The 144,179-nt window shown below is 38.5% G+C and overlaps 11 protein-coding genes and 1 pseudogene across 12 annotated transcripts; 6 read left to right on the top strand and 6 right to left on the bottom strand.

Annotated features, from left to right (window-relative positions):
• The first annotated feature begins 7,972 nt into the window (after nt 1–7,972).
• LOC121766700 (acetylajmalan esterase-like) lies at nt 7,973–10,305 on the top strand. Its single transcript, XM_042162965.1, has 3 exons — nt 7,973–8,228; nt 8,301–8,510; nt 9,500–10,305. The coding sequence occupies exons 1-3, from the start codon at nt 7,973–7,975 to the stop codon at nt 9,538–9,540; spliced, it is 507 nt and encodes a 168-aa protein (XP_042018899.1). The 3' UTR covers nt 9,541–10,305.
• Nucleotides 10,306–15,432: 5,127 nt separating this feature from the next.
• On the top strand, nt 15,433–18,200 carry LOC121769313 (probable xyloglucan endotransglucosylase/hydrolase protein 28). The gene is made up of 4 exons (XM_042166081.1): nt 15,433–15,808; nt 15,913–16,013; nt 16,392–16,600; nt 17,393–18,200. Exons 1-4 carry the CDS (start codon nt 15,619–15,621, stop codon nt 17,877–17,879), a joined length of 987 nt encoding a protein of 328 aa, XP_042022015.1. The 5' UTR covers nt 15,433–15,618; the 3' UTR covers nt 17,880–18,200.
• A 24,406-nt stretch (nt 18,201–42,606) lies between these two features.
• On the top strand, nt 42,607–49,242 carry LOC121769395 (RNA demethylase ALKBH10B-like). The gene is made up of 8 exons (XM_042166193.1): nt 42,607–43,617; nt 44,577–44,678; nt 45,029–45,126; nt 45,227–45,344; nt 47,476–47,595; nt 47,727–47,839; nt 47,923–48,077; nt 48,389–49,242. Exons 1-8 carry the CDS (start codon nt 43,071–43,073, stop codon nt 49,017–49,019), a joined length of 1,884 nt encoding a protein of 627 aa, XP_042022127.1. The 5' UTR covers nt 42,607–43,070; the 3' UTR covers nt 49,020–49,242.
• A 3,464-nt stretch (nt 49,243–52,706) lies between these two features.
• On the bottom strand, nt 52,707–56,378 carry LOC121768902 (receptor protein kinase TMK1-like). Its single transcript, XM_042165511.1, has 2 exons — nt 53,825–56,378; nt 52,707–53,428 (listed from the first exon to the last, which is right to left on the bottom strand). Exons 1-2 carry the CDS (start codon nt 56,085–56,087, stop codon nt 52,890–52,892), a joined length of 2,802 nt encoding a protein of 933 aa, XP_042021445.1. The 5' UTR covers nt 56,088–56,378; the 3' UTR covers nt 52,707–52,889.
• A 10,383-nt stretch (nt 56,379–66,761) lies between these two features.
• On the bottom strand, nt 66,762–69,098 carry LOC121766699. The gene is made up of 3 exons (XM_042162964.1): nt 68,093–69,098; nt 67,421–67,909; nt 66,762–66,955 (listed from the first exon to the last, which is right to left on the bottom strand). Exons 1-3 carry the CDS (start codon nt 69,096–69,098, stop codon nt 66,762–66,764), a joined length of 1,689 nt encoding a protein of 562 aa, XP_042018898.1.
• Nucleotides 69,099–79,606: 10,508 nt separating this feature from the next.
• LOC121769000 (THO complex subunit 2-like) lies at nt 79,607–98,440 on the top strand. The gene is made up of 34 exons (XM_042165636.1): nt 79,607–79,948; nt 80,233–80,358; nt 81,351–81,392; nt 82,533–82,592; nt 82,697–82,759; nt 82,865–82,945; nt 83,707–83,778; nt 83,861–83,908; nt 83,994–84,062; nt 84,200–84,333; nt 85,333–85,408; nt 85,748–85,941; nt 86,849–86,929; nt 87,039–87,240; nt 87,325–87,564; nt 87,656–87,736; nt 87,810–87,929; nt 88,021–88,080; nt 88,851–88,978; nt 91,855–91,951; nt 92,357–92,485; nt 92,729–92,832; nt 92,969–93,149; nt 93,308–93,489; nt 93,624–94,230; nt 94,328–94,432; nt 94,787–94,942; nt 95,019–95,099; nt 95,470–95,680; nt 95,802–95,875; nt 95,990–96,101; nt 96,198–97,186; nt 97,674–97,963; nt 98,061–98,440. The coding sequence occupies exons 1-34, from the start codon at nt 79,814–79,816 to the stop codon at nt 98,128–98,130; spliced, it is 5,400 nt and encodes a 1,799-aa protein (XP_042021570.1). The 5' UTR covers nt 79,607–79,813; the 3' UTR covers nt 98,131–98,440.
• A 528-nt stretch (nt 98,441–98,968) lies between these two features.
• LOC121766698 lies at nt 98,969–100,097 on the bottom strand (annotated as a pseudogene).
• A 613-nt stretch (nt 100,098–100,710) lies between these two features.
• Nucleotides 100,711–105,912, top strand: LOC121769335 (protein POLLEN DEFECTIVE IN GUIDANCE 1-like). The gene is made up of 11 exons (XM_042166112.1): nt 100,711–101,331; nt 102,109–102,260; nt 102,855–102,958; nt 103,127–103,215; nt 103,393–103,466; nt 103,989–104,139; nt 104,239–104,406; nt 104,830–104,927; nt 105,051–105,173; nt 105,244–105,312; nt 105,456–105,912. The coding sequence occupies exons 1-11, from the start codon at nt 100,767–100,769 to the stop codon at nt 105,654–105,656; spliced, it is 1,794 nt and encodes a 597-aa protein (XP_042022046.1). The 5' UTR covers nt 100,711–100,766; the 3' UTR covers nt 105,657–105,912.
• A 2,204-nt stretch (nt 105,913–108,116) lies between these two features.
• Nucleotides 108,117–110,058, bottom strand: LOC121767624 (protein RGF1 INDUCIBLE TRANSCRIPTION FACTOR 1-like). Its single transcript, XM_042163950.1, has 4 exons — nt 109,784–110,058; nt 109,281–109,574; nt 108,588–108,746; nt 108,117–108,506 (listed from the first exon to the last, which is right to left on the bottom strand). The coding sequence occupies exons 1-4, from the start codon at nt 109,784–109,786 to the stop codon at nt 108,279–108,281; spliced, it is 684 nt and encodes a 227-aa protein (XP_042019884.1). The 5' UTR covers nt 109,787–110,058; the 3' UTR covers nt 108,117–108,278.
• A 2,674-nt stretch (nt 110,059–112,732) lies between these two features.
• Nucleotides 112,733–114,848, bottom strand: LOC121768022 (PHD finger protein At2g01810-like). The gene is made up of 3 exons (XM_042164362.1): nt 114,506–114,848; nt 114,091–114,334; nt 112,733–114,011 (listed from the first exon to the last, which is right to left on the bottom strand). The coding sequence occupies exons 1-3, from the start codon at nt 114,810–114,812 to the stop codon at nt 112,874–112,876; spliced, it is 1,689 nt and encodes a 562-aa protein (XP_042020296.1). The 5' UTR covers nt 114,813–114,848; the 3' UTR covers nt 112,733–112,873.
• A 3,956-nt stretch (nt 114,849–118,804) lies between these two features.
• On the top strand, nt 118,805–121,557 carry LOC121767395 (heat stress transcription factor A-8-like). 2 transcript variants are annotated; one of them, XM_042163659.1, is made up of 3 exons: nt 118,808–118,965; nt 119,055–119,283; nt 120,414–121,557. In XM_042163659.1, exons 2-3 carry the CDS (start codon nt 119,068–119,070, stop codon nt 121,356–121,358), a joined length of 1,161 nt encoding a protein of 386 aa, XP_042019593.1. In that variant the 5' UTR covers nt 118,808–118,965; nt 119,055–119,067; the 3' UTR covers nt 121,359–121,557. The 2 variants fall into 2 exon arrangements, with proteins under 2 accessions (XP_042019592.1, XP_042019593.1); XM_042163658.1 differs by having other exon boundaries at nt 118,805–119,283.
• A 224-nt stretch (nt 121,558–121,781) lies between these two features.
• On the bottom strand, nt 121,782–123,194 carry LOC121767396 (vacuolar iron transporter 1-like). Its single transcript, XM_042163661.1, has 4 exons — nt 122,907–123,194; nt 122,736–122,821; nt 122,510–122,624; nt 121,782–122,206 (listed from the first exon to the last, which is right to left on the bottom strand). Exons 1-4 carry the CDS (start codon nt 123,125–123,127, stop codon nt 121,909–121,911), a joined length of 720 nt encoding a protein of 239 aa, XP_042019595.1. The 5' UTR covers nt 123,128–123,194; the 3' UTR covers nt 121,782–121,908.
• Nucleotides 123,195–144,179: the final 20,985 nt, after the last annotated feature.

The following is a 144,179-nucleotide window of genomic DNA, read 5'->3' as shown; positions in this document are numbered from 1 at the left end:
GGAGTAATTGGGGATTTAACATAAACCTTAATTTAAACCCAAATTTAGTTGAAATGCTGGAAATTAATTAATGCAAATTGGAGTTGTAATTGACAGGTGTTGCCGTCGTCAGTGGAGGTGGGGGTGGTGCCGGAGGCGGATGGGAGCGAGAGCGCGACGGTGGCAGCGGCGGTGGGACGGACAGAGAAGCGAGGGTGATAAGGTAAAAGAGAAGAGGAAGAACAAGGGGTTCGGGAAGACGATCCGGTACGCGGAGACGAGGCCGAGAACCAAGGGGAGATTCGCGAAGCGGTCGAGCTGGAGGTAGAGTTTGCGACGTACGACGTCGTTCCGAGCTTCTAGTGAGATCCAATCAGATGATCTTCAGTAAGGTTTTTTTGGACCACAGAAGATGATGATGATGATGATGATGATGATGATGATGATGATGATGATGAATTTGCGTTTGTAAATATTGTGCTCCTCTTTTGTGAAGTTTTCTATTTTTCTGAAGAAGATGATGATCTTCAGCAAGAGCACAGCGACGAGCAGCTGCTTGCCGCGCAAGCGGCACGGCGGTCCGCCTTAGCATCGAGCACCGATGCAGGTGCTCTTACGTACTCCATATTTTTTCCATTTTTATTCGTTCTCAATTAAAAATCTTATTTCATTTTTACTATAAGTGGTGAGTAGGCCCTACATTCCTCCAAATTATTCCACTCACATTTCATTATAAAGTGCTCTTTCCGTCCCAACTATGTTGAGTTGTATTTTTTGGAATGTCCTAACAAAGTTCAGTCATTTCTTTTTTGACAAAAAACAAAACATCCAATTATTTTTAGTTTTTTACATTATTCCATCTCTACTTTACTCTCCCTTTATCTTTCCTACTTTATTATTCTCTCCTCCTTTTCGTCGCAATTTCTGAATCTCCGTGCCCAAAAGTTTTGACTCAACTTAGTTAGGACGGAGGAAGTATGTATATAAGTGGTACACCTATTTCACTAACTTATTCAACTTACTCTTCTTTACATTTCATAAAACTCATGTCAAAATCAAATAGGAATTTGATAAGGTGACATAGGGAGTTTTATTTTCGGTATATCTTGATTTTCAAAACGGTATAATAATTTACCAAAAAACTTTGACAAAATAAAGATATGAATTTTCATATATCATGGTATAATGTGGCATCCAAAAAAATCGATATATACAGTAAAATATAAATATATTTATAAATTATACTATCAATTATGAAATATAAATATAATTATGTACATAAAATACACTCCATTTTTAAACCATAAAATCTAAATACTAATATTATAAAACCCAAATATTATATTTTCATTGATGTTGAAAGTATGTTATAACAAATGTTGGTATACGATATCAGTAATGAAATTTATCATACCGAAAATAAGATATAACCAAAATTTAGTAATAAAAATATATGATTTTTTCTTACCGTATTTTTTTATAATAAAGTACTATATGGTACTCCCTTCGTTTCATGTTAATAGAATCATTTTTCTATTTTAAAAAGTTTCAACATAATTGAGTCAACTCTATTTCTTGCAAATTAAAAGTAATCATTCATCTTACTATATTCGCTCTTTGTCTCTCTAACTTTATTATCTCTTAGTTTATTCATCATTTGCTTAACATACTATTCTTAAACTCCATACCAAACAAATTTTCATTAATATGGAATGGAGGAAATAGTTTCCATAAAGTATACAATGGATCCAATCTAGTTGACATATCAAATCTTTTAAACATTCATGTAAAGCAAGCTTTTCTTTCATAAGATATTTTTCATTAAACTAATAATCTCCTATTGAAGTTCCTAATGCAAAACCCATTATTCTACGACTTCAATCTATTTTCCTTGCTAGATATGTTTCTAAACTTTCGAATATATAGTGCACATACTACAATTAAATCATACTCCAATTAGTACTCCTAAGTCCTAGTTACGTCTGCCAATCTAATAATCATCATAGATATAATACTAGTATTTATTTTGTTCTATAAAAGTTGTCATACTTGTGAAATAATATGAGATTTTATAAAGTTTTATTTTGTGTTTTAAGTGGAGAGAAAATATACTCTCATATATTAATTCTCATATATTAATGTGAGAGATTTTTTTTAAATAGATGCATGACATCTTTAATGAGATAAATCAAAAAGAAAAATGAAATATTTTTGTGTGATAGAAAAAGTTACTACTCCCTATCTAATAGTAGTATCATTTGGTCCACGAACTTTACCAAAGTATCATTTAGGTCCGTGAACTTTAAAAATATCATTTAAGGTCCACCAACTATGAATTAATATCATTTGAAGTACTTTTTACTATTTCCAAGTTTTTTGGGCGAAAATACCCTCAATACCTTAAAGGGTGTATATTTTTAATAAATTTATCATATACTCATATTTTTTTATAAATATCTTTACAATATATTTTTGACAAATTTTCTAAATATAATTTGACCTTCAATATTATCATTTAATTTTGTGACATGCAAGAAAAGATCTTTATTCAATTTTTTATTATTAAAGAAAAGTTCTTTATTCAATTTAAAAAAAATTAATATAAAAAATTGAAGAAGCAATTTTACTTGCATGTCACAAAATTAAGTGATAATATTTAAGGTCAAATTATATTTAGAAAATTTATCAAAAATATATTGTAAAGATATTTATAAAAAAATATGAGTATATGATAAATTTATTAAAAATATATACAATTTAAGCTATTGAGGATATTTTCGTCCAAAAAAAACTTGGAAATAGTAAAAAAGTACTTCAAATGATATTAATCTATAGTTAGTGGACCTCAAATGATATTTTCAAAGTTCACGGACCTAAAATGATACTTTGGCAAAGTTCGTGGACTAAAAAATATGTTCCATCTATTGTTAATCTTTAATTAAATACTCCATTTGTCCACAAACAGGAGTCCCGGTTCACTTTTACCACAAATGGTAATAGGGTTCACATTCCACTAACTCATTCCACTCACATTTCATTTAAAACCACTCCATATATACAAGTGGGACCCATATTCCATTAACTTTTTTCACATACTTTTCTTAACATTTTTTAAAATCCATGCCGTCCATAAATGAGACTCCTAATGCCGGACGGGGAGAGAGTATAACTTTACTTCAATCTCATCTAAATTTAATTAGAGGGAACATCTTTTTAGGTCCACGAACTTTGCCGAATTATCATTTTAGGTCCACGAACTTTGAAAATATTATTTTAGGTCCGTCAACTATAAGTTAATATCATTTGAGGTATTTTGAACTTTTTTCGGACGAAAATGCCCTTAAGGCCCTCAAAGGGCAATTTGAACAATTCTTTCATCACTCATCTTGCGTCAAACACTAGAGTCCAACAATTTTTTTTACTACTGTTTAATTCAATTAGCATCAAAATTGAATTTAAATATAATTAAAATTTGCCGTAAAAAAAGTACATTTTTCAATTATTAGATGACCAATTATATAGGGATAGTGAATTGAGACTTAGATACTTTATTTTATTTTTTTAAACTAAACTTCATTTTAAGAACTTACTATAGATGATTTGTGAATTATATTTAGTTTATTGGTTTTGAAATTGGATAGCTATTAATTTGGATTGTCATTCGGGTATTATTTATATGAATTTCAGAATGAGATCAATTACCATCCAAATTAAATTTAAATATAAAAATTTGACGTTAAAAATTGTTGGACTATAGGTCTCTGACGCAAGATGAGGGGCGAAATAATTGTCCAAATTGCCCTTTGAAGGCCTTAAGGGCATTTTCATCCAAAAAAAGTTCAAAATACCTCAAATGATATTAACTTGTAAATGACGGACCTAAAATGATATTTTTAAAGTTTACGGACCTAAAATAATACTTTAGCTGGACCTAAAAAGATATTCTCTCATTTAATTAAAACTAGTATCTCTCCCGTGCTATGCACGACCCATTATATTTTTTTTCCAGAATATATATAATACCAAATAATTATGTGGCATAAATATTAAATGAAAAATAATTTATCATAATTAATCCATAATAGAGATAGAAATTATAAATTATTGAGTTTCATTTCATTGCAATATAGTGATCCTATACACTAAAAACCCAAACCTCGAAACCTAAATCCTAAACCTTTAACTTTAGTAGAAATTATAAATTATCGAGCTTCATTTCATTGCAATATTGTGATCCTATACACTAAAACCCCAAACCTCGAAACCTAAATCCTAAACCCTTAACTTTAAAATATACTCATCATGACCAACAATGAGCCAAATATCAATAAAATTTTCCCTCCGTCACAGTTCAATTTTAATTTGTTGATCACTTATTCTATTTTGAGGGTTTTAGATATGTGTTCGATATCTTACACTGGGTTGGCCTACTTGATAATTCTTACTATAGTGGAGGTTTTTTATCTGAATCTTGTCTATAAATCTGTTTATATGATCATATCAAGAAAGTGCTTTACAATAGGCCTATGTGAACGGTAAACAAAAAAAATCTTGCTTGCATTCATCCAAGGATTAAAATGAAAAGGTTTTTAAATCAAATAACATAAATGGCAATTGAAATATCAAACGTTAAATATTAGAAGTGGTATAACATTGAAGTTGATTTAACTCATATTTAATCACGATGGAAATCATCATCTAATTATATCACATAATTTATGTCAAAAAATGCTTACAATGGAGGCTCTGAATCCTAATAGGAGATCAATGAGCATTACAGCCGTAGATAGTGGATAATTATGTCAATTAATTCATAATCAATTTTTATATTTGAAGATAGAAACTACCGGGTGAATTTCAAATTGTGCTTCCAAAATTTAATGAGTTCAAAGTGGAAGATATAATTTTTTAAAATTGCATTTACATCTCTGGCATAAAATTACATTTACAACCTTTTGCGCGACTTAAAATATTTTTATTTTATTAATACATTGTGAATAAACTAAATAAAATAAGAAACAACATCGTTACATAAGATTTAAAAAATAAAATAAAATGTACTATACACAACATGTTAAATAATTTTAAAACTAAATCAACATGGAACATTTGTTAATTAGAACATTTACGTAGATCTCTACAACAAAGAAAAATATCACCCTTAACAACATACACACTTCAATACTAAAACACTATTTAATATGAAATCAATATAAATATTTAATATACAACTTAAAATATTATAAGGACAATAATATTGTGATAAAAGACAAAATGATGGACCACAAAGCATATAAACAACACACATATATAAATATTAATAGTAAAACTTAACATTAGAACAACGAATCAATAATTCAAAAATTATGAAAAAACTTATTTGTAAACAACTTTAACAGTTTCCTCTTTTAACACCTAATTATTTATTAAATCCCACATTAGAATCCTAATTAGAATCCTAATTGACTGAAAATTAAAAATAGAAAGCAAGAAAAAGGAATCTAGGCCCAATAAAATTGTTATAACTTTAAAGCCCAAGTCAGATTAGAAAAATGTTTTAAAATGAGGCGCAAGGCTCTCTCGTAAGGAAAATTAAAACAAAGTTTCCGATACTCCTCCGTCCTTCAAATATTGTCCCACTTTGATCCGACATAGATTTTAAGAAATGTAAAAGTGGGTTAAAAAGTTAGTGGAATATGGATCTACTTTTATATATATTAATTTTATAATAAAATGTGACTATGAATGAGTTATTGGAATATGAGATTCACTACCAAAATGGTAAAAAGTGTAATCAGACAAATTTTATGGGATTGATAAAAATAGAAAAATGAGACAAACTTTCAGGGACGGAGTGTTACTTGAAAAAATAAAGGTTTGAGAAGATCGAAGAGCTGCGAATAAACGAACCAAAGTAAGAAAATAGGGAAAAGTTGTGGAAGTAAAAAAAAGCAGTGACGAAGTTAGTTGAAAATGTTGTTGGTTAAATGTTAAATTGACGTGACAAAGTGCTTAGTTAAGTTGTTACAAATGTTAAAAACTCGGCTTATCATAAACTGTAATCACGCACACGCACAACTTGTGAAATGAAATTGGTTCTTTTATATCTATATACATGAATGTATATTCTGATAATACCATAGGCTAAAAATGATTCAATTAAAATCAACAAATTGATATTAATAGACATGTATGGAAAAGCTCATGTTTTCTGAACATGGTCTGGATATTTTTGGTTTTTGGGATATTAGTATATAAAATCATAACTAAATTTTGATATTTCCTACAAACTTTAAAATTGGTTTAAAATATCATAAACACTACATATTTATTGTTTGTTATATTTCCCAACCCAATCCAAATAAGATATTTTTGAGAAAAAATTTTATTCTACGTGGCCAATGGTGAAATATTTATGATATTTTAGATCACTTTTTAAATTCGTGACAGGTAGGATAAAAGGCCACGTAGAAAATCACATTGATTTAGCACATAGGTTAGTTGAATATGGTGATTGAATTACCATGAGAAATAGCAAACGAAATATAAAATTTGTGATATTTTCGACCAATTTTAAAGTTTGTGAAAAATACCAAATTTGAGTTTATAATTTTAGGGATCAATATTTGTCAGTATCTATTAAAATTAGGCCAATTTTAGGCCATTTCTATGTTAAACCTGTAATCTTTGAAACGTTGATTCTTGTTTCAGCTTTCAATAGCGAAAGCGGCATTTCTATTCAACTTCTGACTTTTTTATAGTTAACAAATATTCATGTTTCAGCTTTCAATAGCGCAGGTGGCATTTCTATTCAACTTCTGACTTTTTTATAGTTAACAAATATTCCTGATTCAGCTTTCAATAGCTTTCAATAGCAAAGGCGGCATTTCTATTCAACTTCTGACTTTTTTTTAGTTAACAAATATTCCTATAGGATCGTGATAAATTGAGATTTTTTAGCCTAATTAAGAATTGAGATGCATTATTAACCATTCATTTTTATTAAATGAGTGGTCCAGAATTTGCCACATGGAAAATATAATGTCAACTACCTATACAATTCATATCAACTACACACATAAAATGTCAACTATGTGTACAATCCATATCAACTATGTGTACAATTCATGTCAGCTACACACATATAATGTCAATTACATATACAATTCACGTCAACTATACACATATAATGTCAATTATAAGTTGTTGACATTTGATGTGCAGACTATTGACATTTGATGTGCAGGTTATTGACGATAATACCCCCGAGTTGACATAATCTACTTGCAGTTGACATTTCAAAAATATTGTGGATGAGTGGCTGAAAATCATCTCAATTATCATTTAAGCTAAAAAATCTCAATCTAATAGGACCTTATTCTTATATATAATATATATGCACCTATTGGGTTGTGATCAATTGAGATTTTTTAGCCTAATTGATAATTGAGATGCATTATCAGCCACTCATTTTTATTAAATGAGTGGTCCAGAATTTGCCACATGGAAAATATTTTTAGATTAATTAATTATGAAAGGGCAGAATGGTAATTTCATGGTACATTTTATTCAATAAATATATATTTTTTAATTTTAATTTAAAAAAATTAATTTTTTTTTATTTTTTATTTTAAATTTTAAAAAAAATTGTCAACTACATGTACAATTCATGTCAACTACACACATATAATGTCAACTATGTGTACAATCCATGTCAACTACATATACAATTCATGTCAACTACACACATATAATGTCAACTATAAGTTGTTGACATTTGATGTGCAGACTATTGACGATAATACCCCCGAGTTGACATAATCTACTTACAGTTGACATTTCAAAAATGTTGTGGATGAGTGGCTGAAAATGCATCTCAATTCTCAATTAAGCTAAAAAAAAATCTCAACCTAACAGGACACCCTATAGTGCATCCAAATTAATTTATTTAAAGACGCTTCCATGCAAGTTCAAAGCACTAATTAATTGAGTGATGAATTTCTCTGTTTCTTTTGCTGTAATATTAAACATTTGTGTTACTATTTTAGTTGCAACAGAAGCAACAAAAATATTATGTCCAATTAAAACCTTGATCCAGCTCGGAGATTCCCTATCCGACACGGGGAATGCCATACGCCTCCTTCCTGTGGGCCCCACGCTCCCGGCAGCCCGCCTTCCCTACGGCAAAACTTTCCCTGGCCTGCCCACCGGCCGTTGGTCCGATGGTAGACTCATCATAGACTACGCAGGTGAGTATATTACACGAAAATACTGTATATTTTTTAGAAATAGAGGGAACTAAACATATTTTGATTGGGCAGCTATGGGTCTTGGGCTTCCATTGGTGAACCCATATTTCAATAAGAACGCTTCGTTCAGAAATGGAGTGAATTTTGCGGTGGCCGGAGCTACTGCGCTCAATGCTTCTTTCTTCCTTTCTAGAGGGATTATTGTTCCTAGTGTTGGATCATTGGACCTTCAACTACGTTCATTTCGTACCTACCTTGCCTCAATTTGCTCCACCCCTCCAGGTTACTTATAACTACCTACATTGTGTGTGAGATAACATAAATGGCAATTGAAATATCAAACGTTAAATATTAGAAGTGGTATAACATTGAAGTTGATTTAACTCATATTTAATCACGATGGAAATCATCATCTAATTATATCACATAATTTATGTCAAAAAATGCTTACAATGGAGGCTCTGAATCCTAATAGGAGATCAATGAGCATTACAGCCGTAGATAGTGGATAATTATGTCAATTAATTCATAATCAATTTTTATATTTGAAGATAGAAACTACCGGGTGAATTTCAAATTGTGCTTCCAAAATTTAATGAGTTCAAAGTGGAAGATATAATTTTTTAAAATTGCATTTACATCTCTGGCATAAAATTACATTTACAACCTTTTGCGCGACTTAAAATATTTTTATTTTATTAATACATTGTGAATAAACTAAATAAAATAAGAAACAACATCGTTACATAAGATTTAAAAAATAAAATAAAATGTACTATACACAACATGTTAAATAATTTTAAAACTAAATCAACATGGAACATTTGTTAATTAGAACATTTACGTAGATCTCTACAACAAAGAAAAATATCACCCTTAACAACATACACACTTCAATACTAAAACACTATTTAATATGAAATCAATATAAATATTTAATATACAACTTAAAATATTATAAGGACAATAATATTGTGATAAAAGACAAAATGATGGACCACAAAGCATATAAACAACACACATATATAAATATTAATAGTAAAACTTAACATTAGAACAACGAATCAATAATTCAAAAATTATGAAAAAACTTATTTGTAAACAACTTTAACAGTTTCCTCTTTTAACACCTAAATTGATGATTTATACATGTGGGCTAAAAAAATGTGATACTTCATGTACTTTGTCGTCTTTTATGCTCTTCTTCTTCTTTGCTTCCTTTTGCCATTTCATTGACTTTTGGTGTTTTCTTTGCACGAAAACTACGTAAGAAACAACATCAATAAAGAAAGGAGGATGGATAAGAGACTGATGGAGCAACACGCTAGCATTCTCCATCATTGTGTACGTCGATGCACATAAGTTAAGCCTGAATTTGTTCACTATTTTTTACTAATGGAATTTGTACATTGTTTTTTACTGAGCTAATGTGTTCGAATTATTACTATTTATAGACAAAATTGGGTGTAACCATCCAACATATAAATGGATTTAATTATATAATGTAACCGCTGGGTTTAGTATGAAATCAATATGAACCCTAAACTTCAATACTAAAACACTATTTAATATGAAATCAATATAAATATTTAATATACAACTTAAAATATTATAAGGACAATAATATTGTGATAAAAGACAAAATGATGGACCACACAGCATATAAACAACACACATATATAAATATTAATAGTAAAACTTAACATTAGAACAGCGAATCAATAATTCAAAATTTATGAAAAAACTTATTTGTAAACAACTTTAACAGTTTCCTCTTTTAACACCTAAATTGATTATTTATACATGTGGGCTAAAAAAATGTGATACTTCATGTACTTTGTCGTCTTTTATGTTCTTCTTCTTCTTTGCTACCTTTTGCCATTTCATTGACTTTTGGTGTTTTCTTTGCACGAAAACTACGTAAGAAACAACATCAATAAAGAAAGGAGGATGGATAAGAGACTGATGGAGCAACACGCTAGCATTCTCCATCATTGTGTACGTCGATGCACATAAGTTAAGCCTGAATTTGTTCACTATTTTTTACTAATGGAATTTGTACATTGTTTTTTACTGAGCTAATGTGTTCGAATTATTACTATTTATAGACAAAATTGGGTGTAACCATCCAACATATAAATGGATTTAATTATATAATGTAACCGTTGTTAATTGTTATATCTAATAATTAGGTTTGTAACTCATGTATTTGGAAGAAATTCCATTATTGGAAATGAAACTCCTCCTATCATTAAAGAAATTGTAACGTGCTTATTATGGGACGCATATCATTGGTTCCCCCATTCATTCAAATAATTTGAAATTATATAGTAATAAATGGATGAAATTATAATGTAACCGCTACGAATTTAAAAATTAGTTCCAAAGTTATTTAAGACAATGCTTAAATTAGTTGCTCAAATTGATAGAAACGTCCACTAAACACTAAATGTTTAAAATCTCACCCAAAAATTTCACTATAGTAAATTCATGTTGTGAATTAATTACATAATAGAGGCTCTGAGCCCTAATAGGAGATGAACTATCATTACAACCCAAGAGAGTGGATAATTATGACAATTAATTCATAATTTATATTTGAAGATAGAAACTGCCGGATGAATTTAAAATTGAGGCTTACCGAAATTTAATGAGTTCAAGTGAAAGATTTAATAGTTTTTCTTAATTGCATTTACCTCCATTCCACAAAATTTATATTCAAAAGGTCCCAAAACTCAACTTTTATATATGTATAGATTTCTACTCCATGTATCGCACACAAATTTTTAGTTTTTTACTGCTAGTAGTAGTAGTATTTTTTTTTAATCTTTTTTTGTGTGGCATTAAAGTTTTATTACTGTGATGCGAAACTTTTCACCGAATAGGGCCCTCAAAGTTAACGCCGTTAAGTTGGACGTGAAAAGGCCCCTTAGATTTCGGTCCATGTCTGACTGACTTACAAACCGACCAGGTCTGGCAGGCGGGGGGGCCCACGTGGCAACGGCTACTCCTTCCTACGTTGCTCACTTCAATTTGGATCGGCGATCCATTTTATTCTCCGATCGCCGGCCACGTGGCGGACCACGTGTAACTCTTTAACGAGAGACGTCCCTCACCTTTTAACGAGAGACGTCCCTCACCTCTAAGAGCATCTCCAATGCTGGCGGACGTCAAATAGCCGTCAAATAGCCTTCACACTGCCACATCATCAGCACTACAATTCTCCTGCCACATCAGCTTGCCACATCAACTGGACATCAAATAGCCATCAAATAGCCTTCACACTACCTATCCACATCACTAATAACAATTATATAATTTAATTTACAATTGTATCAACATACATAATTTAATTTACGAGACAAATACGGAAAATTCGAATAATAATATTAAAATTTAAAAAGTACATTACTTTTAAAAAAAAGTACAACAATTTAAAAAAATTACAAAAAGTAAAAAGTACATTAATTTAAAAAAGTAAAACAAAATCACTCATCGCCGCCGTCCTCGTCTCCGTCGTCGCCCAACGCTTCTTCACTTCCGTCGCCGCCGCCTCCGTCGCCACCTACGCCGCGGCTATTCCCGCCGGTGTCCCTCCTCATCGCCTCCAGTTCTTCACGCTGGCTCTGGAGCAATACGCGAAGAAAATCCTTCACCTCGGGGTCCACCGCCGCTTGGAAGTCGGCTAAGGTCTTCACCATTTGAGCGCGCGTTTGTTGGCGCGCGAAGAATTTGAGCTCCTCGGTAGACCTGCCGAGGGGGGATGCCGAATGGACATCCTGGGAACTCGGTGTGCCCCCCCTCGCAACCTGCTGCGCCCGCCTTTGCCCAACCGGGCGAGGTCGGCGACCGAACGACCGAGGAGTCGGGACCTCCTGGGCCGTCTCGGGGAGGTCTGACGAACCACCGCTGCTGCCGCTATAATCTCCGGTATAGTTCAGTCTCTGCCTCTTCGGCCAGCCAGCGTCGACGCCTGCCCGGAATTTCTCCGACTCGTTGAGCACAACGTAGCAGTTCCAGTAGGTGAACTCATAGTACTTCTTATCCGGATCGGGGTAGGCTCTTTCCGCAATCCTCCTGCAGTCTTCCTCTGTTTGGCCACTGGTCTGCATGCGGAGGGCGTTGGCGTACAAACCCGAAAATCGAGAGACGCCAGCCCTGATTCGGTCCCAGCACTTCCGGACCTCCTCCCCGGTGCACGGTCTCCCTTCAGGGCAAAATGCCCTGTAGGCTGCAGCTATCTTCGCCCACAAGTTGACGATCCTCTGGTTGTTTGAAACGAGAGGATCGTCGCAAACACTCACCCACGCCTTGGCAACCGCAACGTTCTCCGCGTCCGTCCACTTCCTCCGGCCCCGGATTTCGGCGCGGGGCTGCGACGACTCGCCGACCTTCTTCGCCTTGCCCTTCTTCTTACCCCGCCCTACTCCCTGGCTTTGAATGGGAGTTTCAGAAACGTCGTTAATATCAAAACCCAAGTCCGCTAAGGAGAAGGTCTCCGAATACTGTGCATCCGTTGGGGTCGATGTGTGCGAAGAACCGGTGGAAAAATCAAAAGTCGGCCGATAGGCGTTGTCCCCCCCGTGCGTCGCCTGCGACTGTGGAATCATATGTTGCGCCGGTGGCATCATCTGCTGCGCCGGTGGCTGCATGCCGGGTGCCCACCCCGGCATCATCTGCATAGGGGGCTGCATGCCGGGTGCCCACCCCGGAATCATCTGCTGCCACGGGTACACGTTGTAGTACCCGCTCATTGGAGGCCAACCACCTCCCCCAGGAGCCGGGGAAGTATGGGACCCTGCCCCGGGAGTCGGGGGCGTCTGAGACCCTACACCGGGAGCCGGGGGAGTCTGAGACCATCCCCCGGGATTAACTGGAGTACCTTCGTAGTTGTTCTCCATTGCTCGTTATTGATCTTGTACAGAAAGTAAGGTAGAGAGAGAGTACTCGTTAAAACAAGTGGTGCGAATGAAAATGAGGTTCAACGCGCGTATATATTGTGTTTTGCGAAAAAAAAAAAAAAAATATTTAAATCCGACGCCGGTTTGGCGCCGATCCGGGAGCCACAATGGCGCCCGTGAGGATCGGCGTGGGAACCGGCGTCAGCGCGGGAATCGGCATGGCGACGCCGATTTTGACGCCGATTTCGCCCACGCCGGTTCCAATGGTTCGGCGTCAAACCGGCGTGGGCGAAAAATCGGCGCTCCGGTGGTGACGCCGACCATTGGAGATGCTCTTATACCCTCCGCTCCTACTAGCAGTAGGGCCAGACTCCACAGGGGCAAATATGTTATTTGGCTGCATTTCCGAGGGTATTTTGGGATAAGACGCACTTGGATTGAAGCTGCGGCGCCTGGGGCGGTTTTGTGGTCAGGAATGCAAATATAACAAATACTATTAATAGTATTAACAATATTTCAAGATTTGTCATTATTACTGTTACTATATCATAATATTTGCTCTGGGTGCGCATGATATTAATCCTTTTTTTGTTTGTGTCGTGGTGTAATTTGCGAAGGATGATTATTTCAAATCAAATTAATGGGATGCTGTCAACACTCCCTGGATTTTCTATTAAATGGAGTAGTATTCTATTTTTTCATTTGAAACCTTATTAAATGTCACATTTTACTTTTACTATTAAATTTTCACTCATTATTCTTTATGTCTATTATATTCATGATGTATTAGAGCGGGACACACAATCTTAAAATTTATTCTCCATATCTATGATGAATAAAAGGGGAGCACATAATCTCTTAAAATTTATGATGAATTAAAGTGACGCGTAATCAAGGGTGGAGATTAGAGTAAGTATTATACACGTAGTTAAGGCAGTGACGCTTCTTTTTATGGCGATATGTATCGCATTTATTTATGATAAAATTGGAAAAGGAGAAGTTCTTTTTGGCCCCCAAAGACGTGATTCATAATTGTTCTGTAGTCCTAATGATTCCTGTACATATTTTTTTAATGTTTAAATCTAATACTAAAAAGATCCTTTTTGAAGGTACGCTTCGAGTTTGCAATAATTTTGTCACCTTATCCATCTACCCTCAAATTGAAACAGATATTGGTAATTTCTCTTGCTTATTGGAACTAACAAATTTTTTCCATTACGAATTAATGAATTAAATAGTACAAAATTGTGTTAATTCAGCCAAATATATCCTAAGATTTATGATTTGATACATAGGCTAAAAATGCAAATAAACACAAATCTCTTAAGTTTTTGGTGGTCAATTTAAACAAAAATAGCGACGAATAACTTTGGTAGGCACAGTACCGCCTTTTGTGATTGAAATTAACTGCAGTATATAAAACTAGTCAACAGTTATTTATGATTGATTACGACTTCAACCTTATTTTTACAGCTTAGTTTCTCCCTACTTAATACTACTCCCTCCATTATTTGTTAATAGAGACATTTCTTTTCGGTACAGAGTTTAAGAATAGTGAGTTAAATGAACGGTGAAAAAGTAAGAGAAAATAAAATAAGAAAGATGAAGAGAGAATAAAGTAAAAGAGATAATTACTTTTTGTCAAAATAGAAATGGCTAAATTAACTTGGAACTTCCCAAAATAGAAAAATGACTCTATTAACATGCAACATTAATAAGGAACAGAGGGAGTAGCAATTTGCAATTGTATATTTTTTACTAAAATTTTATTTTGAAATAGAAAAACATTTATCAGGACACATTTGTAAATATTTGAAGGTAACCTAATCACACTCCACCAACTGAGTTGGCACCCTAAATGCCAACTGCAAAATATTTTTATTGACAATTAGGATGTACAGTTGGCTATTAGTTTTTGCTTATTCATTCATTTAGAGAAAACGAGTAGTAGTAATTAATCCTGAAAGCATCTCCAGTGAGGTAAATAGAAATAAGAAATAATTTCTAGTAATATTTTTTTTCAAAATTTTTCTTTCTCCAGCATTAGTTTTTATACCTTCTTTGATTTTGAAAACATAATTTAAAGAGATATATTTATCTCTTCTGTCCACAAAAGTTAATATGGTAACTATTTTTTATGCCTTTTATAATTTTATAATTTTATAAATCGAATTAAGTATATACCTCAAGGAAATAAATACAATTACTTTGAAAAAGTTTTTTAAAAACTAAAATCGTAGTACTAATTACTACACCCCCGACTAAAAAAACTGTGTATATTGTCTAAGCACCAATAAAAGTATAAAACCACGCTGCTGCTGTGTCTTCCTCTCCAACGCCTCTCTCTCTCTCTCTGCTGCAACGATTGAGATTCGAGACCTCCCCCGTGCACACACTTACTCAATTTGCTTCTATAATAGGGGCTCTCTTTCAATACACAACACAAAATTAGTATAATCCTGAATCTGTTTTGGTTATAAGAGAGAGCCATGATTTCTCGCAATAAAAATTTCACCTTTGTCTTCGCCTCTGCCTTTCTCGCTCTCTTGGTTAATGGGTTTTCCGGAAACCTTCCAATAGTAGCCTTTGATGAAGGCTACTCGCACCTCTTTGGAGATGGAAATCTCATGGTTCTTAGAGATGGAAAATCTGCTCACATCTCTTTGGATGAAAGAACAGGTGGCCCGTTTAGTCCTTTTCTTTGTTTGCTTTGTGATTTCTGGCATAAATTTTGGCTTGTAGTCGTAAAGATTGGATTTTTAATGGATGGTTTGTGTGTGCAGGTTCTGGGTTTGTGTCACAGGACATTTACCTTCATGGCTATTTCAGTGCTTCAATCAAGCTTCCTGCAGATTATACAGCTGGTGTTGTTGTTGCTTTCTATGTAAGTGGCAGTTGACTACAATTTATAAAAACTTTTCTGTTATGAAATAAAAATGGTGCCTTTGATTCTCACAAAGACCAATTTTGAACGGCTTAGTATTTAAGTTTTTCGGAATTACTATTTCCCTAAATTTTTGCACCATCAGTTTTTGTCAGTTTCTTTTGAATCAAAAATCAATAAAATCTACTGAGGTTTTGCATGGTAGAATAGATTTTTAAGAGTTTTTCATGAGAAATTGAATATAGATGATGTTTCAACCGAAGTAAAATTGTGACCATCCAATAAAAAATTGATAAAATCACATGCAATTTTGATTCAAGATTCTTGACCTAATTGGATTTATTCAAAGTTGGGTTTTTTATTTGTTTATCACGACAGATGTCGAACGCTGACACGTATGAGAAGAACCATGATGAAATCGATTTCGAGTTCTTGGGAAACATTAGGGGTAAAGAGTGGAGAATTCAGACAAATATTTATGGAAATGGGAGCACAAACACTGGGAGAGAGGAGAGATATGGCCTCTGTTTTGATCCCTCTGAGGATTTCCACCAATATAGCATCCTCTGGACTGAGAATGAGATTGTGTAAGTATTGAATTTCGTCACGGAATTTAAATTGCCTGTTATTGTTGCGTATGCATTTGTTTTGATGATGTATCATGAAGAGATAGACCTGGCATATATTGATAATGTTGGAATTGGTGACGAAATGTTGTTGTTTGAGCTCTGCAAAACCAGCTTGTGGTTTGTTTGATGCTGTGGGTAGTTTTAGATTTACATACATGCTTTGGGTTTTTTTTTCACCCCTTTTAACTGTTTCTGGAGTTGCAGTTGTTGTGTCTCTTTCGATTTCTTATCAATGGTAGAAACCTTGGTTTCCTTTTTTGGGAGTACATATGTTGTGTGTAGCTTTTGCTGTCTTGTTTGATCCCTTCTTATGCTCACTTATTTCTTGGCTGTTGATTGTGCATATATAGTGTCTTTGAAATGAAATTTGAGTTCATGATCAAGTTGGCCTTAATTCATTATGAAATTTTGTATAGCATAGGATTGCAATGACAACCTAGCTCTCAACTATTTACTTTTTGATATCATGTCTTAAAAGCTTGGGTGATTCTCTTTGTAATGTCATCACTTTGATTTGTGAGATGACAAGTAAAGGGAAACATGTATCTTGATTCTTGTTTTCCTCTTTTTCCTTGCTTTTCCAATCTGCTAACTGTGGTAATACTTTTTCTTTGCACTTTTCCCTTTCCTTTATCACTCCCAACATATAACAAGAATTGGTTAGGCGCTCTGGCAACGAGCGTGCATTTTCATAATCGTATAACCCCGTTCTTGATAGCATCCCGTTTGATTTTATCGCGTTTTTTGCAGCTTCTACGTCGACAATGTTCCCATAAGAGAGATCAAGAAGACAGAAGCCATGGGTGGGGACTTCCCTTCTAAACCAATGTCATTGTATGCAACAATATGGGATGGATCCGATTGGGCCACAAATGGAGGCAAATACAGAGTTAATTACAAATATGCCCCTTACATCGCCGAGTTCTCCGACTTCGTCCTCCACGGATGCGCTGTCGACCCCACCGAGCCTTCCGAATGCGACACACTTCCGACACTCCCCACCATCGCAAGCCAACATCGAACGAAGATGGCTAGTTTCAGGAACAAGCACATGCAGTACTCGTACTGCTACGACCGTGCTCGATACAAGGCCCCTCTCTCTGAGTGCGTGATCGACTCCAAGGAGGCCGAGCGTCTTCGAGGCTTCAACCCTGTCGTGTTTGGTGGTGCCCGCCGCCACAAGAGGCACCACCGTGTCCGTGTTAGGCCTGTCCGGGCGGGGGCATCCTCCCTGTGATGAGGCCGTCGGCCTCATGGGGCGCGTGCCACCGTCGTCGTCTTTCCGGATTGATTTAGGGCTGTGGTGGCTGTGGGTAGAGGAATGAATTGAAGCACATAGAGGGAAAGAAGCATATGGTAAAAGATTTATTCCTCTATATGGGGCATTGATTATGATATGATGGGGGTATGTATATAGATTTCATTTCATACCTTAGTTTTCCCATCAAGTTTTCTCCTCATTGGTGTTTTATTATTTAATTTATGTTTGATGAATTTAATTTGTGTACTTGGAACATTTGGATCATCACCTTGATTGAATAAATATAAAATAATACAACATGTGGAGTTATTAGAGTAGACTATTTAAATGAGATATGGTGGGGTTGTTTGGAGGTGAGGGGAATATGATTCGATTTATTTGAAATTGTTGATGTTATCAAAGCATGTTTGTTTGTTATGATTTTTATAACGTTTGAAGGCCTGTTTCAGTCATTGAATTGTTAGACTTGTTCTGTTCACACCCATCTCCCAAAAATGTGGGCCTATTTTAAAAATCTACTATCATGGAGTAGATTCTATGTAGTCTTAAACATGATCCGGAGTAGATTCTATGTAGTCTTAAACATAATTCAAAAAAAAAAAAAAAAAAAAAAAAAAAAAAAAAAAAAAAAAAAAAAAAAAAAAAAAAAAAAAACTATTGAATCCTACTTAATTTTGTAATTAACCAATCCAATTTATTAAGTATTACACACTAAATTATGATGAGTGGATTTTAATTTATAGATAGTGTAAATTCTAAATTTTTGAAAGATTAAGTTGACGGAATAAGAAATTTTAGTCAAGAAATAGTTAATGTAGTTTGGTTTGAATTAATGAATTCAAATGTGGTTAAATATTACATACAGGACTTGGTTTTCTAGAGTAGTTTAACCGACAAATGTATGGAATATTTGGCCGACCAATAATACTATTTTCTACATCGACAATGAGCCAATACTTTGAAATTTGACAATGTTAACTCTAACTTTCATTATTCAATCTGAATTTGAGGCTAGCCTAGCTAGTTACTTCTTTTCAAAAGACAAAATGATGAAATTAAATAAAAAATTATCATGTCAATCTTGTTACATAAATATACTAACTAGTAATTCTTAGTAAGTATATCTTTATTAAATAAGATAGACTAACATTGTATTTCACGTTAACAATAATAATAATGTATTAAAAGTTAGTCACGTAGATGACTATTTTTTTCACAGATCAACTAGTATAAAAGTTAGGTTTGTGTCAGGACCGCAATTTTTTAAGGAATAGAAAACATGGTTGATTCACACCGCAATTTTTTAAGGAATAGAAAACATGGTTGATCGTGATTAGGGCGATCAAGGGGAATATTTAAGAAGTGGGGGGAGAGAGGATTTAAGAAGCGGGGAATAATTTCAAAACCTACTGGAATTAAGTAAAATCATATTGTAGTTTCAAGGTATTACGTACCGAAATGAAGTAATAAACCTAGTACAATGAAGTAAAATGTGCTTGCAATGAAGACCGAAATAATTTACACATCAGCGCATTTCATCAAAAAACTAGATCTAATTGCCTTATTTGGTATGTAATTCGGTCTTTAAAATTAGTTCTGTAATATCCCTCAACGGGGCCTAGTTAGAAATATATTCTTACGATATAAAATTTGTTCTAACATCGTGCTGTTAGAAATAAACAGTTTTCAAAAACGAGAAAAGAAAGGTTTAAAGCTTCATGATAGTGTAAAGCAATGTTGTTTATAATAAGAATATGATTAGAAAATATGAGTATATAAGAAAAACTGTGAAAATCATATGATTTGGAAATGTTTGTTTATCACGCAAGAGATGCATATAGTGTCTGAGTCGGGTCCCTAGGGACATTCCTTTGTGGGAGGAGGGTGTGGGACTCAGCCAGACCGCGCCAGCTATGCCCAAAAGCTCGGCCATAGGCTGAGATGTGCTCGGCCGACATAGAACATCGTTGTGCTAGCGCGGGCGCGAAGCGAGTTAAACGGAATATGGTCATCCTCAAGAGCACATGATCCAATGTGTGTCGCTCAGGTGTGGGTCCCTCGGTTGTCCTGATACGGTCCCTAGTCCCTTAAAGGTCATCGAGCCAACGAGCCATAGTACAAGGCCACCGTGCCATCGTGTAAGGCCATTGTGCCGTCGTGTAAGGCCAACGTGCCATTGTGTAAGACCATCGTAGGCCTGATGCCATCGTGTAAGGCCATCGAGCCATCGTGTAAGGCCGTCGTGCCATCGTGTAAGACCATCGTACCATCATGCAAGCCCAACGTGCCATCGGGCAAGGCCACCGAGCTTTGTATTAGTCCCTTGGGCCATTGTTCGAGTATTGCTAAGCCTCAACCACATGATTTGTCAAAGATATGTGATTAAACGAAAGGTTCAGAAGTCAAACATATACGAATGTGAGAAAATATAAGATGTTGATATTCAGTGCCGCAAATGATTTACTTGATGTGACCCTGCCCTACATGGGCTCTACCATTTACATGATTTGCATAATATATTTGAATAATACATGAATTAGCAAGATGAAAGAATGAGTGATACTTGGTGTATGGTACATCGGGTGTTACAAGTTTGACATTGATCACAACTCTATATTCTTTTAAGAAGAATATATAAGAAATTATAGATTTTTGGTTGGAGATTTTTCAGGAAGTATTGATATGAGGAAACCGTATGGCCCCAACTAAACGGGATTAAATAGGCTAGAACAAGATGGATAAAGGATGATAGGCACAAATGTTTGATTTTTATTCCAAGTACATGTAAATGGACCCTCAATTTTTCCCATCCACGAGCCACACGTCATTCTCGACTACTTACACAACGTGATCCAATAATTTAAAATCCGAACATTCACAACTTCACACGCTCGTCTTCAAAACAAAGCTTGACATAAAAGGTAAAAATAAATGCGGGCATTACAGTTTGAGTAACAAACAACAAACTCTCAACGAATGTGATACATATTAATTCGGAGAAATTATTCTTCTTTAAATAGGAAAGAGAGTAGACTAAAAGCAATTATTCGGAGGGAGAAACTGTAAAGGAGAATGCAAAAAATATATTTTATTTCTTTATTTTAAATTATAATGAAAGACTCCAACATATATATAATATGTGGAGATATAAAAGATATAATAGGAAAATAAAGCAACTCAAATCATATCAAATCCTAACCATCTAGGAAAAACATATAACTAAGTATATTCTAGTAATAATAGACCAAATAATATATTCTAGATTTATGGAGAAAATGAGAAGAAATGGTATAGATAGTATCAACTCTCCTGCAATTGGAATATATCTTGTCCTCAAGATGGAAACCCAAAAAGTTGTTGGAAGAAGATCCTGCATAATCAAGAGATTGGAAGAAATCAAGGAAAATCACTCAAAATCATTCACGAGATATTAGGGAGATATTTTTTGAAATCTTTTACCTTATTCTATTTTTCCTTGTATAGATATTCCTTAGCCTATATAAGATGTACAAATCACCGTAAATGAATATATCAGAAAATTATTCCACTCCTTTTACGTTTCTACATGGTATCAGAGCAGGTTAGGCTCAGAAAAATATCATCATAGCCCCATAGCCCCCAATATACAATTCTCGACCGAAAATAAGAAAGAAATTGAACCAATTGCAGAGAAGATCAGATCGAGCAAAAGTGTTACCGTAGCCTTCAAGTTGAATGGCACAAACTACTCACTATGGGCACGCCTAATAAAGGTGGCCATCGGCGGCAGAGGAGTCTACCGCCACATCACGGGAATCCCAACTCCACCGCGACCGGGAGAGAAGGGATACACCGATTAGGAGGAGATATATTTGATAGTCTTCTCATGGATCATCGACAACATGGAGACACACATTATAGCCGATTTCGCACATCACCAAACGGCGAAATCTCTATGGGATACACTTGCCGTAACGTTTGCTAGTTCGGCAGATTCATATCTCATCTATGACCTGCGAGAAAAAGCAAGCAGAATCATTCAAGGGGAAACGAGTTTGGAGGCCTATTGAAGTAGGCTCCAGGGTTATGGATAGATATCGATCGGTGCCCACACAAGACCGTAGATTGTTGTGATAAAGGCATTTCACAGTATTAAAGTATCAAATCAGAACTGAGATTGTTCAAATTTCTCACCAGATTAAATGAAAGTATGATAGGGTCAGACGCGAGATTCTCAAGGAGGATCCATATCCCTCAGTCGATGAGGCGTATGGATGGGTGAAACGGGAGGCAGCTCGATTGAAAATCATGTCACCGGCGTCCGAATCACCCACCACCGCCGTCGGGCGTGACTCATCATCGGGAGTAGGGTTTGGCTTTGGAGCCTGTGAATACCTCCCGCAACCGCCGAACAAGAACCAGCAGCAGCCGCCGTCGCGCTACGCTACCTCCAATCACCGAGGAAACAAACCACACGACAAATCGAAACTATGGTGTTCCCATTGTGGAATGAACAAGCACACGAGGGAGACGTGCTTTCAATTGGTCAGATGTCCCGACTGGTGGGAGGAGGAGAAGGCCGCGAAAGGCAAAATCGCCATCGAAATTGAAGGTGGAGGAAAGAGTTCGAATGGAACAGGGACTGGTCAGGAGACACCTCAGTCCCAAGAGAAAGGACCGGAGACCTGAGGTTTCCAGGCCGACAGTGGCAGGCGAGGTGACGACGGAGCAGGGAAGGTCGCCGGGGCAATGACCGCATCGTCCCAATCGGTTGAAGGTAGCGGCGGAGAAGGAAGTAACGGGTTGGGGGTTGAAAACCCTAACCCAAATAACACATTTCCTATTAAATCCTCAAGTTCTGATAAATTATATTTTTTACCCCACCCTGCAAATAATATCAGATTTAGCCCCATTGTTGGTAATAATGTCACTGAACACCCCATTATTTGTAAAAACTCATTCGCACCCCTAGATAATTTAACTTATGCGTTTGAGGCCTTGGGTAGTGAGAAAATTGATGATACGGGGTGGATTTTTTATTGCAGGGAAACTGATACCATTACATATGATAAAAATGATTTTGTGAGCCTCCATAAAACCCCCAAAACTCATATTTAGACTGCAAATAGGAGGTTAACTCCAGAAGAAAGGGCGGGAACTATAGAAATTTCACCTGATTTGCGTATCTCGAACTGTCTATATGTTCCAAATCTATCTTAGAAATTGATGTCCATTAGTCATGTGACAAAGGAACTGGATTGTACTTTACTGATGCGCCCCAACTTCTGCTTATTACAGGATATCCGGACGGGGAAGATTATTGGATGTGGCACTGAGCGCCGGGGACTCTATTTTGTGGATGAGATTGCTCGACAAGATGGTGCGGCGATGCTTGCTCACAGATCCAAAAATCATGATACTTGGCTCTGGCACCAAAGAATGGGTCATCCTTCTCCGGGTTATCTAAAATCTCTTTTTCCAAACCATAAATTTCCTAGACTGTTTTCTTGTGAGACTTGTGTTTTGGCCAAGAGCCATAGAAACTTGCTTAAACCTAATGATACTCGTGTTGACATTGTCTTTTCACTTGTGCATTCTGATGTGTGGGCCCTGCACCCGTCAATACCAATCTGGGTTTTAAGTATTTTGTTTTATTTGTGGATGATTGTACTAGAACTACTTGAGTTTATTTTTTGAAACATAAGTCTGAAGTTTTTGATAAATTTTTCATCTTCTATAAAATGGTCCAAACCCAATTCCAAACCTTAATTAAAATCTTACGATCTGATAATGGGGGAAGGGGAATTTGTGAATAGTTCTATGTCTCAATTTTTTACCGAAAATGGCTTGATTCATCAAGCCTCCTGCACTCATACACCTGAACAGAACGAGGTAGCCGAAAGAAAAAATAGGATAATTCTTGAGATGACTCTGGCACTCCTCATAGACTCCAAAACCCCATCCTTTTTTGCTTGAATCGGTAGCCACATCAGTATACCTCCTAAACCGTCTTCCTACAAAAACCTTGAATCATAAAACCCCTTTAGACCATTTGTCCACTTTAACCCGAGTACCATCTTCTCTATCTTTGCCACCCAAGATATTTGGTTGTTCGGTTTACGTCCATATTCCTAAACACGAAAGATCTAAACTTGAACCTTGTGCAACTAAATGTGTGTTTGTTGGGTATGGGATAAGTCAAAATGACTATAGATGTTATGATCCTAAAACCAAACGAGTAATTACAACCATGCACTGTAATTTTCTCGAGTCTGAATTTTACTATCACAAACACCTTGGGAGTCAGGGGGAGACCAGTCAGGGGGAGAGTCGAGAGTATGACTCCCTTCGATGTTTTGTGCCAAGTTCCTTTGATGTGGGACCAACAGAGCAAGTTGGCACTATTCATGAGCTGATCCCGTCCACAAATGGAATCCAGACGCTTTCGCCGCGTTCAACTGATCCACCTAGGTCAGAATCCGAGGTGTCTGAGGTAATCCCTAATCCACATTCTGAAGATACAACTGTTACTCCTGACCCCGTTGGTGCGGAAACAAAAGAAGAAGACAATACTATTGATCACTGGTCAATATGTACTTCCTCTAAGAAGCACGAGAGGCATTCTTCCCAAGAGATATTCACCTGAAAGGATTGGAAGACAGAACCGATATTCTGTGGCGAACTTCGCAAGAGCTAATATCTCAAAGATGGCGAAGGCATTTCAGACAACTTTGTACGAGGAGGAGATTCCTCAAACCTTTGAAGAAGCAGTAAAATTGAAACATTGGAGGGATGCGATGTTAGTCGAGATGAAGGCCTTGAAGCGGAACGACACGTGGAAGGTTAGTCCACTGCCGGAGGGGAAGCACACAATAGGATGTCGTTGGGTCTTCATGTTAGGGTTTTGTATACTAGAAATCACCTTTCGAGTGATTGAATACTGTAAAACTCTATATATTCTTTTCCAATGAATGCAACAGATTATTTTTGTCATAATGTTGTTATGTTTTACATTTAATGGAGGTTTATTGTATATTTAAATGTATAAGCGAACATAACAAAGTCTAAGTCTTTGTTTTAGTAGACCGGTTGTGGGCGTCGTCCTCTTTAAGGTACACGATCAGTTCTGAACAAAGAAAAATAAGAATTTCACAACCTGGATAGGCCTAGACTACCTATCGTGAAAGGTTGCAATGTTAGTCCGCATATTTCTAAGCCTTATTGAAATAAAATGACGTTGGTGTAGTATAGCACTGAATTGGATCTAAACGGCAAGACGAGTCTTTATGCTATCTACTGAAAGACGAGGTCTTGATAATTAATTTCTTAATCAATGTACGTTAGCATTGAGCATATGATATTGATTATATACTACTTTCACACTCTTTTGTAACATCATTCATCCCTATCACGACTTATCAAACAGCTCATCATCCACCCCATTGTGGCGTCGTTCATCCAACATATCAAGACTATCCGTTGTGTTCTTCGCAAAACCCTCGTCATTCTTCAAACAATCGACGGGGATCATATTAGGCTCCAAATGATTTGGTGGAAAGCTTTGCAAGCCGCTTCAAAAGCTTTTACAGTATATATTTGCATGCACTCCGATTGGATATAATATGCAATATATAATTGATGATGATAGCGCATAGATCAAATTTCAGAATATCAACCCCAAAATATCTTGGCATCTTGCCATGAACAATCGAGATTAGTATGTCAATATTTGTAAAACCATTGTGATGTCAGATAATCAAATAACCTCCCCATTAAAAATAGCTACTCGGTGTCGGGACATTTGAAAAAATTAAAATATTCTTGAATATCTAAAGTTCTTCTTATGCATAAATTTTGAAAGAGCGCGAGTTCGGGAATGAAAACATCAACTAATATATACCAGTACTAGTAATGAGGGATAATACGTATCGGAGAAATTATTCTTCTTCCGAGAGAGAAATCTGAGGGAGAAACCGTAAAATAGATATTAATAAAAAAAAATTGTCCTCAATAACTTCACTCATATTAGGGATACAAAAAGATATCATAGGAAAATAAAACAAATTATATCAAATCCTAATCATCTATGTAAAATATATGACTAAATTTATTCTACTAGTAAAAATAGATTAAATATATTTATAAATTTATGAAGAAAATTAGGTGAAATAGAATAGATCCAATTTGTAACCAGGATGCATTTGCATTTGGCCAATTAAAATCTCAATCAAAAGTTTATACTTCAATTACAAAATTACAAATCCAATGAATATCCAAATTAAATGTGACATAAAAAAATGGTAACCTAAGTTAATGACTATCAAAAATTTCAAATACTATTATCTTACATCAAGGAAATAGACATTAATAAAAAAAAGGTTATACTATTTGATCAATCAGATATACTATTGGATGTTTCTTTTCTTGGTAAGCTTATTCATGGAGTATAATTATGTTATTATTATTAGAGACAATGATCATTTATATTATAATTTTTAGTTGATTCTGGTCAATCTCATAACTTATAAAAGTTGTTACTTAAATCACAACTTATGTATATTTCTCGATTGTCGCATATAACAAAAATTATGATGAAATTAGTCATTTAAATCATAATTTTTGGCTAATTTTTCGATAAATATAACATTGTTGTATACTTATGATGGTCGATTTTAGATAATTACTATTATGTAATTGGTGAAAATATAATGATGAAAAGTACACAATTAACAATAAATTTATTAAAACTTAATTGTATGGGATAATTGAGAAATATTCAAAAACTGTAATTTAATTACAATTTTTATAAGTTACGGATTGACCAGAATTAATCCAAAAATGTAATTTAAACGGTAATTTTACTTTATTAATATAGCACTTTCATATAGTAAACAAAGAATAAAAAACTACTCCATTTGCTGTCGAGTTGTTATGGTCCATCACGATTATTTTCCGAAAAGCTACGCAAATCACATTTTTTAATTCTGTAATCACACACTAACATCATAACTTTTTCCATATTCTTCTTAAACAAAAATAAATAAATAAAAGTTATGTGGTCAATTCATTTGCAAGTCAAAACACATTTATACATGTACAATGTATTAATGAATGTACTATGTGTTAGTGTGTACATATCATTTATGGATCTGGTGCTAAGAAAAAACATTTTTTTTAATAAAGAGTAAAGCTTAAGCCAAAATATAAATGGATCTGGTGCTAAGAAAAAACAATTTTTTTTAATAAAGAGTAAAGCTTAACCTAAAATAAAGGCGAGCTGAAAAAGAAAGTAAAATACAAAAGATCAAACAAAGGTAGGAAACAAACAAAACAACAACCCCCACAAACCACCAATACTCCACATAGTCGCAAACTCCATATCCTACCAAAACAACAAAACACAACACCAACTTCCTCAACAGCTCAACCAATACAACTGTACATAACAAAACAGACAAACAACCAACACAAGCCCACACCAAAAGGTAGCCACAAGTATAGGTATGCTAACAACATCTCAAGCGGCTATCAGTCAATCTCCTGTCGCCACGGAACCTGATCACCTCCTTTCATCCAATTTTCAAGATGCTAAAAAAGTCGCTTCTTCTCAACCTCTCAAATGGGTTTGAAATTTTGAAAGACAACCTTATTGCGGATGTCCCCTATAGACCATGATACGACATAGAACATGACCGTCCAAATTCTCTTTTCAAGATCTCTAAAGGGGCATCAGGCTAGGAGAGAAGACATGCCTTTGGTTAATTAGGGAGACACGTAGAGATGTTTCATCGCTCGCAACATGGGTACCATAAGTTGTTGGATATCTTGCAACTAAAAAAAGACGTTCAATAGATTTTAGTTCCTTTTTGCATAGCACATAACGGTCATCATCTATCCCGTTGACTCTAAATCTGTAGAGTCTTATTTTAGTGTTGAGTTTTCCACGAAGAAGAAACCACATGTGGAGTTGTGCTTAGAAAAGCATATGTAGTATTTCTTTAATCATAGTCTTGTTCTTTATTCAACTTTATCAATATTGATGTGCTTCAGTGCTTGACATTTGATTTGGATATTGTGCTAAACTGCTAAACTCCAATTTTAAGTTATGGACTTCTACTACTACTATGCACTCCAATTTTTCAAGAACTTGCTGTTGAAAAAAGAATGAATGATTGACATGATCTAATACCATTTGATGAACCGTAAATCATATCAAGACTTCCACTAAACTAAGTGTACAAAACACTAGATAATCAAAAGTTGATATTTTGGGAGTTGGCCGAAATTAACGGCCAACGACCAATGTTGTGGATGAGGAAGCTGCCGAGATGGCCCGCAAGTGTGGCTTATGAGGTGTGTTTGGTTGCGACGCATACATCATGATGGAGTACGTACTAAACAAGCCCAACAGCAGTAAAGCCCAAGACAGAGTATCAGTTCGGCATGACTAAAGAGTATCAGTCCGGCATGACTAAAGAGTTCAGTTCGGCACAACCAAAGAGTTCGGCCCCAGCCTACAGCTCGGTGAAAGCCAACTCATCAAGCTCTGCTCTCAGGTCGGCATCAAGCTCTACTCTCAGATCGGCAAAAGCTGCTCGGTAATAATTCAGCAGTTCGGTCTCAGTATTCGACCGAACTAGGAGATAGTGGGCTCATGCAAGATTTCCACCTCCACTACACCGACGATCTATTTAGTGGTGTCAAGCAGTCATTAACTCATGCAGGATAGTGGACCCATGCAAGGTCGCCACGATCTCCACGACATCCACTACCTAATAAATGCTGCATGCCACGATCTTGGTTCACTGTATAAATAGAACCTAGGTCAGATAGATAGGGTCTTCTGTTAAATTCTAAAAAGCTCTCTAGAGAGAATATCATAAAGCAGGCCAGTGTTGTAAGCTGTAATTCGCAGATCAAGCAATACAAACCTGCCCCCATTTCTCCCCGTGGACGTAGATTTACATCAGTAAATCGAACCACGTAAAATCCCGGTGTTGATCTTTATTTATTTCCTGCATTTACAAACATCAAAAATTCGCCGATTCATCACTGGCGCCGTCTGTGGGAAACAGAGAACAAAATTTGTGATAAAGCGAATTTTTGACCCTTTTCCACCCCAAAAAATGCATACCAGATCACATAACACTCATAATACCGTTCGTGATAACCGTGAGGAAGCTAGTCCAGCTCGCAGGTCTGAAAAACGGCCTCGGGAGACATCTACCTCCGGTTCTCACGAAGAAGGAGCAAGCCACTCCAGGAGTCATCGCACCGAGTCTTCCCAGCAGCCCAATTTAAATGAAGCTGTCAAGCTGTTCTTGGCCGAGAAGCAGGAGGAGTTCTTAACCTTCCTGCAGAAGAGCCAACAGCCGGAGAAGACAACGGCGAATTCTCCCTCCTCATCCAGACATGAAAGTCACTACCGCAGTAGTGACGTGTCTTCCAGGAGAAAGAATCCTCAACCTCAACATGCTCCTGCTCCTCCTCGGTACCGGAACCACAGGAGAACTCCATCTCCTCCGTACCGAAGAGATGTCGGGTTCGCCATGTACGGAGCATTAAAGACTCCGTTCTCGGACGACATCACCCGAACTCCTTTGCCGCGGAACTACCGGACACCGTCAATGACTTATGACGGGCTAGAGGATCCTCATGACTTCTTGGGACGCTATCAATATAATATGGCGAACCAGGGTCTCAATGAGGTCCATATGTGCAAACTGTTCCCCGAGCTGCTCATCGGGAACGCCAGAAGATGGTTCGACAGCCTTCCTCAAGGCAGCATTAGATCCTACCGAGATCTAATGGATGCTTTCCACAGGAGGTTCTTTCAGAAAGCAGAAGCCCGGATCACTTCGGCTCAGCTGCTTTCTATACGTCAAGGTCGTGACGAAAAGATCAGCGACTTCCTGACGAGATTCCATAAAGAATGCCTACAAGTAGATAATCTCAATGATCTACTTGTCATTTCGGCATTCCAAAATGGAATCCTGCCCGGAGCTCTCTACAGAAAGCTCGTGGAGTGCGGTCCGCAAACAGCTCAAGAAATGTGGGACATTGCGGACCAGTTTTCCCGTGCGGATGAGGCAGACCGTCGAAAACGGTCTTTAGACAGCTCATCCCGAGGAGACGAAAAGAAGCCCGATCATAGCGATCAGAGGCTTCCTCGCCGAACTCCTTTTGAAAGAATTCAAAGGGCACCGGTACAAGGCAGATTGGGACCACGTCTCAACCCCGAGAAGCCGCCCGCTCAGTTCGTACCACTGAACAAGTCAAGAGCGGAAATTTTCGAACTACATTCCGATATGTTCGAAAGACCAAAGCGGATGACGAAATCAGCCGCGCGGCGACCTCAGGATCAATATTGCTCCTTCCATCACACCCACGGTCATGATACCGAGGAGTGCCGAGATTTGGCTGCAGGTATTGATGTTCTTGTGAAAACAGGAACGTTAAAAAAATACCAAAGCAAGCAGCCGAAAAAGAACAAAAAGCAGAGAGGTGCGAACTGCAATCCTCAGGATCCGAAAAGGCATGAGGATCCCGAAGACGACGACGAGCCGCAATATGATGGAGTAATCCTGACTATTGATGCTCTCCCTGCCGGGAAGACTAAGTCGTCCCTAAAAGCAGAACGCAGAGGTTCCAATCAAGAGGAACCAACACATAAAAGGCTGAAGAAAGACGAAGTGATTACATTTTCAGATGCCGATCCCGTCCCAGCCATCTCTCCTCACCAAGACGCTATTGTCATTCAAGCCGGGGTGGCAAACAAACTGGTCCACAGAGTATTTGTGGATACAGGAGCGTCAGTCAGCATTCTTTTTAAAGAATGTTTCGATAAAATGGAAGTGGATCCAGCTCGGCTCAGTCCGGCTCCACTTCCTCTGAAAAGTTTCGCCCAGGAGGACACCCGCCCTGAAGGTATTATCAGCCTTCCGATCACGGTGGGAAAAGCGCCTACAAGCTCCAATACGATGATCGAGTTCTTTGTGGTGAAAGCTCGGTCTCCGTACAACGTCATCCTGGGGAGGGACTGGCTCAACACAGTTCGGGCCGTTTGCTCTACTTATCACCTCACCATCAAGATCCCCACTAAAGGTGGGATAGCGGTCATCCGAGGTGATCAAAAGAGAGCAAAAGAATGTCTGCAGATTGCGCTTAAAAGTGCCGAGCAATCAGTTCGGCACCATCAAGCATAGCAATCACAGCAACCGGAGTCGGAGGCAAGCGAGATGACCGAAGTCACTTCAGAGCCGAACTCAATGACCGTTCAGTTATACGAAGATGATCCATCCAGAACGGTCAACGTCGGCTTCGCAGGAACGCCTCTACTCCGGGAAAAGACCATTCAGCTCCTCAAGGAGTACAAAGATGTCTTTGCATGGTCTCCGTTGGACATGACTGGAGTGCCCCCCGAGGTAATCACTCATCGGTTAAATATTGATCCTTCAATCCGGCCAGTAAAACAGAAGCAAAGACTCTTTGCGGCAAAAAGAAGCCAAGTCATCCATGACGAAGTCCGCCAATTACTAAAAGCGGATGTACTATTCGAGGTGAAATATCCTTCTTGGGTGGCCAATCCTGTGATGATCAAGAAAAAAGGAGGAGGATGGCGGATGTGCATAGATTTTACCGATCTAAACAAGCACTGTCCAAAAGATTGTTATCCCCTTCCGAATATAGATAAAAAAGTAGAAGCTTTGATCGGCTTCGAAATTTTCTGTTTTCTTGATTTATACAAAGGATATCACCAAGTGTTGATGGATGAGAGTGACGCTCCGAAAACAGCTTTCATTACCGATTTCGGCATTTTCGCTTATAAAAAGATGCCATTCGGTTTAAAGAATGCCGGAGCCACTTATCAAAGGATGGTAGACAAGCTTTTTCGGCACCTAATCGGGAAACAGGTTGAAGTGTATGTCGACGACATAGTTGTCAAAAGCAAAAGCACTTCGGAGTACGAAGACAACCTCAAATCCACTTTCAACGTGCTCCGAAAAGCCAACCTCAAACTCAACCCCCAAAAATGTACCTTTTTGGTAGATTCGGGAAAGTTTCTGGGTTGTTGGGTTTCAAAGGACGGACTCAAGGCAAATCCCTCAAAAGTTCAAGTCGTTCAGCACATGGCAATGCCGAAGTCCATACATGACGTGCAAAGGCTAACCGGATGTCTAGCCGCACTGAATCGATTCCTTTCCCAAGCAGCCGAAAAGCAACTGCCATTCTTCAAGGTGTTGAAAAAGGCACCAAAGTTCGAGTGGGGAGCCGAGCAGAAAAAGGCCTTTGACGAGCTCAAAAGTTATCTAGCCGAGCTTCCTATTCTCTCTGCTCCAACCGAAGCCGAAGTAATATTCTTATACTTAGCGGCATCAGATCAAACCATCAGCGCGGTGCTTGTACGAGAAGAAGGCCTAAAGCAGTTTCCCATCTACTTTACAAGCCGAGCATTAAGAGGTCCAGAAACAAGGTATCAACCTCTGGAAAAAATTGCTCTGGCGTTAGTAAATGCAGCAAGGAGACTGCGGCCATACTTCTATGCTCACAAGGTATGCGTCTTAACCGATCTGCCTCTTCGGCAAGTTTTGACCAAGCCAGAAGCATCAGGCAGAATCGCCAAATGGGCCATAGAGCTGGGAGAACACTCAATCGAGTACCTACCTCGGAAAGCCATCAAGGGACAAGCCTTGGCAGATTTTCTTACAGAGGCCAGGTTCGATCAAGCAATCCCTGTCATTGCCGAACAGAAAAAGTCTGCCAATACCGAACTAGCACAGCCCTTGAAATCCGAAGTAGAGCCGCCAGACTGCTGGAGCGGATTCGTAGATGGAGCTTCAAACAAGATGGGAAGTGGAGCTGGTATTTTACTCGTCGCTCCCGACGGACACGAGGTAACCTACTCACTTCGGTTCCTATTCCCCACTACTAATAATGAAGCCGAGTACGAAGCCCTCCTTGCCGGACTCCAGTTAGCGCAAAGTCTGCTCGTCAAATCTCTCAAAGTCCATTGTGATTCACAAGTCATAGTAAATCACATGTTGAGTACAAGTGAAGCTCGTGACGAGAGAATGAAGAAGTATTTGGACAAAGCGCAAAGCATCAGCCGAAGTTTCTCCTATTTTCGGATAATCCGCGTTCCCAGAGCGGAAAATAGCCGAGCAGATACCTTAAGTAAGTTGGCCTCAGATCCGAGCTCAAAGGCGGAAGAATTAATGCATCGAAGCATTGATGAAACCGAGGTGCATTCAGTATCCAGCTCGCCGAACTGGATGACGCCGATCTTGCAGTATCTGGATCAAGGACAATTGCCCGAGGATAAGAGAGAAGCTCGGAAGATCACGTGCCGAGCACTTCGGTACGAACTTCATGAAGGAGTCCTCTTTAGAAAGTCTTACCTCCAGCCGTTATTGCGGTGCGTAGGACCAGAAGAGACGGACTACATCCTCAGAGAAGTTCATGAAGGATCGTGCGGCAGCCACATCGGAGCTAGAGCTTTAGCTAAAAAAGTTCTAAGATGGGGATATTATTGGCCAACCTTGGTACAAGAAGCAGTGCAGCTCGTCAAGACCTGCCCGAAGTGCCAAATCCATGCAAATATCCCAAGGATGCCGCAAACCGATCTATCCACTATGCAGAGCCCTTGGCCTTTCATGCAATGGGGCATAGACATAGTGGGACCACTTCCTCAAGCTCCTCGGCAAATGAAATTCCTAATCGTTGCCGTGGACTACTTTACGAAGTGGGTGGAAGCTGAACCATTAGCTACGATAACGAGTTCGAAGGCATTGGATTTCGTCTGGAAGAACATAGTGTGCCGATTTGGCATACCCCACATCCTCATCTCGGATAACGGGACTCAGTTCACCGACAAGACGTTCAAGAATTGGTGCCAAGAGCTGAATATTCAACAGCGGTTCACTTCGGTCTCTCATCCACAAGCAAACGGACAAACGGAGGTAACAAATCGTATCCTGGTGAAAGGGTTAAAAGCTCGGTTAGAACAAGCCAAAGGACAATGGATAGAAAATCTCCCTCAAGTCCTATGGTCCTACCGAACTACACCCACAACCTCCAACGGTGAAACTCCGTACAGTCTTGTGTACGGCACTGAAGCCGTAATTCCGGTGGAGATCGGCATGCCCAGTCCTCGAACTCTAAATTTCTCAGCAGAAATGAATGACGACGGACTGAAAGCTGAGCTAGATCTTGCCGAAGAAAGAAGAGAATTGGCATGCATAAAAGCAGCCAAGTACAAGGAGCAAGTAGCCCGGTATTACAACCAAAGGGTGAAGAAGCTGCAATTTCAAGTGGGAGATCTCGTCTTGAGAAACAACGAAGTAAGCCGAGCAGAAAAGCTGGGCAAGCTCGAACCCACATGGGAAGGTCCGTATCGGGTGTCAGAAGTCCTCGGCAAAGGGTCTTACAAATTGGCTCACATGTCAGGAGAACAGGTACCCCGAACATGGCACATTTCCAACCTCAAAAAGTTCCATTTGTAAGAGACAGTCCGGTCAGTCTGTCTTGTGTCTAGTTCGGTCCTAAGGTTATGTGCGTTTTTTGTCTCTGTGCTTTATTTGGCTTACTTGGTCTTTTTTTGTCTCTGTGCGTTTTTGTCTGTCTGTTTCGTCTGTCTCTGTGCGTGTCGTCTCTTACAAATGTTACTGAGGCATCTTGTTCTTCGAAGGCTGATCCCCTTCTTAGAACATATACAAGCTAAACGATTGTAAGTCAAAGCTTCTACAGAAGATACAAGACCACAATTCAGTTTAAACAAGCAGTTCGTCTGAAACGAGCTGCAACAAGCCCACGATTGTGCGTCAAAGCTTCTACAGAAGATACAAGACTACAATTCAGCTTAAACAAGCAGTTCGTCCGAAACGAGCTGCAACAAGCCAACGATTGTAAGTCAAAGCTTCTACAGAAGATACAAGACCACAATTCAGCTTAAACAAGCAGTTCGTCTGAAACGAGCTGCAACAAGCCCACGATTGTGCGTCAAAGCTTCTAAAGAGGATACAAGACCACAATTCAGCTTAAACAAGCACTTCGTCTGAAACGAACTGCAACAAAAGTCCAATTCTCGCGATAAAACTTGCCTGAATTAGGACTAGGGAAAAGTCCGATCCACGCGATAAAACTCGCCGAATTAGGACAAGGGAAAGTCCGATCCCCAAATTAGGACAAGGGAAAGTCCGATCCCCAAATTAGGACAACGGAAAGTTCGATCCGAGCGATAAAACTCGCCAAATTAGGACACAAACCAAGTCCGGTCAAAGAAGAGTTCACTTCATGAGACCGTGGACAAACATCAACTTACCCCATACTTTTATCCAGAATGCCGAAGTGATTCACTTCTCTTTTCGGGGGGGGTAGTGATGGAGTACGTACTAAACAAAGCCCAACAGCAGTAAAGCCCAAGACAGAGTATCAGTTCGGCATGACTAAAGAGTATCAGTCCGGCATGACTAAAGAGTTCAGTTCGGCACAACCAAAGAGTTCGGCCCCAGCCTACAGCTCGGTGAAAGCCAACTCATCAAGCTCTGCTCTCAGGTCGGCATCAAGCTCTACTCTCAGATCGGCAAAAGCTGCTCGGTAATAATTCAGCAGTTCGGTCTCAGTATTCGACCGAACTAGGAGATAGTGGGCTCATGCAAGATTTCCACCTCCACTACACCGACGATCTATTTAGTGGTGTCAAGCAGTCATTAACTCATGCAGGATAGTGGACCCATGCAAGGTCGCCACGATCTCCACGACATCCACTACCTAATAAATGCTGCATGCCACGATCTTGGTTCACTGTATAAATAGAACCTAGGTCAGATAGATAGGGTCTTCTGTTAAATTCTAAAAAGCTCTCTAGAGAGAATATCATAAAGCAGGCCAGTGTTGTAAGCTGTAATTCGCAGATCAAGCAATACAAACCTGCCCCCATTTCTCCCCGTGGACGTAGATTTACATCAGTAAATCGAACCACGTAAAATCCCGGTGTTGATCTTTATTTATTTCCTGCATTTACAAACATCAAAAATTCGCCGATTCATCACATCACGACCAATGGCATGCGAGCATGTCCTTCACGCAACATTATAGGGATATTCTTCGAGTTTTATTTTTTCAATTACGAAGAAGAAATTATATTTAAGGGTTATTAGAGCCAGATATCATGAAATTTTTGAAAAAATTGTCTTTTCCACAAACTTTAAACTTAACCTATAATATCATGAATTTAGATAGTTGTTCAATTTTTCCAACCAGCAACAAAATCCGGTTGCCTTTCATTTGTTATTACATCACATATGACATGGTTAATACTGAAAAATGATAGTGATGTGATTACAAAGTCCCTAGAAGTCAAATGAAGTTTGGATTTTTTCGTCGGTGAAAAAAATTCAACAATTATTTAAGTTCATGGTATTATATGCCAAGTTCAAAATTCGTGGAAAAATAATTTTTTTAAAAAAAAGTTTCATGATATCCCTAAATTTAATTATATAACTCTTTTACTTTTATACGGACTACAGTCATTCCAACGACTCTTTAATTAACTCTTTAAATTTTATTTTTTCTAAATTTATTTCAAATTCTATAAATATCATTTTCCTCACCTCATTTACCACCACTTCAATCAATCTCTTTCTAATTGGTTATGTTGATATGAATTTATAAAGTTTTCAATCAATCTCTTTCTAATTGGTTACATCGATATGAATTTATACAGTGTCGACGATGTCCACGATACCCATGACCAATTGACCAAACTCAAAAGTGGATTTAATTAGTGGAAGATGCAACTCATTATCCACTCTATTACAAGCTCAACCCATGCACTCTTGTGTATTTAATTTTCCATTATGTATAAAAATAGTTGACAAAACACCTAGATTGTTGAAATGGGCCCAATTGATGAACTGATTTAAAAAAGTTTTCGACTGGAATTTAGTAATTGTATAATTTGTATTCATTCTTTTTTGTCGCTCATGTATTAATCATCTTTCTATTCAATCGTAGCTTTATTTAAGTATTAGGGATGAATTAAATTAAATATATAAGCTGTTGAAATTATTTGATATACATTTTAAATTTTGGCTTAAAATATCTATCTACTTTTATCACTTCATTTTACGATTTCTAAACTATTAGCAGTGGAGTATTTATTTTTCAACATTTTATGAGTCTCTGACGCATAAAGGTTGATGATAAGCGCAAACCTCGTCTCTAAAACTTAATTTAATTGAAAGGGAATATAATTACTATAAATGCGTAGATATTTGGTATAATAATTACCGAATTCTGGATATTATTATTATAAAGTAATTGTGTTTAATAACCATATAGAATTATAATAATATTTTTTATACATTCAAATGCGTCCCTAGTAAGTATCCTTTGCAAAATACTATTCCAAATCTATGGCCATGCTGAAGTGAGTATATAATCAAAACCATTCAATGACCATCAGATATTAAAACAATTTGACAAGATTAGATATGTATAGTACACAAATCAATAAAAGAGTAAAATCATTAATTTGTTAGAATAGAGTAACCATTTTCTTGGTCCTCACAATGTCAATATAATATAATAAATATATTAACATAATAATATGAATATTTCAATACAATTATATGAGTATATCAATACAATTATATTGGCATATAATATTAGATATGTCGATACTAAAATCTTTATTAAAATAGATGAAAAATTAAATAAAAATAATCAAATTTCATTGTCTAAACATATACAATTAGGATCTTGTTAGAATCATTATTAAAAAATTACTGTTAATTTAATATATTTTTTGAAAAGAAAAGTTAAATCGAGAGAATTATATGAATTGAAAGTTCAAAGATTATTTTTAGGAGATAAAAAATTGTTAGTTTTAACTATCATGTATGCTTGATATTGTTATCCTTTTGAATGTATTTACTAATATTTTTTAAAATTTGCTAATGTAATCCGATTGGCATTATTTTAACTACTAAAATTTTAAGTTTAATGGTTAAAAATTGATACTACTATACGATCTAAGTTATTTCTTGAATACATTACTTTAAACATATATACTCTATTGTATATTTAATTATGTTTTGTTATTTTTTAAATAATTTAATATTGAACATATAGATAGCCGACCCGACATACTCTTTTTGATTTTTAGTGTTTAGTACTTTCTCCGTCTTTCATTTTTTGTCCACTTTTACCATTTTAGTTCACCTCCTATTTATTGTCCATTTTCACTTTTACCGTAAATTGTAAGTAGATCCAACATTCTACTAACGCATTTCACTCACACTTTATTATACAACTAATATATTAAAATGGGACTATATTCAATTCACTTTTCTTTACAATTCTTAAAACTCGTGGTCAACATAAAATGCACTAAAAATGAGGAACGGATGGAGTAGTAACTTTTTTTTATTAAAATAGTGACAATAATTATATACTCCTTCATTCAAGTGTTATTAAATGTGTCATAGTATCATGGAATGAGTTTGGGGCAATTTTGTGTGTTGGGTTTGGGTCATGATTGGATCGAACCAAGCATGGTGGGGGCGTGCATATTTGTAAGTGCACACAAAAAAGAATTACTACTAGTATATTGAAAATCATTTAAATATAATTATCATTCAAATCACTATTTTTTTTATAAAATACTCATTTCGGAGTAAATTTTAGAACATTACAAATATTTCAATTTTTTTGTAATTAAATTAGTCCAAAATTTTGGTGACCCAAACGTTCAAATTAACATTTGACCATTTGATTTCATAAATCAAATTATGAGATTTGACACAATCAATTCTATGTATATTGTGACTTATGAGCTATTTGTTGACGTCAGTTATTCTTTCTAAGATAAGTTTATAATATTGGACGTTGGAACTCATCGTTGTTTTGATAAAGGTATCGTTTACTCATTGCAATATTTTCAAATAAAAATCGAAATTTCAATCTATTATTTTTTAAAACTTACATTCTCATTTTTTATAGATTGATTCTCATTTGTTTAGATGTCAATGCGAGATATTCAACAATCAAATGGTTTTCATTTATAAATAATTTGACATTAATACCGTATATAGTCTATTGTCAATTTGCAGGTGTTTTATTTTATTAGATCCTATTTAATTGCTAAGACTTCTATAGTCTATCCTATTTAATTGCTAAGACTTCTTTAGTCTATCCTATTTAATTGCTAAGACTTCTTTAGTCTATTAGACTAAATACCTTACGTTTCGTTAATGCCGGTTTTATAGTGCAATATTTTATAGCGCAACGTACTTTTTTGCCTACTTGTGGTCCTTGCATTTATTTTATTTAAATGCAACTGGTCCATATTTTGGTTATGCACATTAAACATATCCACGATATTTGATTTTTTTAGTTTATTTTTTTGTTTTGGAAAGAAAACCACATGTCGTTACTAATTCCCATGTTGGAATAAGCAAGTTCTCGAAATTACTCAATAAATCGGGACCTCTATCTAATTAATGGCGAAACAACACTTTTTACTCAAAGTTCCACCTAACTATAAGAAAATAATACTACTAATAAATTAAAATTAGAAAGAAATTTTAATACAATTGTACGTGTGATACTTAAACTACGTCACGGCGTTAAAAATAAAAGTTAAAGACAACAACTGACTTCATAGTAGTAATATTTTCTTTTCAACTTTTTTAGGTTGAACAAGAGTTGATCTATTAAGTGATGAAAGATACTTAATATATGATGCTTTTCGAATAAAACATATGTGTACATAAAAACTGATAATATTAAAGTTCGAATACTAAAAATATCCAATGGCGTATTTGACGCACATCAACACCAATTTGTTTAGATATACTACTTGCGTTGACATACTAGATTATTCCACAAGAAGCAAAATATATACCTTGGAAATGTCGTTTTGAATCTTGATATATCTAACAAACATAGTAGTAAAATTTAGGAAAAATAAACTTAATACTAGCTTGATAGTTATTTACTTGGTTTCTATTTATAAATCGAACAAACTTGCAATCAAGCGAAGAATACCAACAAGAAAGAATAGGATAGTTAATTATAAAGTGTGATTCCTAGCTCAATATTTCAATGAACATATGTTGGTTTCACAACTCAACTATTACGAAAGAGTGAACTACAAAAATGGTCTCTAGTCCATGGGATTATCTCGTTCAGAGTCTCTGGACTTTAAAAATATCGCCAGACATCCATGGACTAAGGGTTTATCTCGAAAATGGTCTTTTTTTCATTGTTTTAAGGTCAAAAATACCCTTTTGGGGGGTTTTGGATGGTTTGGGCAATTTGGTCTTTTTACACTTTGAACATTTTAAATCTGATATTATTTCAGTTATGTACTAAATCTGATATTATTTCAAAATTATCATTCTTCCCTTTTGTCATCTTTCACTTTGTTTCTTTATTTCAATATTAGATTTAATTTTATAAAATTAAATTTTAAATTTCAATTTTTAAATATCAATAAATTTTTTTAATTAAAACTATTAATTCATGGACACTATAAATATTGATTAAAACTATTAATTTTTATTATTTAATATGATATTCAACTGAATTGAAGAAGTACAGATAAATAATATGAATCATGATGGAAAAATAAGAGTTATTCTATTTAGTCTTTGTTCAGTTGTTATAATTGTTTGTGATGGAATATTATGAAGTTGACTAAAAATTTGATCCTACTAAAAATTTTATATATGAGTATTTTTGTTGAAATTTTCTAGTAAATTTTGATTTTTTTCAAATTAATAAATGAAAATTATATTAGATGCATATTTATTTCAGAATAAATCGTGTTATATGATCTATTTATGATTAAAGCTATTAAATATTGATTAAAACTAAGGCGTTGTCAAACCTTATTGACTAAACATTGACACTGTCAAATATTGATTATGACTATTAATTTTTATAATTATATTTTTTATTGATATTTAAAAATTGAAATTTAAAATTTAATTTTATAAAATTAAATCTAATATTGAAATAAAGAAACAAAGTGAAGGATGACAAAAGGGAAGAAGAATGATAATTTTGAAATAATATCAGATTTAGTACATAACTGAAATAATATCAGATTTAAAATGTTAAAAGTGTAAAAATACCAAATTGTCTAAACCCCCAAAAGGGTATTTTCGACCGAAAACATTGAAGAAGAACCATTTTCGAGATAAACCCTTAGACCAGGGATGTCTGACGATATTTTTAAAGTTCATAGACTATGGGCGAGATAAACTCATAGTCCAAAGACCATTTTTACAGTTCACTATTATGAAATGTCCCATTTTTTTCCTTGAGTACTAATGCCCCACCCACAAAATTTTATACACAATGCAAGTACATTAGTACCTGTGAATTGAATTATTTTTGTCAGGTGAGCTTTTGATAGCACTGTGCTATGTCCATTTCAATTATTGAAAACCTTCATAGCACATGCATGTTTTATAGGCTAAATTACTAAAAAAAATTGAAATATGTTCAAATAGTTTATTTCACGGTTTTATAAAATGACACAATGAAAAAAAAACTACGTAGTTATTTACGTATGTTCATCTTTTTTCAACCAAACATTACTTTTTTATGAATAGACGATATCGTGTAATTCATCGTCCACGTACGATTTCTTTATGAGATAATTGTAAATCCGAACTTGTGATTTTTCAGAATATTTTTCAAAGTTATAATAATGACCAAATGTTTATGTTAATTTTTCCCCAGTTGAATAAAATTAAGTATGCATACATGTATACACGTACATGATACCCCTAAATTTTAGATTTAATTGAATTATATTATAAATTAATTTTTATTATTAGTTATATTAGCATTATATAGCGATACAAAAGAAGTAATATGAAAATTTTATAAAAAAAATTTCACATGATTTCAAGCTTGATTCGAAATAATTATACAATATTAAATTGAAATAATAATTTTTTTCTTAAAGTTATTGGTATTTAATTTAAAATTTTAATATTTTTCTAAATTGTTATGGAATAATTAGCATGCAATTTATTTTAAATTAATTCATATTTATAAATTGATTTTCGATGTAAAATATCGGAATAGTTCAATTATATAAACACAATTTATATACATTCATCACTACCTTTTTATCGTTTTTCTTATATATACATGCAAAACATGCATTTTATTATAGTTTGAGATCTTAATTATGAGAATTAACCGGAAACATCTTATACGGCTATACTACCCAAAATTCAATTTCACATGCTAATTAATGAATTGCAATTACAATTTAAAAATCTTCACACCACTTCTTCTACCAAACTTATTCCTGTCCTACCAATATTTCCGGTTCAGTCGAATTGACAAATTTGACCTTCTCCCAAATTCTTACTAAATCCATTTTTCATTTCACATAATACTATAACAGAAAGTAATTAATTAACTCGATCAATAACCATAAAAACTTCAAAATTTATAAATTTTAACCAAACTTCATATCTCTAGACCTCCGAGTTTATTCAGGTATATAGCATATCATTTATCGCACGTTCATAAAATGCTGGAGTTCAATTAAGAATTTGGTCAAATAACCGTAATCGAACCAACTGCCAAATCTTCTTAGGATTGGATTTAATCGAATTTAATACTAATATTATTAATACAAACAATTAACACACAGACACACACACACATACACATTTAATTTCCTTTCCTCGCAACAAAAAAGCAGCAGAATCCGTAAACCCCATAAAAACGCACAACACACAGTAAAAACGAACAGGAGAAAGAGCACCAATTAAGACCAGCGTGTTTCACAAGCGATTTTCTCTCAGATCTTAGTTTTTTCACACACTGATTTCCTCCTTATCACGTTCCTCTCAGATCTGAAATTCGCATCCGTACTACTACTACTACTATTACTGCACACACACACACACATTGCGGTAGAACAATCCTTCTCACAATAGTCTCCCAAATTTTAACCAATTTTACGTATTTAACCCGATCGCAGATCTGGTAAACACCTCACAATGAGCTAAATTCGTACCTGAACGCGTTAACGTATTGATCAAATACGCAATTCTACATATATAAACTGCGAATATTGTGATTGACAAATATATATAGGCGTAAAGGTTGTCGGCATTGGCGTATATAGTGTGCAGTGTAATATTTGTTGTTATGGCAATGCAATCGGGGGCTATGGTGGTGCCTGATAAAATTCCGGTGCAATGGTACAACCACCAGCAACAGCCGCCGCATTATCAGGTGGATGAGAGGGAGGGATGTTTGATGTGGCTGAGAGGTGAATTTGCAGCTGCCAACGCGATAATCGACGCGCTGTGCCACCATTTGATGGCGGTGGGTGAGCCTGGGGAATATGACGGTGTGATAGGGTCCGTTCAGCAGAGGAGGTGTAATTGGAATCCAATTTTGCATATGCAGCAGTACTACTCGGTGGCGGATGTTGTTTATGCGCTGCAGCAGGTTGGTTGGAGGAGGCAGCAGAAGGTGGTGGGGTTTGAGGGGGGTGCGAGGATGGGTGGAGGAGGGAATGAGTTTAGGAGAGGAGGCAGGGGACAGAGAGGGGGACTTGAGGTGCAGAATTTTGGTGGAGAGATGAACAAGAAGGATCTCAACAATGGCTACTGTAAAAGCAATCTGAAAATGATTGAGAAACTGGATGAAGGGGACAAGACAAAGGTGGAGAAGGAGGAGGATTCAGAAGGTAACAAGCCAAGTTTTTTTCAATGAATTTGAGTCTTTGTTTCTGCTGTGTACAAGTTCCTTTAAATGTGAATGCTTTTCGTTGGGAAGCCAACGGATCTGTTTTACTTGTTATTTTGGTTTATTTAGAAGGTTATTTATTTCGAAACCAATCGGCATTTGGAAATTTATTGGATCTGATCAGCTATTAATGATCCACTTTTCGTCTGGTGAAATATGAAATTGAATATGGCTTCTTGTTCTCTAATGAGATTAATGGCAATGAATCCATCTTTTATGTATAAAAAGACATCGAGTATGCAGCTAACCAAATACTCAACAGGGAAGTCAAGGTGATGGATTGTAAATTTTGTTGATTTATATGGAAACTACATGTGCTGGAAAGTACTGCCACAGTTTATTGGATAGTTTTTTTCTTTTTCATATCATTGAAACCTTTCTTGTTTATGTTCATGAATGTGCATTCAAATTTGTAAATATTTTTCTGAAAATCTCTTGGATATTTGTCCGTTGCACCAATTCCTGTTGTCTAGCAAACCATTGGGGTTCTACGTATCGCATAATATGCTTATACTGAAATGGCCTAATTCTCTCGAGGCGCTTTATGATTTCGTCCCTGCTGAAACAGCTGACACATCTGCTTTAACATGTCATTTGTACCACACTTCCTGAATTGGCTTAATTAGTTTCCTATTGATTCAGGAGAATCCACAAACTTTAATGTTTCCATTTGAATTCTCTCTTCACTGTAAAGTCTCTTCTTGGAAGTTAATGGTTAGATATATCACACATGTGTGTCCAAATTAAGTAGTGCCCTTCTTGGTCCTAACTATGCATTCTTCATAATTAGGTTTGCTATTCCAACTTCCATATATTAAAAACACTTATCTATTATGGTAAGAGGAAAGAAAACGAAAAAAAAAATCCTCTGATGGGTTAACTTTTTGCTTATGTATGAAGTGACGGGACTCGATGAAAAATCTGAAGAAAATGGTACAGCAACAACACAGAGAAGTACACAAGAAGCTGTTGCTCATGCAGATGCTGAGGCGGAGGACAGGGGTACTTTTGAAATCCAACTCTCCATATCCTTTTCGCTATACTTTTACCGTTACAATATCTTTATAATTTCTGTGACTAAAGGAGAATTGCTTGTAGGATTAGTTTCCAGTATACAAGTGCTATTTAGAATGTCTAATATGTGCATATGTTTAACTGAGATTTTGGATAGGCTATTTTTTGGTAGCTGATCGGAGTACCTCTTATGAGTGTTTGGCATGCTATTTAAGTTCGATCAATAATTCAATATCATGCATGAATATGTTAGCAAGCAAATAAAAATAACGTTCAGCATTTGTAGGCAGCTATTTTCTTGGAATATAATCCCATTCCTGTTACTTCCCCATTATCAGGGTCTTGCAATATGGATGCATCTGGATTAGTCGAGAAATCGAACCTTGAAGTTTCTCCAAAATCTTTTGTTGCTTCTGAGATATGTGATGGAATATCAGTAATCTCCTTTACTCATCTTGTTATCATACATTTATTTTCTTAAATTTTGATGAGCTCAGTTGTCAAGACATTATTGCGTTTGATAATTTGGATTGTAGGTAAATATAGCTGAAGGACTGAAGCTCTATGAAGATTTATTTGATGATTCAGAAATTTTAAAGCTAAATAATGTGGTAAACGATTTGAGAGCTGCTGGTAAGCGAGGGCAGCTGCAAGGTAAGTTTAGTGGTAGCTATTTGTGGCACAACCTACAAAACTAAACATATTTCTCTCTCTTTTTTTTTTTGCTTCTTTTTTCATTCAAAATGTTATCAAATTCGAGCCTTTAACTTGGAATGGCCCTTTCATAACTTGGATTTGGTGATAAGTATAGATGAAGATGCTCTTTGTGATGGTTAAGCATTTGGATTCATTTAACTGTGTCTTAATGGAGTTTTGATTAGACTGGTTTTATCACCATTAAAAAATGTCTGTGTTAGGCGTAGCAGACCTAGTGAAGTGATGTTAGACTATATTCTTTGCTACATCTATATTGCACATACTTTGAAGTAAGATTAACAAAAAGAAAATATATAGTGAAGCTAGGTCACTCCCTTTATGAAATGCTGATTAAGTTGACAATCCAGTTAAATCTACATGCAATTCATGTAGGAGAGGAACAATTATGTTTCCTTAGGATCTTTCTTTGATAAGAGATTTGAGAATCAAAGTAGCATTTGGCTTCTCTAACTGGATTTGTTGGGAAATATTATGGTGTCCCAGTAGACTGAATCATGTGGTATTCTTTTTGTAAATGAATGTCTGGATAGTTATAATGACCTAATGGGGGTATAATATTAGATCATGTAATAGATTGTTTTCCTGAGAACTGAAAAGCCAGTGTTGCACATTTGATTGAACTGGGCTTACATTTTAGTTTATTTGCAACTAAGATCACCAAAAACTGAAAGTGAAATTGAACTTTATTTTTAACTGAAATTCTATTTTAACTAATACTACTCCATAAAACTAATGGACAAAATTATTACTGAAATCCTCTGTGATTAGTTAATATTTCATAGTTTAGTATAAAAATGGAATGTGGAGTTACTACTTATTAAAATATGTGTACATACATGGTGATTAATTGCGATTTGATGTTTTGCTTAATGAACTGAATTCAGAAGTAGAATCCGAACTGTAATCCAGTCATACTATAAATGGGTTATATGTTGCGTCTGTGTTTCTACTCACACAAATAAATTAATATAGCTAGATTGCTTCCAGAATGACTGAACTTTAATGATTACAGTAATAAAATGAAATAATGGTTGAAATGTATGATCTCTGATTTTTCACTTTTCTGTTCAACTGGATTGATTTACACATTCACTTGGAAGAAACTGATAATAATTACCTCTAAATTATGAACCTTACCTTGGGCGCTATGGAGTCTGAAATTATATCCATTGGTCGTTCATATGAAAATTGCAGTCAAAAAGAAAAGATCATGCCTGTGGCGGCTGTACGTCATGCATCCTAACTAGAAACATTTTGTCATTAAGAGTTTAGAAGGTGCTTGTGAAGGCAATATTCCAGCTTGTAAACTGTAAACAGAGTAGTTGGATGCACACCTCAGCATAAATGTTAGGATCCTGGCATCAAATTCCTGTATATTCTAAGCTCGCGAGTCTAAATATCAAATGTGTGACAGGAAGAATTGTGCATTCAATATTTGCCACTAGAACGACCAGCAAGAATGATCCTAATTAAGATTCAAGTTTTTATCTGGTAGAATCTGGCTACCTAGAGATGTGGGAATTAGCATGGTGACGTGAGCATGGTCCTTTATTCCGGATTAGATTTTCTCCTTGTATTAAAATGGGCAGCTTTTTATGGGGATCCTTTTGCTCTCTCAGTCATTCCATCAGCCTACTATGATTTTGGTGAAACCTTGACTTCAGTTGAAAGCCAACTGAAAAGAGGAACTGTCTGTCAAGGCAATGCGCTTCCTTCCATGTTTATTCTTACTTCTACATTTGTAGAAGAACTGGAATTGACACAAGTATTAGATTGTCTTCACTTAAATGAGGAATAGGAATTGTCCCATCAAGCTATGCACTTTCAACATTGTCTTAAACCAATCTTCACTGATCCTGACTCGTAAGAATGCATTGATATTTTGTTTTGTTGTTTCACGTTGAAAGCTTTGGAAAATAATAAAATACTCTAAAGAATCTGGATGATTATTTTCACCAGTACATGTATGAACGATGCTCAACATCGAGTAAACAAATGCCCATCCAGTCGTTTTGGGCACCAATTATTCTAGTAAAGCAATTTATTTTTCTTTGTTCCACTGATACAGGTCAAACTTTTGTTGCTTTAAAGAGACCCATGAAGGGACATGGAAGAGAGATGATTCAATTGGGTGTCCCCATTGCAGATGCACCTCCTGAAGACGAAGTTGCTTCAGGAACTTCTAGAGGTATGTTCCAAAGCAAGCATGGAAATTAAGCTAGTCTTTCATTCTGGTAGTGTGTGTGTTTGTTTGTGCCCCCCACCCCTCTACATGTTTATTGTTAAACATGTTCAATAGGGTTATGATAAATTTTGCAGATCCAAAAATTGAGCCCATCCCGGTGGCGCTGCAAGATGTTGTTGAACGGTTACTTAATAAAAATGTTGTTAGCACCAAACCGGACTCAGCCATCATTGATATCTTTAATGAGGTCCCATATGACAGTAGTGCATTCTATGTATTAATTATCCGTATTGAAGTTGACATATCTAATATGCTTCTTCGCACTTATAGGGTGATCACTCACAGCCTAATATCTGGCCACAATGGTTTGGAAGGCCTGTGTGTGTAATATCCTTGACAGTGTGTGAGATGTCCTTTGGTAAGGCAATGCCAGTGGATAATCCAGGAAGCTATCGCTGTGCTTTGAAACTCTCTCTTTCACCAGGGTAATTGCAGATATCTTTTCTTTTTCGAATAAATTTTCTCTACTTCATTTGCTGTTATTGCATACAAGGTAACATTCAGGCATATACGTCTTTCTAATCACCTGGCCATGATAACTTGCTTTACAGGGTTGATGATTGATTAGACGACATGATGTTCTGCCTCTTATGATTAACATTAATACTTTGTTAGCTATCTAGGAACTGTTCCATACTCACAGTCTGTAGTTACAATCAAAATTTGTCATTTTTTGGTTTGATATATTTTTTCTCCTATTGCTGTTCTTGTGTAATTTTTTTCTTGCTACTTACAGATCAACTATCGTAATGCAAGGGAGATCTGCAGATGTTGCCAGGCATGCGATACCGTCCCTGCAGAGACAGCGAATGCTTGTTACATTGGTGAAGTCGCAATCTAAGAAAACCATTGGCGGTGATGCTCACCATTTTCTACCACCTACCACCACTTGGGCTCCACCCCCTAGCAGGCCACCAAGTCATATTCGCCCCGGTGCTGCAAATTATTTTGGCCCTGTAACACCCGCTGGTGTATCACCTGCTCGTCAGCAGCTACCCCCACCGAACGGAATCCAGGTCCAACCAATGTTTGTATCTGCCCCTGTAGCACCAGGCATAGCATATCCGGCACCAGTTGCTCTTCCTCCTACATCTGCTGGATGGCCTGCAGCTCCTCCACGCCATCCTCAGCCTCGCCTGCCAGTCCCCGGCACAGGAGTTTTCCTTCCATCACAGGGCTCCAGTAAATCATCAAATCAGACCGCAGCAACTGAAAACAATAGCATGGAGACTTTAGGCAGTGCAGGGAAATCAAATGGTTCTCGCTCCTCCCCAAAAGTTGACGGTGAAGCCACAAAACAGGAGTGCAATGGCGGTAGTGACGAATCGAAGGAAGAAGAGCAGGAATGCTCAGGTGGGGCAGTTTAGTTAGAAAAGCAAAGAGAAGGTTGGAGGCTTCATTCATGTACTGGCAAAGGAGTTGATAGTTGAATGAAAATGTAAAGAGCGGAAAATACTAGGATATTTTTGGTGATGAGGGTGGAAGGAGCTTTTTCATTTTTGAGTCGCTCCTACTTTTTTGGCAATGCGTACTTGGACATTACATGGAACGTTTCTCGACCATTGAATTAAGCCTCTATTTTCTGGCTTATGTCTCATTTCATTTTTTATCTATTTCTTCTGCATATTTGCTTCTTTTATGTGTTTCCCATCTCCTATACTACAACATGTTACTTTTTGCATTTTCCAAACTCAACCTGGGCTTCGCATGTTTTTCATTTGCATAAAATCTTCTAATTGTTGAGTTTTATCCAGGTATTGGTATGTACTACACAGTTGGAATTTCATATACCCCATGAAAGTACTAAGTTTTTGTGAATACATCAAAAAGAATAAATGTAGTACTCCCTCCGTCCCGCACTACTCGCACCTTTCCTTTTGGGCACGAAGATTAAGGAATTAGTGATAGACAAAGTCAACAATTACGGCTGTAGGTATAAATTGTTACTAAAAATGGAAAGAGTGCAAATAACTTGGGACGCTCAAAAAGGAAATAAGTGCAAGTAGTGCGGGACGGAGGGAGTATTAATTCCCCGTTAATTGGAAATTGACCCTTAAGAAAAAGAATAAATGTACTAGGGTCATCTACTTGCAAAATCTAAATATGTTCCTCGAATAACTGGCTTGGTCCTCTTGTCTTTACAAAAACATGAGAATGTAGGCATAAATTTGGCGAAGAAGTAAATTTTGGTTGCTATAAAGAAAACAGCATGGGGCATTTGAGGGGGGGCTGTTTGGGTGTGTGAACTTTTGGCGCAATAAGTCAAGATAGTTAGTTAGTTTTGGTGTCGCCTTAAATCTAAACAAAAGCAGGTAGGGCAGCTCAAATCAATTCAACCCATTATCATCTTGGTCTGTGGTTAATTATCATTATCAACAACCTATGTTGGGTATGAATACAATAATTACAGTTCAACACCACTAAAGGCCCTTATCAAGTTGAGAATAGAATTAGAAAATCAAACACAATTTTCTCCTGGTTACTTCTTACGTACTCTCCCTATGAAAATGAATTAAAATCTTGAATGATAATAAAGTACAAGTTTAATGTTTATTTTTAAATTTAATAATCAATTTGATATAATACTAGTATAATTTAATAGCTTGACACGTATATTTCTACTCCAAATTGACTTGCATTAAGTTGTGGTAAGCTAGGCCAACAACTACTCCAATAGTCCAATACAGGCGTGACAGTTAGCCGTCCAAAGCATAAAAATAATGTTGGAAATAGAATGAAATTTAAAATGTCTAAATTGAGATGGTAAATTAAATACTACTGTTTCTTCAAAAAAATGAAAACGTTCGAACTTATTATTTTCATTAGTTAATAGTAAGCGTTTTTAGTATATCGTTCACAATCATGAAACTGCTAAATTAAATTGGCATGGATTATATATTGATTTGATTGATAATTTCAGAAAGCAGAATTTGAATATATTACAAATAAAGATTAAATCTTTAAATACTACGGTACTTAGTATATATGAAAAGGAGAAAGTAAAATTGAAATGGAGTTATTGTAGGTATCACGTACGAGAAACTGTAGACTCTTAACCTTATTAGGAGTATTTCTTTTTTCTCATGATAAGTGAGAAGTTATTTTTGTATAGAATATACTATGAGATTTAAGAAAATACTTTAGTGCGTTAAGTATAATGACAATAAAATAGGTAAAAAATAAAATAAAATATGAGATATAATAAAATTTGAAAATCAAGTTAATTAAAATTTGATTAGATATCAAATGACTCACTTGAGAAAGAAATATGGTTCATTTTGGCCTAAGGCCATCCGCAATGGGCGGACGATGGCACGCCCGATGGCGCGCATCGTCCGCGCCATCGATCGTCCGCGCCCATTGCGGATACGGACGATAGGTCGCGGACGATCGTCGCGGCCGATACTAAGGGCGCGGAGGATGGCGCGCCCGATGCCTATCGTCCGCGCCATCGTCCGCCCCATTGTGGCGTACACGGACGATGGCTGCGGACGATAGGCATCGGGCGCGCCATCGTCCTCCCCATTGTGGCGTACACGGACGATAGGTCGCGGACGATGGCACGCGGTTTGGTTGTTTTATAAATAGAGTTCATTCGTTTTACATTTCATTTCACAATTTCACTTTCGAAACTTACATTTACCTCCGGGCATTGATAGATGAACTGCGTCGGAAGTTGGGAATTGCACCGACTTAGTTTTTTTTTTTGTAAGTTGAACGGTGTAACTTCTTTTTTTATTAATGTGTCCCCGTTTGTTATTTCGACCTTTTTATTTACTCGTTATTAATTGTTAGTTGAAAACATTTAAATCAATTAAACAAATAAATAAAATGATGATGTGGCGCGCCATAGGGCGCGCCTTAGGGCGCGCCTTAGGGCGCCCCACTGCAGGTGGGGAGGTAGGAGGATAAAACTGCTGACGTGGCGCGCCATAGGGCGCGCCTTAGGGCGCGCCTTAGGGCGCCCCATTGCTAATGCCCTAAAGGAAGTAAATATGGAGTAAATTTGGAATGATATAAAACCATATAAATATTTCTCCTTATAATATCCATAAGTTTTCTCAGAGTCATATCTCTCAACACGAGGCTCACAACATGGTTAAAGCTTCTCCACGACTACGCAGTCTACACTATTCGTATATTATTAAATGCTTACTTTGCTTAAATATTAAACTATACAAATGAGTCCCACAAAGACACACTAAAATAAATCATTGATAGAGTACAAGTACAACTAAAAATTAAAATAGTACACACATTATAATAAGAATGATTGATTTAACATGTACGTAGTAAATCCCTAGAAGGCCAAATCATCGTGAGTTTGACCCTCGTATATGTTTTTAAAATTTTAATAATAAGCAAAGGTGGCACACTGCTCACCCTTACGATTCCAAAAGAGTCAAAGGATAGAACATTAGAATATTTAAACAAAAATATGAAATATACATTCTACATAGAGAGAGGGAGAGGGAGGGTTAGTCAAATGGGCAGAAACAAATCATATTTAAAGCATTAATTAACGGCGACAAATCCGCCTCACGTAATAAGCACACTAACTCGGATCCACGTATACTATTATACAGTACATAATGATTTTAATCATGAAAACGATATTTAAATAGATAAGAGAATCAAGCTGTCAGCCACTTCCACACCACAGAATATGAATATCACATCATATGTTCCAATACAAATCAAAATCAAAATCAAAATCAAAATGAAACAAAAAGTCATCTTATCCATTTTCAATAGTATTACAATATGCGACAAGCCAGACATCTGAAGCCTCCCTCTGATAGATATAACAATATTAATACTTATTTGTTTTGTCATCACAAACTTAAATTGTCACAACAAAATCATGGCGACATCATCACCACCAACTTCTTCACACCAAACCTGCCGGATTCAATTATAATGCAATTGGCTCACAACAAACACCCTTAAATGAAGAAATTATCAACTTTTACCCTCCTCCAACCATACACATGGGAATCAATTCACTAAGCTATATACAACATAATACGCAGCAATTGGAGTTTCAAAAGCAATTAACAAATCCTCAAATCCATGATTCCTTTCCCATAAAATAAAATAACAAAAGCTACCTACATGCGCGTTTAAAATAGATTTTCAAGAAAAAAAAATTAGATAAATTAATCCAACTCCCGACTGATTCACCTAACCAAAGAATGGCTTTCTCCCTCTCTTGTTTTGTTGCATGCAGTACGCGCTCATCGGCCGTCAGCCGATGTGAAGGAATCCGCAAAGCCAGAGGGGCGGATGGGTATACTGGTCTGAGTGTTGTCGTTGCTCCCAGGGTAAGACGACGAGGTCGCATCCCCATCGATTAAGCTCATTCCCTCGAGCGCCTGCCACTTCTTGAGCACCTGAGGCAAGGTCATGTCGTAATCAATGCCATACATGTCGTCTGGATCAGCAGGCTCAGATGGCTTCCACAGCTCCGCTAGAGAGGAAAGCACATTCACCACGTGTCCCATGTCGGGCCTCTGATAGGGCTCCCTAGCAGAGCAGTGCCCAGCCAGTTCTCCCACAGTGCAGATGCTACCCAAAGTCTCCTCAGTCACTTCAATCGTTTGATCAATGGCTTTGCGGAATGTGTCCTTGTTGATCAGCATGCGCCTGAACCACGGGACCAGATGCTGTCTGTCGTCTGGGAATGACTCGTCTAAAGCTTTCCTTCCAGTGATTATCTCCATTAGAATCACCCCAAAGCTGAACACATCGATCTTAGTACTCACTCGCCCCGTCACTACAAAGAGAAATGGCAACACACATTTTAAACCAACCATTTTTTTACTCTATGGTGATATAATAATGATGAACAACAACATTATAAGGCAATACAGCATAACACAAACTACAGTCTGTTTAATTTAACTCCTATCAGCAAGCCTAGCTCGATTTATAGATCATTGAAGGGGTCATACGTAATCAAACAAGATTTCAACAAGAATCAAATATTCAACTCGTTCCTTGTTCATCATTGCAACTTATCACACAAATGCAGTTATCATCTCATGGTTAAAAAAAATGTAAAATTCATGTTGAATCAACCTAGCAACTCCCACAAAGCAGAATCAATCAATAGTTGATACACATAAGCATATACGAAAAGCAATAGCAACAAAGGAAATAAGTGATCAACCTGCATACTCTGGTGCAAGATAACCAAATGTTCCAGCCAGTTTGGTCGCAATTGAAGCTTTTCCATCAGGAGCAAGCCTAACAAGTCCAAAATCTGCTACCTTAGCCCTCATATCATCTCCAAGAAGAATATTAGACGGCTTAAGATCCCGGTGAATAAAGCTCTGCTGAGCCAAACCATGGAGGTATTCGACCCCTCTAGCAACATCGAGTGCAATAGTCAGCCTCTTCATCCATTCCAGAGGCTGCAAACCCTCATCTTTCCAGCTGAACAGAAACCTGCTAAGCGTCCCCTGAGGCATGTACTCAAAAACAAGCAGCCTCTCATTCCCATCCAAGCAATACCCCAACAGAGCAACCAAATGCCTATGCCTCACTTTTGTAAGAACAGCGATCTCAGACCTAAACTCCTCTAACCCATTCTCACTGATCACACCAGACTCCATCCGCTTCACTGCAATCTTAGTCCCATCGTGCAGCTCCCCCTTGTAGACAGTCCCGAATCCACCCTTCCCCAGTATGTTTCGCTCACAGAAGTTGTCTGTCACGTTTCTCAGAACTTGAATAGAGATCACCATATTACCAGCCTCGACAATGTGGATGTCACTCGGGCCACTGCTCCCATGGCTGTAGGTCTCACCCGTGCCACCACCACCATTGGCACTTGAACCAGCAATGGTGATCTTGACAGCATCGTCAGAGCCCGAGAGACGTGGATGTATGACTGTCGTGTGAGGAGACTGAACCCTCCCACTGCGCTTGCGCTTGCCTCTATAAAGACAGAAGACCAGAGCTCCAGCGAAGGCGAGAATGCAAAGCCCCCCAACTACCGAACCTACAACAACTCCAGTCGAAGATTTCTTGCCACTGCCTGACCCACTGCCGTCTGGATTTTTTTTCCCATCAGTCTCAGGAGGTGGTGGGCCATCCTTGCCAATGTTGACATTCCCAGTAGTCTTCACATCCACACTAGTCTTGAATTGGGGAACCTTTCCATAAATCTGGTTATTCGAAAGGTCGAGCTCCACGAGATTGGGCAATGTGGTGAGCTCAGTCGGAATGGTTCCTGTCAAGTTATTATTCGACAGAACCAGCCTCTGCAGCGACGTAAGTTGGGCGAAGCTCGGGGAAATAGTCCCAGAGAGAGCCATTCCTTTAAAACTCACCACGGTGATGTTCTTTTGACTGCAGGTAATCCCTTTCCACGAAACACAGGGATCATTTCCTTTCCAGTTATCAGCAAATGTAGCAGGATACCCAAAATTCCTCGCCACATCGAGCAAAGCATTAACGCGGGAATCACATTCTACGCCGGGATCGGGCAAGCAGAAACTGTTGCTACCGGGAGACATATCAACCTTCACAGCGCCGCCAAATTTGGGGGTTTTCCCTTGCAGCTTATTACTCGTCAAATTAACTGTCGCTAGGGTCGCCAATCCAACCAAAGAGTCGGGCACTGGGCCGGTAAAGCTATTCTGCCTCAACGACAAATCCTGCAATTGAATCAAACCAGTGAAATCAGGCAAGGGGCCGGAGAAATCATTTCTGTGCAGCCAGATTTGAGTCAACTGAGTCATGTTTTGCAGAACAGAAATGGAGCCGTTCATTCCAACCATCTGGCCGTTCAGCCACAGGCTCTGTATCGAGGAGCCAGCCAACGACGCCGGCAACGGGCCCTCGATATTGTTGAACGCTAAGTGCAGATTAGTCAAGCTCGAAAACGTCGCTGCCCCGAAAAAATCGGGAAAAGGTCCGGAGATATTCGCGGAGGTGGCCGTAAATTTTTGCAGAGCGGAGGCGCTCTTGAGGCCGGCCGGAATTTTCCAAGAGGTGAAGGGATTGTAATCCATGGAGACCTCTTGCAGAGAGGTCATACCGTCGAAGAAGTCGGGAGGGACGGAGGTGAAGTTGTTGTTGTTGACGGAGAGCGTTTGCAGCGAGTTCAACCCGGCGAGACTCGGTAGGGCGCCGGAGAGCTGGTTGTTTTGGACCTCCAAGGTTTGGAGAGATGTGAGTTTGCCGAGGGAGGGAGGGAGGGAGCCCTGGAGGTTTTGTTGCCTGATTTGGATCTTGGTGACGCGGTTGTCTCTGGAGCAGGTGACGGACTTCCACTTGCAAGGGTCTGGGTCGGTCCACCCGAGTTGACTCGGCGCGTAGATGCTCTTCTTCAAATCCTGCATCACCGCCGCGTCGCCGGATTGAGAGCGGGCGGCGGCGACTAGAAACGAAAAGACAGTGAAAAAAATCAATGTTGATGACGCCATCGGACTTGAGATTGAATTGCAATGGACGCTTTTTTCTCGCTGCAGAGAATTGAATGAGAAAAAAAATTGCTCCTGCAAACAAAGAGATTGTTTTCCTTGATTGGAATTATTTGTTTCCGTTTTAAAATTCTGGTGATTTTGAATCCGAATCCGAATCCGAATTCAAAATCTGTGACAGCAATGAGTTGCTTCCATTTATAAATTCTGGCGATAATTGGTAAATTGGAAATTTTGAGTAGGGTTTATGAAATGAATGGTGGCGAAGAGTGGGAGTGAATCGGAGAGAGTGGTGTTTTTGTGTGATAGTGAGAGAGAGAATCAGAGAAGGAGGATTACAGTTGGCACATGCTGTGGGGACCACTTTTTTATTTTCTTTTTATGTTTTCGGGATTAAGTAGTTATTATTAATATATTACCGATATTGCAAATATTGATACAGATTTTGCTTTTTTTGAAGATTTATTCATAGCGATAGCGTGTTTATCTTCTTTATTTATGGTGTATTCCTGTTTTTACTTTTGATTTAGTATTTTGACAGATCATTTTTCCTCAATCTCTGATATGGAAATCTGTGGCTATCTGTATTAATACTGTGAGAACTTGTATAATTAGTTTGCAATTCATTTTGTATTTATATTTAAAAAATCAAATAAAGTCTGGAAAAAATTATTTTTTTATATTTCTTTTTGAACTATTAGTATGATAATATATTGACTAACAAAATAAAATTGTATATAATAGTAGCTATTTCAAATTTCATGCGTTTTTTGTGTATTTATTTTCTATCAATTTTGAAAAATTTCACGTCAAGTTTGAACATTAACTTTTCTTGACTTATAACGCCATATAATTAATTGAATCATTATGAACAAAAAACAAAAGTTAAACCAAAATAAAGTTTCGTATTAGAATAAGTATTGAACTAATATGTACGAACTTTGCCAAAATTAGAAATTAATAAACGCTTGCAGTACACAATTAAATTTGATGGCATTTGTTGAGCTGGTGTGGCTGATGTCTAAGAGTGTCCACAATGGTGGCCTTCAAAGGCCACCAAATGTGGTCCGGTCACCATTCGTGGCTCTCTTGTGGCCTTTACAATGGTAAAAGTTAAAATTATAACAAAAATAACAAAGGTCACCAAATGTGGCCCTTTAAAAAAAAATTATTTTTTTTCTTTTTTAATGTTATTTTTTAATTTAACTATATTAAATTTTTGTAGACTAATAATTTAAATATAACAAGGGAAAATTCTACAACGAAAATTTTTAAAAAACACAACATAAAAAGATAAAAAAAAAACGCCACCGCTAACTACTCGATAGAATGAAGTGAAAAAATGGAAATGTAGAATGAAGTGAAAAAATGGAAATGGGAGTGTATATTTATAAAAAAATTTCGAAAATAAAAAAAAAAATTATAATCGGCGGCCCAGCCGCGAAACGCGGCTCGATGCAATGGAGGGACGCGGCTCACACGGCTCAGCCGCGTGAAGGCAGCGGCCGCGACTCAGCCACGTCTCTCGCCCTAGGGCCCCGGCTCTCGGCCTCTGCAATGGGGGGCCGCGCACCGAGCCGCGGCTCCCCCATTGTGGACACTCTTAGGTCATCCACTACGCTGTCTCTATACCGTCTCTTAACTACTATTTGACTACTATTTGAGGGCCCCACTGTACTTTATTCCTCCATACCTTAACTAAGGGACGGAACCTGCAACGCTCCGTCCCTTAACCGTCCCTTATTCAGTCCCTTAATTACTATTCATTCAATTTCATTTTTTATTTTTTTTTCCAACCCAATTCAATTAAAACAAACACACTTCATTAAAATTAAAATAACATTACAGCATAAAATAAAAATACAACTTAAAATTTTAAAAAAAACATAATTAAAATCTTAAAAAAATAAAAATGACATAATTTAAAATACAATTTTATATGGACATCCTTGAATGTTTTATGTTTCACTTTCGATGTGGGACAAAATCATTCTTGGATGTCTCTATAAAAGAGAAACAACCAAGAATGATTTTGTCCCACATCGAAAGTGAAACATAAAACATTCAAGGATGTCTCTATAAAAGAAGAACAACCAAGAATGATTTTATCCCACGTCGAAAGTGAAACATAAAACATTCAAGGTTGTCTCTATAAAAGAGAAACAACCAAGAATGACTTTGTCCCACATCGAAAGTGGAACATAAAACATTCAAGGTTGTCTCTATAAAAGAGAAGCAACCAAGAATGACTTTGTCCCACATCGAAAGTGAAACATAAAACATTCAAGGTTGTCTCTATAAAAGAGAAGTAACCAAGAATGACTTTGTCTCACATCGAAAGTGAAACGTAAAACATTCAAGGTTGTCTCTATAAAAGAGAAGCAACCATGAATTATTTTGTCCCACATCGAAAGTGGAACATAAAACATTCAAAGTTGTCTCTATAAAAGAGAAGCAACCAATAATGACTTTGTCTCACATCGAATGTGGAACATAAAACATTCAAGGTTGTCTCTATAAAAGAGAAACAACCAATAATGACTTTGTCCCACATCGAAAGTGGAACATAAAACATTCAAGGTTGTCTCTATAAAAGAGAAGCAACCAAGAATGAGTTTCATAAATTCGCAAGCCCATCAAATATATGTGGGCTATTACGAATTTCTTGTATTTATTTATTTGTAAAAATTGTTTTTAAATATAAAAACAATTTTTATAAATAAAAAGTATTGTTTAAAAAATTCAATTTTTTAAAAAAAATTGATTTATTGCGTCAGCACGTGACGACGCTCACTCGCGGGCCGGCGAGTGGGCATCACGCACGACGCCGGGTTGCGCCACGTCGCCTAGGCGCTTGGCGAGACGGCCCGTCGCTTGTCTCGGGGACACGGGACGCGGGACGGGACGGGACGGTGAGCTGCAACGCGTCGCGCGACGGACCCGTCTCTCCGGGACGGGTCGCGGGACGCCGGCGCGACGTGTAGTGGATGCTCTAATATATTCACTATTCCTATTGATAAGCAATCCTTAAATCATTCTGTATTTTAAATGGAATAAATATATTTATTTACCTATATATAATAGCTGTTGGTTTATTGGAGGAGCACTAAAGTCTTTTATTAACTGAATTACGTTTCCTCATCATTAAAATAGATATATATGATTTGAACATCACATGATACACTAAATTGCAATTATGCAGTAAATTTAGATATTTGACTGAAGTTTGTAGTCTGTAGACAAGTTTGTAAATTACTAGTATAAACTATGTAGGAAAAATGGCTTTAAAAATTAAAACATTTGACGAACCGCAAGGGTGGTGGAAAATGAAGTCTTATAAGAGCATCTCCAGTGCACGGATGTCCCACTCGGACATCCACTAAGACTTCCAAAAACACCTCCTGCCACGTCACTAGGACTTCTCATCCCACTGACACGTCACTAGGACTTCCCCTGCACAATCCGCCCTTCCCACTAGGACTTCCCGCAATAAAAAAAATTCACAAATTCACAAATAAAGCAATTTACGTTTACGGAAATAAGATTTCAATACGAATACGAACGGGAAAAATTAACAACTTCATTAAAAAAACATACATGATTCGAAAAAAAATTAACCACATCAACGTCAACCCCTCCGCGTCCAAACCTCTTCAATAATATCGTGCTGAAGTCGAACATGTGCATCTGTTTGCCGCATGTCGGCAATGCACGCATCCGCTCGACCTCTCCATGAGGTACCCCCATATTCACATTCGCGGTGGCCACACCGTGACTTGGACATGCACCCGTATCATCTTCATTGGTCCACTGAGTCAGTTTCGCAACTTCATTTTCGACAATCATGTTGTGCATTATGATACATGCGTACATGACATCGCAGATGTTAGGAATATACCACTGCCGTGCAGGACCCTTCACTACCGCCCATCGACTCTGGAGAACACCAAATGTCCGCTCCACATCCTTGCGCGCTGCTTCCTGACGGCTCGCAAAGTATGTCTTCTTTTGTCCGAGTGGATGCTTGATTGTCTTCACAAAGACGGGCCAGTTTGGGTATATCCCATCCGCCAAATAGTATCTCATATTGTGCTGGTTGTCGTTGGCGATGAAACTGATGGCGGGACCAACGCCATTGCACTGATCGTTGAACAGGGGCGACGACTGGATAACGCTGATGTCGTTGTTCGACCCGACGACTCCAAAATAAGCATGACATATCCACAGCCGGTAGTCAGCTACAGCTTCAAGGATCATCGTGGGATTTGAAGCCGGTAGTGTACATCCCCTTTCAGGCGGCGGGGCAGTTCTTCCAGTTCCAATGCATACAATCTATGCTGCCCAACATCCCAGGGAACCCGTGCACCGACCCATGCATATCTATCAGCCTCTGGCAGTCTTCGGGGCTTGAACTCCGAAGATACCGCTCCCCGAATATCGCTCTCACGCCCGCGCAAAAATTCTGCAGACACTCGACGGCTGTCGACTCGCCAATGTGGAGGTACTCGTCGAAAATGTCGGCCGCGCCTCCGTACGCCAGTTGTCTGATTGCGACAGCGCACTTCTGTAAGGGCGTGAGTCCGGTTTTGCCAACTGCATCATCCCTGATCCTAAAATACAGGTATCTTCTCTCTAAAGCACCCACGATATGCATAAACAACGGACGATGCATCCTAAAACGTCACAAGAATAAGGCATCCCCAAAACGCGGCTGCGGAGCGAAGTAGTCCTGATACAACCGAATATGTGCAGCACGCTGGTCACGGGGTATTGTAGTTCGACGACGGATCGGCCGAGGTACCACCGCTGCTCCCTCTGGTGTAGCAGTCTATCTATCGCACCTTCCACAGCGACCTCCAATTCATCCTCGCTATCACTGTCACTAGCTCCCCCGCCACTACCACTCGCACGACTACTAGTCATTCTAGATATACTTGAAAATAGAGATGTAGAGAGAGAAACTTGTTAACACAAGTGGTGCGAATGAAATGAAGTTCAACGAGCAGTATATATAGAGTTTTTTTATAAAAAAAAATTATAACTCGAACGTCCGCGGTGGACGTCCGACCCACGCCACAATGGCGGACGTCCACCCGCCCGTCGCGCGGATATCCGAGGACATCCGACGTCCATACAGGACGTCCATATCCGACTGTATGTGTTACAATGGCGGACGTCCCGGTCGCCCGTTGCGGAAGTCCGACCGGACGTCCGCCATTGGAGATACTCTAATGCGATTTTTCGTGTGGAAGATGATCTAATGAATAGTAATATTTTCAGATTCAAATAAATGTTTAATATCCTATAACGCTAATCAACACACGTATTAGGAAAATAGTTACTAAATGTTGATATATTTTTAGTGGATAAAATGTGTGCATAAAAGGTATTATTATGTTGCAAAATGTGTCTTTAGTAAATATCCCGTCCCAACTTAAGAGTCCTGGTTAATTAGGGTACGAGTTTAAAGAAATACTCCCTCCGTCCCGGGCTACTCGCTCATTGCCTTTTCGGCTCGGAGATTAAGGAATGAGTGTATAGGAAAGTCAAAAATGACGGCTGTAGGTGAAATTTTTTACTAAAAATGGAAAGAGTGCAAGTAACTTTGGACGCCCAAAAAGGAAATAAGTGCGAGTAGTGCGGGACGGAGGGAGTATAAAGACAGGTGGATTGAATAAGTTTGTGGAATATGGGTCACACATATATATATTACTTTTATAATAAAATATGAGTAAAATAAGTCTGTGGAATATGGGGTCTACTTACTATTTATGATAAAAGTGAAATATGACTCTTAAGTCGGGACGGATGGAGTAATAAATAATAATATTTGTAAAGTTTGAGAGATACTCTTTGTGGATCGAATCACAAAAGGAGTAGCACATTTATAATTTAATTTACTAGTAGCATTATTTATCAATACTTTGAGCACTTGGATCAATAATTAGTGTCGAACCAATTTTAAATGCCGAATTAGAGACTAAACTAGGGCCATTAAATCTAGTTTTTTTATGAGATGCGCTGCTGTGTAAATTTATTTCGGTCTTCATTACAAGTCCATTTTACTTCATTATATTAGGTTTATTACTTCAATATTCCGGTATGTAATACCTTGAAACTACATTATGTTTTTACTTACTTCCTGTAGGCTTTGAAATGATTCAACGCATGCTTCATTTGAATTCATTGGCCTGAGTTTTTACTTTATTCACTTTAAAAAAATGTAATTTATTTCAATAGGTTTATTACTTCATTAAAAAATGTTATTACTTCATTGGACAAGGTTTTTACGTCATTCCAGTGGGACTTCAAACGCTTCTACACATACTTCATTCAAATAGTTGATTACATCATTACATGTGCTTATTACACCATTCAATTAGGCTATCATTCCGTTTGTTATCAGCGCCGTGGCGGCGGTGATAGTTATTGTAGAGAGAAAAAACGACATGCGACGGCAAAACCGCCTTTACGTACTGGAATGAAGTTATGCACCTATTGGAATGAAGTAATATATTATGGAATGAAGTTAAATCCTCATAATATGTTAGTATGACTTATTTTCCTTGGACTGAAGAAAAATAGGCTCGTGATGAAGGCGAAAATAATTTATGAATTTGCGCATCTCACCCATAAAAAAATTAAAACAAAAAATCCTAATTTGATATAGTTTTGTTGTTCGGCAATAAAAAGTGGATTTGCATATAATGAAATTCCTTGGATCATTATTCATTACTTAGATTTATGAAAATGATGAATTTTTACTCGTAATTTTGTCGCACGACAAAGTGTATACATATAGCTCCCTTTAACGTGAACAATGTAAGTACTAGAAACTAAACAAAGTATTTCAAATTACTTACCAAAAAATAAAATCATGTTTTTGTTAACACATCAAACTCGAGTCACCTAAACTAGGTTTATAATTAGCTATGCTTAAATGTGTCTTGTTATGCTTGTGTTACATCGAATAAGCATTAAATATATACCTTGGCCGAGGATCCACAACACCGTTCACTTATTTCATTTCTTACTTTTTGATATTTCATGTAATCAGTCTAAAATAATAGTACTAAGATATTTATAGTTGGTTCAATTTATAATTATATTTTTAGTCTTTTAATAACAACATTTTATTACTATTATTTTATTTTTATGTACACCGAAGTTCTGTTGTCATATTCCTTTTACTATTTTACTTTATTACCGCAGTCAAAATAAAAAAATACTCCCTCCATCTCATAAAAATATGGACAATGGATATGGACTGAGAATTAAAACAAAATTAGTAAAGTAAAAGATATGCTGAGAATGGTATGGTAAAGTAAGAGAGATGGGGAGAAATATAGTTAAAGTAATGTTAGTGGATAATAAGACCTACATTATTAAATTGATAGTATAACTTTTCAAAAAAAGAATACACATATTTTTTTGAGACGGGCAAAAATAAAAAATGCACATATTTTTATAGGACAAAAGGAGTATTAGAGCATCCACAATAGGTCATGGATTAGTCATAGGCTAACAATAGGCTAGCCAAAAACTTCTCTTCCCACATCATCAGGGACTTCCTACAGTTTGCTACATCATCAATGACTTCCCACAACCCAACAATAGGTTAGCCAATGCCATAGCCTAGCAAATAAATTGACAAATACAATTAATTCATTTTAATTATTGGTGTTTATCAAATATTAAAAAAAATGAAGTGCAATGATTTGTAAATATAGAGTATAAAAAAAAATGGTTAGTCTATCGCTCGCCGCACAATAGGTGGCCAACGATTGGATAACGGATGTTGTCCGCGGATGAGAGCTCGTCGTCTTTCGGACGTCCGTTGTGTTATCCTAACGCAATATCGGACGTCCGCCATGCCCTTCCCCCTAGCCTAGGGACCTCCGTCGGGACGTCCTCTGTTGTGGATGCTCTTATGTAATGTATATATATATATATATATATAGGGGATCGTTTGTCACGCCCGCATTTCTAAGGATAGAAAATACGGTTGATCGCGACTAGGGGAGGATTAAAGAAGCGGGGAAGAAAGGGGAAAAACATACACATTTGACCAAAAATTTAATAACTGCATTAAATTTGAAAACGTCATAATATTATCCTAACAATAATGTCATCTCTAAGGAAATAACGAATGGACAGAAAACTATTTTTTTTTAGCGAGTTCGACTCTGCATGAATAACCAATTCTAAAGAAAATGACTCTTGGCGGAAGCGTTCAAGACACGGAAAATGCCGAGTATGAAGACACGACAAATCCAACAATTATTAATCATGACAAAACAATCCATGAACTCTGCTCAACATCCTCCACGTCTATCACCGCTCAATCTGCACATTAAGAAAAACAATATGGAGGGCTGAGTACTTGATGCACTCAGTGGACACATGCCAAAACATAGTTTGTCAAGCCATAATCAAGTGACATTGGGGGTTTTAATTAAAAGAACCCAAGTACACTAAAAAGCATTTTACATAAAAGTCGGTTGCGCAACCATTTTCCATCCACATCCACCATCACCATATCTGAACATACATGACAAGGAACGTGGCCACGAACCAAGTCACTAGACCGACCAACTCCAAAAGATAGCACACGATCTACGGGGTGTACACTAGTCCGAGCAGGGTTTGCGGCCCTACTGGGACCCGAGTTCGATTAAACATACATGGCATAGCCACTTCAGATAGGTTCATTCAAAATACAAAACATGGCAAGACAAACATTTTCACCTCCTTTTCACATCAAAATATATTTAGGACATAGTCCTTATTTAAAAAGAAAGCCCACCTCAACAGCTTAACTCCCCAAACACTTTCTGTTCCAACCGCAACAACGTGCACAAGTTCACCCTTTTTGAAATAATATAATATGCAACAATCAGACTTTGCAAAATATATTAATTTAAACCATGCATGCATCCTAAGTGTGTGTTCAATTTATTCTCCCGTCATTTCTTAGAAACTATATTCTCGTATTTTATGGCTCAAAACATCACTTAAGTAATCTGTTAACAAAACTAAATTTATCCCATAACTAAGCAAAGTATAAATATTCCCAACTAGCTCATAACAAAATAATGGCCGAACAAAATTATTAAAATTTCCCAACACTTAACTTAAGAAAACGATACTATCTTAAAATACTCTAGCTCCTCCGTAATCTTAATAGACAAAAGTAATAACTAAATAAAAGAATTTAAATATATATATACTCCCTGACTAACCCACGTATACTCCCTTCACAAACATGTGTACACACTTATTATTATATTTATAATCACATATTGGCATAAAGGAAAAAAAGAAAAGAAAAGAAAAGAAAAGAAAATAGAAATGAAAGGAAACGAAAATGCTGTAACCTAATATTACTGCCAAACAACTACACGTATACATTCACTATCTCCTCTTCAATTTAAAAGCCTATAATAAAACAACCACTCTCTCTTTCTCTGCCTCCATTCACCACTGTTACTGTACTACTATCTCTCTCTAAATTCTTCAAGCTGTTCCAGCAGCCATCGCCCAAGGCTGCCAAAAATTCACTGTCGTCGCTACCTCTCCGTCGCCACCGCTGTCCGCCCGGTCAGGCGGTCAGCCCCTCCGTCGGAGCGCCGCTATTCCCAACGGTAAGCTCTCGCTCTCCCCTTTCCCCATTCTATTATTATTCAAGCTTTCCTATGATTTCTAATTATTCGATTTCAAATATTAATGGGCAGAAAAGGATTTCCAAGAACTAGAGATTAAAGGAATGAGAGGATAATTTCTAATGGCCTTAAAGATCGAGACTTTATCAAGCACAAAACATTCTGCAGATTCAAAAAAATTCAATTTGTGTACTACTATGAATGTTTGAATGTTAGTGTGCAGGGGATTTCCAAAATTACGGACTCTACCTTTGGAATGAAGAGAATAAATTGGGATTGCAAGGGGAATTTGGATTCACAGTCTGCTCGATTCCTCCTTTTCACTGTGACAAAACAAAATGGTGCTATGGATTTAATGTCAAGAGAGTGGTTTACGGTGAGTTAAAGTGAAGATTATACCTTGTTGGAAGGGACGAAAACTGCACTGGAGATTTTGAAACGGCTGATAAAAGATGCAGTTGTGGGGAGAGATATATAATGGAGAGATTAGATTTGTTTGTTGGAGAGAATTTTGTGGGTGGAGATATTGATGGGAAAAAAACGTGGGTTTAGAAGAAGGGATTTATGTTGGCTGCATGAATTCAATAGGAATTATAATAAATGGCTATATTAAAAGTGGCTCAATTTAATAAGGATAAATGGGCTAAAAGAAAGTAAATAGATAAAAGTGATAGACCGAAAAATATATAAATTTTAGTACATTGATTAAATTGTGGTGTTTTATTATGTTAGTACTTTGGTGTTATTCCAAGTACATTGTAAACGAACGCCCAAAATTTCCCATCGACGACTCTCACGTCAATCTCGTCGACAACTTACACCACACATTTAACCAACAATAATTCAAGCATTCACTATTTCCACTCACAACCAATCGAAACAAACACGGTATTTTATTCAAGGTCTATCACTCGCTCGTTCTTAAATAAAAAATCATAGTTTAAAAGATAGAAAAAAAAACGGGTATTACAATCTACCCACCTTCACAAAAATTTCATCCCGAAATTTGCTTAGATCATTCAAACAATTCTGGGTACTTCTCTCTCATCTTGTCTTCCAATTCCCACGTAGCTTCCTCAACACCGTGATTCCTCCATCGAACCTTCACCGAGGCTATAGACTTGTTTCTCAACTGTTGCACTTTCCTATCCAGAATGGTTTCAGGCTTCTCTTCGTAACTCAAATTCGGATTCACGATCATCATTTCCTCTTGATGAATTATGTGGTTAGGGTCGAACACATACTTTCTCAATTGTGACACATGGAAAACATTGTGTACTCTCCCAAAGCTTGGTGGTAGCGCCAATCTATACGCTACGGTACCCAATCTATCAAGAATCTCATAAGGTCCAATAAATACAGTCGGGGCATTTGTCAATCCGAAAGGCATCACTATAAACTCATAATGGCCATATCTAGTTCGGAAAGCCGTCTTGGGTACATCTTCTCGTCGGACTCTCAGTTGATGGTATCCCGATCTCAAATCCATTTTCGAGAATACTCCAGCTCCACGGAGTTGATCAAACAAATCATCTATCCTCGGCAATGGATACTTGTTCTTGAGTGTCAACTTGTTCAACTCCCGATAATCTATGCACATCCTCAATGTTCCATCCTTCTTCTTCACGAACAATACCGGTGCTCCCCACGGCGACACACTGGGTCTAATGAAACCCAAGTCTAGCAATTCCTGTAGTTGTATCTTAAGTTCTTCCAATTCCTTAGGCGCCATACGATATGGTGCCTTAGATATCGGGGCTGATCTTGGCTCCAAATCAATTGTAAACTCCAACTGTCTGTCGGGTGGTGGTATTGGTAAGGCGTTGGGAAAAACGTCTGGAAATTCTTTCACTATTGCCACATCCTCTATGTTTCTTTCTTTCTTCTCTTCTCCATTTAGATAGACGAGATACGCTGGGCATCCCTTCCTCATCATAGTCGTCGCATGAAGTATAGACATTATGGACTTTCGTCGATTCATAGAAATCCCATAAAATATAGTCGGTTCCTTTCCCGGAGTTTGAAAAGAGATCTCTCTCTCTTTACAGCGAATGGTAACATGATTCTCGGCCAACCAATCCATTCCCAAAATTATATCTACATTCCCCATCGACATAACTTGTAATTTATGTGCAACTAGCTTAAGTTCTCCCATAGTAAATTCTACATTCGAGCAAATTTGTGAAATATCTATAGTTCCTCATACGGGTGAAGTCACACTCATTCTTTGTTCAGTTCTAATGATAGGCAGTTCTAAAGTATTCACACATGATGCTGATATAAAAAAATGTGATGCACCCGTATCAAACAAAACAACAATAGGCATGTCGAGGAGCGTGCCCATACCTGCCAAGTCTCCTTGCTCTTGATTCCCTTGTTGGTTCGTAGGTTGTTTCCCTTTTAAAGCATATGCCCTTGCTTGAGTGGGAAGTCCTTGGCGACGTTGCTGCTGTTGTTGTTGTGGTGCGGGTAAGTATCCCCTCGGTTCGGCTTGTAGTGCCCGCGCTTGCGGATGGAACCCTTGATTGCTCTGTCTTGCTCCCATCCCCATAATCTTACTCGGGCATTCTCTTGAGAAGTGACCATTTCCACCACAAGTGTAGCATTTATTGTTTTTTTCTCTGCACTCCCCAAAATGGCTCTTAAAGCACTTAGCACACTGAGGGGCTCTAGGCCGGAAGTCACCCCTCTGATAGGGAGCACTCTGCCTACCTCCGTACTGCGGTGGGTTTCTGATGGGTTGCTGCCTCTTGTTATCATATGGAGTCCTATCTCCATCCCATTTCCTCTTATCTCTTAAATTATGTTGTTGAAGTGGCACTGGTGTAGTATTTGCTACTGTCATCTCCTTAGGCAACGCTTCTTCCACATCTAATGCACAAGACAAAATCTCAGAATATGAAAGTCCTCTGCGACTTGCCACTGCTACCCTTATTTCGTACTTCAGACCAACACGGAACTTTTCTGCCATTTTCTCATCTGTATCCACCAACTCGGGAGCATATCGAGTCATTTCACACAGTGCACGGTCGTACTCTGTCACCGTCATATTCCCTTGCTTCAAAGTATGGAATTCAACTACCTTTGCTCGCCTATAGCTCATGGGAACGTACTTATTGTATATCTCTTCCTTGAATATCTCCCAAGTAAGCGCTTCACGACGTTCACGGTTCATTGTTATTAGCTTGGTATCCCACCAAAAATCTGCGGGCCCCGTTAATTGAAAAGTCACACAAGCGAGGCGTTCCTTGTCGGTGCACTCCATAAAATCAAATATGCGCTCGAGGGCGCGTATCCAGGTCTCTGCCTTAGACGGCTCTCCCAGTCCATCAAACTGTAGGGGTTTTTGCATCAAAAAGGTATCAATATATTGTTTGGGTTGAGGCGGGGGTGGTGGTGGTGGTGGTGGAGGCGGTGGTGGTGGTGGTGGTTGTTCTCCCTCTACATTCTGAGGGTCCACCGGGTCCTCCTCTCCACGTCCACGCCTAGGTCTACGTCCACGTCTCGGTGGCCTTCTGATTCAAAACGCATAGATCAATATGGTCGCTCCAATTATTAATCACTACCTTCTCGTATCACGACTTCTCACGCAACCTTTCATATATAATGATTATAAAATACGTATAATAAAGCAAGCTGCGTATGTGCATGTAACACTAACTATCATCACTCAAAATTTCATCCACACTTTCTGAACGTTTATACTTATTATTTTCTTTTTTTCTTTCGGTATTAGAGATTCACTATGGTTCGCTGTTCCACGTTCATTTAATTTGCTCGGAGAAGCAATAATTGAGTTGCTACATATAATTAGAATCGATGATGTAAAGTCTAACGTTCATCCAAAACAGTCCGCAATCACACAAGGAATTCAAAATATCATACTTCAGTATCTACGAGTCATGACTCAAATCATCACGTAAAGACCACATAATCGAGCATACACAAACAATTATCACCAGACGTCTCAACACATAACAACATTATGTTCCTTAAAATCTCAATAGGGAAAGAGCTAGCATGCTTTCATTTATAGTTCAATTATTTTCAAAAATTCCACAAGTTTCAACAACATAATTTTTTTTTCTCGCCAATCTAATTCCATCATGCACAACTAATCATTTCCATTCCCAAAATATTTACCACAAAATCACTTACAAAAATTTTGGTTACCTCTTTTCAGGTTGAGCGCGATGGTCGGATGTTGAGCCTTTGACACTTTTTTTTAAAAAAAATTGTTTATTTAATTATTTAATTATATTGATCTAGGGATACTAATCTAGATCAAGAAGCAAAGAAGACTCTTGGGTCCATAGCGGAAAGAAAGTCGCTCTGATACCACTCTGTCACGCCCGCATTTCTAAGGATAGAAAATACGGTTGATCGCGACTATGGGAGGATTAAAGAAGCGGGGAAGAAAGGGGAAAAACATACACATTTGACCAAAAATTTAATAACTGCATTAAATTTGAAAACGTCATAATATTATCCTAACAATAATGTCATCTCTAAGGAAATAACGAATGGACAGAAAACTATTTTTTTTTAGCGAGTTCGACTCTGCATGAATAACCAATTCTAAAGAAAATGACTCTTGGCGGAAGCGTTCAAGACACGGAAAATGCCGAGTATGAAGACACGACAAATCCAACAATTATTAATCATGACAAAACAATCCATGAACTCTGCTCAACATCCTCCACGTCTATCACCGCTCAATCTGCACATTAAGAAAAACAATATGCAGTGCTGAGTACTTGATGCACTCAGTGGACACATGCCAAAACATAGTTTGTCAAGCCATAATCAAGTGACATTGGGGGTTTTAATTAAAAGAACCCAAGTACACTAAAAAGCATTTCACATAAAAGTCGGTTGCGCAACCATTTTCCATCCACATCCACCATCACCATATCTGAACATACATGACAAGGAACGTGGCCACGAACCAAGTCACTAGACCGGCCAACTCCAAAAGATAGCACACGATCTACGGGGTGTACACTAGTCCGAGCAGGGTTTGCGGCCCTACTGGGACCCGAATTCGATTAAACATACATGGCATAGCCACTTCAGATAGGTTCATTCAAAATACAAAACATGGCAAGACAAACATTTTCACCTCATTTTCACATCAAAATATATTTAGGACATAGTCCTTATTTAAAAAGAAAGCCCACCTCAACAGCTTAACTCCCCAAACACTTCCTGTTCCAACCGCAACAACGTGCACAAGTTCACCCTTTTTGGAATAATATAATATGCAACAATCAGACTTTGCAAAATATATTAATTTAAACCATGCATGCATCCTAAGTGTGTGTTCAATTTATTCTCCCGTCATTTCTTAGAAACTATATTCTCGTATTTTATGGCTCAAAACATCACTTAAGTAATCTGTTAACAAAACTAAATTTATCCCATAACTAAGCAAAGTATAAATATTCACAACTAGCTCATAACAAAATAATGGCCGAACAAAATTATTAAAATTTCCCAACACTTAACTTAAGAAAACGATACAATCTTAAAATACTCTAGCTCCTCCGTAATCTTAATAGACAAAAGTAATAACTAAATAAAAGAATTTAAATATATATATACTCCCTGACTAACCCACGTATACTCCCTTCACAAACATGTGTACACACTTATTATTATATTTATAATCACATATTGGCATAAAGGAAAAAAAGAAAAGAAAAGAAAAGAAAATAGAAATGAAAGGAAACGAAAATGCTGTAACCTAATATTACTGCCAAACAACTACACGTATACATTCACTATCTCCTCTTCAATTTAAAAGCCTATAATAAAACAACCACTCTCTCTTTCTCTGCCTCCATTCACCACTGTTACTGTACTACTATCTCTCTCTAAATTCTTCAAGCTGTTCCAGCAGCCATCGCCCAAGGCTGCCAAAAATTCACTGCCGTCGCTACCTCTCCGTCGCCACCGCTGTCCGCCCGGTCAGGCGGTCAGCCCCTCCGTCGGAGCGCCGCTATTCCCAACGGTAAGCTCTCGCTCTCCCCTTTCCCCATTCTATTATTATTCAAGCTTTCCTATGATTTCTAATTATTCGATTTCAAATATTAATGGGCAGAAAAGGATTTCCAAGAACTATAGATTAAAGGAATGAGAGGATAATTTCTAATGGCCTTAAAGATCGAGACTTTATCAAGCACAAAACATTCTGCAGATTCAAAAAAATTCAATTTGTGTACTACTATGAATGTTTGAATGTTAGTGTGCAGGGGATTTCCAAAATTACGGACTCTACCTTTGGAATGAAGAGAATAAATTGGGATTGCAAGGGGAATTTGGATTCACAGTCTGCTCGATTCCTCCTTTTCACTGTGACAAAACAAAATGGTGCTATGGATTTAATGTCTAGAGAGTGGTTTACGGTGAGTTAAAGTGAAGATTATACCTTGTTGGAAGGGACGAAAACTGCACTGGAGATTTTGAAACGGCTGATAAAAGATGCAGTTGTAGGGAGAGATATATAATGGAGAGATTAGATTTGTTTGTTGGAGAGAATTTTGTGGGTGGAGATATTGATGGGAAAAAAACGTGGGTTTAGAAGAAGGGATTTATGTTGGCTGCATGAATTCAATAGGAATTATAATAAATGGCTATATTAAAAGTGGCCCAATTTAATAAGGATAAATGGGATAAAAGAAAGTAAATAGACAAAAGTGATAGACCCAAAAATATATAAATTTTAGTACATTGATTAAATTGTGGTGTTTTATTATTTTAGTACTTTGGTGTTATTCCAAGTACATTGTAAACGAACGCCCAAAATTTCCCATCGACGACTCTCACGTCAATCTCGTCGACAACTTACACCACACATTTAACCAACAATAATTCAAGCATTCACTATTTCCACTCACAACCAATCAAAACAAACACGGTATTTTATTCAAGGTCTATCACTCGCTCGTTCTTAAATAAAAAATCATTGTTTAAAAGATAGAAAAAAAACGGGTATTACAGCGTTATTCTCCTATTCATCCCTTAGATCATTTATTCTTCTTAATATGGGCCGTTAGATCTCATTAATCAATGGTCCAGATGATCTGCATTATTACATTATAATGGTGCATTATTAGTCGGTGTGCATTATTCAACTGAAAATCTGCATTATTACACTATAATGGTGCATTATTAGTCGGTGTGCATTATTCAACTGAAAATCTGCATTATTAAATGACACGTGACATCAATCTAACCGTCGGATGACAAAATCGTGGGACTGAGATTAAAAAGAACAAAGAACAAAAGATACAAACAGAAAATGAATACATCCATACATATATATATATATATATATATATATATATATTATATATATATATATATATAGAGTCGTGATCATATGATAATCCCTAAATATCGTAATAACCCTATAACCAAATCTGGACCACACATATTTCTAATCATGCGGTTGAGATTCAAACTTAGATTTACTTCATAAAAAAAACGTGGGGGTAAAACTGTCATTTCTCTCATTTAATTTCTGAATTTTGCCAAATGTCACGTAAAATGATAAAATTATAGGTTTATTGCATAGAATGATAGTTTTGAGATTCAAACTTAGATTTACTTCATAAAAAAAAGCGCGGGGGTAAAACTGTCATTTTCCTCATTTAATTTCTGAATTTCGCCAAATATCACGTAAAATGATAGGTTTATTGCATAGAATGATAGTTTTGCCGGATAGAATGATACTCTGAGTTGATAAAATGATACTTTTGACTGACTGATAAAATGATAAAATGATATATGTTAGGTTTATTGCATAGAATGATAGTTTTGCCGGATAGAATGATACTCTAAGTTGATAAAATGATACTTTTGACTGACTGGTAAAATGATAAAATGATAACATGATATATGTTAGGTTTATTGCATAGAATGATAGTTTTGCCGGATAGAATGATACTCTGGGTTGATAAAATGTTATTTTTGACTGACTGGTAAAATGATAAAATGAGCGAAATTCAGAAATTAAATGAGCGAAATTTGGATACGTAAATTTTATCATCAGCGAAATGACATATTCACCCCCGCGCTTTTTTTATGAAGTAAATATAAGTTTGAATCTTGACCACGTGATTTTAAAAATGTGTGGTCCAGATTTAGTTATAGGGTTATTACGGAAATTGGGGTTATCATTATAATGCACCCCTATATATATATATATATATGGTAGTGTTAAACTCATTTTCTCCCCTTAGATTTAAGTTCCTTCTTAATCTGGACCGTTAGATCTCATTCATCAACGGTCCAGATGATCTGCATTAGTACACTATAATGGTGCATTATTAGTCGGTGTGCATTATTCAACTGAAAATCTGCATTATTACACTATAACGGTGCATTATTAGTCGGTGTGCATTATTTAACTGAAAATCTGCATTATTAAATGACACGTGACATCAATCTAACCGTCGGATGACAAAATCGTGGGGCTGAGATCAAGAAGGAAATAGGAGAAAATATGGAAAAAAGGATTTGAATACAATCCTATATATATATATATATATTCAATTTTGACATATATAAACAATAAAAATAAATTTAACTTACGGCAAATTTTCATAACTAAAGTTTATTGTTCTATTTCTTTCATCTTATAAATAAGTTAATCAGGACTAAGTGACAATATATATCATAGTTCGGATTTATATTATTGTAGTATAACGAAAACAACAAAGTTTGGTGTACGTATTAATAAAATACTATAATACCACAAAATTTAGTTATGAAGACACAACAATAATAAAAATGGTTAGTTATAAACTAGAATATCATATGCCTTAATATCTTTTATTAACGCATTTCAAAACTACACTTTCTACACAAAATAAATTATCTCACAAAAAATAATACGGTTAATATTTGATATATTCTTACGAAATTGATTCTAGTGGTGATAATAAAGTGCAACGGGGTTAGTGAATTTTTGGCAAGGGTAGATCTTACTATGATAAATGAGAAATTTATTTCCATCAAAGGAAAAAAATAAACTTATTTATTATTCATCATAAAGTCACATTATGAGGCTAAATCAATGCAATTTACTCGCAATATAATTACTACTAGTCTACCAAAACAAGCATGTACTTTACAAAGTATAAGAGCATCCACAATGATAATAGGCCAGTCATAGTCTAGCCACAAACTCCTCCCGCCACATCATTAACACTAAAAACTTCTCCTGCCACATCATCAGGACAAGCAACTGGACAAGCAATAGGCTAGCCACAATAAACAAAATTATAAAAATAACAATCACACAAAATATGGAATTCAGCTTACGACACATATACGGGAAAACGCAATAATTTTATTTAAAATTTAAAAGGTAAATTAAAAAAATACATAATTAAAAAAAAACTAACGTCATGCAGTCCTCCGCGCCCAAAACTCTTCAATTAAATCCTTTTGGAGTCGAATATGAGCTTCCACTTGGCGCATGTCGCCATGTGCTTGGAGGCGGCCGGCTTCATCGTGAGGTACCCCACTTCATACGTTGGGGGCAGCCATGCCGTGGCTTGGACCGGCTTCATTATCGTCGTTGGCCCAACTAGTCAGTTTTTTTTATTCAGTTGTACACCTTCATCTTCGACAATCATGTTGTGCATGATAATACAGACGTACATTATATCAGCAATGCAGTCGACGTGCCACAAACGCGTTGGACCCCTAATTGCCGCCCATCGAGACTGGAGCACACCAAATGCGCGCTCCACGTCCTTGCGCGCCGACTCCTGTCGTTCCACAAAGTAGCCCATATCATGCTGGTTCCCGTTGGCGATAAAACTGATGGCCGGACCGACGCCGTGACACTGCTCGTTGAAAAGGGGCGATGAGTTGAGGACGTTGAGGTTGTTGTTCGACCCGGCTACCCCAAAATATGCATGCCAAATCCACAGTCGGTAATCAGCTACGGCCTCGAGGATCATCGTGGGATTCTTTCCCTTATAGCCGGTCGTGTAGAACCCTTTCCAGGCAGCGGGGCAGTTCTTCCACTCCCAATGCATACAATCTATGCTGCCTAACATACCCGGGAACCCATGCTTCTCCCTGTACATCTGCATCAGCTCCTGACAGTCTTCGGGGGTAGGGCTTCGAAGGTACTGTTCACGGAATATTTCAACCACACCATGACAGAAATACTTCATACATTCAAGGGCAGTCGTCTCACCGATGTGGAGGTACTCGTCCCACATGTATGTCACGCCTCCGTAGGCCAACTGGCTGATTGCCGCATTGCACTTTTGAATAGGTGTGTGGCCGGGTCTGCCAGCCGCATCGTGCCCGAAGCGGAAACACATATATCGACGCTCCAAAGCGTCAACAATACGCATAAACAGGGCTCTACTCATCCTAAAACGCCACCTGAAAAGGTTGGCGTTAAACCGCGGCTCCGGTGCGAAGTAGTCTTCATATAGCCGCTGATGTGCAGGTACGTGATCCCGCTCAATCACTGCTCGGCGGTGGACAACAGGTCGAGGTCGAGGTACCGCCGGCTGCAAGGCCCTTAGTATTAGTCGGTTTATCTCATGGGACGTATAGGCCCCCAACTCTTCATTCATTCGCCGTTCGTACTCCTCAGCATCCCCACCACTACCACCACTACTACCACCCGCGTTACTCATTTCGCGTTGTTGATCTTGTACATAAATTAAGATAGAGAGAAAACTCGTTAAAATAAGTGGTGTGAGTGAAAATGACATGCAAATCGCGTATATATAGTGTTTTGAAAATTAAATAAAAATAAATAAAAAATCGGCTTGCCGACCGGGAGCCTGCAATGGCGGCCAGCCGATTGGCGAGCGCATCGGCCAGCGCCCGGGAATCGGCGTGCGCTCACCGTTTTTCTCGCCGATTTGGTGCTCGCCTGTTGCAATGGTTCGACGAGCGGACCGGCCAGCACCGGGAATCGGCTAGCCGGTCCGCTCAGGCCGGTCCGCTCGCCGCCATTGTGGATACTCTAAATCATTCATCAAACACTAGTACTGGTCAATCATCATTCTAATTGAATTGGATAAAAAAAATATTTGGGCCAATGATGCTAGTGGTCTAGCCCCCCAATTGAAAGATACGAGCCTAATATTCACATGTTTGGATCCAAAACTGATTCTAGTGATGCAATCCATTTTTATTTTCAAAATTTCATAAAGCAATCACATTTTTCGGCAGTTTAGGCCCATTCTTGTCATATTCAAATTCAGGGCTACTTTTTAATTTTCAATATTATAGTAGTAGCTATTTTTAGTGAAAACTTAAACTGATTTTTTGTATTTTAAAGTCATAAGTCCTAAACTCTATATATTTCATGTGATCACCATTCATATGCAATAGTCTTTGTCCGGTTCTTATTATTGTTATTTATTTTATTTTTTGAATTTTATAAATTGAGTTTGATTCTATATATTATTAATGATATTACTAATTTTAAAAATTACTATTGTATAAAAAATGTTGCTCACATGATGCATACCATTATATTGTACTCCCTCTATCTCGAGTTTGTCACACTTTGATCCGCTACAAGTTATAAAATGAGTTGAAAAAGTTAGTGAAATATGAATCATATTTTTATATACTACATAATATTAGTTTATACTAGACTATGAATGAAAATGAGTTAATAGAATATATGATCTATTGTTTAAAAAAGTGAAATATAACAAATTTTATGGAATAAACGAAAATATAAAAATACGACAAACTTTATGAAACGGGGTGGAGTAATATTTGTCACTGATATCTAATCCTATAATGATGATTTGAAATCGTTCTATAGTAGGGTTAAATCTTTGGAGATATTTACACGACTTAGTTTAAAATTTACGAATGCTATAAGGCCATCCACAATAGGAATAGCCCAGCAATAGCCCAGCCACTGCCACATCATTAGCACTAAAAATCCTCCTGCCACATCATAAATAGCCCAGCCATAGCCTAGCCACATCATAAATAGCCCAGCCACATCAATAGCCACATCACTAATAACAATTATATAAAATGACATAATTAACAATCACACAATATACGGAATTTAATTTACGAGACATATACGGGAAAAGTTTAATAATACATTAATAATTTAAAAAAGTACAATAATTTAAAAAAAGTACATTAATTTAAAAAAAAATACATTAATAAAAAAGAGTGACAATTCACTCCTCGTCTCCGTCGTCGTCGCCTCCGTCGCCACCATCGCCGCCGCCACCATCGCCGGTACGACCCCCGGAGTCCACTGTGTCGCCGGTGCTCCCCCGGGCATCATCTGCATCCCGGGTACCCACCCCGGTATCGGCGGAAACCCCCCCGGCGGACTCCCCCCCATTGTGGCCCCGGGCATCATCTGCTGCCACGGGTACATGTTGTAGTACCCGGGCACCTGACCCCATCCACTTCCCACAGGGATCGTCGGAGTTTGTGACCCGCTACTCCCGGAACTAGACTCGTTGTTGAGATCCATTTCCCGTTGTTGATCTTGAACAGAAATTAAGATAGAGAGAGTACTCGTTAAAATAAGTGGTGCGAATGAAAATGACGAGCAAAGCGCGTATATATAGTGTTTCGGAAAAAAAATTTAATTTTCGTGCTAGACGGTGCGCTGGGCGATCCGGGCGCTGCAATAGCGCCGAACGGACCGCCCAGCGCCACGCGACCGCCCAGCGCTGCGCGGTTTCTCTCTCCAATCGCCCGCTGGGCGGCTGCAATAGATCGCCCAGCGAACCGCCCAGCGCCGGCGCTCGGCTGGGCGGTCGCTGGGCGCCTATTGTGAATGGCCTAATACAAATACAATATTGTTAAAACATTATTTATCAATACTAAATTTGATTCACGGTGGTTAAAGCTCTATGTTAGATTATTATTGTAAATATTACTACTCCTAATATAATTACGGTGGCTATGTTTTTTCAAAATACTATACTAGTATGAATATACATGTAAGGGCACCCGCAACGCTGTGCCGTTGCGGTTCCTATGCCGTTCCGGCGGAACGGTTCCGCGGCGGCACGCGTTGCGGGATGCGTTCCGTCGCCGTTCCGTGCCGTCGCCATTCCTATGCCGTGCCGCGTTCCGTTCCGGAGGAACGCGGAACGGAACGTTCCGCCACGCGCCGAGGCGACGTGGCGGCCTCCCATTCGACGCGTGAAGCCCACTCGCTGCCCCGCGAGTGGGCTTCGTCGGGTGACGCAATAATTCTTTTTTTTTTAAATTCAAATTTAATAATTTTTTTTTGCAACGGCAATGAGACCGTTTTTTTTATATCCGTTTTTTTATTTTTTTTTAATTTTTATTTTATTTATTTACTCTATAAATACTCCTATTTCATACTCATTTCAATCACAAACACACATCTATTCCTCTCTATTTCCACCCCAATTTTCATCTCAAATCAACTCTATTTTTCTTCTCCCAAATTTAATCAAACTAATGGATCCGTATGAACAAATGCGTCAAATTTTTTTAGGATTTTAATTGTGTGCTTTTTATTTTTTTAAGTTTAAGTTGTAATTTTTTTTAATGTTGTGTGTTTTTTAATAAAGTGTGTTTGTTTTTTAATAAAGTGTGTTTATTTAAATTGAATTGGGTTGGAAATAAAAAAAATGAAATTGAATGAATAGTAATTTAAGGAACGGTTAAGGAACGGTTAAGGAACGGAGGGTTGCAGGTTCCGTTCCTTAGTTAAGGAATGGAGTAAAAAAGTACAGTGTGGCCCTGGTTTAAGGAACGGTATAGGAACAACGTTGTGGATGGCCTAAGGCAGTGGCCGGGACGAAGTAGTATAGTTAAACAATAAAAACAAAGAGAATAATATAAAGGACACCAAAATCCCCAAATCCCAAACCCTTGTACGCGAAGAAATTCGCCTGAAACCCTAAGAATAAGAAGCCCTCTTCGATCATCGGCTAATGAGAAGCTCGGAAACAACCTTTCCGCCACTCTGCTGTGGTTTACCGCTCTGATTCCATTTTGCGGCAATTCACTTCAAACCCAGCAGCTTGATTACTCATACAGAAAGCTGAAACAATGTCTCTGCCGCCGCTGGAGTGTGTACATGTGACGGAGGACGCCGTTAAAGAATTGAAGAATCCGAATCCGAATTTCAAATTTGATTCTCCTGCTCATATTCTCCGATTTCTCTACGAACTATGCTACACCATGGTAATATTAGTTGTTTCCTCCCTGTTTCTCTGCACCCCTAGTTGTTTATCCCGGTAGTAGTTTGGGGAGGAGTGTGCTTGTTCGTGGGAGACTTGGGGCGGGGGGAGGGGGATTTTTTGCAATTATCGGTGCTTTACTTTCCTAGGTTGGGTACTTGAGTACCCTCAACCTTTTTCTTTTGGGCGATAAAATTCCTGGAAAGGTTTTTTTGCTGGGTTTCTACTGCCTGCTGGATTCAGTAAATTCTGTTTTTCCCTAATGAATGTTCGCATTGTTTTGGCTAGGTCCGAGGGGACCTGCCGTATCAGAAATGTAAAGTGGCGTTGGAGGCAGTGGAATTTTCAGATAGTGATCTGGAAGGGGATGTGGGATCATATTTTGCTGATATTGTTTCCCAGATGGCTCAAGACGTTAGTTCTTTTAACACATTCATTGGATATTGTCATCATGTATTTGTAGTAATTTTGTGCAATTGGTTTGAGCTTTTCCTTTAGTTTGCTTATGAACATAACATTCTACGTGAGAAGAGAAAGAAGTTATACCTATGAAGTACAGTACATAGTACACATTCAGACCAGAAGGAATTTGTGTTTAGATCATTTACGAGAAAACTCTGTAGTAGAAAAAAAAATTTCTTTCCATCTACAGGTTATTGTATTTATCTCTGTTGGTAGCCTCTATGTTTCTGGTATTCTTAAAATCAACCAACCTTGTAATGGTTCTTGGGCTTGTTCTTTTGCCATTAGCAATTTAATTGTGATGTTGCGAGGTTTGTATGAAAAACACCTTATAGTGCACATATAACTGAGATGCGGAGCACGTGTTAGTGACAACATGATGCAAGATATAGAACCTGTCTAATTTAGTCTGCTGAAAGAGAATCTGAATTCACAGTTGTATATCCCAAGAAGTGCCTTATTGGATTTGGTATGGCATGTTTATACCAGTAAACTGGAATATCACTCAAACTTAATTTACTCTTCTACATCCTTCTGCCTAGCTATCCCTGATCAAGCCACCATTTTGAAACTGACCATATTTATTAAGAATATTAGGTATGAGACCTGTGTAGTGATTAATTCTCAATGTTGATTTGATTGTCACTGGAAAAGAGAGGATGAATTCTGCATAATCATCAAAATTCTATTCGGCTAAACCTCTGATCAAGTAAATGAATCCTTGGAGAGGTAGCAAATAACTGATTGAATGTGTTGACTGTTCCAGCAGATGTTATTGTTCTCACGTAACTCACATGCATTAAAATTGAATTTACTGCTATGAGTTTGGCTGCTTCTATGCATTTATAATTGTGATTGTATGATAGAATCCGATAACGTCTGTGTGGATACGAAATTACATTTTTATATTCAACTCGATCTAATGCATTTCTAATTCCTTCCAGCTCACCATGCCTGGTGAATACCGCTCCCGTCTTATCAAACTGGTAAGAGTTCATGATCATCTTATTTTGAATTTACAATATACTACCATGTTTCTCTCAATGACCCCTCCCCACAAAAGAAATAATACAAATTTCCCTGCGATTCTAGAACTACAGGAATTCACTATTTTTGAATCAGAGTATACGAGTAGAGACATAATACTGGGGACATTTTCTGTGTGCCCATTTAGTAATTAAAGCACCTATTTACACAACAGAGTCATACCTTAACTAGGAAAATGCATACTTGCTCTACAAGAAATAACATTTGTACAAATCTGATCTAATAACCATGTTTTTAGTGTGGAACATTTTAGAGGAACACCATGGATAGCATTTTTGTTTAACAGATAGATAATCTAAACAATGTTAAGGAAAAAAATATCTCATTAGGAACTAGGATCCAGTGATCCAATGTTGGGCTGCACCCTGCAATTCTAACGTGCAATAGCAACTACTCCCTCTGTCCCACAATAAGAGTCCTATTTCACTTTTACCATAAATGGTAAGTAGGCCCCACATTCCACCAACTTATTCAACTCACATTTTCTTTACATTTCTTAAAACCCGTGCCATAACTAGATAGGACTCCTATTGTGGGACGGAGGGAGTAGTTATAAAAAATGGTTCTGATGTATGGATTTTATCTATGTTGTGCAACAGAAATTAATACAGTCAGTGAGTTACTAAAAATGAGAAGGTATAACAAATTGCAAACCTGCCCTATCTTGAATTCACATGCTATATTACCTTAGTACTTTGAGTAATAGCTCTGTGCTGAAATATTAATGTAACTTTGAATTGATATGGTGTAGATAATTTCTCTGTGAACTGATGTATGGATTTTATCTATGTTGTGCTACAGAAATTAATACAGTCAGTGAGTTACTAAAAATGAGAAGGTATAACAAATTGCAAACCTGCCCTATCTTGAGTTCACATGCTATATTACCTTAGTACTTTGAGTAATAGCTCTGTGCTGAAATATTAATGTAACTATGAATTGATATGGTGGTAAATAATTTCTCTGCGAACTGCTAGGCCTTTCAGAAATCATTCCTCGAAAGTATGCCTTCATTTATTTTCTAATGGTTGCCACTTTCTTATGATATTGACCCTTCTAGTTTTTTCCTTTCATTTTAGGCAAAATGGCTGGTGGACTCTGCGCTGGTTCCATTGAGATTTTTCCAGGAGCGTTGTGATGTGAGAATATTTAGTTTGAGCTGCTGTTTTTTTTTCATATATTGAGAGGAAACATTATTCATAGAGGCAGAACAGCTGACAGTTCGTTTGCACTTATATTGTAGGAAGATTTTTTGTGGGAGTGTGAAATGATTAAAATAAAGGCTGCAGATTTGAAGTCGAAGGAGGTACTTTGAGCTTCAGTTGCACATACTGGAAAGTTTGTAGCAATGCATGTCTACAGTTGAACATATAGTTCGATTTGTTCTTGAAAGTACAATTTCTGGTTTCAGGTCCGGGTCAACACACGACTTCTTTATCAACAAACTAAATTTAACTTGCTTCGTGAAGAAAGTGAAGGCTACGCCAAACTGGTAACATTTACGCTGCTGCTTCCGCAGAATTTGAGTTTTTATGTTTAATTAACCCATGGGCTTTTTTGTCAGCAATTTCATGCTCTCAATTTGGTGAATCTATAACCACTATGTGACTTGTGTTAAAAAGTTCATCTAGATCATGTTCATTTGTGTGCTAAAGCAAATTATGGGAATTTGTTTCTTTTAAAAGAAGCCTTAATGTCTTGATAAGGGTTCAGAAATAATTTGACTGAATTGGCTGTTGTAGTGAGGATTTTTTTTCCTGGTGAACATTATATACTAGGAGTATCAATCTTCAGAGATCAATTTCTTTGTCTTGGAATTTTCTCTTGGAGTGATAATCTTAGTTTTTTTGCTGGTTCAGTTTATGTTGGTTTTAAAATAGATATATTCCACTGGTTCAGTCTATGTTGGTTTTAAAATAGATATCTCATCTTTTGCTGTAAACTTTCAGTTGGTTTGTAGTAAAAACATTTCTTTGAAATGATATAAATTGTTTAGCTGGACCGTGTCTGTTTTTTCATTTGTCTCTCTGCCAAACAGTAATATGAAAGATGTTTGATTAACAATCACGTATTATTTCCAACCTCAAAAACATTAAACAAAATCACTTATTCCTACAAATATCCCAGATTACAGTCTCTCCAGTTTCAGAATTCTTTGAGTGAGTGGATTGAACTGGGTTTTTGCTCCATAAACATTGGTTAATGATTAATTTTTTCCCCTTGGTCAATAATTACATAGCCGGTGTCTTTCAGGTCACCCTCCTCTGTCAAGTTCCAGAAGTATCGACTGAAAATCAATCAGCTGCAACAGTTGGCATAATTAAGGTTATGGAAATTCTGTGTTTTATCTGTACTTTTATGTACCATTGATTCTTATTTCTGATATTTGATTTCTGAATTATTGCAGTCTTTAATCGGCCACTTTGATCTTGACCCTAATCGCGTTTTTGATATTGTAAGTTGGATGCCTGTTATGCTAATTATTTGCTTACGTATTTTTCCATCTGTTCATTTCTTACCGCTGGACATTTTATTTGAAGGTGTTGGAATGTTTTGAGCTTCAGCTTGATAACAGTGTTTTCTTGGACCTGATTCCAATATTTCCCAAGGTATTCTAGTGACGATTTTACAGTTTTTACAATCTTTCTTTTGTTTTCACATAGACCTTAAGTGTATCTTTATGCTTTTTAATACTATATCGAGGGCGTGATTGGGGTTTTATTTTATTTTATTTTATTTTATGCAGTCCCATGCTTCACAAATTCTTGGATTCAAGTTCCAGTATTTTCAGCGCAATGAAGTCAACGCTCTTGTACCGAGTGGGCTTTATCAGCTAACAGCTTTGATGGTGAAGAAAGAGTTCATTGATGTTGATAGCATGTGAGTGAATTCTGTGAACATTTTCTTTGGATTATAAGCTGGTTTACATGCACTTTGATCTGATAGTATGCAATCAAGTTTCATAAAAACTCACATCTCCTTTGTCTCTATCCACTAAATACTCAGAAGCTGCATAAATAAAACAATTTGGTGGTTTTTAATATTTGGTGTCAATCGTATGCATATCTATTCGTGTGAGAAATTCTTATGTTAGCATTATTTGTTTTGCTACATGTCTTGTGTGAGAACCATTCGTGACCAATGAACTATGTTCTCGTTTAGTCCACACTAACCTTATTTGTTTTGTTTTATACGTTTAGTTTGATTCCAACACCCCGAGATCTATTATTTACATCATTAATTAGTTCTATAAATTACATAAATGAATAAAAGCACAAATCGAACATTGATTTTATGCAATTTGTATAATTAATTATTTCAATAAATATATTTAAGATATTAGAATCACACTAAATGCATAGAACAAAAGAAACTAATGCTAACGCAGACTAAACACCAATGTTTGTGGATGATGCTCACATAAGGTATGTAACATAACATTTCTTGTATATATATCATTTACGTATTAAGTGTTGAATCTGTTGACATATGCATGAGAATGATTAGCAGGATGCTGAGGTTAATGCAGTCATATTCTGTTATGGACATGTCTAATAATGTGAAGAGGGTTTCAAAACTTTTCTCTATGCCTTGACCTTGCAGCCAGGACTTTTCTACCATATTTTGTTTTCATCAGCTCACTATCTCTTATCTCGTGATTCCATTTTTCTCCTCTTATGCTAAAATCCAATAATTTTTCTGGAATCTCATGACCTAATGGTCTGAGTTTTTATTTCGTATCCGTGTGATAATTCTTTTGTGACTTCATCTTTCATGAATCACCTTGGGCCTTTATCCTGTAACGCTAACAAATCTGTCAAGAATTCTTTTTTTTGAACTTTCAAACAGCTGCTCACATTTGATATTGTACGTCTTCAGATATCCACATTTACTTCCAAAAGACGAAGATGCATTTGAGCAGTATACTGCCTTTTCAGCTAAGAGGCTTGATGAGGTAGTTGAAACCTTTACTTGGTTACTTTGTTATTTGCAGAATGCACTTCTTTCTAATTTCATTAGTCATTCCATTTTTCTGTGACACCCTTATTGATTGTCACGCATTAGATGCTTTTTCATTTATATTGGGTTTCATTACTCAGATATCAATGGATCACTCAAATTTATCCTGATTGGCATCACTGTCTCATTTTGAAAGCATGATCACTCTGTTTATTTGTTGAGATCTCTCACCATTTACTGCTGTATACTTTTTTTGCTTTCTTTCTCTACTCAACTTTTTTCGTTGGCTGTACATATTGCACCTAATTGTCTGTTGTTCCTCTGGGGTGAATAGGCCAATAAAATTGGGAAAATAAATCTAGCTGCCACCGGAAAGGATCTCATGGATGACGAGAAACAAGGAGATGTAACTGTAGATCTTTTTACTGCTCTTGACTTGGAAACAATGGCTGTTGGTGAAAGATCACCAGATCTTGCTAATAATCAACCTCTAGGCTTACTGATGGGCTTCCTTGCTGTGGATGACTGGTAAACTGAAACTATCTAATTTAAGTTATATGGAAATTTTCTTGATTCTGAGCCAGCATCTGCTCTAATCCCTCCTCTCTTTCAATCTTTTTTGCTTTATCATGTCCTTATCAGATCAATTTCAGTTATATGATGCTTCCTTTTGGTGGATTTTACTTTATTTCTATGTTTTATTGGTGTTGGTCTTATTCCTTACTGGTCGTGAACTAGGTTTTTGATTTGTTAGAAGGACTGGTATGGCATGTAATATGTGTAACTGTTGGTAATAGTATATCCTCAACTTGCATGTACACACTACTGAAGTCCTTTAGCAATTTACAGTTGAAAACCTGGAAACCTTCCAGAATGTAGATCTTTGGTTCAGTTGGGAAGCATATTTATGGAACATTGATTCCCTTGGGCACCAATAAGCAAAAGGTTGTCTACTAACAAGCTTTTCTGTGTGATCCGTTTATGGATTGTAAATTAGTCATCGTCACTGATGAAATTAAACCAAATCAGATAGAGGCACAATAGTAATAATGACCACATAAATAATGCAAAAGATTATCAATGTTGGAGGGCCATATCACAGTTGTATCATCTGCACCTAAAGACGGTCAGTGCAATGGTGATGTATCAGCTGAAATTCCATGTAATATCCTGGATAATCTCAAGAACAGTCTCAATGATTTCGACCCATTAGGTGTAGATTCATACCTTGCTTTATCGAGTTATTAACCCTTCGGTCTAGAATTTTCCAGGTTTAAATACTCATGTCCTGAACCCCTGCCCCCCACCTCCACTTTCATTTCCTTAAAGCCTCTATTTATGCCTTTAGCTTCTATCTAAGCCAATGGGGATAGTAGATAATTTCCATTAAGAACCAAGATATGGTGCGACTTACTCTTTGCATTTGATGTATCAGGTTTCATGCTCATCAACTGTTGGAGCGCCTTTCCCTCCTTAATCCCATGGAGTATGTGCAAATTAGTCGTGGATTGTTTAGGTAAGGGATCATATTTTGTGCAGTAAGGTTTCAATTTTAAAAATGAAAATGCTATGTCATTTCCTCTAGCATGAAATTCTAATGTTACTTCTTTTGTCTTTTTGTCCAGACTCATTGAAAAAACAATATTACCAGCTTACAAATTAGTATGTCAAACACAACTTTCAACCGCTGGCACTTCTTCTGCTTCTAGTGCTGATTCGAATCTCGGAAGTTCAAATAGATCATTCATCAATTTACCAAAAGAACTATTTGAAATGCTTGCTTCTGCTGGACCCTATCTCTACCGTGATGCTTTGTTACTGCAGAAGGTCTGTCATCCTAATCCTGGCATTTATCGTGCTTACTGTTTCCTTTTCTTAAGTTCTCTTTCCTGATCTCTGTACCTTGTGCAGATATCCAGAGTGCTCAGAGGTTATTACATGTGTGCACTGGATCTTGTTAATGATGATGGGGCATTTGGTTCCCATTCTGTTACGGAGAGAATTCAAAATCCTCGCCTTCACCTGAAGGATGCAAGATTGAGAATCGATGAAGCACTTGGAATGTGCCTGCTTCCTTCTCTGCAGTTGATACCTGCAAATCCTGCAGTTGGTCAGGAAATATGGGAACTTTTAAGTCTCCTTCCTTACGAGGTTACTATTTAAAACAAATCCTATGTTTCGATCTTCCGATTTAGAATCAGTTCAGTTTATCTGAGTTATGGTCTTATTTTTTTTCCATTAGGTGCGCTATCGTTTATACGGCGAATGGGAAAAAGATGATGAACGATTTCCCATGATTTTGGCAGCCAGGCAAACCGCAAGGGTACAAATTATTTGCTTATAGTGCTTTGTTTCATTCATCTAGTAATGTGTAGTAAAATGATCATCTTCTGTAGTTGGATACTCGAAGAATTTTAAAACGCCTTGCCAAGGAAAATCTTAAGCAGCTTGGAAGAATGGTTGCTAAATTGGCTCATGCCAATCCAATGACAGTTCTTCGAACAATTGTTCATCAGGTTGTATATGTAGCTCAGTAGATTAGTTCAGTTAATACTTAGCCTTTAGCTAAATAAATGAATATGAGTATTTGACTACTCTAATACGCAGATAGAGGCTTACAGGGATATGATCACTCCAGTTGTCGATGCATTTAAGTACTTGACTCAGGTATATCATCTATGACTTTATTCTTCTCTCTCTTCATCTTATATTCTTATTTGTTTTTTTGCAACTTATTCACCAAAGTATTCGTTTCTGATAAAGAATATGAGTATGCAGGTAGGTTTTTGACTTTCTAGTTTCCCTAGCTGTTTTTTTCTTACTAAAACAAAATTGTATGTTCTAATTTAGGAAAATTTTAATTCAGCATTTCTTATGTATTCGAGAACATTGGATATGAAAAATATATTTCACAATCTCATTGGTTCAGTGCTTGTTTTAATAATGGTAGCAAAGAAGCACTCGGAACACCATTGGTATTTTTGTGATTAGATGATCAGAACACCCATACCCTGAATCATTAATTGAGTTTCTTTTTCAACATCCTAAACCGAAGGACATTTTATTTGGTCTGCTTATTATCTTTGTGCTATGACATGCAAAGTCTATTAAATCAGATAATTTCTGCAGTTTGCCCACTTTTTTGTGCTGTGAGGTGCAGAGTTCATTAAATTGGTTTTGTAACTTTCTTTGTAGTAATAGTATTACAGACTAAAAGCTGAGGTCTTATGACCTGGAGGACGTTCTTTTCATAATTTTTGCATCCTTCCCACAAAATAGTGCATGAGATGCACACTATCATGAAGCAGCTGCCTTCAGTATTTTTCTCGTGTCTTGGAAGAATTTACTATATCATCATGATTTTCCGTGTACAATCTTATTTAGTTTGCACACCCTCATCGTTTAATTATTTCTAATGCTTTCTGCTTTCTTAACAGCTCGAGTATGATATATTGGAGTATGTTGTGATTGAACGCTTGGCTCAAGGTGGACGTGAAAAGCTAAAAGATGATGGCCTCAATTTGTCGGATTGGCTCCAATCGCTGGCGTCATTTTGGGGTCACTTGTATGGATCTTTTTCACCACTATATAGCTTTGACTTGCTTGTTATATGTTTATGATATACTGCTGATTTGTCTTCTTCCTTTTTGAGTATGTGATGCCTTTGAAATTCTTTATTTGATGTGTATTTGTCTTTACATGAATCCAAATGGTTTAATTGGTGAACATATACTAGTTTTCTCTGTGAAGTGCTTGCTTTAAATTAAAAAAATTGTAGTTTTCTACTTCATCTTTTACCCTTTCTGTACCTTTTTTTTATATGTTCTTCAAGGTGTTGGGTCATGTTCATATTTTTTCTCTTTGCTTTTGTTTTTTTTTTCTGGAAAACTTTTATCTAGGGAATTGTTTTGCACTTATATAACAATTTAGTCTAAATGTGATATATTATTTCTGCAAAGAACTTAGATTTCCCCAGCTAATGCTCTACCCAGTTTGCGGGTTATTTTCTGGAGATGCTGGTTAGTGGGAGCTAGAGATGTGGTGGATCTGGCAGATTGGCTATACAGTTTACCTTCCTGTTTTGCATTCACAACGATCAAAATAAATCTGATCACTAGACAAGGAATGTTTGTTTAATTTGGGGTAAAGAAGCCTGTCTGAGAGGCGAGGAAATGCCTTATCCTCCCTGCCCATGTAGTTTCTGTATTCTCTCTTGGTGCCCAACTATTGTCCTGAGGAGATTGGGTGGGCTAGCTACTTTGGCTAGTGGAAGATTGCCATTTTATATCGGAACGGATTTGCTGGTGTTGGTTAGATTTTGTCATCTTGGTGTTTTAACTTCATTAACATCAGAGGGCTCTAGCTATTAGCTCATTGCTTGTGGAGAGTATGATCTGTTTGACGTCTTAGGTGAACAAAGTTGATCATAATCTGAACTGGTAGTTTGAAAATGGGATGGTTATTGTCATTGCTAAGATATTCTCGAATCCATTAGACGTATCTGTTTTGCCAATGGGAGTGATTGTCAAAACAAATGGAGTATGTTGGGTACTGAAGAAGTAATTAAATTTTTGGGGGTGGTGTAAACGCTTATGGCCATACTCTACTGCATTTCTTACTTTTTTGGACTTCATAAGACCCAATTATAGGGTGGAGTTCAGATTATTGCTATGTGTTGGAGACAATGAATATTCCAAGTGATTTATTACCCCTCTTAATGTGTTGGTTGCTTATTGCCTTGGTCATGGGTAAATCATCCATGAGCTCTACTAAGAGATGCACTTGGACAAGAATGACCAAGAACTGCTTCTCTTCTGTTTAACCCCTCAAGGTGGCATTATTGGTAATTTTTAGCGTATGCAATCCTGCTAAGGAGAGGATTGTATTGGAGTTCTGTTGGCAAGCATACTCTTTTAGCACTTCATCCTTCTAGCGATTAATATTGGGGTTAATTGGGAAGATCAAATGAGTTTTCTTTCTGCCATTGGTGCTTTGAAGAAGGGCACTCTTGTTTTTCTTGTGCATCATCCACCAAAGCTCTGAAGTTTCGATGTCCAAATGAATGTATGATTGAGAGGCATTTGACAGAAACATGAGTTTGATGTCAATCAAGGCTAGTAAGTTGTAAGATTTACGAACATATCGATGTTGGATATACATTGTATACAATATTATATTGCCATATAATATTAATTAAACAAATTCTTGATTTGATCACCAGTTTATGTTTCTATGCTCCATCTTCCTGTTGCGGTGCTTGCACTGTGAGTAGAGTGACTAATGTCTTATTGGTTCTAAGATGAAAAATTCTTGAAATATTTATTTTTAGTCAATATCAAGTAACCTACAATTGTAGCACTAGGCATTTCTTTTTAGTGTCCATGACTCCATATTGAAGAATACTAGTAATAATCTTTACATTTGTTGGGGTTCTCTTGCTTGATTGATGTTGGTTGAAGGGCAGTCTGGGAATAGATGTCTAATGTTTCATTGTAGTTTGTTCATAGTTGAAGTATGATATTTTGTTGGAGTCGATGATGTGATATTACTCAAAACTATTTTGCATGTTTTCCATTGTTGACGAGTGTGGGTCAAAGGATATTCTTTTAGTTATTTGGACAGAGTATACCACTGGAATTTCTTTGCAAACTATTGCTCATATTTTTTTGATCGCACCTTCAATTTTGTTACCGTTTCTTTTAGCTTGAGTTGGTTGCTAGCCTGTGTTATTTATGCTGGCAACTTGTAAAGGCTATACCTGAATCAGCCTTTTCTGAGGTGATATGGACCATATGTGCCCATCCAAAGTTGATTCTAACTAGGACCAGCATAAGTGAAAATCTTTATTATGCAGTAATGAAATTAATTATAAGTGATTCTGAAAACTATATCTTTACTTAAGACTATAGGGTGTCTGCATGCTGATGGTAGTAGGTAGATGAATTATTAGTGATTAAAAAATTGTGATTATAGTTTAATTCTCTAAACACACAAAAGATTAATATTAAATGTCTAGTTTCACTCACAAACCTTGTCGTTTGGTTTGTCCACTGTCCCCATTGCTAAATATCTTTAATAGTTTGTTTAAGGATAAAATTTTGTTGAAGAGCCTGGAACTTTGATCTTTGTTTCTCTAAGCGTTAAGTTCTGTCTTATGCAAAGTCTTTTCTTATATACACTGCTGGTTTTCCTGTGGTGCTATGTAAATCATAACGACAATGTTTGAACAATTTCTGTATTTTGTATGAATTAGAAGGATAACCTGAGTTCTAACTTCCTTGAATCATGGGTTATTGTAGTAGTTTGTCAATTTTTTATAAATCCTGTTGTTGAGTCCATATATTTTTAGTTGACTGTTACTTGATTATTTTTGAGTTTTTCTGTTTGCTTTAGATGTAAGGCCTGGCATATGGTTAAGGAACCTTATTTTATTTATTTTAGGTGTAAAAAGTATCCGTCGATGGAGCTCAGGGGCCTTTTCCAATATCTCGTCAATCAGTTGAAAAGGGGCAATGGGATTGAGCTTGTCCTACTGCAGGTTGTAATTTCCTGATTTTTGTCAGTACATGTTTATTGCTATAGTATATTGTGTTTATAAATGCTCCATGGTTTCTTATACTCCCTCCGTTCCATAGTAATAGAGTCATTTTGCCATTTTGGCACGTTCCATAGTAATAGAGTCATTTTCCTTTTTAGTAAAAGTCAACACATTTTTCCACACCTACTTTACTCTCTCTTACTTTTTTCCTCTTCATCTCTCTACCTTTTTCATTTTCCACTTTATTCTCTCTTTACTTAACTCACCTAACACAAATTTTCTTAATCTCCGTGCCGAAAAGAAATGCCTCCATTACTATGGAACGGAGGGAGTACAAAAGATGTGTTTCTCATCTCATACATGTTACTGAACATCTGCATATGTGTTTTCATGGATTCTTTACAGGAACTAATTCAACAGATGGCTAATGTCCAATACACTGAAAACATGACGGAGGATCAATTGGATGCGATGGCTGGAAGTGATACACTCCGTTATCAGGCAACATCATTTGGCATGCCAAGGAATAACAAGGTGCTTTTTCAACATACTGAGTCAAAACTCACTGTAGCTCATTTGTGAATTTACTTGTTTGGTACTTGACAGTAATCATTATCCTACTTATCCATGACAACTATCGTACTTATATTCGTTTCTATATTAGCTTTATATGGTGTTTGTTGAATACTTGAATTGTGAAATAGTCTACCCCTCTAAATGACTGCATATTAAAAATTTAATTTATAGACTTTAAGAGGTCTTCCCCTATGGTAACAGGCACTAATGAAGTCCATGAACAGACTCAGAGATTCTTTATTCGCAAAGGAAGAACCCAAATTGGCCATTCCCCTTTTGCTGCTGATAGCTCAGCATCGTTCTGTGTAAGCTCTCTAGATTTTGGTTACCATTTTCACGAGATGAACAGACTATTGCTGGCATTTTACACATTTGCATTGATTGCCAATGAGTGGTCTCAGTTATGTAACAATTTTCTAATGCTGTGTAATTGTTTTCCAGGGTTGTTATTAAAGCAGATGTGCCTTATATAAAAATGGTCTGTGAACAGTTTGATAGATGCCATGGGACCCTCCTGCAGTATGTGGAATTTCTGTGTAGTGCGGTGACACCTACGTCAAGTTATGCTTTACTTATTCCCACTCTTGATGAACTTGTGCATCAATATCATCTTGATCCTGAGGTCTCTTTATTTAATTTTTATTCCTTGGAACTCTTTCTTGTTTGTTTGTTTGTGTGTGAAGCTATTGAAGTTATGCAAGTTTTAATGCATAACAAATTGCTCAAGTAAATATTGAATCTAGTACTTAAAGCATTGTTGTTCCTTTCTGTATAATATAGGTCGCCTTTTTGATTTATCGGCCAGTGATGAGACTCTTCAAGTGTCAGAATAGTTCCAGTTCCTTCTGGCCTTTAGTGAGTAAGGAAAAAGAGGACCCTGCGAGTGCTGACATGGAGTCTGAAGCTTCAGATTTGCTTTCTACGTTGGCTCTGGATCTTGGATCTGCTCGCAAACATATCTCGTAACCATTCTGGCTATCTCTTATCTTCTGATTTTCACTTTTACTTTGATTGCTGATGTCATTTGTATATTAATATAGGTAACACTATAACAGCATGTTGCTATCTGCTGAAATTAATAGGTTATCTTTTGCAGATGGCTCAATCTCCTTGACACTGTAAAGACAATGCTGCCTCCAAAAGCATGGAATAGCTTGTCTCCCGATTTGTACGCTACTTTCTGGGGTCTTACATTGTATGATCTCCATGTACCGAGAAATCGTTATGAATCTGAAATTGCGAAGCTGCATGGATCTCTTAAAGCTCTTGAAGAACTTTCGGATAATTCTAGTTCTGCAATTGCTAAGAGGAAAAAAGATAAGGAAAGAATTCAAGAGTCTCTTGATCGATTAACTTCAGAACTTCAGAAGCATGAAGAACATGTCGAGTCTGTACGACGTCGACTTGCTCATGAAAAGGATACATGGCTGAGTTCATGCCCAGATACCTTAAAAATCAACATGGAATTTCTGCAGCGTTGTATATTTCCTCGCTGCACGTTCAGTATGCCAGATGCTGTATACTGCGCCAATTTTGTTAATACACTTCATTCCTTAGGAACACCATTCTTCAACACTGTAAATCACATCGATGTTTTGATATGCAAAACATTACAACCGATGATATGCTGCTGTACTGAGTATGAAGTGGGTCGACTTGGAAGGTTCTTATTTGAGACACTGAAAACTGCTTATCATTGGAAGGTCCGAGTTTATTGTTGTACACCACTTCCAAGTTTTTGATATTTTGTATCTTTTGAATGCTTGAATGCCCATTTGTTAATTAGAACTTTATCTGCAGAGTGATGAATCAATATATGAGAGAGAGTGTGGGAACATGCCAGGATTTGCTGTCTATTATAGATATCCGAACAGCCAGCGTGTCACCTATGGTCAATTTATCAAGGTAGGTCGGTGGATAAATGATAATTTTCTATTGAGCCTTGATGTTGGTCTGACTTTGCATGCCACCTCGCCCTCTGAATCATGTTGTTGTCAATCACTGTCCACTCAGTGTTAACTGAGCTGATATTCAGTCAATTGACTAATATCCAAGTACCATGCAGTACTACTTACTGTTACAGGGCTCGAGAATGTGCATGTAGCCATGTACCACCATCATATCAACTTGCCTTTTATAGACCTGAACCCCAACAATCGCTTTTGCCTTTTACGTTGTATAATGAGTTTATATTGGTGGTCATAAATTATTCAGTTTCTTTTTCCACGTCTACTAAAATCAGTATAATCTTGCTCGAAGGTACATTGGAAATGGAGCCAACGGATCACTAAGCTACTCATTCAGTGCTTGGAATCAACTGAGTATATGGAAATTCGGAATGCCCTCATTATGCTAACTAAGATATCAAGTGTTTTTCCTGTTACTCGTAAGACTGGCATCAATCTTGAAAAGCGGGTAAACTATTGTTTTTTTTAATGTTACTAGATTTGCACGAATCAGGCTTAGAACAATCTCTTTTTATTTTGCACAGGTGGCCAAAATAAAAAGTGATGAAAGAGAGGATCTTAAAGTTTTAGCAACTGGTGTTGGTGCAGCATTGGCTGCTAGAAAGGTAAACTGTGAAAAACCTTATTTTTATCTTGTTATTAAAGTTGACCAAGCCAACTGAGTAGAAGCTGTTTGGAAAACAATTTCATTTCCTATCGATTAAGTGATATTAAGGTAATTTTCTAGAGCTGATTTCCAGTGAGAGATCTAATATTCTATGGTTAGTTTTTGCTTGTAAAATTGCTATAAAACTGGGATATGTGCTTCCTTGATTAGTTAAATTTTGTTTCGAGTTTAGTTTGCTTCACATCATCATTGTGACCTTGCAGTATACTTTCCAGAGTTCCAGCATTGTGGATATATATAGCAATTTGTTTCTTTACTCAGAAAATATATGAGTTAATCTTAATCTCTACATTTCTTTCTGTTGGCAGCCATCATGGGTTACAGATGAGGAATTTGGCATGGGTTATCTAGATATAAAGGCTGCTCCAGCCCCTGCTTCTAGGTCATTGTCATCTAATGCTAACACCCTGCAAAATGGGGCTGTTTCACAGGCCGATCAAATGGGGGGCAGAACTGTTTCTGTTGGAAACTTGCTTTCGGATTCTGGGAATCACGGCAGAGATTCTAGAAGAACAGATGGTAATATAGAAAGATAAAGTTGACTTGCTGAAATCCAAGCCAGCTTAATTGAAAGCTGAAAGTCTGGGATCATAATGTGTCTGATCAATGTTTTCTTCTGTCAACTGATTTGCATTCTCAGTTGACAATCTAAAACAGGTGGATGAATCAGCAAACAGACAATCGGAAGAGAACTCAAAAGCTAAAGAACCTGAGGTACGGACCAGAGAACTTCTAGAGCTCTATGCCTTGACATTTTCCCTTTAATTATTTTATGATATCTATATACTACTACTTATATGCTGTTTAACTATTAACTTATGGTTACAGACAAGGCCTGTGGTGAAAAGGTCTTCAGCAGCTGGATCCCTTGCTAAGCCGGCGAAGACAGATCCTGCTAAAGAAGATGATAAACCAATAAAAAACGTTGGCAGAGCTTCAGGTTCATCCTCTAGTGATATATGTGTATATACATATATCTACTTATCCCTAGATAGCTGTCTAATTGAAGTTGCTAAAATTTCTTCTGGAATTTCAGGAAATGCTACCTCTACTGCTTCTGCTAAAGTGACTAACTCATCCACTAGATCTTCAGACTTCCATTCTGAAACAAAAGTGGAGGTCACAAATTCAAAATCTTCTGATTCAAAGATTCATGGGGGGAAAGATGATGGGATGGAATACTCTGATGTGAAACAATCATCTTCTAGGTCTACACATTCTCCTAGGCATGAGAATCTTATTGCAACTTCTAAGTCTACTGAGAAATCTCAAAAAAGAACTAGTCCTGCTGAAGACCTTGACCGACTAAATAAACGCCGCAAGAGTGACATTGATTCAAGAGAGACGGACAGTGGTGAGGTTCGATTATCTGAAAGGGAGAGGTCAAATGATTTGCGAGCTACGGATAAAATTCACATGGCAGCATCTGAGAAATCAGGCTCTGATGAACAGGTCAGTAGCAGGGTTACAGATAGGGCAGTGGATAAATCAAAAGAAAAGAGCAGTGAAAGATATGATAGGGATCATCGGGAAAGAGTAGAGCGCCCTGACAAGTCACGTGGCGATGATTTTTTATCTGAAAAATTGAGAGACAGGTCACTGGAAAGGCATGGAAGAGAGCGTTCGGTTGAAAGAGTACAAGAAAGGGGTGCGGACAGGAACTTTGATAGACTGGCCAAGGATGATAGGAATAAAGATGACAGAGGCAAAGTAAGGTATAATGAAGCATCTGTTGAGAAATCTCATGGAGATGAAAAATTTCATGGGCAAAATTTGCCTCCTCCTCCACCTCTGCCACCTCATGTGATCCCCCAATCTGTTAGTGCCAGCAGCAGGAGAGATGATGATACTGATAGGCGATTTGGAAATGCAAGACATACACAAAAGCTTTCACCTAGGCATGATGAGAGAGAAAAGAGAAGATCTGAAGAGAATGCTTCAGTATTACAAGATGACACGAAGCGGAGACGAGACGATGAATTTCGAGATAGAAAGCGCGATGAGCGTGATGCAACATCAATAAAGGTACATGAAAGTGTCACTCGTCTTTATTCTTTTGTATGCTTGGGTGATCTTCCTTGCTAATTTTAGAACATTCGAAGTTAAATATTAAGCCTCCCAGGAACATGCTATAGATGAGGCGGTCATCCAACATAGTCACCGATCCTGGTTCTGACCTGACCCGACCCCTACTTACCTTATGAAGTATTTTAGATTAAATATGAACCATAGTAATCTCTAGGTTTCTTATATTCCCTCCGTTTCCTAAAAATAGAAACTCTTTCTTTTTTGGTCCGTTTCTTAAAAGTAGAAACTCTCCATTTTAGGAAAGTTCTTTGTCTCTAATGAGGTGATATCCATTTTTCACTAGCACACCTTTTTTTTTCTATCTCACTCTTACTTTACCAATTTTACATTAAAACCCGTGCCGTTTTAAAAGTTTCTATTTTTAGGAAACAAAGGAAGTATGTTTTAGACTACACATTTTTTCTCAAATGAATGATATGTGTAGATGGATGAGAGGGAGAGGGAAAAAACAAACGCCAACAAGGAAGAAGTCGATTTAAATGCTACTAAGAGACGGAAACTCAAAAGGGAGCATATGGCATCAGAACCTGGAGAGTATTTACCACCTGCACCCTCACCTGCACCCATGCCAGTTAGTTTACCGCAGACTCATGATGTAAGAGATAGGGTTGACCGCAAGGGGGCTATAGTGCAACGCCCAAATTATGTTGAGGAGCCCGGCCTACGGGTCCACAGCAAAGAAGCAGCCAACAAAACCCGCCGTGATGCTGATCCGTATCCTTATTTTTAACCTGCGGCACATGTTGAAAATATATATTATTTGATCGTGCATTTCTCAGTTAATTTTTGCAGCCTTAACTTTGGATTTCAGAATGTATGATAGAGAGTGGGAAGATGACAAGAGACAGAGAGCTGAACCAAAGAGGCGGCATCGCAAGTAAATCAATCATATTCAGGAATTGAAGCTTGCTAATTGGAAGGGGGAAAAGACCCCTAGTGTATGTTTCTGCATCCTGGCAGTGGCTGCCTAGTTTTTTTATGTTTGATTATTTCAAGGAAAATACTTCCTCCCGAGTTTCATGGGCTTAAATTTAATTGTCCCTCAAAAACACCGCTATAATGTACAATTCCGTGCAAGTTCCATATGGATAATGTTGAATTTGTGGATGTAACATTTTTGCTTTATTCACTTGTAATGATTATTCAGGCAGAGAAGAGTATCACAATATATTCAGTTTCTTTTAGTTAGAACCGCTAGTGCAAAACAAGGATTAGTATTACTCCATTATATGTATGAAATTCTCATTAAAATGTTACTACTACTACTTAATACTGTCAATATTGTATACTAAGATAATGTAAATAATGGAATGCGTGAGGTAGGAATAAGGTAATTTTCCCTCTACTAAATCAAAATCGAAGTAACAGTTTAATATTATTACCACTAGTTTGATATAAATAACTAGTCAAAAGTTTACGCATGCAATATTATATTATTTGAAACTTCCATGAAATCCTAGTATTATACTGTACTAATCATAACTTGTTCATTACAGTATTAGATTTTTTTCTAATTGCAGATTGATGATGTTATCATTGTTTTGATACAAGCAATGTGCAAAGACCTTGAATTATGCAAATGACATATTCACTCTTATTATATTGCTTTCAACTTTTTTCTCTAAAAATTCATAAATTGAATTTAGACTCATGAATGACCTCCGATGGACTTTAATTTCCACACCCATTATATTTGAAGAATAGGCATCATGGACTTCCTCAAGGCTCAAGCCAAAGTTGGTGGTTCTGCAATGGCTCATTACTATTACTATCAAGGCATGATCCATAATTCATTACTACTATATTAAATGGATTCAGAGTGTGAAAATCCCATTGATTGTATATTTCCTTCTTCCCCCAACATGCGTTGCTACTATTAATGGAAGCTTCCAGAAGCTCCTCCCACCCTGCGCCAATCTCCTGATCATCCTCCCACTTTATCAATGGCTCCATCTCTTCATCGTCGCCGCCGCCTGACGACGGATCCGTCAACTGCCACATCCCATCGAGTAAATCCTCGAGAGCGCGGATCTGGATAGCCGGAATCCGATCAATGTAAGGATACTCATACGATCCACAGTATCCCATCCCCTTGCACCAATCATGAAATCTCGAGAGCTCCTCCGCCTGCACGGCCGCCTTCCTGTAGATTCCGAGCGCCGCCACGCAGCTCCGGTAGGGCATCCGGATCAGATTCTCCAAAACCTTATCCATCTCCGCCGCGTACCAGCAGATACTATCGCGGATCACGTGCTTCATCGCCGACCGCACCAGGAAGCTTCTCGTAGCCGCACCAACCGGCCAGCAGCCTATGGCGCGATCGATCAGACTCTGAACCTGAGGCATAACTTCAATCGTTCTCGTCAATTTATCCGCATCGTCTCCATTGGTAGAAATGAATGCGTGTGCGTCTAGTGCTTCGTCGAGTAGCCTAGCGTAGGATTTAACAAAGGAGGTGTAATCGTCGGAGGCGGAGGAGGTGCGGTCACGGAAAGTGCAAGGGTAGAGGGAGAGGCCTCCGGTGGTGCGGGACTGGAGGAGTTCAGCCTTGAGGGGGCGGTCGTCGGGGAGGGAGAGGAGGAGGCGGTGGAGGAGGACGAGGCATTTGAGGGCTACGCGCCACGAGCGAAGGTGAGGGCGAAGGCGGAGTAATTTAGCGGCGAAATGTTGAAGAGGTTTAGGAGGTCGTGGACGTACCTCTCTGGCAAGGCGAAGTCGTCGTGTGCGGTTGCTTTGGTGATTATGAGGTACAGGTCGCATATAAGCCGCCGATGGTCGCTATCTTGGCGTAGCTCAAGCACGTGCGTTCTCGCACGCAGGTGAAGACTTGATGGATTCGCTTCTGCATTTTATTTTAAAGAATATGCATGGATACTTATAGATGTAGTGGAGTTGTGATTCTTGTTTGTGATATGTTGACAATTGGACCTTTGTATGCAACGTTAGCTACTTACTAGCCGACATGCCACTTGGAATTATTCATCTTTAATTCATGCTTTCTATTTTAACATAGATTATAGTATCATGTTTAGCTACGATCTCTTTTTACTATTTCACGTATATACATTAAATTATATGCAGACTTCCATTAACAAATTACTATAGGAAACCTTCGGTCTAATGAGGTGGGATCCATTCTCCGCTAACAATACTTTCTCTTACTTTACCAATTTTACATTAAAACTCGTGCCGAACTTAAAGTACATATTCTTTAGAGACGGAGGGAATAATGAGTAGTGACAATTGAATGATACTATAACATATTAATCCTCACAAAAAGAGTGGGTTAATTATTGACTATTGTTTAAAAGAATAAAATTAGAAATGTAGATAGTGTGTTGAAGCCAAGCCCAGCCCAAACCGGATGAAATGGGCCCAGATAAAAATGGAGTCCAGAACGATTTAGAGACACGAAACTTGGAGAAACGTGGCGTGATGTTATTGGCCCAGACAGCCTAACTGCGTAATAGCGTCAGGTAAATTCTTGGCACTCACAAACCACCAGTGGTCGTCGTCTATGGCGTTGAGATCCGGCGACCGCAAGCTGTCCTTCGACATTCTAGCCGATTCCGAATACGAATACCTCACATCCGCCTTCGCCGAACCCGACGCCGCAATTTCCCGCTCCCATTCCGATCCGGCGCATCTCCAGAATGGCGCCTCTGCGTCCTCCCCTCCTCGAAAGAGAAAGAAGAGGAAAAGCAGGAAGGGAAAATCGTCTTTCAATTCCGAGATCCCCACGGCGGATACCCCCTTGATCAACGGAGATTTGAATTACAGCTGTACGCTGAGCACAGTCACGGAGGCTGCTTCCGTGGTGCCGGATTTAGATTGCGAGGTGACGCTTTCATCGGTTTACGGGGCACTGCGGCAGAGGAATGTGGGGAATGGGGGATGTTCGGAAGTGAACAGTGATGATAGTGGAAGCAGTAAGAAAGATGATTCTGCCAAGGAAGAAGTCGCCGAGAATTGGAATGCCGGAGGTAAGGAAACCGCTCAGCAGGGGCCGGAAATGAACGGGAGGAAATTGGAGAAAGATGGAACTTTGGATTGGAAGGAATGGATGGCCGAAGACGCCAATTGTAAGTTCTTTCAATCAATCAATCAATCAGATTTGCTGATTTTAGGGGTTTTCTTTTTTATCTGTTTTATAATTGGGAGGCAAACTCTAAGAAATTTGATTGGAAGTCTGAATATTGTTGATTTTGGGAATCAGGATCCAGTCCTTTGGCATGTATTACTTGAAGGCATGTTCGGTTTGCAAGATTATATTTCATAATTAAATATTTATTATGTTTGATTCATGAGATTGAATCTCACAACTTAATATTCGGATTGCAAGATTATATCTCTTGATTAAGTATCTATTATGTTTGATTCATGAGATTAAATGATAATGAGTTACAGCGACACCGTCCAACTAAAATAATCTCATAACTTAATCCTAAATGTATAATCACTTGATAATGAGTCATAGCAACCGAACGATACCTCTGGGTCTGCGTTTAGATAGACGATCAGATAATCAAGTGAAGGAATTTCAGAAAAAGTAGATTGATTCTAGTAGAAGAAGGTTCGATTAAGGTGACACTGACAATGCCATTATGTGAATTGCATGATGTTATTGTATCTTAGCTGCTTTAAAAGTGTCGTGATGTTAATATTTTGAGGCTTTAAAGATGATTAGTTTCTGGTATTTTTCTTTGTGCTGACTTGATCTATTTTCCTAGTCTGCCTCGGCTAGAATGTTTGAACCTTATGTTGATTAGGTTCCTGCTTCTAATGAATATTTGACCGTGTGGCACCCATCCTTTTTTTTCTTCCTGCTCTCTTATTCTTGGTGTTATGATTTACTGTAGATATATTGCCAATGGATAAGTCGCCAGTGAAATATTTCTTGGAAGAAGTGCATGCTGGATATTCCTTGAGGAGCACTACAACCCTTGGGAATGATAAAGAACGGGAACGGGTATATGATACCATATTTCGCCTGCCATGGCGCTGTGAACTGGTAAAAGTCATGCTCTTTTCTAGTTGGTCTTCTGTCTTAGTGCAACTTATCCTTTAAGCAGTCGTTTACTTTTGAGGGTTTATAGTTTGATGAACACTGGATGGATTGTCTAATGGATCAAAATTTGAAAATGATAAAGTTAGCGAATCTGACCTATGTTTACTTTGATGCTTTTAGAAGAAAGACAGGGATTAAATTGTCCCCCACCTCTTGAGGTGGTTTGATATTGCTCACTTAATTTGTCAAAACTAAAACGAAGATTGAAGGGCATTGGGTAATGTTGGATAATTTCTTTAATTCACCTCTATTGTCAGAAGTAAACCTTACCGAATTGTTTTGACCTTGTAGGTTTCTTCTCTTTCTTGTTTGTTTGGACTCTGGATGTGTTCATTAATTCTTTGAATATGTTATTTATGTTGCTTCGTTGACAGTTGCTACCATTAGATTTAGTTTATGAGATGTAATCAAAACTCATTTAATAACAAAAAAATCATCTTGTTTTAATGGTTACAACTGTCAACGCAAATCACTCTGTTGAGAACTTTAGTACCTTCTCTAGGGTTTTCTATTAAAAAATTGACTTGATGTTTGCAGCTTATCAACATTGGGTTCTTTGTCTGCTTTGATTCATTCCTATCGCTCTTAACCATTATGCCAACACGGATTGTCATGGTATTTTGGAAGCTTCTTAGAACCAGGTCAGTTTCATATCTCTCTGAAAAGTGTCTGTTGATAATGTAGATTGTTCACATTAGGGATCTTTGCATGAGCTATTGGAATAACAAGTTAAATTGTTTTATTTGATAAGGAATAGCAAGAAAAATTGTACTCCATGTTACAGAGTAATTTAACCATGCCTGTGGCAGGCAGTTCAAGAGGCTTTCCTCACCGGAGCTGTCTGATTTTGGCTGTTTTATTGCCCTGATTATTGGAGTCACTCTATTACAACAAGCAGGTTTTGTAATTTTTTTGTCAAATTCTTCATCTATTTGGTCTGTGTATTTTTTATTTGCCAATATCTGGGCAGAGTTTATTTCTTTAAGATGGTGGTTGACCTATTCTGAAGGCCCTAAATAACTTAATCATAATTTTTCTTTTTGCTACTTGTTCTAAATGTTCCTTCCTGGATCAGATATCAGCTTAATTTATCACATGATCCGTGGCCAAGGCATTATTAAACTATATGTGGTCTACAACGTTTTGGAGGTAAGATTGCTACAATAAAATCGATGCTATTATATATTTACGTTGAGTTGTCTGTTGACTGAATTCATTGGAGGCTTTAAATTTTGATAAAATGTTTCGTTGTGTGTTGTCTTGTCTGTCAGTAATTTTGTAGTTGACCTATAAGAGTGTATTTAAATTTTTGTCCACTATTTTCTGTTCCAACAATCAGTAGAAAAATCTCTCTGAAGAAAAATCTCAGTCAATCAAACCCTTACGGCCCTGACTATAGATTCTGAACTATAAACAAAACAGAAACAAGAAACAGATAAGTGCTGAAAATGCCAGACTGTTTCTAATTCTGCTTTGTCATAACGGCTAGTAATTAGTTTCTTTTTTTGAAGCTTAACATAATATGCCTTTTGTAACTTCTTTGATTAACTATTACATTTAGAATCTAACAACCAATTTCTGCCCTATTATTCTTTTATCTACAATTTGCTTGACATTATTTGGTAAGATTGAGATTTGGAAGAAAAACAATATTTGTTTCTTTGATGCCAGGTATTTGATAAACTATGCCAAAGTTTTGGGGGTGATGTAATGCAAGCTCTATTTAATTCAGCGGATGGACTTGCCAACTGCTCACCAGAAAACATGCAATTTTGGATGTGGAGATTTGTTTCAGATGAAGCCCTAGCAGTTGCTGCTTCTGATATCCTTCTCATCACAATTCATACATGCATAGTATATAAGAGCTTTGCCTTTTCTCTTGTTAATTTAGCCTTAATGTAGGTCCTTAACTATATCATACTTATTCATTCATTTATTTTACTAGCTCAGGCAATCACTCTGTCAACCTGTATTGTTGCTCACAACAATGCACTGTTTGCTATGCTTGTCTCTAATAATTTTGCTGAGATTAAAAGCAATGTGTTTAAACGTTACAGCAAGGACAATGTTCAGAGCTTGGTTTACTTTGGTAAGAAACTTACATCCATGCAAATTTTTGCTAATGTTAAACTAGTATCACCTGATTTTTATCAGCCATACATCTTATGCATATCATTTCCATCTGGTTCATCATATACTTTCATATGTATTTTTTGTTGTTCTAGTGTTATCATTGCTGCAGGGCTGGCTGGTTTACTACTAGAACATAGATTAATATGTTTAGGTTGCAAAAGGCATTCAATTCTATTAACATTGCCATCCCGAACCTTTGGTTCATATTCCTCTTGCAACTATTGTAAGGCATTTCTGTGAGTCTGGCAGAGCAGCAACTATTATAAGGCATTTCTCACCAACTCATGGTGGACAGACAATTTTTCCTCTGCAGTATTTAATTACTGGCGAATAAATTTGTGCCTAACACATGACTTTTCTGTTCAATTCTTATGACCAGATTCAGTTGAAAGGTTCCATATCACAGCATTTATACTGTTTGTTTTAGCTCAAAATATACTAGAAGCCGAGGGTCCTTGGTTTGAAAGCTTCCTTTCTGTAAGTTAGTGGATCACTTTTTAGAAATCTGAATTTATTCTGAAGTAGATTTAATGAATATTTGGGCGATCAGGATTACTATATTTGACAATATTCTCAACATTTTATTTGTAAACTATGCAGAATGCTCTGGTTGTTTACATATGCGAAGTCATGATTGATATAATAAAACACTCATTCATTTCTAAATTCAATGGCCTAAAGCCCACAGCATTCTCTGAATTTCTAGAAGATCTCTGCAAGCAGGTAACTTTTTCTATCAATCGGAGCATTTTATGCATTTCAACGACTTTGTGATTTATCTTCTTCTCTGCAGACGTTAAATATGCAAACGGAGAACAGCAATAAGAACCTTACATTCGTTCCTCTGGCACCAGCGTGTGTGGTATGCATTACTTGTTCCAATGTGCTTCTCCTGGCTACACCTTTAGAACCTTAATATCTTTTCTAGGAATGCTTTCTAAGAAGGTTAATTTCTTATTTCCACGTTCTTGAAGATGAGTTGATTGACATTTGTGGTTCGTTTAGGTGATCCGCGTTCTACGACCTGTATATGCTGCCCATCTCCCCTATAACCCACTTCCATGGAGATTATTTTGGATGTTGGTGTTGTCTGGCATGACATTTGTGATGCTTGCTAGTCTTAAGATGATGATCGGGATGGGGCTCCGGAAACATGCTACGTGGTATGTGAAAAGGTGCCAGAGCAGGAAGCTTCACTCTGACTGACTGAAGCTTCTATAGATGATGGATACTCGAGGTGATCCTCGGTTGAGCAGAAGCACACACGCTTCATTTCACGGTACATGGATAGCAGCATATCCTACCAATTTTGATAACATGATTTTAGGTAGGTAAATAGCAATGAAACTGATGAGCCGTTTATTAATGAAGAGGTTGTACGGTTATCAACTTGTGTTTCTGTCCTCTCAAAGTAAGACACACATCTGCTATATAAGTATATCATACATTTTTTTGAACTGCATCACATTTTGTGGACTTCACATTGCTTGTGGAATACACACCACCACAGCATATTTTGCTTATGTGTGTGTGTGTGTGTGTGTGGAAGCTCATCAGTCATTCTTCATGTCATACATATGGAACATAAATTAAAATTTTAATACTGTAAGACACGAAATTTTAAATAAGTATATTCTTTACCCACGTGTATTTGAAGAAAACCTCAAAACCTAATCGGTAATAGGACAAATCAAATGATCGGACTTATCTTAACCATTAGTGATATCATCAATTCTATCTTTAACTTTCAAAAAATATTATTTCTACTCCAACCATCAATTAGTTTCTCAATTACTGATATTTTAACCTTGAAAATATAGTATCAATTTTATTTAAATTTTTATAGTTTGTATCAACTTCATTATAAGATCGTTCCTAAAAATACTTTGATACAAAGAGTAAGAGAATAAGTCAAGACGAGAAAAGTGAGTAGAATGAAAAATAGAATTAAAAAAAGTCGGAAAAGTATTAATAAAGAATGGAAAATCCTAGTCATGAGTGTGAATGAAATATCTGAATTGATTGCATGGGCATACCATTTTTTAACTACTATTTCTATTGAAACACACCTATTTTTGTCTGCCATAACGTGTGAGCATCATAATATAGGATGGGATTTTAAAGAATATTAGGCGACAATTTGGACAAATAATTGTACTCCGACAAAGATCTTTGTTTCTCACGCCCTAACTAAATTCTGCCATTTGCTACGATACCGACATATTACCATATTTTAATTATTTACTTCTCTGTGATTCTTTTCATTTTTATATATTTTAGACATTTTTTTCATCCAAAAGGTTTTTAACATACAGCCATTTCTAAAAGGAAATTGGCTGAATCGAGTACAAAAAAATGTTAACGTTCTATATGAATAAAAATGTTTACAACAAATTAATATGCTCTTCTACTCAACGCAATATAAAAAATTATTTCCACATCAATACTTCCAACTGATATTTTGAAATTAATATCTCAGATGTTGGTTTCTGCAATATGGAGTACTATAATTTTAGTTGCCAAGAGTAATATGATGCACGTGCATCTTATAGTGGTCCTATTTTTTTTCTAAAGAAAAGAGACCATGAGCATATAATTAAGGAGTAATAGGTTTAGGACCTTTTCGCAACAAAGATATTGTTAATCACCATTTCAAAACATAAATTAATATACTTAATTTAGGGATTGATGAAGATTCATTTTGTCATTGTAAAAGCTCAAAACATGCATATTTTGTTTTATTTCAGATTTTCTCTCTTTTTGGAAAGTAGTACTAGTAATATATCCGATGATATTTTGATTCGGTATAGGTTCTCTCGTGCTTTCAAATTATCGATTTCATTATAATTTCCCAATTGAAGATATTCCGGAGCCATTTTTCTCTGATTTTCTTTCGAACCCAAATAAACGCTCTTTTTTTTTCAAAATCTTTCGTTTACGTAATTAATATCCTAACGAACGCAAATATTATGATATTTAGTTTACCCTTAATTAATTAAATTCTATTTTCTATTGTTTATGAAGATGGGTTGTTTTCAAATTTATGAGTCTTGTAAGATTATGCTTAGAAGATGTTATCTAATGGTTGATTCCATTTTTATTTTATAAATAATAAAAGTTACTCCTCAAATTATGAAAAATGAAATTGAAAAGTAAAAATTGCATGAACTCATTAAAATTATAAACCAAGGTAACTTCTTTTACATGTGATCGAATCCACGCCATCTATTGCTAGTAGTATCAAGATTACTCTAAATCACGATGTTTATTGTTAAAATAAAATTAATATTATAAAATTACGATTAGATTAGTTTCATCGAATTAAAATCATGTTAATCAAAGATGTTCAGTAATTGTCAAATAAAAGAAATCATACTATAATATAGTAAAAGATAAATCCATTTTATAGTTATAATTATGTTCTACATATCAAGGATTGCTCTACTTTTATTGTATAAATAAATAGGTAGAGGATAGTAGAAGTTATCACACAAGCTTCATGAAGGAGTAAAATAAAGTCCAATTGCCACCATTCTTGATGCTGTACAACACTAGGATAGGTGGGACTCACGCTACATCAACTCTATGGCCCCTTATTTTTCATTCTTTTTCATAGCATATATATGTAAAAACAAAAAGAAATGAACACAATTTTGCAAGAGAGAATGTTAAAGTGAGATGAATGAAGATTCGAATCTAAACTCATATTTCAACATTGTATTTGCAAGTTTATTAGTATTTGTAATTACAAACATGCTATACCATATGAATAAAGATTCAAATCTTGATCCCTCTCACAAGATAGTCCAACACACTCAACCAAAAAATTCAAGACAAGGGAGACCTCTTTGGAAAACTCTTTCTCTTGTGCAGCATCCTCTTCGGCCTCAGTAACCACGCTTGAATGACTTCACACGACTCCGTTAATGAAGTGTATCCGTTTTCATATGAATTTTCTTCTGTTTCCAAACTCGGAATTTGCCCATCGCTCCACCCACTCGTAGCACCTATAATGTTGCTTCCGTTTAATGTCCTTTCTTCATCGTCGACAGAAACCTACATTACACAACCTATCAATATGTGTGTATGTGCACGCGCGCAAATAAATCAATGAGAGAGAGAGAGAGAGGAAGAGACTTTGCAAGCAATGGAACAGAAGCGATTAGGCAAGTCTTGAATGTGCCTGCCACAAGCTTCACAGCAAGTGCCACCACCTTTTGTCTTTGAACTTTTTGCATCTTTTTGCTGAGTCCTTGGATTCAAATGTACTGCTTTTTCTCCATTTATTTTGTATGCCTGCAAACATACCCTATTTTAATCAATACAACCCCTAATTTTCCACCCCTTTTCTAGTTCAATCTATTTTCAAAATCATATAAATACATCTTTAAACAAAAGTGGCATCGGTTGTATTGCATGTCATTAATGTTATGCACATCCCATGATGTTCATATGAAAATGAATATCTTTGTAGAATTTAACTTTACTACCTATAAGCAAACTTAGCTAATAAGTGGAGTATATATGATTTGTTCAATATTACACATATATGGAAAAATGTTAATGCAAGTGCAAAATCAATAATATCCCTCATAATAAGGAGAACAATTACTCTACAATAGGCAAAAGATTATGAATTATTTGTAAAGTAAAATTCAGAAGAATAAAATACATCAAATTCGAGACAGTTACTATTGAGATATTGACGAATTATATAGCCATGGAAATGAAAAGGCAATTTCATTTCATTTGAATCGAATTCATATCGAGATCCAATAATTCGCAGTGAATCAATAAAAAACTTAATTAAATCAAGGAAAAAAGACTAACTTGTATGAGAGAGCAGTCAAGATAGGGCTGAATATCGTGGAGGCGAACTACGTCGCGGTAGACGTATTTACAGATTTGCAGGAGGCGGTGGAAGCAGCGGTGGTGCTGCGGCGGCGATAAAGTCACGCAATGCTTGCATAAGCACAGATTGCAATCTATACAAAACAAATTCTTCTCATTCTTTCTAAACTCTTCGTGATCGACGCACGTACCGAAGAATTTGCTCCTCAGCAGACCGCTGATCCACTCCTCCGCCGCCGATTTTCTCTTCCTCGACCGGATTTTGCATCCAACCTAATCATCAAAACACGTTAGATTATTTTACCGAAATTCAATCACTTTTCACCAACTACAAAGTGATCGAATTTCAAAAGCTATGCACAATTTTCTCGATCAACTTTACCAATATCTCACTCCTCTAAGATCCGGATCCGATCGTTTTAGAGCGAGAAACAGCTGCTAATTAAAATACCAAATTCACACTAAATTTGAATACAGTTTACCATTTTCTGAATATTGTGAAGTGAATTTCTCTGGATGGAACTTGAAGAAAGCGTGTTGATGTTTTGTTTTGCAGAAAACGGAGGGAAGTGTGAAGAATCAGTAGATTGGAGAAGATAGTGGAGAGTCGAAAGAGATGGAGGAGGAATTGCAGCGAGATAGATATTAAGATATATAAAGGTGTAAAGTGCGGAAGTAAATCAAATGATATTTAGAGAGAGAAATAGACATCAAATGATCTAAAGAGAGAGAGAGTAAAAATGTGATTAAATCGTGTATAAATATTTTTTCTATGATTAGTGATTATTGAAAGGCAAACACAGAAAAGCTACTATAAATTGAGGAATATATGTTCACATTAATTATTATTCACACACAATTATGGATTTCGCGACCTGCTATTGGCGGGAAGAGAGGCCACGGTGTCCGTTGGATTTCTTAGTGGGTCCCACTCGATCGAGACTTTTCCACGCACCATTGGTTGACAGGTGGCACACCGCGTGCCGCCGATGGTCGTCCCGCCAATCTCGGCCGTTGCCTGTGGAGGCGCCGCTTGCTTTTCGTTAAGAGCTTTATTGCTAAATTTACTCCTTTTATCAAACTTTTTGTTGGTTGTATATAGGGAAATTGAGACATAGAACTTGTTCAACAAATAAATGACTATGACATAATTCATAAATCGAAGACTTCTCCTCGTATTAATGTCAATTGCAGATGAAAAGGTTAGAAAAGGCGTGGATGTATTTTGGATTTGTAACCAAATTGAGTTCCAAGTCAGAAATGGTGTTTGCATTTATGACTTTTTTCTGAGGCCAACTAATTTTATTGTGTCTTTTTAGATAGATGAAAGAGTGTGTTGGTCTTCAAAATCTAGTAAAATTTATTGATCATAATATTGTTTGTTAGTTATGTGTAAAATGATTTTTTCACGTTACATGAGTATATGAGTGGACATCTGTACTAGTAATAATTTTATTGAGATTTCTAATAGTATAAACATTAATTCCAACCCATACAAATATCAAGTTGTTTCAATTACCGAATAATTGTTCAATAGTGTTCGTGATCTGATTGATCGCTTAAATTAATCATCACATCACAATAAAGGAAACTAAATATATTGAATTCGATAAACAAGATGCGAAATAGGTATTGAAATTTGACGTTTCAATCTCAAGTACCTAATAGAACTCCATTTACCATGCCTCTCATTTAAAGTTTAAACAAGTTTTATTATCCATGGGAGAGATGGATTTAGAAAACGAAATGTATGGATTGTCAGTGAAAAAGGTCGTCATCGGCGTCAAAAGATAGAAGCAGTGCAACAGGCGTTGACACATGAAGAACAGAAAGTAAACGGAAAAGTTGCCACACAGCGAGGTTGGTGACATCTCCAAAGACTGAGTCAAGCTGGATCTGTCATTGGACATTATAGATTAAACTTTTAAAAATTTCCTACAATGCATTTCTTTGAATGGTTTTTAGAAGAAGCACAGGTTTTTTTATACAAACTTGAATAGCAATCCAAATATGGATTCATTTATGCTTTAAACTGCGGATTATTTGACTTTGCTTTATCATTAAACATAGTAATTATTATTGATATTTCATTAGAAATTTCTTGAATTTACATGTTATCCTTAAACAGCGCATTAATAATTAGTTGAAGATAAAGTGATGATTTAAGAACCACATAAGTTTGCTTTTAGTTTTAGCAACAAAAATGTGCATATATATATATATATAAATAATATTATAACGATGCTGGTAGTGCTACTACTTAGCAGAGCAGTTGATAAAGTGAGGCTTAAAATTGAAATGGAGAGCAGGGTAATGATTATAAATTCCAGCTAAAGAGGATCTTTGAAACAATCATTTTTCCACAATTATACACAGTTACGATGACTAACTTTATTCATAGAACTATAGTAATAAAATCTTTTAATTAATGTCTATTGAACATTATATGAGATGTGCGCAATGGAAAATTATTTCTATGGCCAATAAAATAAGTGAGTTCATTAATTTTTTAATAGTATCCGTAATGATTATTTACTGCATAATTAATTCTGCAAACAAAGTTAAACTGTAAAACAAAATACCGCCTCAAATAAAATTATAGTATACCCTTATCAAATATATTTTATCATTAAAAATGTGGTTTATTATAAGATTATGTACCAAAATATGAAATTAATTTTACACTGAGACTCTTAGTAATGCAATTCTAATTATAAATTAAATCCTATTATAAATGAAAATTTTAACCATGACTTAATAACTAATATTTTTACATTATTCGATCATAATTAACTCTAACTGTAAATAAATGTGATATTTCTCACTAATTTTAAAATTAGTCTAAAATATAATAAACTTTACATTTTGTTTGTTATTTCACAACCCACCCCCAAATAAGATATCTTTGGCAAAAAATTTATTATATGTGAGCAACCGTGTAATGATTTGATATATTAGCTTATATTTTAAGTTCGTGACAAGTACGATAAAAAGTTGCGTAGAAAATCACGTTGATTTAGTAGTGCCAAGTAGGATAAAGAATGCATTGGTCGAATATTGTGATTGACCTGTCATGGAAATAATAAATAAAATGTAAAACTTAGCAGGCCAATTTATGGAGTTTGCAGTAAATACCAAAATTTGACGAAAGATTGACAAAAAATTTGTGTGTGAGTTTTGTTTGCTGTCAATCACTATAAACTTACCAGGCCAATTTATGGAGTATCTATTGGGCTAATCTGTTAAGCCGCCTAAACCAAACCGGCCCAAACTCTAGGCTCTAATATATGAGGAGAGTAGGAGACTACAAAATTTCCAAAGACACCACACAGTTGTTTAGTTCATTTTTCAAATATTAATAACATTGATAAACCAAGGCTACAATTCTACGAACATTAAAGAAAACATCACATTGCCGATCTGCCTCTGATGCTACCACATATCCATATCAGACCACAATCTGCATATTATACCTACAAAATTTCACTCTCCCTACATATCTACATTCTCACATCCATAAATTCAAATTCCACAGCCTAAACACACCGTGGTACTACAGCCTCCTCCTCCCTTCAGCCCTTCATTTTCCAGCCTCCATCTTCGTGCCTGAGGCGTGTGCCCAAGTCCAAGCCACCGCCCCTCACCCAAACCTGCGCCCCAAGCTCGAACACACTGCCAACCTCCTTATCATTCTCAATCTTCCTCAACCCCCCAATCTGGCTTACCTCAAACTCATCCATCACACAGTAAGTATCCCTCAAAGCACCCTGCGCCACCATCTTAAGATCCGCTACCGTCATACATGGCTTCACCACCACCACTTCACCAGGCGACAGGCGCCGCCCCAACTGCCCCTCCAGCTCATCAAAGCTCGGCAGCACCTTGCACTCCAGTACCAACCCCTGCCCCACAACCCTGCCCCCAATAGGCCAATCTTTGACAAAGTGATCACATTCAAGAATAAGCTTAGTCTCCGGCCACATTGCCACCACATTCTCACAAACAGTCCACACATCTACAGATAAATTATAGCTCCGTGGGCATTCTTGAATGCTGAACTCCGCCAACCTGGATAATGGATTCGTAGCACGGCGTATGATCTGATTCTCCACCTTGAAACAGTTGATCGACTTGAGCACGAAGTCAATCAAGCCAGTGTCCCCAATCGACCTCCTCGCCCCATCTCTCAGTTGTTGACGCGACAAGCCACAGTCCCTCCCGAGATTCTCATTCTTGTGCTCCTTCAACAGATCAACGATCACGAGGAGCACGTGCTCAAGCCTCCTCGCAGGCCACCTACAGCTCTTCCTCATCGAATCCACCAACTTCTCGAACCCCATCGGAATTGATTCCCCTGTTTCCAAATTAAGCTTACGCGCGCCATTAGCGACCATGCCGATTCTTGAATCGAGAGCCAGCATGAATTTAAGCAGATCACTGATTGTGGAGAGTGGATTCGTGCTGCATTTTCTGTACACGTCTATGATGGATTTGATCCTATTTGCATTCCGATTGCTCATGGAAATACTGATAATTAGATCGAGGCTTAATTTGCTCAGATATCGGATAGCTGCGTTGTGTTTTTCCTCTGTGATTTCGCCATTAAATCTGTAGCCCCATTTAGCTAGCCACGATTTCCCGTATGCTATGCCGTGGATCAAATTAAGCTCAACCGAACCTCTCCTCGATACATGATCGGCCGAAATGCTCCTGCAGATGTTTCGATTCAAATTTGAAGGTCGACAATAACATGAATTAGGTAAGCAAATAATGTTGAAGAAAAGTAAACCTGACTCTAAGAAGGGTGCAAAGACGATCCCAGAATTCCATACTATCCTCTGCACCAAAGAAATTAAAGTTGTATCTCAAACCGTGGATGCAGACGAGATGCCCGAATCCGTTGCAGTGAACCAGTCCGTATAATTTAAGGCTCTCAAGTTCAGCAAAATCCCCATCCAACGGCTCATTCCAATCAGCTTTTGCCGGAATTATAAAATGGTACTTTCTCTTGCAAACAAAATGGTGACCCCAACCTGCATAAACAAATCAAGTGACAAAGGAGATAAAATTCAACTGCAATAGATCATCAAAAGGAACTTGCTGATGAAGAAATTGAGTTAATCATGCAAACAAATGAAATAGTGATGCAATTATGAGACGAAGAAAAAAAGTGAATTAGAATCACTGAAACCAAATCGAAAAACCTGATAATTCACAGTAATTGCAGAAGGGGGTAGGAGAGCCCTGAACGGTTTCTTCCACAGTGTAGAGCGGGCAGACGACGTCGTTCTCAGTGAACAAAAAAGTGCACCAAACCGGCATTCCGTTGACGCAGTAGTTTTGAATCTCTGCGAAATCATGAAGAAAAACTCGAATGTTGTCTCTGAAGGCTCCCGACAGCGCCTTCTTCACGAAATCTGGGAAGGCGAAATTGTCGTACAAGAAGAGTTTCTCAGGATTGATCCTGTTTTTTCTCATATTGCTAGGTTTTCTCAAAACAATCGACGCCATCGATGAAAGCGGTGAAGTGGAAGAACAAGAGAAGAAAAAAACTGCGATTTTCGTGTGTTGGGAAATTTGATTCTAGTGGAGCAGTGGCGCTTGAATTCTTAATTTTTTGAATTTACTGAAATGGCCTCACGAGGGCGGGAAAGAAGTGGGCCGTTTTGCGTTTGTCTGGGGACAATTCGGTCATTTTTCAACGTGTGTGGTAACTAAATGTGATGTCGCTGTTTCAGGTTCACGCTGAGTGAACCAACCTCATTCTCTACGGTTTGTTATATCCGGTTGGAGCAGTAACTCTACATTGACATGGATCCGTGGTCGAAATTACTTTGATGTCCTCCGCTATTTACAGGATATGTTAACTAAGCTTTAAGTTAGCTGTAGGAGGTTTGGGACCATATGGTAATTACGAGCCCTCTCGCCATTATATTACTAGTCACATTTGGTGTTTAATTATAATTAATTAAATTAGAGTGATTACACAATGAAATTAGAGATTATTAGCTGGAGTTCGCTAATAGAAACAATACTCTGTTGGTGCGTGACTGTCACTTTCTATATTAATTACTCCTAATAAATGGCAATTCAAGTCGTTCTATAGACAGTAACACGAATTTCTATCGTCATTACACTCCTCTTACTTAAATGTCAAATGAAAAGAGAAGAAAATATGTATGTAAAAAAAAATTGAACATATTAGTAGTACTAGTTTTTACTATTAAGCCTTACACCAACAATTTTGTGTAATATTGGTACTTACAATGTTACACAATTTGCACGAAAGTATAACAATGTAAATAAGATTAAGGTTCATAATAAATACTCCTATTAGTAATTTTCAATGATTGGATTTTATGTGGCTTGTTTGTATATTTATGTGGATTTAGCCGGCATTTCATGAAATTAAATGACGCTATTTTATTACTTTGATGACCTTCGCTATTCATTTAACAGGAGTATAACATTTCCCCAATTCTTCATTCTTCTCCACCAAAGCTTTCCAGCTTCAACACCATTGCCTTCTTCTCCAACAAAACTTTCCACAGTTCCACTCCAAATTTATTGGTTGCTCTCACCATTTTATTGGGCTCAGATTTTACTAGACAAAAATTGACAGAATTATGAAAACCAAACAAACAATGCTCCTATCCTATAGAGGTTGAGTGATGAATATGTGTCATGCAAACACTAGTAAGTTTTTGGAAGATAAAGTATAATGTGATGTGTTTCTCTTTTTAAAAACTCATGTGTATTACTCCCTCCGTCCCGGACTACTTGCACTTATTTCCTTTCTGGGCGTCCCAAGTTATTTGCACTCTTTCCATTTTTAGTAAAAATTATCACCTACAGTCGCAATTGTTGACTTTGCTATACACTCATTCCTTAATCTCCGTGTCGAAAAGGAAAAGTGCGAGTAGTCCGGGACGGAGGGAGTACTATTTATAAGGCTCAGTGGAGAATTTGGAAAAACTCAACTATTACTACTTACGGGGTATTATCTACACACCAACAATTACAGCATCTGAAAAGCCAAATGCCTTGGCTATATATACATGTAAAAAGCCTTATTAGAGAGGCATGCAGCTCGAAGATGGCAGCTCGAAGTATGACGTGGACTAGCTGTTATGAATTAGTTAGGAAGGCGGTTAGTCGGTTAGTTGATTAGCTATATATAGGCATTCCATGGTTCATTGTAAAACAACTTGACAAAATGTAGTCCATAGTGAAGTTTCGGTTCTTTTCATCTCTGTAAATATTCTCCATCAATGGCAGCAACATCTTCTTCTTTTCCTCTCTTGTTCTTCATGTTTCATCTCTGATTTTCACCGTGATCAAAATTTGACATGGTATCAGAGCAAAATCTTCCGCATATCACTCTGATTCTCGATCTATATCTCTGTTTTTTCTTTTCATTTTTTGAATCAGTTCGATTCAAGTTCTCTGTTCGGCGTTTCAGCCGATCGCCGATTTAATTCGATTTTATCTCTTGTTTGTTGTTCGGTGTTAATTTTCGCCGATTTGTTACCATGATCAACATTTGACATGGTGTTCTTCAAATCATCTCCGCCGCATCGACGGAGTTCTTTAGATTTATTTTTTTTGGATCGACGTTTCTCACCGTTTTTCCGTCTTATCACCGATTGATTCGGTTTTCTCAATATTTCTCTCAGTTTTACCGACGAAAATCGTCAGGTATTGTTTGTGAATCTATGTGTTCACGATCTATTTCTTCTCCTTTTTGAATCGGTTGAATCGGTTCAATCTTTCTCTCTTCGGCTTTGAGTTTCTGTCGAAATCTAATCTCTGAATCTCTCTTTGTTTTCCTCCGATTGTATCGGTGAATCTGTTTCTGTTTTTGTGTTAGCTGGATTTGTATGATCCTAGCTCATTACTTTCTATGGAGATATGTTTCTCCACTTGTTTTCGGTTTTGTGAGAAAGAGCAGCCTGCAACAAGTGCAGTTTTCTGGTTGCAAAGAGTATGTGCAGCAGCTCGTCTTCTTCCTGCAGCAAGTGTGCAGCACGCAGCAGATCAGAAAGTTTTTTTGGAGCAACGGCAGGAGCCGTTTCAGGAGTCATCAGATATGTTTTTGTCAAGATGTTCGCATTTGATATGCTTCCATCTTGAGGGGGGCTATTAGAGAGGCATGCAGCTCGAAGATGGCAGCTCGAAGTATGGCGTGGACTAGCCGTTATGAATTAGTTAGGAAGGCGGTTAGTCGGTTAGTTGATTAGCTATATATAGGCACTCCATGGTTCATTGTAAAACAACTTGACAAAATGTAGTCCATAGTGAAGTTTTGGTTCTTTTCATCTCTGTAAATATTCTCCATCAATGGCAGCAACATCTTCTTCTTTTCCTCTCTTGTTCTCAGGGGCGGACGCAGAAATATATAATGATAGGGGCTGAGATTTATAAATTTTATTTTAAAGTATATTTTTGAGTAATTTAGATAATTTGTAGGGGCTTTTACATTATAATTTACACTAAATTTGAAGAAATTTTAAATATAATTAGTAGAAAAAAACTGTAAAAAATTATTCATTGAGGGCTTAAGCTCCCCCAATACACATGGGTCCGCCCATGCTTGTTCTTCATGTTTCATCTCTGATTTTCACCGTGATCAAAATTTGACAAGCCTCATGTCTTTGAAAATATTCAAATCAATGAAGCGTGAGAATTTAATTTTGTTACCAAAATCAATAATTACATATTTTGAAAATTTTATTGACAAACTCAATAAGTTATAAATTTAGAAAATATTATCAAAAGAGTCAATATTTTATAAATGAAATTGCGATTATATAAATTTTAAACAAATTTTATTAACAAAATCAATAATTTTTAAATTTAGGCTTTCTTTACTCCACTTACTTCAATTACTAGTATAGTCTATAGTTATTAAATATTTTGGGTTTATTCTTTTTTAAATCGTCATTTTATTTGTTAGATCAGCCGGCGTTGCTTTAAATCTTGACCTAGTCCATTAAATTATGTCCAGTCCTAGCCCTCTACGAGAGTACAATATTTCAATTGTTGTTGTTCTGCAATTAATAATTTACAATTATCAGAATCGAGTTTCGAACTTTTTTTAAGTTCAATTCCTCTAGCTACACAGAATTTCCTCCTTGGATTAATGAAATTTTTATGTCACGCGTATTTCTACAGATATGGAGTATATTATATTTTAATCTAATTATCTAAATATATAAATAATACATTGAAACACATCAAATACAAAGCTTGTTATGCTATAGTACCAAGTTTTGCAATGTACATAATTATATCTGAAATTTAGTATCCCATGAGAATGAAGAAATCCAAGAGGAAAATACAGTAAGTTGTTTTTTTTTTAAATTATTGACTAAATTATCTGAATTTATGCAAAGATAATTGCTACTAAATACACCAACTAGCAATAGTAAAATACTGTATTGATTTTACACAAACAATAAATTTTGATGCGAATGGCCTTGCTTGCGCTTTCCATCGAGATGACTTGAAGTCGGTACCCTATTTCTAACTGAAGATTTTTCCCTTTAAAAACCCAACTTCTTCCGCATATTCTTTCACCTTCCTGACCAAGCAAAACACATATTCGTCTTCTTCATTTATATCTGCACATATCTTCTTTGAAATTGAAACACAATATTTGAAGGTGTGTTCCTCGGTGAGATTCGATTCTGCTAAAATCGTCGGATTCGGAGCTAGATATCTAGAATTTTTCTTTTCCTTTTTTTCTGATAGGTTTGATTGAATTATGGTGAAATCGGTGGAGAATGGGACGTCGCTGCCGCCTTTCTTGGTTAAATGCTACGAGATGGTGAACGATGAGTCTACGGACGCGTTGATTTCATGGAGCGACTCCAATGACAGCTTTATTATATGGGATGAATCCAAATTTTCTTCCCAGCTACTGCCCAAGTATTTCAAGCACAGTAATTTCTCCAGCTTCGTCCGTCAGCTCAATATCTATGTGAGATTCTCTTTTATCCTACCCTCCTTTTGATTGTTTTTTTAAAAAAAAATTAATTGAATTATTCTGCTATGTGTTTGTGAATGATGGTGTGTTGACGTGCTGTGCTTTAAATCTCGATGGAAGTTGTGATGATTATGTTTTGTTTCATATGTATAACTAAAACTATTGAACTGACCAGTGACCACCAGGGCAAGGCCAATTGGGAATTTTTATTTGCTATTTCGATTGTGAGATTGATCTATGTTGATTTTTTTTAGTTATGAAGTATGTATAATTATATATTTGGATAGGGGAAATGCATTTGTAGGAAACCCTGGCATAAGTAGAAATATGTTTCTGGTTTGGTGACACTATGGTGATACCTAGCTGTCTTAAAATCTCAAGAACTTGAGATGTATTTGTGGAATCGTTAGTGGTTAGTTTAAATGATGGGTATACACTTCAAAATGAAGTATAATGAACTGAACTAATGATGAGAATTGTTGCCACATCCTCCTGAACTTGACAACATCGTTTTGAACTTATTGGGTATCTGGTTTGGGTTTTCCTCTGATTCCTGCACTACATATGAGGAGGTCTGAGTACTTAAAGTATAATTATATTTCTTTGTTATTCTCGAGGCAAAGGGATATCGCTCACTTGTTTGCTCGAGACTTCATCTTGGGAGAGCATCCATTTTAGAATGCCCCTACCTGAGAATTGAGTATTGTGTATTAGAAGCCCTCATTCATTCAGTTACTAGTTGGAATATGCTCTGCTCTGCATTATAGCAAGTCCCATTGTACACTAGATTCTTTCTGTTTTCAAGTTTGTGTCAAACTGTTGGGCAATTTGTTGAAAAATTAGTGCTAAGAAAAGTTTTGTTTTGTTTTGTTTTGTTTTGTTTTTTCTCTTATTTTCTCTGCGGTAGTGCTACACCCTCACATGGTTCCTAAGAATAGATCTCCTGTTTCCATCCAATTACAAAGATGTTGGTTAAAATGGAGAGTGTGCATTGTTTTTCAGTTGTGTCTTGATTTTGCAGTCATTTGTTTCAATTGAGGAAATAGTTTGCAACCCTGCATTAGTTGCAGGGATGATTCAATATGTTCTCTGCACTGACTTTTTATGATCTTAAACCAAACCAGGGTTTCAGGAAAATCGACACTGACAACTGGCAATTCGCTAATGAGGCCTTCTTGAAAGGGCAGAAGCATTTGCTGAAGAACATTGTTCGAAGAAAGCATAGTCACAATCTGGTGCAGAACAAATCTTCGCAACAGAAAGACCCAGAGCCTGCTCTACATCCTGAAGAGGACAAGAGACTGGCCCTGTGGAAAGAAGTCCAGAGTCTCAAAAGTGATAGAAATGCTTTAACGCAGGAGTTGACAAACGTAAGACTGCACCAGCAGACTTCACGGAGTAAAATGCTACTTTTGGCCGAACAATTGAAAGGCATGGAGAAAAACCAGCAGCAGATGCTTTCTTTCATTGTCATGGCTATGCAAAGCCCCGAAATCATGGCTCAGTTTTTCCAGCCGAAAGAGAACAGTTGGCGTATGGCTGAAACTGGAAAAACTAAACTGAGTGAAGTCATGGACGATGATTGTGAACCAACTCCCTACGATGGAACGATAGTCAAGTATCAGCCGCCTAAAGATGCACCTACGACGCCTGAATGCACGACAGATGCCTTTGATTACGAAAATTTTATGGAAATTGATTTCGCTTCCGATGAAATGAGAGATTTTCTGATGGATGCCGACTTTTTGTTAGGCCCGGATCCAAAGGATGAGAGCCAAATTATTCTTCCAGATGCACCTGAAAACGACACAGTTATGGACCAGATGCTTTTGCCCTATTCATTGACAGAAAACAAAGTTCCTCTTGGGTCTGGAGGTGAGGGTTGTACCGACTCTGGGGTCCAGTTTGGATTGGCATTCCAGCCCGATGAATCTGAGAACTCAGATGGCTCAGCTGATGGTAGCAATGAATACCAGAATGAGATGATTGAAGCTACAAAGTTGGAAAGCTCTGAAAAAGTTGAAGTTTTAACTAGACAAATGGGGTCCCTAACTTCTGAAATGAGCTAAAATCAAAATACTTCAAATTCTTCCTGTATGCAATTGCATTAGTGTTTAGGCTTTTTGTGGAAATTGGTTTTGCTCAAGAGTATGGGAACTAAGAATCCCCCTTTTTCTCTCCTCAGTTGAATGATGCACTATTGCATAGCAATGAGGACTGACAGGTATTCATAAGTTGTTTTTTGAATAAGAAACATCTATTCTTTTATTTTGCTGATGGTTCCCGATAGCAAAGAGCAAGAATCTCTACAATTTTCTTTATAATTTATTCACTATCAATGTTTCCTACTCGAAGTCATGTTTAAATCATTGATTCTAGTGCCACATTTGTCATTGGATAGATAATGCATAGATAATTTAGGGGTATCTTGAATTATGTTTCTTGTTCAAAGGGAACAGGTGATCAATCATGTGATAAATTGTGCAGTCATCTAGTGCTGAAACATATTGAAATAAGGCTAAATCTATCAAAAAAAAAAAAAAACCCAAAGAAAATTGCCTTATTAGTCCAAGATTGAAATAACCCAAAGAAAATTGCCTTATTAGTCCAAGTAGTGAATCATCCTTGTACAAGCTTGGCCATGGCAAAAGCAGCAGCGGATGCAATGGCTCCGATGAAGGTGGTCTGAAGAGCACTCCAGAAGGGTTTGCTTCCGGTGAAATGACCTTTGCCGTAGCCAAAGATAAGCAACGCAATAAGAGTAACAATGACAGAAGCAATTACAGCTCTATCTGCATTGGATATCAACATGTAGGGGAAAAGTGGGACTATCCCACCCACTATGTAAGCTATGGCGATCGTCATTGCGCTCTGCATTGCTCTCTTTGGATCTGGCTTCTCCAATCCCAGTTCAAATCTTTACAAAGGAAAAACAAATTTAAATCTTGTTAGTAACATAATAAATACTGTATTCATCTTGCTTTTCCAAGTGATGCTCTAATTTGTCATCGTTTTGTGGTCTCGGTAGCACGAGATCATTAACTTTTTCTGATACTACAGTTAGTATTTTTCGGTTTCTGTGGAAATAGATCTATGCATGACATTTTTGTTCTGTTATGAATTCTGTTGGAAAAACCCTCTCTCTCTCTCTCTCTGTCACACACACTTCACACGAGAGATTTTCACCCAAAAAAAAAGTTGAAACATAGAGAAGGCTTACTTCATCATGAAATCAAGCCATGCTTGTGGATTTTTTCTGAGTGCATTAACCACCGGTGAATATTCATGCGGCTGAATCCCATACTCCGACAATATCTCCGCTACCTCCGCAGCTTCTGCAATCATTTATCACCAATCCAATACACTCTGTTAAACTAAAATTGTAGATAATGCTGATGTATATAAAGACGAAATTGAAATATTAAAACGAGGATAGCAACAGCAACCTGTATCAGGCACAGCAATGATCTCATCCTGCTCTCTCTTCAACTCTCTCATATAATGATCTGCTTCGCTTTTCGCAGCCAAGTAACTGCAAAATCACAACCCCATGCATCAACTACAAATACAAATTGATTGACATGATAAGCTGGAGATGGAATTAATTGATGATATACCCTCCGAGGCCCATGGATATGGCGCCGGCGGCGATCTCGGCCACGCCGGCGGTGACAATGACGGCGGAAGTGGCGTTGGCGCCGGAGAGGCCCGCGGCGAGGGCGAAGGGGACGGTGAGGCCATCAGACACCCCGATTATTATGTCTCGCACGATCTCACCCGCCGTGAAATGCTTCTCTTTGTGGTCATTCAACAGAGAGGCGTTCGATTCACCTGCCATCTCTCTCTCTCTATGGATGCAGTGAGTGAGTGCGTGCGGTGTGTAACTTTATATGTATACAAGCGCTTCCTTCAAATCTCATTATATCTTTTCGACCTTTTTGCCTTTCTATATTTTTGTTTTATTAGTAATTAATTTAAGCGCTGTAGACCAAGCGTGACATGTGTCACAAATTTGAGTGATTGCGATTTGGATCACAAATATACATTTAATAATAATACCAGTATTCTAGATTTTATACCATCAAAAGTAGGCAAAAAGATTTAACTTTCAGTGTTTGCGATTCAAATCACAAATTTACATTTAATAGAGTAATAATAATCCTTCCGTCTCACTGTAGTATAGACGTTTCATTTTGAACACTTATTTTAAAAAATCATAATAATTAATTAAAATGGAGAGAGAGTAAAATAAGAGATATAATAATATAGATAAAAGTCTTATCTACATTATTATCTTTCTAACTTTATTTTTTCTTCAATCTAACTATTTTTTTATCATTTTTTCAATACGAGTGCTCAAAACGAAATGTCTCTACTACAGTAGGATGGAGAATATTCTACATTTTATACCATAAAAGGGTAAATTACCAAAAAATAAACTATGAAGTTTGTTAAATTTTGGTCTATCCCGTAATTTAAAAATTATGGGATATCATAACTTTGATATTTTTTTTAATTGTTTCATAACACACAATTTCATCATGCTATTTTTCTAAATTTTATCAATGTAATGTGTACATATGTACAAATTAAAGATATGATTGACTATATTTATTAAATGATGACGTAAAATAGTTGAATATTTTGTTCGCATGATATTTTTCATTTGCCAAAAGCATTCATAATTTCCCCCAAACCATAAACTATTGGACAATTGAGAAAAAATGTTAAATATATGATATAATTGGTCATTTTTTAAAGTTACCTAACAGACTAGATATTGACAAACTTCATGATTTTTTTTGGCCATTTACCCTTGTGTAAGCAACTCTCTCCGTCCCACCATAAGCGAGTCACTTTTCTTTTTGAGATGTTCCACCATACATGAGTCATTTACTATCTTTTATGCAAAAAAAATCATATTTCTTACTCTATTTTACAACACACTTTATTCTTTCCACTACTATATTTCTCTCTCTTTACTTTAACTCTTTAAATTTCAATTCCTTAAATCTCGTACCCAAAAAAAGTGGCTTGCTTATGACGGGGGACAGAGGAAGTAACATTATTCAAATGAGGTAAATCCAAATTTTCATTTCTTTCCTTTAGGATTTTTAGTATGTATTGTACTTCTTCCATCTTGTTATAAGTAATTGATTTCTTTTGAATATGAGATTTAAGAAAATAATACTCATCCGTCCATGATTTAAAATCCCACATTAATTCAGTGCGATTTTAAGAAATGTAAAGAAAAGTGAATGGAATGCAAGTTCCATTTTATGTTAATTTTATATTAAAATGATTATAATGAGTTAGTAGAAAGTTATTTTTCAAAAATGGAAATGACGAATGTTGACATTATTTCGGGACGATGGGAGTATTTATTAAATTAAAATGAAAGAATAAAGTGGAAAATGTGATAAAATAGTTTGATAAAATGAGATTAAAGTAGGAAATGACAAAGTACAGGTATAAAAGAACAAAGTAAGAGATATAAAGTAGAAAGATAGGTGAAAAAATAACACAAGAGAAAGTAAATGTAGTAGTATTATTTTTTGCTAAAAATGTAAATCAATCACTTGCAAGCCACAATGGTCATGCTTATCTATCTCATCCCTTAATTATTTATGGGACACACACCACTTTTTTCACCATATCTTATCTAAGAGACAACACAACACCTACAACTATTCATCCTTTAAGGCCTTAACCATTCATTCCCTTCACTATTCATAGCCCACTATTTCATTCCTACAATTAATAAAAAATATATTTCAATAATAAAACTTTATTATAAAAACTGAAAATTACATTACAAATTCCTAAACAAAATTACTACATAATTATAGATAATTTTGGGATAAATTGGAGGTTAAAAAATAAAAAAAGGTGAAAGACTATAATATTTAGGAAAGTGATTTTTTTTTAATTTCACCAATTTTTAAAAAAATAAAAATTAAATGGCTAAATAGGATGCCCACTCGCGGGCCTGCGAGTGGGTGTTACCGCACGTTGTGAGCGCGCCACGTCGACAAGGCGCATCGGCCCACTAGAACAGGCTCAGCCGCTTAGATCATGCAGCCCGGTGGGACGAGTCACCTATAATGGTGACCCGTCAAGCCAATGTTGTGGATACTCTAATAGGACAACTAAAAAATGAAATTAATCACTTATAGTAGGATTATAGTGCGACGAAAGGAGTATTATTTACCTTTTTTAGCACATTGTCATAAATCCAAAAGAGATATGGACATTTCCTTTTAAATGTGTTTGCGTGACTATGTGTAAAGTGAGTAAAGGGTGGTGACTCAGTGGATTTGTTTGGTTGTTCATATTGACTGATACTCAGTTTTTTTCTTTACCTTACCTTACTGATGGGGTACGAACTAAACCCTAATGGCAAGCCCAATAACAGTGACGGCCCATCAGCTCAGAGCCCAAGAAAGAGTATCTGTTCGGCACCAAAGAGTTCGGACTCAGCCTACAGCTCGGTAAAAGCCGACCAGTCAAGCTCTCCTCTCATATCGGCAAGAGCTGATCGGTAAAGTCCAGCAGTTCGGTCTCAGCATTCGACCGAACTAGGAGTTGGTGGACTCACGAAAGGCCTCCACGACCTCCACTATACCCACGATCTATTTAGTGGTATGAAGCAGTTATTGAGCAGTTATTGCTCACCCACGATCTTGTTAGTGGGGCTGCAAACCACGATCCTAGTTCAATGTATAAATAGAACTTAGATCTGATAGAAAAGGGTTAAGCTCTCTAGAGATAAAATCATATAGCAAGTCTGTGTTGTAAGCTGTAATCCCAGATCAAGCAATACAATCTTGCCCTCCCTTCTTCCCGTGGACGTAGATTTACCTCAGTAAATCGAACCACGTAAATTCACCGTGTCATAATCTTCATTCTCTACCAGCATTTATTAACATCAATAATTCGCGGACTCATCACTGGCGCCGTCTGTGGGAAACAGAGAACAAAATTTGTGATAAAGCGAATTTTTGATCCATTTTCTCCACCCAAAAAATGCATACCAGATCGCAGAATACCCGTATTCCTGCCCGGGAGAACCAGGAGGAAGCCAATCCATCCCATAGGTCGGGAAAACAGCCTAGGGATAAATCCACCACCAGTTCTCATGGCGAAGGAACAAGCCGCTCCAAAAATCGTCCCACCGAGTCTTCCCAGCAGCCCGATTTGAATGAGGCTGTCAAGCAGTTTTTGGCTGAAAAGCAGGAGGAATTCTTAACCTTCCTGCGAAAAAGCCAAAAGCAGCCGGAGACGAAAACGACGGATTCTCCTTCTCCCTCCGCACAAGAAAGTCACTACCGCAGTAGTGTCGCATCTCCCAGGAGAAAGAATCCTCAACCCCGACATATTCCAGCTCCTCCTCGGTACCGGAATCACAGGAGAACTCAATCTCCTCCATACCGACGAGATATCGGATTCGCCGTGTACGGAGCACTGAAGACTCCGTTCTCGGACGACATCACCCGAACTCCCCTACCACAGAACTACCGAACTCCGTCGATGACTTACGACGGGCTCGTGGACCCTCACGATTTCTTGGGGCGCTATCAATATAACATGGCGAACCAGGGTCTCAACGAGGTCCACATGTGCAAGCTGTTTCCCGAGCTGCTCATCGGGAACGCGAGAAGGTGGTTCGATAGCCTCCCCCAGGGCAGCATCAGATCTTACCGAGATCTAATGGATGCCTTCCACAGGAGGTTCTTTCAGAAAGCGGAAGCCCGAATCACTTCGGCTCAGCTGCTTTCCATTCGTCAAGGTCGCGACGAAAAAATTAGCGACTTTATGACAAGATTCCATAAGGAATGCCTGCAAGTAGACGATCTCAACGATCTGCTTGTCATCTCGGCATTCCAAAATGGAATCCTGCCCGGAGCTCTCTACAGGAAGCTCGTTGAGTGCGGTCCGCAGACAGCTCAGGAAATGTGGGACATTGCGGACCAGTACTCCCGGGCCGATGAGGCAGACCGTCGCAAACGGTCGTTAGACAGCTCATCGTCCCGAGGAGACAGAAGGAAGCCCGATCATAGCGATCAGGGGCATCCTCGCCGGACTCCATTTGAAAGAATTCAAAGGGCTCCGGTGCAAGACAGATTGGGACCTCGTCTCAATCCCGAGAAGCCGCCCGCTCAGTTCGTACCGCTGAACAAGCCGAGAGCGGAAATTTTCGAACTGCACTCTGACCTATTCGAAAAGCCAAAGCGGATGACGAAATCAGCCGCGCGCCGACCACAGGATAACTACTGCTCCTACCATCAAGACCACGGTCACGATACTGAGGAGTGCAGAAACTTGGCTGCAGGTATCGATGTTCTTGTGAAGGCAGGGACATTGAAAAAATACCGAAGTAAGCAGCCAAAGAAGAATAAAAAGCAGAGTGGTGCGAACTGCGCTCCTCAGGATCCGAAAAGGCAGCCGGATCCCGAAGACGATGACGAGCCGCAATATGATGGAGTAATCCAGACTATTGACGCGCTCCCTGCCGGGAAGACCAAGTCGTCCCTAAAGTCAGAACGCAGAGGCTCCAATCGAGAGGAGCCAACGCATAAAAGGCTGAAGCAGGACGAAGTGATTACGTTCTCGGCTGCTGATCCCGTCCCGGCCATCTCTCCTCACCAAGACGCCATTGTCATCCAAGCCGGAGTGGCAAACAAACTGATCCACAGGGTGTTTGTGGATACAGGAGCGTCGGTTAGCATTCTTTTTAAAGAGTGCTTCGACAAACTAGAAGTGGACCCAGCTCGGCTCAGTCCGGCTCCGCTTCCCCTGAAGAGCTTCACTCAGGAGGACACCCGCCCTGAAGGTATTATCAGCCTTCCGATCACGGTGGGGAAAGCGCCTACTAGCTCCAGTACGATGATTGAGTTTTTCGTGGTGAAAGCTCGGTCCCCGTACAACGTCATCCTGGGAAGAGACTGGCTCAACACAGTTCGGGCCGTTTGCTCTACCTATCACCTCACCATCAAGATCCCTACTAAAGGAGGGATAGCAGTCATCCGAGGTGACCAAAAGAGAGCAAAGGAATGTCTGCAAATTGCGCTTAGAAGTGCCGAGCAGTCAGATCGGCACCACCAAGCGTAGCAATCACAGCAGCCGGAGTCAGAGGCGATGACCGAAGTCATACCGGAGCCGAACTCGATGACAGTTCAGCTGTACGAAGACGATCCATCCAGAACGGTTAAGATCGGCTTCGCGGGAACGCCCCTACTTCGGGAAAAAAACCATCCAGCTCCTCAAGGAGTATAAAGACGTCTTTGCATGGTCTCCGTTGGACATGACCGGAGTGCCCCCCGAGGTAATCACTCATCGGTTAAATATTGATCCTTCAGTCCGGCCGATAAAACAGAAGCAAAGACTCTTTGCGGCAGAACGAAGTCAAGTCATCCATGACGAAGTCCGTCAATTATTGAAGGCGGATGTGTTATTCGAAGTGAAGTATCCTTCGTGGGTGGCCAATCCTGTCATGATCAAGAAAAAGGAAGGAGGATGGCGGATGTGCATAGATTTCACCGATCTAAATAAGCACTGTCCCAAAGATTGCTATCCCCTTCCGAACATAGATAAAAAAGTAGAAGCTTTGATAGGCTTTGAAATTTTTTGTTTTCTTGATCTGTACAAAGGATACCATCAAGTTTTAATGGATGAGATTGACGCTTCAAAAACGGCCTTCATTACTGATTTCGGCATTTTCGCTTATAAAAAGATGCCATTCGGTTTAAAGAATGCCGGAGCCACTTATCAAAGGATGGTAGACAAGCTTTTTCGGCACCTGATTGGAAAGGAGGTCGAAGTGTATGTTGACGATATAGTCGTCAAAAGCAAAAGCACCTCGGAGTACGAGCACAACCTCAAGTCCACTCTCGACGTGCTCAAGAAAGCCAACCTCAAACTTAATCCCCAAAAGTGTACCTTTTTGGTAGATTCGGGAAAGTTTCTGGGTTGTTGGGTTTCAAAGGACGGACTCAAGGCAAACCCCTCAAAAGTTCAAGTCGTTCAGAACATGGCAATGCCGAAGTCCATACATGACGTGCAAAGGCTAACCGGATGTCTAGCCGCACTGAATCGATTCCTTTCCCAAGCAGCCGAAAAGCAACTGCCGTTCTTCAAGGTGTTGAAAAAGGCACCAAAGTTCGAGTGGGGAGCCGAGCAGAAAAAAGCCTTTGACGAGCTCAAAAGTTATCTAGCCGAGCTTCCTATTCTCTCTGCTCCAACCGAAGCCGAAGTAATATTCTTATACTTAGCGGCATCGGATCAAACCATCAGCGCGGTGCTTGTACGAGAAGAAGGCCTAAAGCAGCTTCCCATCTACTTTACAAGCCGAGCATTAAGAGGTCCAGAAACCAGGTATCAACCACTGGAAAAGATTGCTCTGGCATTAGTAAATGCAGCAAGGAGACTGCGGCCTTACTTCTATGCTCACAAGGTATGCGTCCTAACTGATCTGCCACTTCGGCAAGTGTTGACCAAACCAGAAGCATCAGGCAGAATCGCCAAGTGGGCTATAGAGTTGGGAGAGCACACAATTGAATATCTACCTCGGAAAGCCATCAAGGGACAAGCCTTGGCAGATTTTCTTGCAGAAGCAAAGTTCGATCAAGCAATTCCTGTTATTGCCGAACAGAAGAATTCTGCCAATGCCGAACTAGCACAGCCCTTGGAATCCGAAGTAGAGCCGCCGGACTGCTGGAGCGGATTCGTAGATGGAGCTTCAAACAAGATGGGAAGTGGAGCTGGTATTTTACTTGTCGCTCCCGACGGACACGAGGTAACCTACTCACTTCGGTTCCTATTCCCCTCTACTAATAATGAAGCCGAGTACGAAGCCCTCCTGGCCGGACTCCAGTTAGCGCAAAGTCTGCTCGTCAAATCTCTCAAAGTCCATTGTGATTCACAAGTCATAGTAAATCACATGTTGGGTACAAGTGAAGCCCGTGACGAGAGAATGAAGAAGTATTTGGACAAAGCGCAAAGCATCAGCCGAAGTTTCTCCTATTTTCGGATAATCCGCATTCCCAGAGCGGAAAATAGCCGAGCAGATACCTTAAGTAAGTTGGCCTCAGATCCGAACTCAAAGGCGGAAGAATTAATGCATCGAAGCATTGATGAAGCCGAGGTACATTCAGTATCCAGCTCGCCGAACTGGATGACGCCGATCTTGCAGTATCTGGATCAAGGACAATTGCCCGAGGATAAGAGAGAAGCTCGGAAGATCACATGCCGAGCACTTCGGTACGAACTTCATGAAGGAGTCCTCTTTAGAAAGTCTTACCTCCAGCCGTTATTGCGGTGCGTAGGACCAGAAGAGACGGACTACATCCTCAGAGAAGTTCATGAAGGATCGTGCGGTAGCCACATCGGAGCCAGAGCTTTAGCTAAAAAAGTTCTGAGATGGGGATATTATTGGCCAACCATGGTACAAGAGGCAGTGCAGCTCGTCAAGAAGTGTACGAAGTGCCAAATTCATGCAAATGTCCCAAGGATGCCGCAGACTGATCTATACACTATGCAAAGCCCTTGGCCTTTCATGCAATGGGGCATAGACATAGTGGGACCACTTCCTCAAGCTCCTCGGCAAATGAAATTCCTTATCGTTGCCGTGGACTACTTCACGAAGTGGGTGGAGGCTGAACCATTAGCTACGATAACGAGCTCAAAGGCATTAGACTTCGTCTGGAAGAACATAGTGTGCCGATTTGGCATACCCCACATCCTCATCTCGGATAATGGGACTCAGTTCACCGACAAGACGTTCAGGAATTGGTGCCAAGAGCTGAACATTCAACAGCGGTTCACTTCGGTCTCCCATCCCCAAGCAAACGGACAAACGGAAGTAACGAACCGGATTCTGGTGAAAGGGTTAAAAGCTCGGTTAGAACAAGCCAAAGGACAATGGGTAGAAAATCTCCCTCAAGTCCTGTGGTCCTACCGAACTACACCCAAAACCTCCAACGGTGAAACCCCGTATAGTCTGGTGTACGGCACTGAAGCCGTAATTCCGGTGGAGATCGGCGTACCCAGTCCCCGAACTCTAAATTTCTCCTCAGAAATGAATGACGACGGACTGAGAACCGAACTAGATCTCGCCGAAGAAAGAAGAGAATTGGCGTGCATAAAAGCAGCCAAGTATAAGGAGCAAGTAGCCCGGTATTATAACCAAAGGGTGAAAAAGCTTCAATTTCAAGTGGGAGATCTCGTCTTGAGAAACAACGAAGTAAGCCGAGCAGAAAAGCTGGGCAAACTCGAACCCACATGGGAGGGTCCGTATCGGGTGTCAGAAGTCCTCGGCAAAGGGTCTTATAAATTGACTCACATGTCAGGAGAACAAGTACCCCGAACATGGCACGTCTCCAACCTCAAGAAGTTCCACTTGTAAGAGACAAAGTCCGGTCAGTCTGTCTTGTGTCTAGTTCGGTCATAGGGGTACATGTTTTTATTTGTTTGTTTTTACTTGTACTTTTTACTTGTCGTTTTATAAAAAGTTTAAAGTTTTTTCTTTCGTCTTTTTCATTTTTTCTCTATGTGTTTTGTCTCTATGTGCTTGTCGTCTCTTACAAATGGTACCAAGGTATATCGTTCTTTAAAGACTGATCCCCTTTTTAGATCGATTATTAAAGACTATTGTGAGTCCAAGCTTCTAAGGAGGATATAAGACCACAAGTCAGCTTAACAAGCAGTCCGTCTGAAACGAACTGCAATAAGCCAACGATTGTGAGTCCAAGCTTCCAAGGAGGATACAAGACCGCAATTCAGCTTAACAAGCACTTCGTCTGAAACGAACTGCAATAAGGGAAAGTCCGATCCACGCGATAAACCTCGCCGAATTAGGACGACCAAGTTCGGTCAAAGAAGTTTACCTCATAAGACCGGGGACGACCATGTCTGGTCAAAGAGGTTTACTGCATAAGACCACTTCGGTTAACTGGGAAAGTCCGATCCACGCGATAAAACTCGCCGAATTAGGACAAGGGAAAGTTCGATCCCGGCGACAAAAATCGCCAAATTAGAACACAAGCCAAGTCTGGTCAAAGATGTTTATTTCATCAGACCAAAGACGAGTCCGGTCAAAGATGTTTATTTCATCAGACCAAAGACGAGTCCGGTCAAAGATGTTTATTTCATCAGACCAAAGACGAGTCCGGTCAAAGATGTTTATTTCATCAGACCAAGGACCAAGTTCGGTCAAAGAAGTTTACTTCATAAGACCGAGGACAAGTACGATGAAATTTTTTCGCTAAGCTGTAAATACAGTGTTAGAAGCGAAAACAAAATTTCATTTTTCAAATCTTGTTCGGCATACAACTCAGCTACCCTACAAAATGGCGTTACGCTATTACAAAGGACTATTCTACTGTCCAGGGTTGCTGAAGTTAAGCCACCTATCTGCAAAATCCTCTGGAAGCCGAGTTCGGTTGTTCCGAGCAGATGAAGAATAAGCAGGTCGACGAGATGCTATCCTCGACCCAACGCCTCTTCCCCGAGCCCGAGAAGTCCTAACACCTCGGCGATGAAGAGTCTCTGCAATAATCATCTGCTGATCTTGCTCGCTCATAGTCACAACTCCTCGGCGAATGTCAGTCCGTCCCTGTCTTGACGATTCCGGTTGCTCCTGAGCCCGTTCTCGTCTTGACGTTTCCGGCTGTTCCGGAGTTCGTTGATGACTGGAAGTAGGATTTTGAACAAGGGAACCAGAGGCTTGATCTGGAGTGCGAGCATCTGTTGGCACGACATGCCGAAGGAATCTTTCTATGGAGGGGCGCCGAGAAAGAACAATGTCGTACCGAGAAGCCCAGCGCCGTAATGATTTCACAACTTGTTGGCAAGCCGAGCTCTCCAGCGCATTGTCCCTCCGGAGTACATGATATTCCTCCCACAGTTCGTCAACTCGACTCTGAACATCTGATATGGTCAAGCCCCCGCGCACACGGATGTAATCCTCGTACGCAGTCCTCTCAGCAATGGTCGTATTCAGCTCGGCCTCCAGATCCTTCTTATCGGACTCTAAGTCCTTATTATCGGCCTCCAGCTTCACTAAACGAGCCAGAAGCTCGTCATTCTTCGTCTGATCGGCTATAGCTCTTTTCTCAGCTTCGTCTAAAGCCGAAGAGTACAGCCGTTTCCAGTGAAGTATCTCCATCTCCTTGAGTACAAAGCAGCTATATTAGTTCGGCAGATGTACCGAGCAGATAGTAAAATACTACAGGAATAAAGGCGAGTACGAAAAGCTATACGAAGACAAGTGTAGAGAATTTTTCATTCACAAGGAAAATTTTTTACACTAGGGGGGCTTCAAGGCCATTTTACAAGGAAGAAACTAGACTAAGAGAAGGGAGACGAAATCATACTTCGCCAGCTTCGTCTCCGGCTCCTTGGTCTGGTTCAGCTTCTTTCTCCTGAACTACCTCAGCCCCGGCCTCGTCTCCTGCCGGCCTCGCCTCCGCCTCCTGATCGGCCTCCTTCTCCGGATGCCCGGCCCGCTCGACTTCGGCCTCCAGCTCCAGCGGCTCGGCCTCACCCTCTCCGTTGTAAGTCGAAGCGGGTGAAACGGGTCCCACGGAGGCAAAGATAGCCTCCAGGTTCTCGTCCCGATCAGCTCGACAACTCCGGACTCGGTCTGCAGAAAGCAGGACCGAGGATGAAGCGAGCTCCTCAAGGAGCGGCAGATTCTGAAGCCGAGCTGCTATCTCTCGGCTGTACAGAGGCAGCACGACGTCGGCCCCCTGCTCGCCCTTATCGGCAATTAGCCTTACCAGGCTACCGACAAAGGCCGAGAACTGGCTGCTCAAAAAGAGTTTCTCCGTGTAAACACGGAGAGCCTCCCCTTGGGCAACCACGGCAGCAGCATCGCTCCGCTTCGTCTGCTCTCGCTGGATGACGAGCTGGTTTTTGGCAAACTGAGCTTCATCCTGGGCCGAAATCCTAGCAGCTCTGGCCTTCTCAAAGTTAGCCTCAGCCTGTTCGGCCCGATGACAAGCAGCCGCCAACTTCCTCTGCATCTCGGCATAGTCATTGGACGCTTTGGAGAGTTCGACGGCGACGAGCTTGGAGAGCATATCGTTCCTCTGAAAAGGGATAAAGAAAAAAGTCAACAAAGGGGCCACAAAAAATACAGAAAAAAAAGCAAGGCCAGAAAATCAAGAAGAGAGTTCACCTCGGCGAAATCCGTGGGCCATAAAAACGGCTCACAGATATGTTCCGAAGGAGGCGCCAAGACCACATCTTTCTCTGGCACTCTCGGGGGCTTCTGGGCCCTCCCCTTCCCCTTTGCCGAAGTCGACTCCGCCTTCTTCGGATCCGAAGAGGTTTTTTGCCTTTTCGGAGTCCTCTCGGCATCAGACGCCGAGCTGGTCGTTTTCGGCCTCTCCGGCTCCTTGGACTCCGAAGATTTTCGGGTAGCCTTACTCAGCATGTACACTGCCAAAAAGCAAGAAAGCAAAGTCAGGTTTTCTTCGTTAAAGCAGTAGAGCATAAAGATAAAGAGAAATCCTCACCCTCGGCCTCTTCGTCCGAAGACGAGATGTCGAACACGACGTCGCCCTTGACGAGCTCAGACTCCGGGTATTGTTTCCTAACTATGGGAATCTTGTTGAGCTCGCCATCGAGCTCGTCCAACGGTTCAGGCCGAGGGTGACGGATAACGGACTCCGGCCCTCTCCAGGGAAAACTAGGAGCCGCGGTCCTATCATAGTAGAAGAAGCGATTTTGCCACTTCGGCCACTTCGTTTTACAAAAGGCTCTAAAGGGCTGTAAAGGGATCAAGTAAAACCAAGACCCCTTCCTCTTAAATTGAAAGAATTTAAGGATCGCCTTCAAAGACAAATCCCTTCCTAACCTACGGAGTTCGGCAGCGAAGGCCGACAAGTGCCTCCAAGAGTTCGGAGTCACTTGGCCTAAAGGAAGCTGAAAAAAATCTAGTAAATCTATAAAGGCAGAAGGGAGGGGGAAACGAAGCCCGCATTCTAAGCAGGCCTCGTACACGGTGACGTAACCCTCCGGCGGGGAGTCAGCCCTGTGATCACCGTCAGGTACCACCGCCTTCCCCCCAGGAAAAGAGTATTTTTCGTAAAGGGATATCACAGTATCCTTACTCAAGATACTGTGAAAATACTCTACGGTCTTCTCCCCGGATTCTTTCCGGCTAGAAGACCCCTTACCCCCTTTCCTAACGCTACCCGACTCCGAAGAAGAAGAAGAAGACATTTTTCTTACTTTTTGAAGGTGAAGATAGTCTGAAAAAATTCTTGAAAGCGGAGAGAGAATTTTCGCAAGAAAGAGAGTATAGAAGACGCAACAGCAAAAGTGCTTCAATGATGAAGAAAGAGCGTATTTATCAGATACGGGAAAGATTTCGAAATCGTTGCGCCGTTTCGAATCCCACCTTTTCAGGAATCAACGGCCGGATTTTACTGTCGCATTTAATGCAGGCATGCGCTAGGCACGTCCCCTGACGTCAGCCTCCCCCTTACCGTTATCCAGAATGCCGAAGTGACTCACCTCGCCGAAGTGATCCACTTCGCTTTTCGGGGGGGGTAGTGATGGGGTACGAACTAAACCCTAATGGCAAGCCCAATAACAGTGACGGCCCATCAGCCCAGAGCCCAAGAAAGAGTATCTGTTCGGCACCAAAGAGTTCGGACTCAGCCTACAGCTCGGTAAAAGCCGACCAGTCAAGCTCTCCTCTCAGATCGGCAAGAGCTGATCGGTAAAGTCCAGCAGTTCGGTCTCAGCATTCGACCGAACTAGGAGTTGGTGGACTCACGAAAGGCCTCCACGACCTCCACTATACCCACGATCTATTTAGTGGTATGAAGCAGTTATTGAGCAGTTATTGCTCACCCACGATCTTGTTAGTGGGGCTGCAAACCACGATCCTAGTTCAATGTATAAATAGAACTTAGATCTGATAGAAAAGGGTTAAGCTCTCTAGAGATAAAATCATATAGCAAGTCTGTGTTGTAAGCTGTAATCCCAGATCAAGCAATACAATCTTGCCCTCCCTTCTTCCCGTGGACGTAGATTTACCTCAGTAAATCGAACCACGTAAATTCACCGTGTCATAATCTTCATTCTCTACCAGCATTTATTAACATCAATAATTCGCGGACTCATCACTTACCTTGTTGGAATCATCCTATTCCGACAGAGATTCCTTCCACACGGATTCTTTTTTGTTTCTCCCTTTTGGGATTTCTCATATCATTAAATTCGTTTAGAGCATATACTACCATTCTACCTCTAATCCCAACTGTGAAAGGTATTACTCTGCACAAAATCACTTGCGTAAGGTACATCACTTGATATAATCATGACCGTTGATTCAGAAATTAGAATCAGAGTACTAAAAAATTAGTATGTGATGGGGTACGAACTAAACCCTAATGGCAAGCCCAATAACAGTGACGGCCCATCAGCCCAGAGCCCAAGAAAGAGTATCTGTTCGGCACCAAAGAGTTCGGACTCAGCCTACAGCTCGGTAAAAGCCGACCAGTCAAGCTCTCCTCTCAGATCGGCAAGAGCTGATCGGTAAAGTCCAGCAGTTCGGTCTCAGCATTCGACCGAACTAGGAGTTGGTGGACTCACGAAAGGCCTCCACGACCTCCACTATACCCACGATCTATTTAGTGGTATGAAGCAGTTATTGAGCAGTTATTGCTCACCCACGATCTTGTTAGTGGGGCTGCAAACCACGATCCTAGTTCAATGTATAAATAGAACTTAGATCTGATAGAAAAGGGTTAAGCTCTCTAGAGATAAAATCATATAGCAAGTCTGTGTTGTAAGCTGTAATCCCAGATCAAGCAATACAATCTTGCCCTCCCTTCTTCCCGTGGACGTAGATTTACCTCAGTAAATCGAACCACGTAAATTCACCGTGTCATAATCTTCATTCTCTACCAGCATTTATTAACATCAATAATTCGCGGACTCATCACTGGCGCCGTCTGTGGGAAACAGAGAACAAAATTTGTGATAAAGCGAATTTTTGATCCATTTTCTCCACCCAAAAAATGCATACCAGATCGCAGAATACCCGTATTCCTGCCCGGGAGAACCAGGAGGAAGCCAATCCATCCCATAGGTCGGGAAAACAGCCTAGGGATAAATCCACCACCAGTTCTCATGGCGAAGGAACAAGCCGCTCCAAAAATCGTCCCACCGAGTCTTCCCAGCAGCCCGATTTGAATGAGGCTGTCAAGCAGTTTTTGGCTGAAAAGCAGGAGGAATTCTTAACCTTCCTGCGAAAAAGCCAAAAGCAGCCGGAGACGAAAACGACGGATTCTCCTTCTCCCTCCGCACAAGAAAGTCACTACCGCAGTAGTGTCGCATCTCCCAGGAGAAAGAATCCTCAACCCCGACATATTCCAGCTCCTCCTCGGTACCGGAATCACAGGAGAACTCAATCTCCTCCATACCGACGAGATATCGGATTCGCCGTGTACGGAGCACTGAAGACTCCGTTCTCGGACGACATCACCCGAACTCCCCTACCACAGAACTACCGAACTCCGTCGATGACTTACGACGGGCTCGTGGACCCTCACGATTTCTTGGGGCGCTATCAATATAACATGGCGAACCAGGGTCTCAACGAGGTCCACATGTGCAAGCTGTTTCCCGAGCTGCTCATCGGGAACGCGAGAAGGTGGTTCGATAGCCTCCCCCAGGGCAGCATCAGATCTTACCGAGATCTAATGGATGCCTTCCACAGGAGGTTCTTTCAGAAAGCGGAAGCCCGAATCACTTCGGCTCAGCTGCTTTCCATTCGTCAAGGTCGCGACGAAAAAATTAGCGACTTTATGACAAGATTCCATAAGGAATGCCTGCAAGTAGACGATCTCAACGATCTGCTTGTCATCTCGGCATTCCAAAATGGAATCCTGCCCGGAGCTCTCTACAGGAAGCTCGTTGAGTGCGGTCCGCAGACAGCTCAGGAAATGTGGGACATTGCGGACCAGTACTCCCGGGCCGATGAGGCAGACCGTCGCAAACGGTCGTTAGACAGCTCATCGTCCCGAGGAGACAGAAGGAAGCCCGATCATAGCGATCAGGGGCATCCTCGCCGGACTCCATTTGAAAGAATTCAAAGGGCTCCGGTGCAAGACAGATTGGGACCTCGTCTCAATCCCGAGAAGCCGCCCGCTCAGTTCGTACCGCTGAACAAGCCGAGAGCGGAAATTTTCGAACTGCACTCTGACCTATTCGAAAAGCCAAAGCGGATGACGAAATCAGCCGCGCGCCGACCACAGGATAACTACTGCTCCTACCATCAAGACCACGGTCACGATACTGAGGAGTGCAGAAACTTGGCTGCAGGTATCGATGTTCTTGTGAAGGCAGGGACATTGAAAAAATACCGAAGTAAGCAGCCAAAGAAGAATAAAAAGCAGAGTGGTGCGAACTGCGCTCCTCAGGATCCGAAAAGGCAGCCGGATCCCGAAGACGATGACGAGCCGCAATATGATGGAGTAATCCAGACTATTGACGCGCTCCCTGCCGGGAAGACCAAGTCGTCCCTAAAGTCAGAACGCAGAGGCTCCAATCGAGAGGAGCCAACGCATAAAAGGCTGAAGCAGGACGAAGTGATTACGTTCTCGGCTGCTGATCCCGTCCCGGCCATCTCTCCTCACCAAGACGCCATTGTCATCCAAGCCGGAGTGGCAAACAAACTGATCCACAGGGTGTTTGTGGATACAGGAGCGTCGGTTAGCATTCTTTTTAAAGAGTGCTTCGACAAACTAGAAGTGGACCCAGCTCGGCTCAGTCCGGCTCCGCTTCCCCTGAAGAGCTTCACTCAGGAGGACACCCGCCCTGAAGGTATTATCAGCCTTCCGATCACGGTGGGGAAAGCGCCTACTAGCTCCAGTACGATGATTGAGTTTTTCGTGGTGAAAGCTCGGTCCCCGTACAACGTCATCCTGGGAAGAGACTGGCTCAACACAGTTCGGGCCGTTTGCTCTACCTATCACCTCACCATCAAGATCCCTACTAAAGGAGGGATAGCAGTCATCCGAGGTGACCAAAAGAGAGCAAAGGAATGTCTGCAAATTGCGCTTAGAAGTGCCGAGCAGTCAGATCGGCACCACCAAGCGTAGCAATCACAGCAGCCGGAGTCAGAGGCGATGACCGAAGTCATACCGGAGCCGAACTCGATGACAGTTCAGCTGTACGAAGACGATCCATCCAGAACGGTTAAGATCGGCTTCGCGGGAACGCCCCTACTTCGGGAAAAAACCATCCAGCTCCTCAAGGAGTATAAAGACGTCTTTGCATGGTCTCCGTTGGACATGACCGGAGTGCCCCCCGAGGTAATCACTCATCGGTTAAATATTGATCCTTCAGTCCGGCCGATAAAACAGAAGCAAAGACTCTTTGCGGCAGAACGAAGTCAAGTCATCCATGACGAAGTCCGTCAATTATTGAAGGCGGATGTGTTATTCGAAGTGAAGTATCCTTCGTGGGTGGCCAATCCTGTCATGATCAAGAAAAAGGAAGGAGGATGGCGGATGTGCATAGATTTCACCGATCTAAATAAGCACTGTCCCAAAGATTGCTATCCCCTTCCGAACATAGATAAAAAAGTAGAAGCTTTGATAGGCTTTGAAATTTTTTGTTTTCTTGATCTGTACAAAGGATACCATCAAGTTTTAATGGATGAGATTGACGCTTCAAAAACGGCCTTCATTACTGATTTCGGCATTTTCGCTTATAAAAAGATGCCATTCGGTTTAAAGAATGCCGGAGCCACTTATCAAAGGATGGTAGACAAGCTTTTTCGGCACCTGATTGGAAAGGAGGTCGAAGTGTATGTTGACGATATAGTCGTCAAAAGCAAAAGCACCTCGGAGTACGAGCACAACCTCAAGTCCACTCTCGACGTGCTCAAGAAAGCCAACCTCAAACTTAATCCCCAAAAGTGTACCTTTTTGGTAGATTCGGGAAAGTTTCTGGGTTGTTGGGTTTCAAAGGACGGACTCAAGGCAAACCCCTCAAAAGTTCAAGTCGTTCAGAACATGGCAATGCCGAAGTCCATACATGACGTGCAAAGGCTAACCGGATGTCTAGCCGCACTGAATCGATTCCTTTCCCAAGCAGCCGAAAAGCAACTGCCGTTCTTCAAGGTGTTGAAAAAGGCACCAAAGTTCGAGTGGGGAGCCGAGCAGAAAAAAGCCTTTGACGAGCTCAAAAGTTATCTAGCCGAGCTTCCTATTCTCTCTGCTCCAACCGAAGCCGAAGTAATATTCTTATACTTAGCGGCATCGGATCAAACCATCAGCGCGGTGCTTGTACGAGAAGAAGGCCTAAAGCAGCTTCCCATCTACTTTACAAGCCGAGCATTAAGAGGTCCAGAAACCAGGTATCAACCACTGGAAAAGATTGCTCTGGCATTAGTAAATGCAGCAAGGAGACTGCGGCCTTACTTCTATGCTCACAAGGTATGCGTCCTAACTGATCTGCCACTTCGGCAAGTGTTGACCAAACCAGAAGCATCAGGCAGAATCGCCAAGTGGGCTATAGAGTTGGGAGAGCACACAATTGAATATCTACCTCGGAAAGCCATCAAGGGACAAGCCTTGGCAGATTTTCTTGCAGAAGCAAAGTTCGATCAAGCAATTCCTGTTATTGCCGAACAGAAGAATTCTGCCAATGCCGAACTAGCACAGCCCTTGGAATCCGAAGTAGAGCCGCCGGACTGCTGGAGCGGATTCGTAGATGGAGCTTCAAACAAGATGGGAAGTGGAGCTGGTATTTTACTTGTCGCTCCCGACGGACACGAGGTAACCTACTCACTTCGGTTCCTATTCCCCTCTACTAATAATGAAGCCGAGTACGAAGCCCTCCTGGCCGGACTCCAGTTAGCGCAAAGTCTGCTCGTCAAATCTCTCAAAGTCCATTGTGATTCACAAGTCATAGTAAATCACATGTTGGGTACAAGTGAAGCCCGTGACGAGAGAATGAAGAAGTATTTGGACAAAGCGCAAAGCATCAGCCGAAGTTTCTCCTATTTTCGGATAATCCGCATTCCCAGAGCGGAAAATAGCCGAGCAGATACCTTAAGTAAGTTGGCCTCAGATCCGAACTCAAAGGCGGAAGAATTAATGCATCGAAGCATTGATGAAGCCGAGGTACATTCAGTATCCAGCTCGCCGAACTGGATGACGCCGATCTTGCAGTATCTGGATCAAGGACAATTGCCCGAGGATAAGAGAGAAGCTCGGAAGATCACATGCCGAGCACTTCGGTACGAACTTCATGAAGGAGTCCTCTTTAGAAAGTCTTACCTCCAGCCGTTATTGCGGTGCGTAGGACCAGAAGAGACGGACTACATCCTCAGAGAAGTTCATGAAGGATCGTGCGGTAGCCACATCGGAGCCAGAGCTTTAGCTAAAAAAGTTCTGAGATGGGGATATTATTGGCCAACCATGGTACAAGAGGCAGTGCAGCTCGTCAAGAAGTGTACGAAGTGCCAAATTCATGCAAATGTCCCAAGGATGCCGCAGACTGATCTATACACTATGCAAAGCCCTTGGCCTTTCATGCAATGGGGCATAGACATAGTGGGACCACTTCCTCAAGCTCCTCGGCAAATGAAATTCCTTATCGTTGCCGTGGACTACTTCACGAAGTGGGTGGAGGCTGAACCATTAGCTACGATAACGAGCTCAAAGGCATTAGACTTCGTCTGGAAGAACATAGTGTGCCGATTTGGCATACCCCACATCCTCATCTCGGATAATGGGACTCAGTTCACCGACAAGACGTTCAGGAATTGGTGCCAAGAGCTGAACATTCAACAGCGGTTCACTTCGGTCTCCCATCCCCAAGCAAACGGACAAACGGAAGTAACGAACCGGATTCTGGTGAAAGGGTTAAAAGCTCGGTTAGAACAAGCCAAAGGACAATGGGTAGAAAATCTCCCTCAAGTCCTGTGGTCCTACCGAACTACACCCAAAACCTCCAACGGTGAAACCCCGTATAGTCTGGTGTACGGCACTGAAGCCGTAATTCCGGTGGAGATCGGCGTACCCAGTCCCCGAACTCTAAATTTCTCCTCAGAAATGAATGACGACGGACTGAGAACCGAACTAGATCTCGCCGAAGAAAGAAGAGAATTGGCGTGCATAAAAGCAGCCAAGTATAAGGAGCAAGTAGCCCGGTATTATAACCAAAGGGTGAAAAAGCTTCAATTTCAAGTGGGAGATCTCGTCTTGAGAAACAACGAAGTAAGCCGAGCAGAAAAGCTGGGCAAACTCGAACCCACATGGGAGGGTCCGTATCGGGTGTCAGAAGTCCTCGGCAAAGGGTCTTATAAATTGACTCACATGTCAGGAGAACAAGTACCCCGAACATGGCACGTCTCCAACCTCAAGAAGTTCCACTTGTAAGAGACAAAGTCCGGTCAGTCTGTCTTGTGTCTAGTTCGGTCATAGGGGTACATGTTTTTATTTGTTTGTTTTTACTTGTACTTTTTACTTGTCGTTTTATAAAAAGTTTAAAGTTTTTTCTTTCGTCTTTTTCATTTTTTCTCTATGTGTTTTGTCTCTATGTGCTTGTCGTCTCTTACAAATGGTACCAAGGTATATCGTTCTTTAAAGACTGATCCCCTTTTTAGATCGATTATTAAAGACTATTGTGAGTCCAAGCTTCTAAGGAGGATATAAGACCACAAGTCAGCTTAACAAGCAGTCCGTCTGAAACGAACTGCAATAAGCCAACGATTGTGAGTCCAAGCTTCCAAGGAGGATACAAGACCGCAATTCAGCTTAACAAGCACTTCGTCTGAAACGAACTGCAATAAGGGAAAGTCCGATCCACGCGATAAACCTCGCCGAATTAGGACGACCAAGTTCGGTCAAAGAAGTTTACCTCATAAGACCGGGGACGACCATGTCTGGTCAAAGAGGTTTACTGCATAAGACCACTTCGGTTAACTGGGAAAGTCCGATCCACGCGATAAAACTCGCCGAATTAGGACAAGGGAAAGTTCGATCCCGGCGACAAAAATCGCCAAATTAGAACACAAGCCAAGTCTGGTCAAAGATGTTTATTTCATCAGACCAAAGACGAGTCCGGTCAAAGATGTTTATTTCATCAGACCAAAGACGAGTCCGGTCAAAGATGTTTATTTCATCAGACCAAAGACGAGTCCGGTCAAAGATGTTTATTTCATCAGACCAAGGACCAAGTTCGGTCAAAGAAGTTTACTTCATAAGACCGAGGACAAGTACGATGAAATTTTTTCGCTAAGCTGTAAATACAGTGTTAGAAGCGAAAACAAAATTTCATTTTTCAAATCTTGTTCGGCATACAACTCAGCTACCCTACAAAATGGCGTTACGCTATTACAAAGGACTATTCTACTGTCCAGGGTTGCTGAAGTTAAGCCACCTATCTGCAAAATCCTCTGGAAGCCGAGTTCGGTTGTTCCGAGCAGATGAAGAATAAGCAGGTCGACGAGATGCTATCCTCGACCCAACGCCTCTTCCCCGAGCCCGAGAAGTCCTAACACCTCGGCGATGAAGAGTCTCTGCAATAATCATCTGCTGATCTTGCTCGCTCATAGTCACAACTCCTCGGCGAATGTCAGTCCGTCCCTGTCTTGACGATTCCGGTTGCTCCTGAGCCCGTTCTCGTCTTGACGTTTCCGGCTGTTCCGGAGTTCGTTGATGACTGGAAGTAGGATTTTGAACAAGGGAACCAGAGGCTTGATCTGGAGTGCGAGCATCTGTTGGCACGACATGCCGAAGGAATCTTTCTATGGAGGGGCGCCGAGAAAGAACAATGTCGTACCGAGAAGCCCAGCGCCGTAATGATTTCACAACTTGTTGGCAAGCCGAGCTCTCCAGCGCATTGTCCCTCCGGAG

The sequence above is a fragment of the Salvia splendens genome, chromosome 15 (assembly GCF_004379255.2).
Source record: "Salvia splendens isolate huo1 chromosome 15, SspV2, whole genome shotgun sequence".
Taxonomy (NCBI): Eukaryota; Viridiplantae; Streptophyta; class Magnoliopsida; order Lamiales; family Lamiaceae; genus Salvia; species Salvia splendens.
This window is presented reverse-complemented; position numbering and strand designations above follow the sequence as displayed.

Coding starts and splice junctions, on each gene's coding strand:
- LOC121769335 (XM_042166112.1), top strand. CDS start 100,767: ATGGCGTTGAGATCCGGCGACCGCAAGCTGTCCTTCGACATTCTAGCC. Junction 101,332..102,108: donor GATGGCCGAAGACGCCAATT/GTAAGTTCTTTC, acceptor GATTTACTGTAG/ATATATTGCCAATGGATAAG. Junction 102,261..102,854: donor TGCCATGGCGCTGTGAACTG/GTAAAAGTCATG, acceptor TGATGTTTGCAG/CTTATCAACATTGGGTTCTT.
- LOC121767395 (XM_042163658.1), top strand. CDS start 119,068: ATGGTGAAATCGGTGGAGAATGGGACGTCGCTGCCGCCTTTCTTGGTT. Junction 119,284..120,413: donor TCCGTCAGCTCAATATCTAT/GTGAGATTCTCT, acceptor AAACCAAACCAG/GGTTTCAGGAAAATCGACAC.
- LOC121769313 (XM_042166081.1), top strand. CDS start 15,619: ATGATTTCTCGCAATAAAAATTTCACCTTTGTCTTCGCCTCTGCCTTT. Junction 15,809..15,912: donor CTCTTTGGATGAAAGAACAG/GTGGCCCGTTTA, acceptor TTGTGTGTGCAG/GTTCTGGGTTTGTGTCACAG. Junction 16,601..17,392: donor TGGACTGAGAATGAGATTGT/GTAAGTATTGAA, acceptor CGTTTTTTGCAG/CTTCTACGTCGACAATGTTC.
- LOC121766699 (XM_042162964.1), bottom strand. CDS start 69,098: ATGCAAAAACCCCTACAGTTTGATGGACTGGGAGAGCCGTCTAAGGCA. Junction 67,910..68,092: donor AGAGCAAGGAGACTTGGCAG/GTATGGGCACGC, acceptor GCTCGAATGTAG/AATTTACTATGGGAGAACTT. Junction 66,956..67,420: donor ACAGGAATTGCTAGACTTGG/GTTTCATTAGAC, acceptor TAATTCATCAAG/AGGAAATGATGATCGTGAAT.
- LOC121767396 (XM_042163661.1), bottom strand. CDS start 123,127: ATGGCAGGTGAATCGAACGCCTCTCTGTTGAATGACCACAAAGAGAAG. Junction 122,625..122,735: donor CATTGCTGTGCCTGATACAG/GTTGCTGTTGCT, acceptor AAATGATTGCAG/AAGCTGCGGAGGTAGCGGAG. Junction 122,207..122,509: donor TGGCTTGATTTCATGATGAA/GTAAGCCTTCTC, acceptor TCCTTTGTAAAG/ATTTGAACTGGGATTGGAGA.
- LOC121768022 (XM_042164362.1), bottom strand. CDS start 114,812: ATGGCGTCGATTGTTTTGAGAAAACCTAGCAATATGAGAAAAAACAGG. Junction 114,335..114,505: donor CAATTACTGTGAATTATCAG/GTTTTTCGATTT, acceptor TTGTTTATGCAG/GTTGGGGTCACCATTTTGTT. Junction 114,012..114,090: donor TGCACCCTTCTTAGAGTCAG/GTTTACTTTTCT, acceptor AAACATCTGCAG/GAGCATTTCGGCCGATCATG.
- LOC121768902 (XM_042165511.1), bottom strand. CDS start 56,087: ATGGCGTCATCAACATTGATTTTTTTCACTGTCTTTTCGTTTCTAGTC. Junction 53,429..53,824: donor TCTTGCACCAGAGTATGCAG/GTTGATCACTTA, acceptor TTCTCTTTGTAG/TGACGGGGCGAGTGAGTACT.
- LOC121766700 (XM_042162965.1), top strand. CDS start 7,973: ATGAATTTCTCTGTTTCTTTTGCTGTAATATTAAACATTTGTGTTACT. Junction 8,229..8,300: donor ACTCATCATAGACTACGCAG/GTGAGTATATTA, acceptor TTGATTGGGCAG/CTATGGGTCTTGGGCTTCCA. Junction 8,511..9,499: donor AATTTGCTCCACCCCTCCAG/GTTACTTATAAC, acceptor AAACTACGTAAG/AAACAACATCAATAAAGAAA.
- LOC121769395 (XM_042166193.1), top strand. CDS start 43,071: ATGGCAATGCAATCGGGGGCTATGGTGGTGCCTGATAAAATTCCGGTG. Junction 45,127..45,226: donor AGATATGTGATGGAATATCA/GTAATCTCCTTT, acceptor TTTGGATTGTAG/GTAAATATAGCTGAAGGACT. Junction 48,078..48,388: donor AAACTCTCTCTTTCACCAGG/GTAATTGCAGAT, acceptor TGCTACTTACAG/ATCAACTATCGTAATGCAAG.
- LOC121767624 (XM_042163950.1), bottom strand. Junction 108,747..109,280: donor TTGACTGCTCTCTCATACAA/GTTAGTCTTTTT, acceptor GTATGTTTGCAG/GCATACAAAATAAATGGAGA. Junction 108,507..108,587: donor TCTGTTCCATTGCTTGCAAA/GTCTCTTCCTCT, acceptor TGTGTAATGTAG/GTTTCTGTCGACGATGAAGA.
- LOC121769000 (XM_042165636.1), top strand. CDS start 79,814: ATGTCTCTGCCGCCGCTGGAGTGTGTACATGTGACGGAGGACGCCGTT. Junction 81,393..82,532: donor GCTCCCGTCTTATCAAACTG/GTAAGAGTTCAT, acceptor CTTTCATTTTAG/GCAAAATGGCTGGTGGACTC. Junction 87,565..87,655: donor TAAGTCTCCTTCCTTACGAG/GTTACTATTTAA, acceptor TTTTTCCATTAG/GTGCGCTATCGTTTATACGG.